This window comes from Clarias gariepinus, chromosome 1, assembly GCF_024256425.1.
Source record: "Clarias gariepinus isolate MV-2021 ecotype Netherlands chromosome 1, CGAR_prim_01v2, whole genome shotgun sequence".
Taxonomy (NCBI): Eukaryota; Metazoa; Chordata; class Actinopteri; order Siluriformes; family Clariidae; genus Clarias; species Clarias gariepinus.
In genome coordinates this window covers 35,463,142-35,586,971 of record NC_071100.1, presented here as the reverse complement: position 1 = coordinate 35,586,971, position 123,830 = coordinate 35,463,142, and the positions used below count along the sequence as shown (strand labels likewise).

Sequence of the window (123,830 nt, the reverse complement as noted above, 5' to 3'; positions counted from 1 at the left end):
TTAGCACCAAGAACACATGAGTTTCTTTGACTATAAAATGCATGTTTGTGATCAGTACACCCTAAAAAATGCTGGGTTAAAAACAACCGAATCTGGGTTGTTTTTAACCCAGCTGCTGGGTAAATATTGGACTAACTAAATGCTGGGTTAATTTAACCCAACAAAATGGGTTGAATATTCAACCCAAATGCTGGGTCATATTTAACTATAATGCTGGGTTAATTCTACCATTAAAAATTAGTCAAATGTTCTACCCAGATGTTGGTTCATTTTTACTGGAATGTTGGGTTAGTTCTACCTCACATATAGGTTATTATTATTTTCATGTTTTACAGTGAATCTGTAAAAAAAAACTACCCATGTCTATTAAACAGTTAAATTACTTTGATATACTGGTTTATTACAAAAAAAACTTACATATATGCAATAAACATCATCCTATTAAATGTTCATTGAAAAAACATTTATTTTTCGAAAGCACAAGAGCAGATAATCAACAGCGACATCATTACTATACTATTACTCACAAGGGCAGAATGGAGTAATAACACAAATAGGCTGAGGCAGCTTCTACAGAGCAGGATCTCTTTGTGACATTAGATATCTTTACTGCAGAACAAAACTATCCAGCCCTGGTCTCATTGTAACATACAAACACTGTCTATGACTTTTCAAGTAGGCCTCCCTATTTTATAGCAACATTACAAAAAGTCCTATACAGGAGCACACTACTTTGGAAAGTTAATGTCAAAAATATAAAATGCCTTGAAGCACACATCAACCGCCCCAAGTAGTGTGCATTGCTCCAGAGCCTGTCCCACCAGAATGACGAATGCCTGAGAGCAGCACTGGTCATTATCTCCCAACGTCAGGATGTACAGTAGGGGTACGGCCTTGACACTATAGCCTGCTGGAGGTATTCCACTATGTTGGTGCCAACCTTAGAAAGAAATGAAAGAAGGTTAAAAATTTGTTGAATAACAAAGATTAAACTGAATAAGACTATCAATTTAATGTGTAATAGGATTTATACTAAATAAAAAAATTAAAAAGCTAGGTAACGTGAAACAAAAACATGGAGACAGCTACTACCCAAAATAAAATAAGCAAAATAAGCATGGCTTATATATATATATATATATATATATATATATATATATTGTGGCGTGGGCGGGGCGGCAGCTGACGACCAGCATGCCTTGCGGGGATGTCGGTGTGTGTTCACCATGTTGGGGAAAGGTGTTTTGGTTAGTGGCTTAGGCCCTGTTGTGTGTGTGAGGGGGGTGTGTGACGTGTGAAATGTGCTCCAGTTCAAGCTAGTGCTGAATTGGATGTAGGCTCCTGAGTGAAGGTGATGCTCATGCCTTTCATGCTGTGTGCTTAATAAAGTACTCCCAGCTATTGCATTGGGTAGCAAATAAGCTCACTCGTCTCTCCAGCATTCTTCCCGCCGTAAAAATGCTACAATATATATATATATATATATATATATATATATATATATATATATATATTTTTTGTCAGACTAGTTGATCTTGTGGTCTGCATTGATTTTAAGCTAATTCCCGAGAAAATGCATTGTCATAGCTGGGGTCATACTGGCACATTACAATCACCCAAATACTGGGTAACAAGCTGGTTATCTTACATGCAGCAGTCATATTTACATACTACTTGCCAAAGGGGGAAAGGTGTAAAATATTGTTATAACTCGGGAGAAACGCGGGCGAATTTTGACCGCGGAGTAAATTACTAACTAGTGAAAAACGGGAGGTTAGCAGGTCTGTATATTTGTGAGAGGGTCAGTGTTTTGTAACACCCCAGCATTTTATTGTCTCAAACAGTGAGATTAATAAAGTTCTAATGTTAACTAAATGCTAGCGTCATGCTATTACTACAGTTACAGTTTCGTCACCCTGCACACATTCTACAGAGAAAGATAAAAAGCTCAGACACATCTTATCCGTTTCCTTCACACACGGGTGGGGTTCTGTGGCTAACTAGCAGCTATTGTCAGCTAAATTATCTTACCTCAGACCAGCCTGAAAGTTTAAGTGTAACCTTAACACGGTAACAGTAATAAATCTCACATATAGTAATAATATTTTAGTCATATGTGACTTAGGTGAGTGAACATGTGTATACAGACCTTGTATTTAACATCATTTTCCCTTAAATGAACCGTCATCAGCGGTGTGGGAGCTGAAGAGAGACACGAAGCTCTGACTGACAGCCGCTGAATCTACCGGTGAACTTTGGGGGAGGGGCCAATCAAACTTCAACCCAGCAGCTGGGTTACACAAAAACTACCCAACTCTCTGTAAATAACCCAGAAAAATGACCCAACAGAGGCAACCCAGCGCTTGGGTAGAAAAAACAACCCAGCGTTTTTTAGAGTGTATGTTCAGTACAATGCATGTTTGTGATCAGTATGTTCAGTACAATGCATGTTTGTGTTCAGTATAATAAGTATTATAGCTACACTGGTTCAAAAAAATGTTGGCCACGCATCAGATGTCTTTGTCTTTTGTACATCTTTGTACAGATGTTTTTTGAACTTTTATTTCTCTCTTTCTCAGCAGACACCATGAAAACTAAAATAAAAGGACATAAATATTTGAATATGTACACATCTTTCAAACATGTTTTTATCCATTGATAAAACAGGCCCAAGCATACCAGCATAAAGGAAATGCAAAATAATTAAGTAAAATTACTAACATAGTCATTTGAGCACATTAACTGTGTTAAACATAAACATAAGTAAAGCACAATTACCGTGTGCGCCTCTTGAACCAAGTGCAGAATAAAGTTAATTTAAATACGTCTCTTCTCTGCATCCATGTTGACCCTGACCCATAATGCCACTGTGATACAGAGATATTCCTCACCTTGTCAGGTGACCTGTTCACCAAAATAAAAGCTTTCACTATGTTTAGATGTGTATTTACATATAAAGACATATTTAAATCAAATTTTAACAGCTGAATAAACTTAAGCAATCATGAATTTATATCAACACAATCATGACCAAACAAAAAGGACATCTTAATAAAACTTTCTCTTTGACAATTACAAGTATGATACTTTACCATTAATAATATTTAAATATTCCAAAGCCCAATAAGTACAAACTTTATACTAGTACCTTATAAAGCTTTTGCAAACTAATTGTAGAGTTGCTTGGCATTCCACTGTCTAACAGCTTCTGTCTGATCTATAGGGACAACAGACATACTGTAGTTGGGACATAACAGAATGAAAGTTTAACAATTTAACATATTATTTTCGTATTATTCTATTTTGAAGATGCAAGGCATCAGACTTTTACCTGGGTACAATATCTTTTCACATGCAGTGTATTCAGAAGAACATTAAAGTGAATTGGATATTTCCCCCGTCAGTGCCTGTAAGATACCTTTTGGACAATGTCAGCTCCCAATGTCAGCTCCCATTCTTTTAAACTTAGTTTAATGTGTATCTCTGTGGGAAGTATGAAATAAATTGTATTTAAAAAAAAGAAACTGAAATTTCCAAACTGAAAATTCCACACTTATTTATCTTTTACTTATTTCAAGACAGACACCAGCAAAGTGGAGGAGGAGTACTGGTATGGGTTGCTATAATTAAGCATTAGATAGCGGAACCTTTTTAACTCTCAATCCTACTGCCAGTTTCTAGAAGAATCTTTTTTTCCAACAGTGGTACAGGAAAAAAATGGCATCTTTCAAGAACGCCATGATTTTTATGCAGGACAATGCTCCATCATATGCATCCAAGAACTTCTTTGCTTGGCTAGCCATAGAATAATGACTTGGCTCCATACCTGAACTAACTTAAACCATATTGAGAACTTGTGGCCTCTTATTCAATATACGGTTTACAGTGAGGGAGAACAATGTAGCTCTTTGAACCATATGCGTGTGTACAGCGCGCGTGTACTGTTTATTATAACATGTGTGCGGGCGCATGTAAAGCAAAAGAAAGACTCATTAGAGAGGTTAAAGATCCCTTTTCTTTCTCTCTGTACATAATTTGACAATGTGCCCCTTCAAACACACACCCCTCCTCCCGCCTTCACACACCTCTCCCCCTCCTCGCGCCTTTACACACACACTCTCTGCTCTATACAGAAACACTGCTCTGTCACGATTCTTTTCAAAGGTAAAGTGCAGGTTAATTTGTTTGTTATTTTTACTTTACAGCTGTGATTCTGTTAGCATGCGCTCACGCGAGAGTTGTTAGAGATTTTCCTTGCTAAATTTTCTGAAAAAAATTTCTTTCCGTTAATGTGTGTGTGTGTGTGTGTGTGTGTGTGTGTGTGTCTGTAAAACTCAAATAAAAGAGAAGGAAGTGGTCCTGTGTAAAATGAGAAGAGGGAAGTGGTTGATTCCTCCTCTCCTCTTACTTTAGCTTCACACACATACACACACATGCACATTAACGCACTCTTTTGGTACGGCCACAGACAGGAGTCAAACTCGATGAACGCAAGTGTGAAGTCGCTCTCTTCTGGTGGTGCGGCTTTACGGACGGGAACCTTAACGTCAAGGCAGCTGAGTCACAATTGCAGGCTCTCTGCAAAACTGAAAGTGTCAGGAAAGATTATGATGCTCTTTAGCTACTGTCATTTTCCTGGCGATCAAATAGTGGTATACAGCTCGCCTTGAAAGTCGATGAGCATCGCCCTGTTCACATGCCACTCTCCACATTAACATCCACATGTTTTCTTCAGACTTTAAAGAGCGAAGCAAACTGAAGGTCCATAGGTGATTTCATAGTACAATCTTTGATAATAATTGAGGGTAGTTAGTTAAGGCTAGATAAATTACTTACTTATGATGGTTATTATAAAGATCTATCCTTCCATTTATTACATATTATACCTAGGAAAATTCAAAAATATAATTAAAAGTAAAAGTGATGCCTATGTCACTGTTTAATGTGCAAAATCTGTTCCATTAAATGTACCTTTATGATCAATCTTTACACCACCTTATATTTATTTAAAATAACACACTCAAACACCGTTGAAAAGATTTGGAAAAGTGTTATTTCTTCTAAGTCATTTGACTCATTGTTTTTAGCTCTTGCTTTTTTATGCTAAGTCGGTTTTGGTATCAGAATTGCGCACATGTTTTGGGACACAACGTTAATTATTAAACACTATTATTAAAAATATGTTGATGATTAAAAGTTAAAAGAGATCAACAAAATCATATTATATTTAACTAGCATAAAAAGTTAAAGATTTTGAATGATGTTTAGCAATTACTTTAAAAGAATAATGAGAAGAAGAGACTTTCTTGGGCAAGAAACACAAGTAATGGACAAAAGATCAGTGGAAAAAACTGTCCTGTCCTTTGGTCTGCTGAGCCTAGTTCCATAACCACCCCATTTAAATCCAATTGAGATTGGACCAGAGATTGAAGGAAAAGCAGCCAATCTGTGAACTCTTTCATGATTGTTGGAAAACCATTCTAGGTGAATTGATGACACAGTTCGTGGAAGGCGGAGATGGCGGCAGGATTAAGGGTGAAATGATGGGATAATGGGCGAGTCAGGGCGGTTAGGGGTGCTGCAACCCCTTCAATTTACAAAACTATTTATAAATAGAACATAGTCTTTACTGCATAAGTATTTACTAATTTCTGTAAAATTCCTTAGATTGGTTCTAGAGCAACCAGTGATGCTGTGAGACATCATAGATGGCCTATGGGCAATAAAGATATATGACTGCTATATAAAAAACTGTCCCTGTTAGAGAACACACCAAAGCTAAAAAAAAAATGAAGAAGCTATCAAACTACATATAGGACATGGTTCTATAAACATATAAATCAGCATCTGGCTAGAAATATCTCAAACTTCGGATGTCCCATGCGAGCACCATTTAAATTCATTATTAAAAAATGAAAGTGACCGGCAAATAAGGCATTACTGAAAAGCAACAAAGTGAGACAGGGTAACTCAAAAGGAGTTGCAGAAATCAGCGGCTCAGAGGGGAAGAAGCATTTGACAATACAATGACAGAACTGAAAATATAAAGGGAAAATGCAAATAATCAATGGCAGAACAAAAAGAATAAAACAGTAACATAAGAGCATTAAACCTATTACCTAAAAGTTACTAAATAAAAGTGATTTAAATTGTAAAATCAAACAGGACAATACACATACAGTAGGAATACAGAACAAGCAATATCTTCATAAAAGCTAATATTTTAGCAATTATTTAAGAAATCTGAGGCATAAAAGCACAATCACAGGCTGATTAAAAAACAAAGTCATATGTCACATACGGTAAACGGATGGCCACCCAAATGACATAAAGTAATGCATAGAGTAGCTTTAACCTGTTTAAACATTTTAGATCAGTGTAATAAATAGGTTCCAGAGGCTTTAGGGCAGTAACTCAACTATGTAACTTTGCTGGTGTTGCTGGTTCACCACACCAGTTTGTAACATCATTAATATTACTACTAGCAAAGGAAACTAGTGTCTCCAACAGTTTTTCTGGACTATATAAATGTATGATTTATTTTGCTCAGTAGTATTTTATGACCCATTGTTTTGAAACCTACATTCATTAAATTTGTTTTAAATATTGTATCAACTCCGCATGAAAGATACATGAATACACGCATGAATACAACAGAATCTAATTTGGGTAACAAAAATATTTTGTAATGTTTTTGACATAAAACAGGTGATGTGCCAGTCAACGTTGTATGCAAATCATGTGTTAAAATTTGTTTTGTTTGCAAAAAAAAAAAAAGGATTTGTTTAGCAGATGCAGCCTGCATTTACACAAATTTGTTGGTGCCTCAAAGGCACCACGCAACTTTTTGTATCATTCCTTGCCATGACTTTTGTGCAACCTTTGTGGTATGACAGTAAAAATCGTGGCCCTGGGCTTGGTAAAATAGTTGACATATCCTATATATTAAACATGTGTTATAGAATCGATAATTTTATAACCAATTAAAAAAGCATATACACGGATACGCCACAAAAATAAAATCACCTACCTAATCACCTACCCTGTATACATGGGTCCCTTATGTGTCACTAAAACAACCATCAAGGCACGGACTCCACAAGACCTCTGAAGGTGTGCTGTTGTATGTGGCACCAGGGTAAGCAACAGATCCTTTAAATCCTGTAAGTGGGAAGGTGGGGCCTCCATGGATCTGACTTTTAAACCCAGCACATACCACAGATCCTCAATCATATTGGGAGCTTGGGAATTGGGAGGCCGAGTCAACTCTTTGAATTCTTTGTCATATTCCTCAAACCATTCCTAAATTATTCTGCAATGCGTAAGGACATGTTATCATGCTGAAAGGTGCCACTGATAGCAGGGAATACCTAAATAAATTGGCTTATATAAATACTTACTGTATATAAATTGTCTGCAAGAAGTTCTGGTAGGTGTCACATGTCAAAGTAGCATCCAAATGAATGCAGAACATTACCCTAAAATCACACTGTGGTCATTGATAAGCCTTCTTCCCAATGTGCATCCTGGAGCTATTTATTGCCCATGTCCACCATAGTACCTGACATGTTAGTCTGCCAAAAAAGGAGACAAAAGTAATCTGGCCCCACACAAACCTGTATAGCTCCTACCGCTGGACTGGATTTTGCCAGCTGGTGACATCTAAAAAATTAGGAGCAAATCTAATGACTTACACCTTTTTTGGTCTTTGGTCTTGGGGGAAACGGTAGTCACTGCAGCCTTGTCAATTTGGGGATGCACCTGCCTGTGACTCAAATAAAAGCCCATATACTGTACTTCCAACTGCCCAACTAAGCCCTTATTTTGAAGTCTATCTGAGTATTAGCATGCAACTCTCCTAACAAATATGTGAATCATACAGCTCTGTTGACACTTGGGCTTAATATTACTTTCATCCGATTTAAAAAATAATCAGATTTTGTAATGCGTCTTCAGAATCAAGTAGGGGGAATTTAGGTACATGAAAATGAGTTTTAGTGTTTAGTTAGCCTGCCCCCCCTCCCCCCGCCAAAAAAAAAAAGAATGTGACTGTTTCAGAAGAAAAACAAAGACATTACTGATAAATTGTGCAATTTGGATAAAAAGTGCCCAAACCTTATTAAAACCCCAAAATATATCAGTAAACCAGGAATTTTTCATGATAGGACATCACTTAAACACTTGCACAGTTGCACTGTGAAAAAGTGATGGTAGAAATCACTGCTATGTTTAATAGTAAAAAATAAAAGCATTTCCATGTCTAATGAGGTCTTACAGGATGGATTTCAACAACTTTGTGGCCATAGGAAAACCACTTGCAAGAATAATCTTAAAAAGTCTTCAGTTTGCTAAAAAAAAAAAAAAAAAAAAAACTTTGGAGGAATGGAAAATGTTCATGTAAAGTTCTGATGAGTCCAGACTGACCCTAGTCCAGACCCATGCGGGCTTTAGGGTAAGTAGAGTAGTTCATAAAGAAATGCGCACATTATCCATAGTGCCCACTGTAAAAGCCTCAGGAGGCAGTATTATGATCTTGAGTTGCTTTAGTTGAGCATATTTCAAAACTCAGATTGTGAAAGAGTAGGTCTGGGAGCATGAGGAATAATTTTTACACATTAATTTGCCACAACAATGCATGCTGTACTTAAAGATTATAGGACATTAATCGAACTAAATATTAGAACGTGCAACTTTTTGCTTTTTACAGTAGTTAGGCAATGTATGTCCATGTCTTTGTTGAATTTAACATGTTATAGAATTTTGTTGACAAATGAAAATCAGCAATTAGAATTTTTTTAAAAAAAAATTTCATTTTCAATGTTAGCCAATTAGGAAGGTATTTCCATTATTTTATATTTTTTCTTTTTAGTGATGGTGCATAGATAAATACATTCATATACTATACATACAGTATATATGTATTACAAACCTTCAATAATTTATTTTATTTACAAAACTTGATCTCTTTTTGTATGTAAATATCATCACTTTATGTCTGAATGTGTAAATGCATGTACATTTACATTTATAGTGGATATGGAAAATATTTTTTTAATGAATTAAAAAGTAAATAAAAAATATCTTCCAAATAATCACATTTTGATGCTTTGGTACCTAAAATGAAGACAGACACAGTTTTTGTTTTAGCCAGCTGTATTTACTCAGTACAACTTTTAAAATCCAAGTGAAAGATACAAGCACTAACATATTAGATAAACAGAGGAAAAAAAGCAAAAAACAGAATCACTTAATTCCCGCTCCTAAAAATGACTTGTAAACTAATTTAGGTAAACATAATCAACTTCACAATGGCAAACAAAGCTGTTTGACTTTCAACTTGGATAATCTACTGTATGGTCATTTTGATTAGCTCAGCATAAAAAAGCTTACCTGGAGCATTTCAGTCCCTTTTAGTGCAACTGAAGTGAACAATCGACCACGGTTGATAGGGATCTGTCAATACTGTAGATCTCTGGGATAAAGAGAGTTTTTTTTTCTTTTGAGAGAAAAGGATTTTTTTTATTTAAAAAAAGTATAGTTTTAAAAGAAATATTATATATTAAATATTGATATATACATATATAATATATGTATATATCAAAGGCTTTATTGCTACCTAGAAGCACAATGAAGTCTATTATTAAGAAGTGGAGGGTATTTGGTACAACACAGACCCTCCCTGGATCAAGACATTGCTCCAAACTAAAAGAAAAAGGCAGAGGGAAACTGGTCAGAGAGGCTACCAAGAGGCCTTCAGCAATTCTTAAGCAGTTGCAGGGATTTATATCAAGGAGTGGTCATTTTGTGCATGTGACAACAAAATCACAAATTCTCCACAAATGTGGCTTTGGAGGGTTGCAAGACATGAAGGCAGGCACAACTGAGCCGTGCAAAAACGCAATTTAAAGATTCTGGAAAAAAAAAAATTTTTGTCCACAACACCAAATTATATGTCTGGCAGGAATCCAATACAGCTTACCAATCAAATAAAATCATTTCTACAGTAAAGCATTAATGTGGTAATATTCTGTTAGGATATTTCTTTTTCTTTGAAAGTCAATGGGAAGGTTTATTTTCCAACATGACAATGACACAAAGCACACAGGAAAACTGACCACACAGTGGTTGAATGAGAAATAAGTCAGACCCCAGACTTGAAATTGAAAATCTGTGGAATTACTTGAAGACTTAACTTCATCAAATACCATCAAACTTAACTTAACTTGAGCAGTTCTGCAAAGAAGAGTGGGCAAATATTGCAAAGTATGGATGTGGAAAGTTAGTAGAGTGGGGTGTGGTTGGGCAGGATGGTGTTTGTGCTGGAGAATTAACCCAAATCCCTAAGAAACATGTAGGTCTTCAGTCGTCGCTTAAATATGAATTAGGAATATATTAATTTATTTTATAAGATGTGCTAGCAAAATTACAAGGTAAGCTTGAAAATAAAGGAAGTATACTTCCCTATTGTATGCATAGGGTTTACCTAGGTATGCATAGGTTTTTTAATTATTAATATTCTTTTTTTTAGAGAGAGGTTTGTCGTTTGGGAGCGGCTACATGCTGAGAAAGTATCCCAAAACTACTCTTCAAAATTAATGGATCCTGTTAGATAACTGACATGAACCCTTGACAGATCATAAACAAACCTTCCTAACTCACAAATGGTTAGACCAATCTTCACTATTTAATAGTAGACCTGGTTTTCTGGTTTGATATAGATTTTTCTTGTCCTAATCTTCCTTCACTAAAAACTGTTTTGTCCATTTGTGGAAAAACTAATTTCAAGTTACTGACAATGTTTTTAGTCATTAAAATTTAGTTTGGCTTAATAATGTTGGGTTTTCAGGTTCTCAGAACACATTTATATTTTTGCTTAGACAGTCTTTGCTTAGACTTCTTAAACTTTTGTCAGGAGGTAGACACCATTCTGTGGAGCAAAGGTGTGGTTGGATTTTACTAAAGTAAATATTACAGGATTATCTAAAATCTTACAAAATCTTCAAAATGTCCACTTTTTTTTAATGAATCCAATGGTGCCCATTTGAACAACAAAACACATTTCTCTGAGTTTTTTTTTTTTTTTTTTTTTTTACCTGATAAGCATTTACTTTATTTGTTGTTTTTTGTTTATAGAATCTGCAAAGCCCCAAACTCCGCGCCTGACACTAGGGAGGCCCTCCCAGCCCAAACAGTAGCTGGTATAGGTGAGGAAATTAGATTGATATTTTAATAATATTTGGTCATTCCAGATGTAATCAACCAGAAGTACGTCTCGGGTTACTTTGCTGTAACCCTGTTCCCTGAAATGTTTTTTTTTACAGGGAACAGTGTTACAGCAAAGTAACCCGAGATGTTCCCTTTCAAAGGCTACACTCGATGCTGCGTGAAAACGCTATGGAAATGAGAGTACCAACGCCCCCGAACTGCAAGTGTCTGGACTCCAAGGTAGTGCAGCGTGTGTGCACAAGGCACAAGGCACAAGGCAGCTAACTCGGGGACCCATGAGCCCGGAGTAGCATGAACATCCAGACTATAAATGTAACAAATGTATGCGGAGAGGACCAACCCTCCGCGTCACACACTTGCTGCAGGGGAATACCTCTTGCTAGTGCAATAGATGAGACGATCTCTCTGGTTGATTGAGCCCTGATTCCCAGAGGTCGAAGTGAGCCCACACGCCTCGTAGGAGAGGGCAATAGCATCTCTCACCCAGTGTAGTGGCGGCCACCCCCCGCGGGCACAAAACATGTAAAAGCTGCTCTGACTTATGCCACTGGCTGATGCGGTGGACGTAAATCTGAAGAGCACGTACTGAACACAGTAAGTAAAGTCTCTCCTGCTCTGAAGCTGTAAGGTGGAGAACAGAAGGTTTTAAACAATAGGGTGCATGTTAAGAATGGAACTTTTGGAAGATAGTTCAGTGAGGATGCAAAATGGCCCTGACCAGCCCAGGGGCAAAGTCTAGGCAGGATGGGACTGACAGATCTCCAATCCTATTAGAGAGGTAGTGGCCATTAGAAAAACCATCTTAAGGGTCAGAAACCTGAGGCGCTGACTCTAGTGGTTCAAAGGGGCCTTAATTGGACCCACAAAAGGGACCGTGGCTCTGGTGGGTGGCCTCAACCATTTAGCTCCATAAATGGAACGGGTAACTAAAAGGGTGTTTTTCCACAGTAACCCTATCGATAAGGACGTGGCAGGCTGAAATAGCAGTTACGTACGTTTTGAGAGTACTAGGGCACAAGCCCGAGGACAACTTTTCCTGCAGAAGCTCCAGCACTGAAACAATTCGGCAGTGGACTGGGTCTATCAGCTTTGTCATGCACCAACTTTTAAATACATTCCTTTTGAGGGCATAAACTCTTCTAGGGGAGGGAGCCCTAGCATTTGGAAGAGTCAGAGAGTAGCAAAGAAGACACTTCTGTTACATGAAATCTCTCACAGATTGATTACTTCGGGGTGGGGTTTCCATTCCCCGTGTGTCAGAGATTGATTGGACAGTACAACTGCTCCCACATTCATATGCTCTGGGATGTAAATCGCCCTGAGGAAGAGGAACCTGGTGCACTAGCTAACTAGTGGCGCGAGCCATAGTGTTGTCCACCCGCACTAGGACATAGTAGCCTCTCAACTGCTGGAGGAAGTGCTTTAGGGCCAGAAATAAAGCCCTCATTTCGAGGCAATTGATGTGCCGCGCGAGAAGAAGGCCTCTTCAGCTCCCTTGGGCTGGACGGTCATCTATGACCGCACCCCAGCCCGTGAGGGAAGCGTCTGTCGTTAGGATCTGCGATGACAGGTCGAACTTAGAGTGGGACCCAGAGTCAAAAACCGCGGTCTGAACCACATAGGAAGGGTCCAAAGCACCTGCCGCGAAACCCTTATTGGGGATTGTCCCTAAAATGAAATCCCCTGTCTTAGACACAACTGAAATGCACTCATGTGCAGAAGGCCCAAAGGTGTCACCGTGGATACAGCTGCCAGGAGAGCTAAGATCTCTGAAAGTGATGGTCACTTTCTGGTCTAGCTTGATTTCCTTAAGGGTGTTGAGGATGGATTCGACTTTTGGGTTTCAATCCTAGAAACAAAGATGAGCTAGGACGACATGCTGATGTCGAAGCGCTAGCTACTGAGACTGAGCCAGCCAGTTGTCTATGTAATTCAAATACTGATGCCCTGGGGTCATAAGAGCCAGAACTACATCCATGCATTTTATATATGTGCGGGTGAGAGAGCTAGATCAAATGGAAGGACCCGATACTGGTAAGCTTCACCCCCGAAAGCGACCCTCAGGAACCACCTGTGTTGTGGAGATATTTCTATATAAAACTAAGCGTCCTTCAATCGATTTTCAAAAATCATGGCTTGGTAGGATTTGAGAGCAATCACTTTGACAGTCAACATTTTGAAGCTGTAATTATTTATTTTAGATAGCGGTACAGCCCGCGAAATCAAAAAATTGGACGCAGCCCCCCGTTCCTCTTGGAACCAAGAAATACCAACCGTAGTAGCATGACTCAATGTCTTTAGGGGACCATGTTCCATGGCCCCATTCCCCAGCAACTGTCAGCAGATGCGCACTTACCGGTTTTATGTTAGTGGTTCGGCATTCTGGAATATAGCAGGATATGACCGAAGGACTAACGTGTCATTGTAGACCGGTGTTGTCTGATGTTGTCGGGTGCGTAAGCCTTCAGGAGTTCTTCTTTGAAAAGAAGGCGGCGCGGCGATCTGATCTTTTAGAGGCGGCCTGTGAAGGGCGGCCAGCCGTACCCAAGTCCTTACGGGGGGGTGCCCGGCTACTAACGCCCTCCTTCTGCACCTCTTACCTGGCGAGAATCAGATCTGGTCGAGGCTCGGTGGCTGGGTGGCTCGAAATCTGGTGGCGCTGAAATTAACAGCGTCGCCAATAAGGCCGGGGGGTGAGACAGGGGCATCAAGGAGGAATGTTCGATCCTTATCCTTGATGCCTGTCAGATTTAGCCTCAGGTGTCTCTCAGCGGACACCAAGGAGGCCATAGAACGGGCTGTTTGTTTAGTCGCGCATAGGGACAAATCAGTAGCCCGGTGTAATTCTATGAATGCTTCCTGATTTACAGTGCCGCTCGTGCTCAAATCATTCAGCAGATCAGCCTGGTACGCCTTCAAAACCGCCCTGGTGTGCAAGGAAGCGCCGGCCTGACCTTCTGCTTGGAACGCCTTCCCTACCAGGGTAGAAAAAGTTCTACATGGCTTGGAGGGAAGGGTTGGCTTCTTTAATGAGGATGATGTTCCAGGAGAGAGATAGCCCGCAAGCGTCTCTTCTATCTGGGGAATCACCACATAACCTTGTGCTTTTGCATCAACAATGTTCGAATAGAACGAAGTCGATGGTACAAAAATATGGGATAAGAAAGGTTTAATCCAAGATGAGATAATTTTGATGACCTCCTTTTGATGACCTTGTTTTGGGTGAGCTTGCTCCTGTGGTCAATAAATTTGCAGTTGTTGAACTGCATGTGTTATAACTTTAAGCAACTCCTCATACTCTCTATCATCTTTAGAGGAGCGTTCTGAGGTAGCTACTTTCATTTCTACAGAAGCAGGAGAATGCATCTCTTTCCGTACACCCACGAGGAGCACTGAAGTGCGCTCGTGAAGTGGAAGTAGAGACTTCGTGATCGGGAGAGAGGGCGAGAGAAAGGAGTGGCTCCTTCTCTCGTGCCTCGGCAGATTCCCAAGAGTGCAGTGCGGCTCGTGGTTCCTTAAAGAACGCAAGGCACACAGATCATCACAGTGCACACACTCTGCTCTAAGGCCTTCGAGAGCGTGGCTCTCACCCAAACATTCAAAGCAGTGAATATGTGAATCGCCCTCCGAAAAGAAATTTTTTACAAGGAGGGGGACATCTAGCTATAAACTCTGCCATTATTTCTGGTAAGTTTTATGCTTTTATCTGCTTTTATACTACATCACACATTTAGATTGTAGAAATACCATAACTAATTTTTTAGCTTTATTTAAATTGTGTATACTAGTATATTTTATTTGCAATACAACTAAAATACATTAAATGCAGTACCCATTTGCAGTGTCCAAATCACGTTTCACTTAATCGCGTTAAAGCAGGTTTGGTGTTAGGGGCCAGATCTGAAGGGTTTAATTATTTTTACTTAACAATATTGTTACTGAATCTTATTATATTATTATTTGGATCGGAAATGAGTGAGCCAGGATTCATGGGAGTAAAGGGTATTGTTGTGGGTTCCAAACGAAGCCTCATAGCTCAAGAACAGTGCATTTTGTGCTGACTTCATTCCATAGCGCTCCATAGCCGGACTTGGCTTGGAACGTTTTGATATAAGTTACATGGAGGGGTTGTGCAAAATTGGGGGGAGATAAAGCCACCTAGTCCTGAATCAAATTCTTTTGAATTAGACCATTAGATGGCGCTGTTAGACAGACGACCCTGGTTCTGTAGCAGCGCGTGACTGCAGTTTTCAATGAAAGGCTCCATGGCATTTACCTTCATTTCACATACCACGACTAATATACAGTGTTATTATAGCTCATTTATACAGGTAAATAATAATCTTACCATCAGCCATGAACAGTCTTTTATCATCTAAATTGTTTTTCTCAAGGATGTCCATTAAATCACCTTGAAGTGCTTAAGTTTTAAAGATATATCTCTAGGTGTAGAACTATGGAACTCCAAAGTGTTTAAAATTAAATAAATAAATAGGACATGATGAAATAAATAACTCTATAAATAAATAAGACACAGATATGTAATATGAGAATAATTTTGTGAAATAATGGAACACATTTTGAAAAAAGCTTATTATTGTGAAATATATTGCTCTCTGCTATATAAATTTACTATTATGAAATAATATTTCATGGTCATTATTTTTCCTAATAACAGATATTATTGCAGAGGCATTTTATTTAATTTCAGCTGTTTTTATTCCCAAATGTCATTTTTTTAAAAGTCAGTCTTCATTTCAAAATCAGTTTTTCCCGATGGCCTATTTATTTCATAATGCGACTTTTCAGCAGAATGAGTCGTTCTGTCAATCAGCGCCAGTGTGTTGGACCTGCGCGCCTATTGGCGGATCTTTTAACATCGATTAGTTTCCCTGGATACCTGCTCCGCGGACCGCCACTAAAGCTAGCAACACTGTGGTAGTGCTAAGTCAAAAGTCACGGAAGATGGCGGACTGGTGTGAACTTCAGTCAGTTCTGCTCATTTTAGCAGATCAGTTAGAGAGGGATAATTTACCAGGACACAGCTGGCTCCGCCCTATCGCTCTTGATTGATAGACAAAGTCATTCTGCTGAAAAGTCGACTTATTGAAATAAATAGGCCATCTGTAAAAATTCAATTCAATTTTATTTGTATAGCGCTTTTAAGGATTTACAAAGCAGCTTTACACAATCAAAAGAATTAAGTTTGTATAAAATGTGAATGTGTATGAATCAAAATGATATGATTGTCCCTGATGAGCAAGCCGAGGATGATGGCGACAAAAACAGGATTTTGAAATAAAGACTGACTTTGAAAAAATGACATTGTGAAATAAAAACAGCTGGCATTAAATAAAATGCCTCTGCAATAATTTCTGTTATTGGGACAAATAATGACCATGAAATATTATTTCATAATAATAAGTACATTTATATAGCAGAGAGCAATATATTTCCCAATAATAAGCTTTTTTTTTCAAAATGTGTGTTCCATTATTTCACAATATCATTCTCATATTACATATCTGTGTCTTATTTATTCATAGAGTTATTTATTTCATGATGTCCTATTTATTTATTTAATTTTGAACACTTTGGAGTTCCATATAGAACAAAGGACAGTGTCTTTTTCATGTTCTCTAAGGAGTTTCGTAATATAAATGAATTGGTGAGCTGATACACCTAAACTTATGGAGTTTCTCAATGCAAGCTCAAATTGAATGAAAACTTAGTGAAAATGCTAATGCTTTGAAGATGCTAGTGAGTAGACAGTTACTCCACATGTGTGGAAAAACTGAATGTACTGTATATATGTAGATGCATTGAGAAAATACAGTCCTCAAAATGCCTACAATATGTAAAAAAAAAAAAAAAAATACAACAAAAGAGAAAATGTTACTGGTCTAGGTAAAGTTAGTGATCAAAAACATGAAATGAAAATGATGTGACAGGTCCCTGGTGACTTACTGTATAAAGACATGTCTCCCATCAACCGATTATAGACAATAGGGACAATATGCTGTAGGCAACTTACACTTCCTGAGTGATGATACATAAAAAGCATTATTTTTCTGGTTTCCAAACAACACACTCTACAGCCTTCACAATATGTATGGCATTGTCAGTGGTCACAGGAATAGTCACATGTGGTCTACTTTCCTTTCACACCACCCTAGTCTCTTAAGTTCCTGTCCAAGTTTGTCTGTGGTAATGCCTTTGTGTTTCTTATTTTGCTGTAAAAGTCAGGTAGCTCCCTATTGCTCTAGACATTACTTAATCTGTAGTTGAGTGATAACTGGTGCAACAATTCCTGGTTTGGTTGCACTTTTGACCTTTAGTTAAGAAAGTTAATTACTGCACACTCCTTAAAACAGTATCACAAGTGAAAAAAAATGCTAAGTATTTTAAATCCTACCATGCCAAAGCATACTTAAGTGTAATTGCAGCCAGACTAATAACTAGTATACTTGAAGTTGGCTATCTTGGAACAACTTATTTTGTACTAAATGCATTTAAGTTGTAATTGTATTGTACAAACCACAATTTTAAGTGTATTAAGTATCCTTTTGTGTGCTAAAGTGGAACAAACTTTAAGTATAGTTAGTATACTTATGTCACAGTCAGGCCAGGCTCCGAAACAAATCAGACTCAGCGACCTCTATCACCAGAATATTAATCACCACCACCTGAAGCCAATCAACCGGAACACATAAAGACCACGCACCACACCTCAGTCGTCGTCCGAGCTCGTACATACGAGGGTGGACTCATCTCATGATCTTCCGAATGAAAAGAGAAAGACTTACCTGTATACTTACCTGTGTCTCTGTTTTCAGAAGCTTTCCTGCTCACCGTCCCTGGACGAGGTAGCGCCGCAGTACCGTGGTGCGTGGGTCTCCGCCGAATCTCCTCGACACCCGATTCGCTCCGGTGTGGCAGTACTCTCTTGGGCACTACGTAAAAGAATCAAGTCACCGTGGGTCGTGCCTAGTTACAAGTAATCCTCTGAACCCTTCCTCCCTTTTCCTACTGATGCTCCATAGCCATAGCCTGCCGCTAAGTACGCTAACTGCAAATAAAACTACTCATCTTGAAACTTACCTCTGTGTGAAGTCCATCTTTGTTACAGAAGTTGGGACCTAACAAACACGACAAGATGAGTGAAACAGATCCTTTGCGGAAGCTAGTGAACCTACTTCGGCAGGCAATGCAAACACCACCGCCGCCATTACCGGCCGCAGCCACCGCTTCTTCGGCGCCTCCGGTCTCCAGCCCGATGCCGCGACCAGCGCCCTTCTCTGGCACGGAGGGGAACTGCAAGGGTTTTTTGCTCCAGTGCTCACTCACCTTCGCCCTACAACCCTCCAACTACCCAACAGATAAGTCAAAAATTGCATATCTCATCTCTCTTTTGTCTGGACAGGCTTTACAGTGGGCAGAGGCTATCTGGTCACATGGGGGACCACTAATTGACTCTTATGATCTTTTCATGGATCACTTCAAGGAGGTCTTTGAACGGTCAGACAGTGAGGCATCAGCCGGAGAACAGCTCTATCATCTGGTTCAAGGTAATTTGTCCGTACAGGAGTATGCCTCACGTTTTCGTACGTTGGCAGCGGCGAGTGGATGGAATGAGCAAGCTCTCCTGACCACTTACCGCCAGGGATTGGAGCCCAACCTTCGACAAATGTTGGCGACTTGGGATGACTACCTGGGGTTGGAAAAGTTCATCCAGCTCTCCATCCGCAGTTCTGTACGGCTCACCTCCTGTCGACCGGACACCGGGAACACCGCCGTCCCTGGAGCGGAACTACAGAGAGGGGTGGCACCTCCAGAACCCAGAGAAGAACCAATGTTACTGGAAAAGGGAAGGATTTCAACAGCGGAGAGAACTAGACGGCTGTCCCATGGTCTCTGCCTATACTGCGGCGGCACGGGGCACCTCCGAACCGAGTGTTCCATTCGTCCAGCGCGCACTGTGGTGAGTTCGATTGCAACCCAAATTGGGAAATTACAACCGCTTACTACCAATGTGACCCTCACTACTTGTCATCTGACTCTTTCAGTGGCCGCTCTCCTCGACTCAGGGTCAGCCGGCAACTTCATATCCGGGAAATTATGCCGGTACCTCCGACTCTAGACCACCCCGACCGAAAAGATCTACCAAATTCAATCCATAACAACCAAATCCCGGTCCCAAAGGTCAGTACATCTGCTCGCGGGCCCCGTGCGATTACAACTAGGCCTTCTCCATCAGGAGGACATAAAGCTGTTGGTGCTGGAAAACTCCACCTCCGATGTCGTACTGGGTTGACCATGGCTGATTCAACACAACCCAATCCTCTCATGGAACACCGGAGAAGTACTAAAATGGGGAGAGAAGTGTGCCACTACATGTTTTCCAATGCTGCCCATGAAACCACAAACATTGTCACTCCAGACCACCCCCATCGAAAGTCCCGTGGAACAACAATCTGTGAGTATCCCTCCGCAGTACTCCTCTTTCGCGGACATTTTCTGCCCCAAAAGGGCAACTCGACTGCCACCTCATCGACCCTGGGATTGTGCGATCAACCGGAGAACCACTACCACGAGGCCGCATTTACCCTCTGTCTCTGCCCGAGCGAGAAGCCATGGAGAACTACTTCTCAGAGGCCCTTCAAAATGGCTATATCCGCCCCTCGACTTCGCCAGCCGCTTCCAGTTTCTTCTTCGTAGCCAAAAGGGGAGGTGGACTTTCGTACACTCAACCTCGCCACGGTGAAGTTTCGTTACCCCTTACCCCTAGTACCAGCTGCCCTTGAATGTCTCCGCGGCACCAAAGTCTTTACAAAGCTGGATCTGCGAAGTGCCTACAACCTGGTGCGAATAAGGAAAGGGGACGAATGGAAAACAGCGTTTTTGACACCGACCAGCCACTATGAATACCGCGTCATGCCCTATGAACTGGTCAATGCCCCTGCAGTGTTCCAAAACTTTATGCATGAGGTACTTCGAGAGTTCCTGCAGAAGTTCGTCATTGTGTATATCGACGACATTTTGATATTCTCCAAGTCCGAAATCCAACATCGCCGGCATGTAAAACAAGTCCTCCACCGTCTATGAGAATTTCACCTGTTTCTGAAGGCCGAGAAATGCTCGTTCCACCAGCCGTCCGTACACTTCCTCGGTTATGTTATAGATCAAGGTGGAGTTAGGATGGATGGGGAGAAAGTGGCGACCATCACCTCTTGGCCTCAACCTACCACGGTAAAGGAGTTGCAACGATTCTTAGGGTTTGCCAACTTTTATAGGAGATTCATTAAAAGTTACAGCATCATAGCCGCTCCGTTAACTTCCCTTCTTCGCGGAAAACCCAAAGGTTTGAAATGGACTCCTGAAGCTATCACCGCCTTTCAGCACTTGAAACAAGCGTTCGTTTCTGCTCCCATTCTTGTTCATCCCGACCCAGAGGTTCTATTCCAGGTAGAGGTTGACGCATCCACCACGGGGTGGGAGCCATTCTCTCCCAGCAACATGGGAACCCCCCTGTATTCCATCCATGTGCGTACTTCTCACGAAAGTTCAGTCCAACCGAGGTGAACTATGACATCGGAGATAGAGAATTGCTTGCGATCAAGATGGCACTAGAGGAATGGAGGCATTGGCTGGAGGGGTCCGCCCAACCCTTTCAGGTACTCACAGACCACAAGAACTTGCAGTATCTAAGAGAAGCGAAACGGCTAACCCGGTTTAATTTTAAGATCTCCTATCTACCGGGGACTAAGAACATCAAGGCAGATGCGCTCTCTCGCCTGCATGCTCCCCTCGAATCCAAGGAAGAACCCGTGCCTGTGCTCCCCGAAAAATTATTTGTCAATCCCATTCAGTGGGAGATGCCTCAGTTCCTTTCAGAACCGGCACCAATACCTCCTCCCGAATGTCCACCACTCTGCCGGTTTATCACTGAACAAGATCGCGACCCTCTTATCCACTCCGTACACATCTCCCTAGGCACCGGGCATCCGGGGATAGATTGAACTCTTTCGCTTCTACGAGAGCGTTTCTGGTGGCCCAATATGGAGCGAGATGTCCGAAGGTATGTCCAAGGATGTAGAGAATGTGCCATGTCCAGAACTCCTCGACACCTACCTACTGGCAAGATCACTCCGCTACCCATTCCCCAACGGCCCTGGTCACATCTTGGAATCGACTTCCTCACGGACTTGCCTGAATCTGAAGGGCGTACCTGTGTGCTGGTGGTAGTGGACAGATTCTCAAAAGGATGCCGTCTAATCTCGCTCAGAAATCTACCGACTGCCATGACCACAGCAGAGCTGTTATTCAACCAGGTCTTTCGTTACTTTGGGATCCCGGAGGACATTTTCTCCGACCGAGGGCCCCAGTTCATATCTCGAGTGTGGCGAGCATTCTTTCTCTCTTGGCTCTTGGGAGTAACTGTGAGCTTGTCATCCGGGTACCACCCCCAAACCAATGGACAGACGGAAAGAAAAATTCAGGAAATTGGGCGCTTTCTTCGAACATTCTGCCACAATCACCAGAACTCCTGGCACCAATTCCTGGGGTGGGCCAAGTATGCCCAGAACTCCCTGCGCCAATCCACCACAGGGCTTACCCCCTTCCAGTGTGTTTTAGGCTATCAACCACCACTGTTTCCCTGGAATGGGGACCCGTCAGATCTCCCCACAGTCGATTTCTTGTTTCGAGAAAGCGAGAGAGTCTGGGAGGAGGCTCACCATCACCTACAGAGAGCAGTACGGAGGTATAAGACCAACGCCGACCGACGCAGGGCACCTGCCCCAATTTTCCAACCTGGGGAAAAGGTATGGCTCTCTACGAGAGATATGCGCCTCCGGCAGTCCTGCAAGAAGCTTAGCCCCAGGTATGTCGGGCCCTTCAAAGTCTTGGAGAGGGTCAATCCGGTAACTTACAGGTTACAACTACCCGCACAGTTCAGAATCCATCCCACATTCCATGTATCTCTGTTGAAACCTTATCAAAACCCTGTTATCTCTCCCACAGAGCCTGGTCCTGAAGAAGCGCCCCCTCCGCCGCTCATCACAGACGAAGGAACAGTCTACCAAGTTCGAGAAATCCTGAATTCTCGGCGACGTGGTGGTCGACTAGAGTACCTGGTAGACTGGGAGGGATACGGTCCAGAGGAAAGATCCTGGGTACCTCGTGACGACGTTCTGGACCCCACAATGTTGGAGGAGTTTCACAACATGCACCCAGAGTGTCCGGCACCCAGAGGACGAGGTAGGCCACCACGGCGGCAAAGAAGCCAACCCTCAGGAGGGGGGGGTAATGTCACAGTCAGGCCAGGCTCCGAAACAAATCAGACTCAGCGACCTCTATCACCAGAATACTAATCACCACCACCTGAACCCAATCAACCGGAACACATAAAGACCACGCACCACGCCTCAGTCGTCGTCCGAGCTCGTACATACAAGGGTGGACTCATCTCATGATCTTCCGAATGAAAAGAGAGACTTACCTGTATACTTACCTGTGTCTCTGTTTTCAGAAGCTTTCCTGCTCACCGTCCCTGGACAAGGTAGCGCCGCAGTACCGTGGTGCGTGGGTCTCCGCCGAATCTCCTCGACACCCGATTGGCTCCGGTACGGCAGTACTCTCTTGGGCACTACATAAAAGAATCAAGTCACCATGGGTCGTACCTAGTTACAAGTAATCCTCTGAACCCTTCCTCCCTTTTCCTACTGATGCTCCATAGCCATAACCTGCCGCTAAGTACGCTAACTGCAAATAAAACTACTCATCTTGAAACTTACCTCTGTGTGAAGTCCATCTTTGTTACAACTTAGTTATAGTATATTAATCAAAGTGTGTATTTAATGTATTATAAGTACATTACAGCAATTTTTTTAAACTGTGTTAACAAATACATGAGTACTTTACTATGAATACTTTCATATTGCAGCAGTAGCATGCTGTTATACTTCTGGCCAATTCCAAATACTAAAACAGTACACTTGAAACTTTATATTATATAATGCACACAGTATTTTATACTAATGTATTGCAAAAGTGTTACCAATACACTAAAAAAGTTTAGGACCATTTACAAATACTAAATGCATTTTCTACACTTTAATATGATTTTAAACACATTACATTAGTAATAATGAGTCAGATTTAATTCATGAATTCAACAGATTTAATTTGCACAGGTTACCAAAAAAATGGTACTATAATTTATTTCTGTTCAAAAAAGCATAAGGTTGTCTCACAAACACACAAAATATAAATTGTTGCCTGAACAAAGACAGGCATCATTATTAAAATATTCTGTATTAGTTCAAACCTGCTGTGCTGATTCTAGCTGAGGGCGAGCGCTACAGAGCATTATACCAGAAGAATACATTGGACAATACATTCTATAGTTTACTTAATTACAAACTACCTAACAAAAACCATGAAAACTTCCTTATGCAGATAAAAATAAAGTAACAATATGAACACAATAGAGGAGACATTTTTTTTTCGGGTCATCATCATTTTCAAACCAAGATCAGTAATGTGTCTTTACATGTATTCAATCTGGCTAGTACAATGCAGAACTGCACAGAATTTTTGTACAGTTCCTAAGTTGTATATAATGCTCACTGCTCTTATCTGAACAAACTGGAGCTCGAGCCTACTCCACTGTGTGTGTGTGAGTGAGAGAGAGAGGGAGGTTTCTAACCTTATTCTAGTATAAAGTATAGAGGCAGGATCTATTTTCATGACGTATACAGTTATTATTAGACCTAACCTAATAAACTAATTAACTATGACATTTCTATGCAATCCTTCATGCCTTTTTTATTTTTAAATTAATTAATAATTAATAAAAAATATTATTACGGAAAAAGTATTAACAATAAGTATTAAGTAATTATCATAATAATTATGGCACAGCTTAATGTTACTGAGATCTCAATGAACCCAAAAGGCTTTTACAGGAAGTTACTCAGGAGAAAGTCTTCATTTCCTATTTTTAGAGTTCCTATTTTTACCCTCAGCTCCACATAGAAATAGCACTGATGCACAAAGTGGAAAATAGTGGTTACAGGGTTAACTTCTACAATATGAACAACATGGACAATATGAATGAATGAATGACACTTTATGACGAAATGTTTATGCTGCTCTTTAGGAACACCCAAACTATTCCTACAAGTTGAAAGCACAAAATTATTTAGAAAGACTTTATATGCTGTAGCATTGAATTTTACCTGCACTGGATTTAAGAGGCCCAAACCTGGTACAGTATGAAAAAAAAGTGAGCTCAGTGAAGACATGGTGTACCAAGAATGGAGTAGAAGAACTTGAGTGTCCTGCACAGAAACCTGAACTCAACCTCACTGAACAGCTTTGTAATGAATGGAACAACAGGCCCAACACCAGTGCCTGACCCTGCTAATGCTCAACAAGCACATGAGTTTTATATGCAGGTGTTCCATTAAACGTATAGGACATGTTTATGTTTTCAGTCTCTAATTCTAAAGTATGAAATTCAAGTTTTAATAATATTTCACTATTTTAAAGGTGTACATTCTATGTTGAGATTTTAAAAAGTCTTTGCAAGAAAAGTGTGGAGTCAGTTGGCATCCCACTGTCTAACAGCTTCTGTCTGACCTGTAGGGACAACAGACATAATTGTATATGACAGTATAACATACTGTATTGTATATTAACACATTTATCTGTAAACAAAAAATATATCTATCTACAGTAGAATCTACAATATGATTACAGTAAAGAACTCATGATCCCAAATTGTTGTTGACAAGACATGTACTGTATATCACATGCAAAATATTCGAAAGACGTGAAGAACACCAGAGTGAACTGTGTTTTTCCTTCAGGTATTTGTATGTTACCTGTTGGAGAAGGTTTTTAATGTCAGATGCCAGCATGTCCTTATCTGAAATTATTTTGAAGCGTATTACTGCAGAAAAAAAAAATTATATTAAAAGAAGGAAACCAAAATTTTCAACAAGAAAATTTAATTGTCAATCAATTTCTTAATTAGTTGTTCAGTACCTGATTTGATCTTAGCTGGGATGGCTGGCTCTGTAGGACATAAAAGATACCTTTTTATAACGTTATTTAGAAATTATTTCTTTGGGCTAAAGGATAATGATTGGTGTATATCCAAAATATGCATCACGTCAGAAAAAAGAAATGTCCAGTGTATTAATATTTCCTGTGAGGAGTGTAGTGATATTTTTATGATTTTCGAGTTTTCATGAGTTTGTTTTTGCTGTGTTATAGTTTGAAAATCTAATAAAAAAAAATCTAAATTTAAATCTCTCATTATGATTGGTATTCAAGGCACTAAGGCACTCCAGATGACACTCAAGTGCATCCTTTTTTCTTTAATTATCATTTCAAGATATTCCAAACCCACTATATACCTTATACAGCAATTTGCAGCCTGCTGATGTTAATTCTTGTTATACAACAGTTAGTAGGAGCTGAGTAATCTGATTGGATGGGACACATTCCACAAGGTGATAATACAGCATAACGTACAGTAACTGCACTTTACTCTGCGTCACAGGTATTCTAATAATGGTTATGCTAACCGTCAGTGAAAGTAGTTCAGTACAGTCATCAGTACTGAGAACAGAGCAGCTGTCTGCCAAAACCCACATTCAGAACCAGGCACGGAAGCACTTTCAGCAATCAAGAATCAAGCAATCGATAATGAAGACCAACTTAACTAGAATATATATGGAGGGTTTATCCAAGTTGTAAACCATCTGAAAGTCTTAAAAATCTGTACACTTTCACGGGAAGGATAGAGTATGGACAAGAGAAGCAGTTGTCCATTATCTAAAGCATACATCTCATCTTATGGACAGGATGAATATGGGTGTCATGGAAACTGCTTCAAATGTATTTACAGTATGGATGGTATGATTGCTAATGCAAACAGTACAATGAATGACCGAAGGCATACTTTATAAACAAGCCAATGCTTTTTAAGGCAAAGTCAACAAGTACGCATTCATATTACTTGCAAAACCGAACGCAAAACCAAATGCAAAACCAAAGGCAAAACGTACATAAAGCAAGTAATTGTAAGCAGGAAGTAAAGAGAGTTTCAGTAAAGCCTGGTAGAGCATCAAGAACCACAGCATCTGATGATGTCTTTGATGACATCAGGATTTGCCTCCAAGTATTTAAACTTATAGCTTTCGGGTGGTTAAAGCTAAAAGTCTGCACTTTGAAATTCAATTGTTTTAAACTCCCAATATACCACAGCTAGAATAACAAAACAGTCAAATGTTTATGAACCTGACTATGTACAGTATTATAACGATATAATCACTACTATTTTTAGGGTAAACAGAATGTCAGTAGATTTATTTAAACTTAATGTTACATAGAGGAAAGAGGAAAGACAGAAGAGAACGTGCAAGAAATACTTACTAGCACATATTGATGGGCTTAAAGTTGTGCAGTCTATATCGTTCCAACCACCTAAAGAAAAGAAAAATAATAAACCAATTATTATACATAAACCTCATAGAGTATAGAACTGTGCAGCTATATATAAAAAAATCCTCGCATGGCCTTTTCAGTATTTTTTTAAACCTGAATTCATTTATTAAAAAGTCCATGACATTTTAAAAATTATTCTGTCCTGTAATTTTTCTGTGAAATGTCTGATTATACAAACTCCATTTCTCAGCGAATTATGTCATGTGAGTTCAGTTGAGTGATAAACTGAACTCACATGACATGAAAAACATGGCAAAAACTTTAAATAAATAAATTTCTAATTTACCATCTGTTCGCAGATTGCAACATAATCTTAAAAGAGCTAATTTATAACAATTTCTATAATGCAAATTCTATAAAACTTTACAAGGCTTGAGAGGTCAGGTTAGCATTGATGCCTGTTTACTGTACCTTTATACAGTACCACGTTAGCATTGATGCCAGGACCTGTACCTACAGGCAAATAGTTTGCTTCTTGTGTCTGTAAGGGACTGATGTAAAATCATATTGTATTCTAGGATTTGAGGATTTACATTAAAATAAACTTAATTACAATAATCATAATCAATTAGGTTGATTTTTGTCAGGTTTTTTTTCATATCTGTTGTATTTTTTCCTGCGTAATGCACAAAAGTCTTTTTTCCTGCCTGGTCCAGGTCCTCAGGAGGAGTGTTTATACAATAGCTTAAAACACTGAAATGGGAGGTGAACCTAAGGAAGAGGATGTTGAGTAATGAGTTTGTCAAAAACAAGTGCAAACCTTTTACTCCGTTTACCAGAGACTGACTAAAAAACTAAAATATATTGACCAGCTTAAGACAATCTTGGGAGACAAGCATTCATTTGCATGCAGAATATTCCCATCAGGACTTTGATCACACTGTGGAGGCCAACAGTGACTTCACTCAAAACAGGACATTCCACTAAAATTGACGAAAAAAAAACATATCATGGCTCCCAGTACACACCTGCAGGAACATTTAATAGGATCATTCCCCACATGTGACAATCTCTTGTATTCTTTATATCTCACGGTTGTGGGGTAGGCTAGACACAAGCCTTTACTTATAAAATAATAAATAAAACATATAAGCCTGCATAACATTTTGCCAAAACAATGTGGTAGAATGTGTTCTGGTTTGATGAGACCAAGAAAGAACCGAGCCTGATTTAAATCCTATCGGAAAACTGTGGAATGACTTCAAGGACTCCGTTTACTCCTTACAATGTAATGGATCTGGAGCATTTTGCAAGGAAGAGTAAGTTTGTAAGTAAGATTTGAAACTATTAAATCAAGATGGGATACATTGCTAGATTCTAATAAATAAGTGCTGTATTGTTACCGTAGCTAAACATACTCGAAAAAAAAAAAAAAAATCTACTTGTTTTTCTTTCATTATGTTCCATGCTGCAGTGGGGCTGTCATTAAAAAATTGTAAATAAAAGGTTTGTTGAAAAAATTTTCGCCCACATTGCAATTTTTTAGAAATGCCTATACACCTTCTACATAAACTTTAGGGACTGCTGTGTTTGAACCTTTCAGGAGACTGGCAGTTTCTGAAATACTCAAACCAGCTACCTGGCACCAATAACCATGTGATGTTCAAAATCACAGCGATCATAACCCCCCCCCCCCCCCCCATTACAGTACATATGATTTGATTATTAACTGAAGCTTTTGATCTGTGCCTGCATGATTTTATGCACAGCACTGATGCCACTTAATTGGCAGATTTAAATAATTACATAAATAAGCAGGTATACAGGCAATGATGCACTTAAGTGTCCCACAAAGACTTATTTTTAATGGCAATTGTATTAATAAGAGAATAATAAAACCATATGCTGCTTTATTCATACTGTACACTGATTTATGTACTTAAATTTGAAGTCTTTTTTATGCAACAGTCCACTAACCCCAAATAGCCTTGAGACTGATACAGAATGGAGTTGTATGTTGTAACTTATTGAGCATCTTTGAAATAAGGTGTGCAATTTACAGCAAATAACTAATGCAAGCATTTGTGCATAATTTGTGCTACTGTTTTTCGCCATGTTATAGTTTTCATTTTTGTAATATAAACATTAAAATGCAAAACCTCCATAGTTCATCTGCATACAGTGCTCATTATTTCCATAATTATCTGGCTCTCCACTAGCCCACTTTGTGTAATTAAGTGCCGACCCATCTGTCCACAACCAAACTGCTTTCTAGAGGGAAAAAAAATAGGTTAAATATAAAGTAATGCAGTGTATTCACAAATATGCTGGAATCGTGTCTTTGTGTGACAAACCTGTACTATATTATTGGCACCTATCCATGTTATTGCATTAAATTTAAATACACTTAGGACTAAAGCCTCAAGGAAAGCGTACTCATCTCCATTGCGCACAGATGCAAGATGTGCTTCCATGGTGATACAATTTTGCTGCAAGAAATTACAATAATTAGTATTTATTATTTGATTTAAATTAAGGATTTCACATGTAAAAGGATAGATTACCTCCGAGGCATTCCAGGTTGTTGGTGTTGTGAACATCCTGAAGCAACGTGCTCCAAACTGTGTCCAGTTTCTCAGACATTTTAGATCTTAGGAAATATACAACATAATAAATATGAAACTGTTGATGTGGAACAGGGACTCATACATGCAGGTACTCATACAGGCAGATTGCATGTATGAGTACTTGTGGTAGTTTTATTCTAAATAGAAAGTAGAAACTTTGTTATTCATATTCTTCATAATTAATTTAATAATCTTACATAAAAAACATATGTTGCCCATAAAAAACATCATATTATGTAAAAGACCAAAAAAAGCTTCTGGGTTTTGCATAAAAAAGAAGCAGGTGTGACAAAGTCCTCAGATCTGTGTCTGGTTCAGCAGGAAACAGCTAATTTCCTTATAAAACTGTGCAAAATTGGACCTGATACTATATTTTAAGCAAAGACTCATTGCACAAATTATTGAGTTTGACTAATTAATTACTGTTTACTGCTTTTATATAGTGTATATATGTATATGTTTATATAGTATTTTTTTATGTAGAAACATCAAGCATCTATTAGTTCTGGCTTAGTTTTATGCCTGTTTGAGAATCACCTGACTTGTGATTTTTCTGATTTTTTCTGAATTTTGATTTATCAGTGTTTTTTGTATTTGTTTTAAATAATCTCTTACCCGGCTGGACACCCATTGTATTGTTATCTACCACAAAAAAACAAAACAAACAAACAAACAAACACAATATGAGTTCTTATTGCATTAGGATATACCTTTTTGCATCCTCCTCAACTTATCCTGGTAAAAATAGCAAACACGCCAAATACACCCTTAGCCACTAGCCAACTACTTTTGGTTTGTTAGCTAAAACACAGAATCAGCTGTCCACCAACTAGACACCTAATCTTACATTACTTGATACTGAGAGGCAAAGGGCAAAGGCTGATTTAGGCCTCCGGGTGGCGCAGTGGTAAAGTGCTCGCCCTATCATCCGGAGACCACGAGTTAGATTCCCGTGTGATGCTGTAACCTCTCGCAGCCAGAGGCCTGAAGGGAGCTGATTGGCCGAGCTCTCTCAGAGGGGAGGGATGAGAGGTACTTAGTGCACCCACATTAATCACGGCTCTATAGCCAATCAGGGGCCTCATGTAAGCGAAAGGAGCGGATAGCGCTGTCCTCCAAGTGTGTTACTCCGCCCCCAACAGTGCATGAGCGAGCAGTTCGAAAAGATGCGGTCGGCTACCGTCTTGTGAGTCGGAGGAAACATGTGATAGACTTCGGCTCTCCTGACTAAGTGGCAGTAGAAGCTTAATGTGGGAGCCCACTAGTGACAAAGAGGAATTGGACACTACTAAATTAGGGAGAAAAATCGCAGCTGATTTGATCAACTGATTCATCAGTTTTTTGATTCATCAGTGTTTTATTTGTTGTATTCGTTCTACAATTTGTTTAACACAGTGTAACTGTGTTTGAAATGATACAGTGCAGTCATCCTTACACATGACTTTTTGTTTCCTTAATCAGTGTCATGTGTATAGATTTCTACACTTGTACATTAATTTAAACACAGTTTGCAAAACATTAAAATATTAAATTTCACTTAGTAGTCCTGTATTACACTACCGTTCAAAAGTTTGGGGTCACAGGTAATTACATAATAACAACAGTTAGTTGTTATTTTAAGACACAGAAGTTAACTTTTTTTGTAATAGTTTTTGCAAGAACAGTATTGTCAAGTGCATTTACAAAATCCGTCAAGCACCATAATGAAACTGGCTCTCATGAAGGCCATCCCAGGAGGGCGAGACCAAAACCTACCTCTGCCGCAGACGAGAAGTTCATTTAAAGTTATCAGCTTGAAAAATGACCAATTAACAGCACCTCAGATTAGAGGCTTTATGAAGTCTTCACAGAGCATAAGTAGCAGAAACATCTCAACATCTCAACTGTTTAAAGGAGATTAATGCATTTTTTGGATGCCTTCAGCATTCCTTTACAATGTAGAAAGAAATAAAAATCAGGAACGATCATGGAGTTAGAAAGTGACCCCAAACTTTTGAACGGTAGTGTACGTGATTTTTTTCTGTTTATTAACCACATGCTCTGTGTCATGGCGTGCGCCAGTGATGGGCATGCACCTTAATCTTTTGCCGCTCCTTGTTTACTCTGTAGACAGCCTCCCCTTCTGCAGGTTGGCGAAAGGGAGAGGCCGCTGGGAACAGGCACGACTGGCTAATAAACATCTTAAATGGATTCTGGGCATGCCCCAGGGACTTCAAAGGCCATAGAACTGATGGCAGCCATTTGATCTACGCGTTGAGGACAGCCACGAAAAGACTGAACATGATCCCGCAGCACTTTCACTTTCGTACAGCCAGGTTTCGTGAACCTGCCACTGTTTGGAGAGCTGGGTGGGGCCTGTTGGCCAGCCATCGAAATGGAACCGTTTAAGGGAGCATGCAGGAGCCGCTGTCCACATGAGCCCACGCTGCCCGCCACCATTGCTCGCCAGTTTTTAATGCATGCATGCCAGCTGGGCAATGTCCCAGACCTGCATGTGCACACCTTCACAATTTTCTTCCGCGTTTTTCCTGTCCTCCCTCTGTATACCCTTTTCTTACCCATTTTTTTTTCGAAATGTACCTTTTTCCAAAAGACCTTGCCTAGTGTCTGTGTGTCACGGGTGCCACCTGTGTGTTAAACCTGTTATACTCGAGTATTTATGATAGAATCTGACTAGGTAGTAACAACCCCTCAGAACCTCTCATGGGAAAACATTATGATGCTGATTCCATGAGGTTGGAATCATTCAGGGTAACATTACACATGTAAAGCTGCTTTGTAACAGTCTCCATTGTTTAAAGTGATATACAAATAACACTGAATTGGTTTGAATATTAGATGCAGTAGCAAGTACTTACTGATCCTATTTGTCTTCATAATGGTTTTGGAAAAAGTATGTGAATCCTTGAGTTAAAGACCTTAAAAAAAGCTAATTGGAGTCAGGTGTTAGCATACTTGGAATCTCGTTAAGAAAATAAAGCTGCATTTAATTCTGAAGTGTACTTTACAGGGTGCTCCCTACTCCCTGCCCTGTGCAGGGAATGTCAGTGAAGGGAAGTTCCTTCGAAAAAAAAACTCCACATAAGCACCATGGATACCTGTCGTTGCTGCTGTAAAAATTTGACACTACAGACATTACATATTGACTATTTAATTTAAGGCATTAAAAAAATGTGATTTTTTTTGTGTGTAATTATCCACATTACACAAAAACCATAAAATTCCAAAAGGTTCACATACTTTTTCTTGCCACTATGAATGGATGGATGGATGGATGGATGGATAGATAGATAAAAAGTGAACTGAAAGTTTCAGCTTACCACTGAGTGTGAAGGAAAATGTTGAAAGTCCTGAAAGAAAAAAACGACAACAAATACATAAACAAGACTGCAAGATGCCAACTATACATTATGTTTGCATGCGTATTTTCATACATCTATACAGTGTTTGACCAAGACATCATATGTCTGCTCTAACATCCCCTTGGAATTCTAAAGTTCTATTTGACTTTTTTTGGTCAAAATTGAGCTATTCTTATTTTTTGATTCAGAGACATTGTATTAACATAATGTGAAGTATTTAATAGTGGCATAGTGGTTAGCACTGTCACCATGTGCCTCCAGAGTCTGGGTTTCATTTCCACCTCAGGGTCCGTGTGCATAGAGTTTGCATGATTTCCCCATGCTTGGTGGGGTTCCTACCACTGTACAAATTAGCCTAATTAGTGTTCTCAAATTGCCTGTAGCGCGTGTGAATGGTGACCGGAGGTCCTACCACGGTCGTAGATGGATGGATAAAAGTGTGATGTAGGTTACATGCATTGACCACACAGCCCCCGCCCCCCCCCCCTTTAATTTTTTTTTTAACAATTCGACCACGGTACAGCAAATTGAATGTCCAAGTAACTTACCTAAAAATAGCTGAATGAGCAACATTTCTAAAGATATAGCTGAAACGTAAAAAACATACGGTTACATGCATTCTTTTTCACCATCTTTTTTTATAGACTTAATTGGGATTATATGACAAAAATACAAAGAGGACCATGTAATTTTGTGTTAATTTCAAAACTATTTCCAAATAAAACCAAATAAAATTATTCCATAAACATTCATGTGAAGATTTGTCCTAGTGCAACCAGTTGCCATCAAACAACATATTTATTGGGTTTGGCCTGTGGGGAAAAATATTTAACAATTTATATAAACACAATTTTTACCTAAACCAACACAAAGACAAATCTGGGACAAAGTTCTGGCAAAGTAAAAAGCAGGGTTTTGCTCAAACATCCCAATACTTTCTTTACTAAATTAAAGAATATGCCACAACAGTGACTGATTCAGAGGACATCCACCAAACGTTATTAGCTGAGTAAAGAAACAATAGAGAGAAGTGACCAACAGTTTAAGGGTATCTCAGAAGAAGTTGGACACATCCAGATAGGTATAAACAGTATTAGCTCAGATAGGAGAAGCTCTTCTTAAGACTTTCACTCTTTCCCTCCCGTAGGATAACCATGCACTCATATGCACATTAAGGATTATCTTTATGTTCTAAATCAATTAAGTCCTTTTTCTAAGACTTAAAGTACATTGACAGAAATCATATTTGCAATGTAACCATATAACCAAAAATAAATAAAAATAGGTTAAAAATAAACACCTAATAAAATGTTAATTTTATTATTCATATTATATTAAAAAAAATAATAATAATAGGAACAGTAAACCTAAATTTAAAAATAAATTCATTATAAAAATAGGTAAAATCAAGAATTGCTAAGAATGATTGCTAATCCTTAGCATTGTTTTTAAACCTCTGCAAATACCTTAGGGCCCAAAAGCATAAAAATATTACAGATACAAGTAGAACTGTAGGAATAGACAAGACATAGAAGTACTATACAGTGTCAAATGACAAATGAGTCTTATTTTAAAACGTACAAGTACTTTTACTCTTTCGTACAAGTACTTTTCACATTCCAACTTTTAGATTAAATAAAGACATGTACACTTACCTGTCCACTGGAACAAATATATATACACAAGCAATTTCTGGCTACTTGTCTTTTAAATGTCCATGCATTGTAGCATTCTTAAGAACCTTAAAGCAACATTGAATGGTAATATAAAAAATATTGTATAGTGCTCTAAGGATGTAATCTAAACTGCCTTTTTTCCCCAGAATGGCTTTAAACCAGTTGCACATTAGCATGATTTTCCATACTCATGCTCCCACAATTTGCAAATAAAATTTCTTTTAAATTTAAATGTGATGAGGTGACATGGTGGCTTAGTGGTGTAGCCTTGCATCTCCAAGGTCTGGGTTTGATACCCACCTTGGGTCTGTGTGCATGGAGTACTCCCGTGCTTGGTGGGTTTTTGCCGGATCCTCCGATTTTCTCCCACAGTACAAAGACATGCACATTAGGCTAATTGACATTCCCAAATTGCTCACAGTGTGTGAATGTTGAATAGTGTGTGATAAGACAGTATAGGTGATAAGTGAGTAAGTAAAATGTGATGGATAACCATGCACTCATATGCACATTAAGGATTGTATCTTTATGTTATAAAATCAATTAAGCTCTTTTTCTAAAACTTAAAGTACATTGACAGAAATCATATTTGCAATGTAACCATATAACCAAAATAAATAAAAGTAGATTAAAAATAAACACCTAATAAAATTTTACTTTTCATATTCATATTATATTAAATAAAAAATAATAATAAAATAGGAACAGTAAACCTAAGTTAAAAAATTTATTCATTATAAAAAAGGGTAAAATCAAGAATTGCTAAGAATGATTGCTAATCATCCTTAACATTGTTTTTGAATCTCAAAAACCTTAGGCCCCAAAAGCATAAAATATTACAGATACAAGTAGAACTAGTCAGGAGACAAGACATAGAAGTACTATACAGTGTCAAATGAAAAATCAGTCTTATTTTAAAACATACAAATATACAAACAAAATAGTCATGTTACATAAACAAAGGGCCATCTGTTTTTTTTCTGTGAAATCTGCGTCGGTACAGGCATTCACAAACTCCACCTGAACATTATAGGAGCTCGGCTAGGAGTTATCACCTATATCCATATGTGGATCTTCCTATAGTTTAGTCACAGACTTTTACAATATAATTAAAGGGCCCTAAACCTGTTCCAGCATAACAGTGCGATTGTACAAAAAGTGAGCTCCACGGCTTGCCAAGGTTGAACCACAACCCCCCTAAGCAACTCCGGGATGAGCTAGAATGCTGACTGTACCCCAAGCCCTTTTTGGAAGCCATCAGTGCCTGACCTCATTAATGTTCTTGTTCAGCCCTATACAAATCTAAAATAAAAAAAAAGTTTAGCCTAGATTACAAACGCTGCTTTGTAAATGTTTAAAATGTGTATCATTATCTTGTTATTAATATGACCTGATTTATCGTTCATATTCATAATCATATGTTGTTGCCAGTTTACAGGACGATGTTTCCAAGCACTTTCAGGCTGAAATAAAGGCTGTTTTCATTTGAATTACAATGCCTAGTATGTCTATTTAATGGTCGCGGGTGTGCAGGGCGGGTTGTAAAAACAGATACAGTGGTGCGGGGCGGGCTGGGGCCTGGAAAAATACCCGACCTGCGCATCACTAGTCTACACGTAGCCAGCTTTTTTTATTTATTTATTTTTTTAACAGAGGTATTTCTCTGCGGTTTTCGCCTTTCGTTCACACGCATACGGTGGCTGAGAAGTGCAAAACTAAATAACAAATAATAATAATAAAAAAATAACAAAATGAAAACCAAACAACAGAACTGAACGCAAAATAACAAATTCAAAAACAAAACCGAATACAATATAACAAATCAGAAACCACACAATCCAATTTTGGTAACAAAATCCCAAATGAAAAAACACAAGTCACTCAAACCGGAAAGGGTAGGTATAGTTCGCAAATTAAATTCTTATCGCTGATTGGATGAGACATCTGAAAGTTTTTCAAGTCAAAATTTATTAAAAATCTTTGCTCGTCTTGCAGAACACTCGTAAACCACATTACTCGTAATCCGAGGTTCCACTGTATTTTGTTTTCAGTTTTGTTATTTTGTTTTCATTTTGTTATTTTGTTTTTTTAAATAGTTATTGTTTTTGGTTTTGTTATTTTGTTTTGCACTTCTCGGCCACCGTAGTTTTACAACTGCTGTTAGTGTTGACCCTGACCAAACTGACACACTATTTTATCAGTAAAATGAGGAAATCTGTTAGGAACACCCACACGCTAGTCATAAGTTTCATACTGTAGCCATAAGTTTGCCTGTGACCTCTTTCCTATCACTTGAAATACACGAACTCAAAAAACACTGGCATACTCAGCCAAAGAGCCTTGTATTAGAATAAAGATGTGATAAGTTTGCAAGCAGTTAGAGAATGATATGGGCAGCGCTAAATCAAGAGGCTCAATCAGTGGCGGACTGGCCATCTGGAGCACTGGGAGTTTTCTCGGTGGGCCGCTGGCCAAAATGGGCCGGCCCAGTCAGTACGCAAATATATACAAAAAATACTGGAAACCATAATATTTCATCTCTTTTCTATGCATATGCATGAGTGCGTCGATCACACGAGCGCTGCCGACAAAGTTCGTGTGTTTTATGTTATCGCGCATGCGGATGTATTGCTCTTCCTCAATATTAATTAGTTTGGTCTATTCCATCCGTGTTCTGAAACACGACCCCACCTTTCTCTGAGCAAATTAATGATAATTTCGAAAAGAAGAAAAAGATTTAAAGGTAAATGCTGTGTAATGCTTCAAATGAACAGATTCTGCCTTTGGTGTGAAGGAAAATTACAGTCCTACAGCTCTAACATTACAGTCAGGGACAGCGAGGCTGGATCCAGCACCCACCACATCCCACATCATAATACAGTGGATCATTGAAGTGGAGATTCCTTTTTTAAAACTACTTTAAAGTATAAAAATATTACACAATACAAAAACGTAAATTAAAAAAAAAATTATCACTGAACATGTCTTAGGTCATATTTGTCAAACACATGAAAGAAAAATAAGACAAACAACATATAAAACTACGTATTCAGTGTCCAGTAGCACCAGTCTCACAGAGACCCAGGAGGCTTATAAACAGTTTGACAGCAAAATGAGACATTTTGTCAGTATTGTAATTTTTTATTTATTTATTTATTTATTTTAAAAGAATCAAACAATTCTGCAAAAATGTATTATTTACAGGCTGTTAGAAAATATTCTGTGCATTGTCTATTATTGAGTAACAAGGGTGTTAAAAATCATTTATCATTTAAAGTTATTCATATCAATGTAATGTTCAGTGAACTTCAAATAATATGTTTAAATAGCATTGATTTCTGTATTGTGTTATATTTTTATACTAGTAACTGGTGTTAAAAATTAATCTCTACATTAGCCAACGTATTATGATGTGGGCTGCTGTGGGATAGAATGTCCAGGGCGACTTTTTGGTCCCAGTCCGCCCCAGCCTCAATCTCTTCGACATTGTGCCACAAATGTTGCCATGGCAAAGTGACTCAGACTTACGAACGAGTTCCATTACGGACATTTCTGTTCTTAATCTGACAAAGTAAATCTTATACACCTTTGAATTTACAATGTTAAGCATACCAATCCACTTGACTAAATATGTCCCCTTTTCCCACACTGCCATCATGTGGCAAAAAATTATAATCACACCTAAGGAATGAATCTCACACTTCAAATACAACAGTGTTGTCTGTTTTGTTGAGGATTTTCCATAATTAGAATTAATTACCATCGAACAGCTTTACAAGACAGACATTTTCTATCATTGTGCTTGTGGACTGACTCATTGAAACCGACTCATTTCTCCAGCACTCACGCCTCCACCGTACACACACACACACACACACACACACATACATACATACGTACATACAATATTCTGGACTTTAGACATTTCACACTTACACACTAAAAATATTGTATATAATTGTGAATATTGGTATATGGTGCACTGCAGTGTCTATTTTTTTTCTATTTTCAGTTGTAATAACTGACCTTTGTTTTATTATAATATAATAATGTTAGAAGTCTATACCCTTTCATCCATTTACATTTACAACACACAAATCCGTATGTAAGAAAATCCTTTGTAGTTTGTGATGTCGTCGCACATACATGTGGGTGCTTTCCAGTAATTTGTGTGGATGCATTTGTTGTGCAGGTTGCTGGGAAATGTACAGAGTGAATACCTGCCAGTAGTGGCTATCTTATCAAGGGCGTCTAACAGAGATGTTGGGACAGCTCAGGATGTTGGAACCTAGGAGGCTGTGTTCTTGTCCCCTAGAACACCGCTGGGTATCTTGTCAAAGGTGTGTAGTGTGTAGGAGTGTGTAGACAGTTCACAGCATTGTAAAGTAAAATTTCAGGCGATCTCAGCTGACATTGAACAACTGACTGTAGATGTAAAGGTTGAGTTATGTAGAAACCATATACAGAATCTTGGATAAGACTGATGTGGCTGGTAGTGAAAATGAGCAAGCTCAGTTTAGGTCATGTGGCATTTTCTGTAAAGAATAATAAGCTTGGGTATACTGATAAGAATAACACAAAATTTGTTTGACAGAGGATGAAATATCAGTACCGTAAAGTGAGGAACAGTGCCCATGCATCACCTAAGGTTTTGGTGCGTAAGGCAGATGAAAGCATCAGGTTATGTGTAGATTACTGGAAACTAAATCAGATGACCAAGGGATGAATTTTCCTTAACCAGCATAGATTTTTTAAAAAGAGCCAGCTCTTTTAGCTCACAAGTAGGTCCTCTTATTTTTTGAGGCTTATATTAATTCATAATAAAAATAATGTAAAATGAATTACCTACTGTAGTGGTTTTGACCCTTTTTGCACGGGCGGCACCATTAAGCACGGAAACGAGGGAAAGTCTTATGGGGAAAAAAGGGTAATTTATTTAGATAAAATAGGGTAGGAAAGGGTTAATGGAGGGAGGATGGAAAGAAAGGGAAGGAAAGAATGTGCATGCGCAGGTCTGGTGGGAAGTGCCCCGCTGGCATGCGGGCACAGGATGGTAAGCAGTGAGCAGAGTCTTTCGGGTAGTAGACATTTTTGGCAATACCTATACAGTAGAGCCTCTGAAGGGAGGGCCAACAAAGAGGGTGTACAGAGTTGATGTGAGGCAGTGTGTGAGTCTTCCTGTGCCTGCACCCAGATAAAGGTCCAAATCTCCGGAAGTTAAATATGAATTAGTTTTTTGGGGGAGAGGCAGGACGGGGACATTAATATGGTAATGGGCTTCATGTGTAGTGCTTCCCACTAATTTGTACAGTTGCAAGATTTTGAGGCCCAACTGTTAGCATAGTGTAAGCTAACGCATCAGAATGTGCAAGCTATACGAGTTCCCCTGATGTGTTTGGTTTATTGGAGCATGTATAGCGCTTAAGACTGAGTTTGGAAAAATTGCTAATACTGTATTTTCTTTGCTAGATGTTTGCTTTTATTTTTTTATATACAGCACTCCACAAAACAGATTCTGTGGTCCATTCTTTTGGTCAGCAGTGGCTTTTGCCTTGGAATTCTTCCATGGATGCCAGTCTGTTTCTTATTGTTAAATCATGAATCCTGACCTTAACTGAGGCAAATGAAGCCTGCAGTTCTTTTGATGTTGTTCTGGGTGCTTTTTCTGGTCGTTGTGCTCTTGGAATAATTTTGTTAGGCCGGCCACTCCTGGGAACACACACCACAGTTCACCATTGTTTTAAGTTTTCTCTATTTGTGGATAATGGCTCTCACCGTGGTTCATTGGAGTCTTAAAGCCTCAGAAATGGCTTGTTAACAGGGTGTGAGCAGACTTTGCTTTGGTTTTCTGGCACTCGGGGTAGCACTGGAAGAAATTCTTCACCTCAGCGTTTAGCCAGTGGAAGTGGTCACAGATCTTTTCTGTTATGTTATTTCCTTCCAAGTGCCTGTCGAGGGAAGTTGAGTGACGCTACCTTTGCTTGTGGCACTGCTCACCTATTCTTTGTCTGCGGAAGTACAAGGCGGACCTGTTGTGGTAAACCCGTAACTTAGGGAGGACTCTTGGTATTGCCTTTTAAATTTCTTTCTTCTTCTGCTGTGTCATCGTTGGGCCATTTACCTTTTAAAAGATGCTTTTCAGATAACTTATTTTAGCTAGAGTTAGCTGGTAACATTAGCTTAATTTTTACCGGGCATCAAAACTGAAACAGAGGCAAATCTGAGAAAGAGGTCCAGATGGAAGTAAATAGAACATGATTTGATCATTTATTAAACTGATACACTCTGTCTTTGAATAATAGACTCATTTAGTCAATAAAATGGAAATAAAATAAAATAGATATATTTTTAATTCTTTTGGTACCAAATTATTCACTGCTTGGGACCGGTCCGCAGCCCAAAAGATGAAAAGAATAAACCATGGAAGTGGTTGGCAGTCCATTCAAAGAAATTTAGATTTATTTGTATTTACACTTATTCTGCTTTAGAATATCAGCTAATTTCCAGAACTTTTGGGTTGAATAACACATAGCATAAAAATTTTGTTATTGCGAGTTATGTGGCATGTAAGATTCCCTTGTTCCACACACAAACTAGTCCCCCCTCATCAGGAGTTGGATAGAAATTTTATTAGTTTGGTCTGGAGGAATTTAGGATTGTGTTAGAAGCTAAATAACTTTGTAGCTTGCCTTAGCCATAAACAAAACAACACTGACGGTTCAGAGACATTTCAGAATGACTTAAAAGCAATTACTAATGAGACATAGTGTCGTATAACATGATATGACCTGTTAGCAGATGTGTTTTTTTTTCTGGCTAAAAGTGCTTTTGTGACTGGTTTTAAACGTGGCTTTTGGCACGCAGCTCTCCCCTCTATTCAGTACTGCGGATCGTACAGAACTCCTTTTACCTTCGTTGGCAACTGACAGTTAGTGTAATTAACGACTGCTAGATCACCTGTGATGTGGAGTGATACATACAGTTAAACGTCCCCGTGCTGTTATGGTCTATATCACCACTTGTGGAATGCTTCTTGTCCAATCAGATGACGGAGCTGACTCTTGCATAACTTACATTAAAATGAATGGTACCAGTATCTCGGGAACCTAGAGGTTTGATTTATGGATTATTTGAAACAGGACAATTGTTGGATGTCATGTTTTCTACGTGTATTTCAAAATTGGGGTCAGGGGTCAGTTTTTCCAAAGCGATTTGTAGTCTATCTATTTATTTTTGTCCCCTCCTACAGACCTTCAGTCTTCAGTCTCATAAAATTTCTATATAATTTTTCTATACAATAATTCCAAACTATTGTAAATTGCAATTCATTTTGCATAGGGCTAATTTGGAGCATGTTAAGGGTTATTTATTTTTGATTTATTTATTTGATTTTGATTGTAATATTGAGGGAGATACGACCACCTAGTCCTGCATCGAATAAAACAGGAAATGTCTGTGGATTCCTTAGAAAAGTAATAGCAAACCATTTCACAAGGGAGGACTTCCACCAGTGCAGCATTAATTGTTAAAGGTTTTGTGCTAAAATGTGCAATAATAATTGTAGTGAGGCCCTGAGTTTACCACACTAATTAAAAGAACACCCATCATATATTATTACTGTATGATAAGCTTTTTAATTTTGTCCTGCTGTTTTGATTTAGACCTCTAGGTGTCTCTGTTGGGCAGCTAACCATGGTTTTGCAGCTGCAGGTGTCTACAGTTTTCAATGGAAAGCTACATTTATGCCTTTATGGAATTTACAGCATTTGGCAAATTATATTTTCCAGACCGAATTGCATTTTTTTTAATACACCTGAGAAGTTAAGAGTTAAGAACCTTGCTCAAATGCCCAATAGTGGCAACTTGGTGGTAAATTATTATTTTATTAAACAGATTTGTTTTTAATGATCTAAAATGCTTTTCTAACCCTAGACGTGCCTGGAAGCTAGAGGGAGGACCCATGAAGTGCTTTAGTTTCCAGGATATTGCTATTTGTTCAATGTTTTACATACTCTAGACTCATGAACACAGATGTTAGCCACTTCCAATGATGCCTTCAAATCTTTGTCACTCGGGGTTGGTTCTTTACCTCATTCATGAGTTCTCGTTGTGCTCATTTTCACTGGGCCCCAACTTTTTGCGCCTAACTGTACAGTAGACTGGTGAATTTTTTAAATCTTTGAAAACCCTTTTAACCCTTTCCACTTTTATGTAAATCAACAATTCTTGACCATAGATCCTCTATAAGGCATAGCTCACATAAGCGTATTCTTTTTGTGAAGAGTTTAAGAGGTTTTTAATCAGTGAAAGTAGCTCTAGTCCATACCTCCAAACTATTTTTAACAAGACTCCAAGTATGCTAATACCTGAATCCAGGTAGCTTTTTTGAGATCATTAACTCAAGGATTCACATACTTTTACCACTAGCACTATGAGGTTTTTATGGTCGTTCTCAATAAAGACATGAAAAATCTGAATTGTTTTTGTTATTATTTTAGGAAAATGTAATTTGTCAGTACTCTTGACTTGGGTGAATATCGGATCAACATGCAGAAAAACATGGAATTCCAAGATGTTCAAAAACTTTTTCTTGCCACTGTATTTTACTAAGATTTTATGTGATCAACCAACACAAAGTGGCACATAAATAGATAAATAGTTTTCAATTATTATTTTTTTTTTACAAATGAAAAATTTAAAAAAAAAAGTGTGGCATGCATTTGTATTTACTCCCCTTTACTCTGATACCCCTAACTGTGAAACCAACTGCCTTTAAAATTCACCTTACTAGTAAATAGAGTCCACCTGTGTGTATTTTAATGTCAGTATAAACAGCCGTTCTGTGAAGCCCTCAGAGGTTTGTTAGAGAACATTAGTTAACAAACAGCAACATGAAGCCCAAGGAACACACCAGACAGGTCAGGGATAAAGATAAAGCAAGAACAACATTAATTAGAGAAGCAGCCCAGAGGCACATGGTAACTATGGAGGAGCTTCAGAGATCCACAGCTCAGGTGGGAGAACTATTACTATTTGGGTATGTGGGTCATGTGGGGGACACAGCAAACATGTGGAAGAAGGTTTGGTAAATAAGACCAACATTTTACACACTATCTTCACCATGAAACATAGTGGGGGCAGCATCATTTTGTGTGGATGCTTCTTTCAGCAGGGACAGAGAAGCTGGTCAGAGTTGATGGAAAGATGGATGAAGCCAAATGCAGGGAAATCTTTAAAAAAAAAAAAAAAAAAAAACCTGTTACAGTCTGCAAAAGACTTAAGACTGGGGTGAAGGTTCTCCACCTTCCAGCAGGACAATTATACATTATATATTGAAATTTGAGCGTTTATAATGTTAAAGTATTTCAAAGTCCAATAAATTCACATTTTATGTTGACTTCTTATAAAGTCTTTGGAAGAGAAGTGTAGAATCACTTGGCATTCCACTGTCTAACAGCTTCTGTCTGACCTGTAGGGACAACAGACATACTGTAGTTGTGTATTGCAGTATTAACACATTATCAGTGACCAAAAATATATGAGTTTTTTCTTTTCATTTTTTATATGCAAAACATTTTATCTTAAGATCATCATGAGCAGAATAATCAAGTTTGTGTTAGTTAGTTTAATCCTAATATAGTGGAAAATATACTGTTATTGAGAAGATTCTACAACTTCATGTTAATGATCCCATATTGTTGCTGACAAGACATGCACATCACAAGACAAGCAAAGTATTCAACAGACATGAAGAACACCAAGTGAACTGGATTTATTTTTCTTCTGAATATTTGTGTTACCTGTTGGAGAAGGTTTTCAATGTAAGATGCCAGGAAGTCTTTCTCTGAAATTATTTTGAGTCGAATCACTGCAGAAACCCATTAAATAAATGACATTAAAAGAAGGAACCTGAAGTTTCCAAATAGAAATGTCCATGTTACTTATTAATTTCTTAATCAGTTGTTCAGTACCTGATTTGATCCTAGCTGGGATGGCTGGCTCTGTAGGAAATAAAAGATACATACATTGTTTCAATATCACAAATATTTTGTGAGGAGCAAGATGTTTACTCCTGTGATTATATTGGGTCCCACTGTATATACCTCCTTATACAACAATTTGTGATTTTCCAGTTAAACAAAAGTCAGTTCAGAGACTGAGTAATCTGACTGGATGAGAGGCATTGCATGAGTGCTGATAAAAGAGCATAACAGCACTGGGATTTTTAACTATATGCATCACTCTACATCACTGGTCTTTTAGCAATTATTAATTACACTAACTGTCTGTTACCAGCATTGATGAAAGAAGGTTGGTATGGGCCAAAGTAATGAAAGGTATGCTACATCCCAAAACCCACATTCAAAACCAATCACAAAAGCACTTTCAGGAGGAATAGACATATCATAATGTTGTGTCACCTTAAACAACACTTTCTCTCCTTAGTAATCACCTCTGAATCGTCAATATTATTTTATGACTGATATAAGTCATAGAATAAGGCTGAATCCCAAATTATTCTCTAACCCCTAATCAAGGGCACTACTTGGTGTGTGGAACAAAATTGTACACCCTACATAGTGTACTAACTTTCCATTTTATTCTACTAGGAAAGTTAACTGATGTTCTAAAGCAGAATAAGTGTTAGTAAATCTTGTAAGTTTCTCAGGACTGTACAACACCTCCATGGTTTATACTTCTCACCTATTGTCTACATAGTACCGGTTAAAAATTAATTAAACTGTTGTTCGCTGAATGTCTGTTGCCAGCTCCACGAGTCGTGATTGGTTAGTTCTGCCAGTTGTGGAAGGTTATTTGCTGGGAGAGAAAAAATAACCGTGCAAGGTCATGCTGTTGTACTGAATAGCAGCATGGCTGTGATATCTTGAGTAATCGGGCTGTGCCTGAGACAAAGTCAACAAGTGAGCATGCATATCACTTGCAAAACGGAAGGCAAAACGTCAGGCAAAACACCTGTCTGGTGACACAAAGTAAAGAGAGCTGCAGTAAAGCCTGGCAGAGCATCACCAGGGAACATTAATTTGAAGATAATTTAAACATTAAAGCTCTGCACTTTAAACTTATATTAATTATTTTTAAGGATAACAAAATAGTATTTTAATAAAGTTTTATGAAACGGACAGTGTATTAAAACAATATAACTGATAATATTCTCATTACATTCTATAATGCAAAGAGAATGTCAGTAGTTTCATTGATTGATACTGTTCATTAGACATACTGTAGTTCAAAGATAGAGGAGTAAGAGAGAAGAATACTCACTAGCACATACTGATGGGTTGAGGTTTGTGCAGATCCTATCGTTCCAACCGCCTAAAGAAAAAAGTAAAAAAAAAAAACATTAATATACATGAACTTTATTGGGTATAGCTATTTAAAAAAAATATGGCCTTTTCAGTATTTTTACTACTTTTATTGAATTAACTCATTAAAAAGTTAGTTTAAAACAATACCAAAGATTTGCACAGAGTAAACAGAAAGCAGTGTATTAATGAATACCTTAAATATATTTCTAGAAGGAAAGTAAATGACAGTTTTCATTTATTTGGACAGTCTTTAGCTTTGATTATGGCTGTGGTGTTGTTTTGACAAGCTTATGCAATATCACAACATTCATTACCATCCAATTCTGTCCAGTAATTTCTCTACAATATCTTGTATTGATAATATGAGAGTCAGACTGATGCATGAAGTCTTTTCCAGCACTTCTCAAAGATTCTCAATGTTTCCACTGTTGGAAAAAGCTGGTCATTTAGTATAATCAGGTAGACAGCTGACTTCGTTTTTTTGAGCACATAACATTGCTAAACCTAGACCTGACCGACAGAAGCAAGCCCAGATCACAACCCCAGACATGATGGGTGCATCACTTCATCCACCTCTCTTTTTACACTAATGCTCCAACCACTCTTGATCATGGTAAATCTGGACTCATCAAAGCAAATGATCTTTTTCCAATGTCCCACAGTACATTACTTATGCTCCCTATCAAATTGAAGCCTTTTTGTTAACTTATCAACTTTTGCACAAGGGTTATTCATTAGTCAAATTGGCTAGTTGCAAACGTCAACTTATAATAATGTGTGCTTATTCAACAGTGTAAAATATTGAAATGGGAGGTGAACCAGAGCATGGGGATGGTTGTGAGTTATAACTTTGGCAAAGACCATACTTATAAGAGCCATACACACGAGGTGTCCAAAGAATATGACAGAGCTAAAGCAGTTCTGCCAGGAAGAGTGGGCTAAAATGATGTGCAGGTCTAATCCACAGCTAGGTTTAGCACTGTTGCATGGTTGAGGTTATGGCTGCCAAGGTGGGCTCAATAAGTTTTTGATTCCAAACGTTCTTTTATTTTTTCCACTACCATTTTGAATCTTGAATGAGTGTGTTCAATAAAGACATAAAGGATCAGTTGTGTTATTAGTGTTATTATTTAAGGCGCATTATATTTGTCAATACCCTTGACTTAGATGAAGATCAGATCACATTTTATTTGAAAAAACCATTAAATTCCAGAAGGTTCACATATGTTTTCTCGGCACTGTATAAAAATACAGTAATCTTTTGTTACATTAAAAAGGCATTTTCATTTTGGGTACATGAAGAATGAAACCCCTGCGAAGTGACCTCAGTAGGGGAAGTGAGAAATGAGACCAGCAACAAAGGAATTGCAGTGGTCTAAAAATAGGTAAGGCTTGTCCAACATGTTAAGCAGATTCTGTGGTAAGGTCTTTGTTCACACTGTAAAGGCCAAGAGTGACAAAATTCAAAATTGATGAAAAACATATCAGAGCTTCCAATACACCTCCAGGGAAATGAAAGAACTTACTTAGGGCTGTAGGGAAGGCTAGACCCAAGCCCTTACTCTTAAAAAATATATCCAAGCCTGCATATCATTTTATCAAAACCATGTGGTATGGTCTGATGAGACCAAGGCACACCTTTTTGGACATGCTTCTAAAAGATATGTTTGGAGAAATTGCAAGACAGTTTATTGGCCACGGCATTCCCACAACGGAGCATGGTGATGAGAGAATTTTGCAATGATAGAATTGCTCCTAAATACTTATTTATTCTTACACAAAACCTGCTGAATTCCAGCTAAAGAAATTTCACCCTTTCAACACAAGAGTAACACCATAATCAAATTTAAATCAACACAAGAATAGCATCGGAAGAAGAGGATTAACATTTTGGAATGGCTCTATCTAAAATAGAATAGCATCAACTTGTGGACTGATCCCCACACAATTTAATAGATCTGGACCAGTTTTGCAAAGAAGAGTTTAACAAACCTACCAAATCAAGATGTGATACATTGCTAGACTATCACAAAAGTGTTGTATTGTTAACAGAAGCTATTTTATGAAAGTATATTTTTCCTTTAAAAATCCAAGTTTTTATTTTTTTATATTTATTGATTTCAATATTTATGATTCTAAACCAGGTCCCTATTTAAATTAAACGGAAATGTGTTGGATACTGTCTACATAGTACCACATGCTAACAAAAGGTACAAAAGTGTTTTGTTGTTGCCATGTCGTGGTGAATGCATGCTACTTTGAAAGACTAATGATTTGCATCACACTGCCAGATAGGCAATAAACCCGAAGACTATTATTCATGTCTGTTTTCTTGCCATCTTTATATTTTTTGGGGTAAATAATATAAATATTAAAGTAAAGAACCTCCAAAATTGATCTCCACACATTTCTCAACATTTCCGTTATTATCAGGCTGTCCGCCAGCCCAGGGTGAGTAAGTAAATGCTGACCCGTCAGTCCACACCCAAACCCATACCTAGATGGAAAAAAGGGAATAGCTTAAATATAAAGTAATGCAGTGTATTCACAAACATGCTGGAATCATGTCTTTGTGTCACAAACCTGTACTAGGTCACTTGCACCTATCCATGTTAGTGGATTTGAATTAGTTGCACTGAAGACTAAAGCCCCAACAAAATTGTTCTCATCGTCATTGTGCACAGATGCAAGATGCGCTCCCATGGTGATACAATTTTGCTGGAGGAAATTACAATAATCAATATTTAGGATTTTTTTTTATTTAAGTTTTCACATGTAATTGGAGAAATGACCTACCTCTGAGGCATCCCAGGTTGCTGTTGTTGTGAATACCCGGAAGCAGCGTTCTCCTAACTGTGACCAGTTTCTTAGACATTTTAGATCTTAAGGGATATACAAAATAATACATATAAAACTGTTAATAATGGGATGCAGTGAATCACTTATACAGACTGCATGTATGAGTAACTATGGTAGTTTTTTTTTAGTTGAAATATTTGGCTAGTTTTGGATACCTTTTTTTTTTAACACAAGTCTTCTACAAATTCTGTTTATAAATTTATGAGTTGGGTCCATTGATGGGCACAGTAAAAAAAAAGCCATTCCCAGCTGTTTTCCAAGGCTGATTCTCATGATTGCTGGTTTTTGTTCTGTTTATGTGTGTTTCTAAATCACCTGGACAATGTTTTTTCTGATTTTCAATTTTGATTTACCAGTTCTGTGCCTTAAAACCCAAATGGCACAGAAGTGTGCCAGCAAAACAGCACAGGCCAAAGACAATTTTATATATATATATAACTGTGCATTTGGGTTTTTGGATATGCCAGGTAGAACGAAAGTTATCAATTCTTTAAAAAAAAAAAAAAAATCTTACCGCTACCGGAATATTTGAATGATGTCACACAAAAGTTCTACTCTCAAAATGAGCAGATATTGTTATTATTTTTAAATCATGGAAACAAATGAAACCAACAAGAAAAACATGAGATTATGTATCTATGCTATTTCTTTGCCTATTTTTTTTCCTCAGTGAAATGAAATAGAATTCAGCTCATCATATTGCTTAGGTTGTGCTAAAAAATAAGAATATTTCACTTTATACTGCACAATCCTCAGCCTTATATATGTTTACTGTATTTAAAAATCAGCAAAACAAAAAAGGTACATAAATCTCTTACCTGGCTGGACACCCATCACATTACTACCTGAAACAAACAAACGAATAAACAAACAAATAGACTTATGTTCTCCTGGCATTATGGCACACTGTTCATGTTATTACAGTAAAAATAGCAAACACACCATTAACCATTAACCAATAGCTAACTACTTTTGGCTTCTTAGTTAAAACAGAGTCAGCTAGCTGTTACAACATTGATAAAGCAGAGGATTAACGACAGAGCAAATGTGTAACACAGTGTAACCGTGTTTAAAGTGATGTAGTAATCCTTACACATGACCTTTTTTTGGTTTCCTTTACCAATGTCATGTACATGTGCAATAATCTATACACATCCATAAATTAAGTTTAAAAAACAATAAAATAGTAAATTTTACTTAGTAGTCCTGTATTACATAATAAACTAGTATTACACATTTCTTTTTGTTGTTGACATGCTGTGTTAATTAGGTAACATAAGCCCTCATAACATGCAAATTGCATACAAAAAAGAATTATGATACTGATATAATGAGGTTGGAATATAATGAAAAGGAAAACTTGGGTAATAACTTTACACATGTAAAGGCTAGATCTAGAATTTGTATGTTTCATTAAGGCTACTTTATGACAATTTTCATAGTTAAAAGTAGTATACAAAACATTTTGGTGTCAGTTTTTTTTTGAGTACTCAATGAAATATGCTGACTACTAAAATTCCAGCTCACCACTACGTGTAAAGGCAAGTGTGGAGAGCCCTGTGAGAAAAAAAAAATCAAGATTGTTCATATACTTATATAGTGCTTGACCAAAACGCCATCATATATATATGTATATATATATATATAAAGATGCACAGTACAGTAAATATTTGCTATCTGGAGTTGTACTTTAAAGCTTAATATCTCAAAACCGCTCAGAATGCAGATAAAACTTTATCATTTCCATTAAATGCTATGTCATTAAACATTTATAGAGATAAACAAATAAGTTCTGCATATCCGATGAATTAGTCAAGATATAGCAAATCGAATGTCCAAGATACATACCCAAAAATAGGCAAATAAGCAACATTTCTGAAGATATAGCTGAAACATAGAGAATATACAGTGGCTTGGACAATTATTCACCATCCAAATTTATAGTGTCCTAACCAGGAATTAAAATAGACTTAACTGGGATTTTATGACATGAATACAAAATTAGCATAATATGTTATTCTATGCACATTTTAAAGCTATACATATACTATGTCAAATGTATTCCATAAACATCCATTCCATGTAAAATCCCTATATTTGCTCCATATATGTAAAATATGTTTAATTGTGATGGCCTATGGAAATAAGTGTCTTATGATCACTATATAAAAAGAATGCTACAAACAGAAACACAAAAAGTCAAAGACACTATCAAACCAGATCAAGTCCCAGAAAAGTGAAAAGCAGGGTTTGGCTATAAAAAATTAACTTTGAACTTCCCAAAGAGCACGATTAAATGTATTATTTTCTAAATTAAAGAAGATGCCACAACAGTAACGGATTTGAAAACCATCCAAAAAAGTCAGTAGAAGGTATTAGAGAGAGAAATGAACAAGATGCAAAGAAGAAGCTGGAAAAATCGACAGGTCAGAAGGGCAAAGCTTTTCACAGAGCGCTCCGTAAAAGTGAGAAAAAAAAACATGCAAGTTTGTCAAAAGCAGCTCCAGTGATCTTTAAAAACACTAAAAGAAACCCCAACACATTCATCCTTCAAGTCAGATTGTGATTTTGATTAAAGACATCAGATTAGATAAAGACATGAACACATACCCCTCTACTGGAACAAACAGAGATGCCTACTTGTCTTTTAAATGTCCTCCTGTTTTTGCATTCATAACAACCTTAAAGCAACCTTTAATGGTAAAGCAGAAAATATTTTATGGTGTACTGAAGGTGTACACAAAAGGTGCTATTCTATTTACAAAATGCCTTTAAGCAGTTGTGCATTACAATACATTTCCATAGTCACGCCTCCCATTTGCAAAGGAAAGTTATTTTAAATTAAAATGTGATGGATGGACATGCATCACTACCCACATTCAGGATTGTTCATGATAAAAAAAAATCAATTGAGCCTTTTTTCTAAAAGTAGATTGAGGCATTCTACATTGAGAAATTATATTTGTAATGTTCCCATATAAATCCAAAATAAACAACTAAACAGTGAAATGGGAGTAGTAACCCTATTACCCAAAAAGAAATGTATAAAACAATATAATTAAATCCTTTAGTAATGTTTTCCAAACTTTGTAAAAGATTTCATAAAGATTAAGCATAAAAATATTACAGATATAAGTAAAAATGTAAAAGGATGCTTATAAAAGCACTAGACAGTGGCTAATGACATGTCACAGATTTAATTTAAAACAAATTAGAAAAAAAAAGATGCAGTGCGTGAAGACTAAAAAAAAACATTTTCTTCATTTGTTAAGTAGATAGGTCTTACATTTGCGCACATTTGTTTGTGCATCACTGACACCATGCACTGAACTCTGTTTGTTTCGCTTGTACTTCATTGGGGCAGAAGACATTAGAACATCATGAACCAAGACTTGATCAAAGTGCTGACAAATTATAAGCAGTTGAAATGATACCAATGTTTTAAACATAAATATCTTTAAAATTATACTGCATGGATACGCTAACTAAAAATCACCACCTGCTACTTTTTAATCTGGTCTTTTTTCTCTTGTTGCATCTTCACCTATGTCCTTGGTGCTATTTTTACCTAAAATTATGGCATTTTTGTTTGTGTTATCAAAATGTAGTATAAATATTTTAAAAAGTATAAATATATACTGTATAATAGGGCTGTGAAGCTACAAAAAAATGAACCACATATTGATGTAATAATTGTGATTATTTACAATTAGAATTAATTACCAAAGATTGCAATAATATCTGTTTAAATATATATCATCTAAATAATAAAAAAAATAATATGTAAGTAGTATTTAATATTTTAATGTAGAAATATTTTAATGTATTAATAATTTTATAATTTTATAGGGTACTTACTTTCTAAATAATGACATTTTGGGTAAAATATTCAATAGTTAACACAAAATATTTTCATAATACTAAGAGTGTTCTAATCAAACTGGGACTGTGATGAAATTTCTTATTAACTAAGGTGTAAAACTAATGTACTGAAGACTTCGAGCACAGCGATTGAGCTCTTAGCCGCGGTAAAACATTTAAATGATGCAAATGTTTTGAAGAAGTCTGTATGTCTGTGAATTACAATCCCAAGGTGGCTCAGGACTTGGCAAGTGGAACACCTGATCCTTGGTATCCAAGCACTAGTGAAACACTGCACACTGCACTTGACTGGGTGTTTCACTAGTGCTTGGATACCATCAAGGTAGAAAGTGTTCTCTGTGTGCCAGAGACATGATTTGACTGCCTGCTTTATGTCTGAAATACTTGTCTCCCCAAAGGAGGAATTACTTTATTTGACCATGAACGCCACTCATATTTTAAAAATATTATTGAAATTGACTTGTTAAATAGAATATTTAAAACCTCAACTATAACCTATGGTATAAATTTATTAATATTAATAATAAAAACATATCACTTGACCAAGTCAACTGAATTTTAGTTGTTTATAAAAAGCCTTATGAACAGAATTCAAAATGTTCTCAAAAGAGAAGATTTTTTAATTCTTAAAGAATATGGATATGGAGAGCCTGTAGTGACCAAAACTGGTACTGCGACACAACCTTATTAAATTCATCTCAATTATGTGTAACATATTATCATATTATTTTTATATTAATAAAAAATAGACCTTGACATAACATATATTATAAATATATTGTATATCACTCTACTTTAATAAAGATAATATAATGAACAAAAAATATTGGCTGGCCTTGTGGGCATGGCTGAGACTTCAGTGCACATGATCCTGTCACCAGTTTACTGGTATATAATAAGAGATCAATGTTAATGTGTTAATGTTATGGCTGACTGATGCATTTTAAGAAACAACACTGCAACTGATGACCACTGAAACTATACTTTGGGTAGTATGTGGACAAATCTGTGTACCTGTATTTTCAAAGACGGAAGCGCACAGAAAGTCTTCTTGACAGTCTTTAATGCTGTCACATTAAGATTAGTGGGCCCTAAGCCTATTTCAGCATGACAGTGGAACTGTACACAAAGTGAGCTCCATTTGGAATGAAATGGAAGAACCATAACACTGTACCCTATGCTCCTTTGCCTGACATCAGGGCCTAACCTTACTAACGCTCTTATGGCTGAATGAATACAATTCCCCAAGCCACAGTTCAATATCTGAAGTGAGATGTTGAACAAGCACATATTGTACGAATGTGATGGCCAGGAGTCCGCATACTTTTGGTCATATAGTATAAAGACAGCAGTCCACCTCAGTTTTTAAAATAAAAGTACACAATCAAGATATGTTTCAAAGTGTTTGATCATGGTAACTTTTATTTACTATTCCCCAACTATTTATTTATCAGTCACTTTTAACATTTGAAGCAGGTTCACTGGTTGTGTCTGTAACTTCATCAGTGAGCCTAAAGTTAAATAATGTTTCTTTTTATTTGATTGAAATTTTTAAATCACAGCTTTCATTGTATCATTTAATAAGTTAATGTTTATCATTACAAAATACACTTGTACACAATTACATTGATTTATTCTTTCTGCTCTAGCACAGAAATCTCTACACAATATCATTTATACAAATGTAGCTTTGTACTGTGTTGTGTTATTTTGGCTGCCATGTGAAACATTGCTGAGAGGACGTGGAGGATGGATAGACGAGTAAGGTCCATTCCTCATTTTGCTCTGGCATTGACGGAGCTCAGCTGCGTACCCTTCAAAGCTATCATCCTGAGAGACACCGTCTACATCAGTCCTTGGCAAAAATACTGGTGTATCTTTCTGTTTTGGTGTTTCTGTCGGTTGCTGGTCGCTCACTGCAGATTTGCTTTCATCCACTGCACCTGGGAAAGAAACATGTTCAGGCGTATGTGAAGCAACTTGATGAAGATAAGCAGGAATGCTTCAGTTATGATTTTGGATAGGCGAAGAAAGAGCTAGGTTTGTCATTGATGACAAAGTGATCTCTAATCCCAGCACAGAAGAACCTACTGTATATTCAACACATTCTTATAATTTACTTGCTCTAACACAGTTTGCACATTTCTTGATCTTGGGCAGATCACAAATGTACTTAATTTATAATTGTCTGGTATTTGTGACGACTATCTGCTTTAATCTGAAATCCAAAAACAAAAATCGGTTCATTCATTAATACAAATTTACTGTAGGGATTGTATTAAACTTAATTGTTTACCACATGTTATGTTACAATAATAATAATATAATGCTAGCATACTACAATGCTATTTCACTTCATTATGTCTTAAATATTTAAATCTCAAAGTGTCAGTATAATTCCTCTGCTAAACACAGTCTGAAAATTGCCAAAAGTCATTTTAACTACAGTACATCAACTTTTTTATATATTTATTTCAGTATTCATAATTGCTTGCTCTATGTCTGTCTATTTGGTCTGCAATAAGCATGTTTGAACTAGTAACTATTAAATGCCATGATGTTTTTTTTCAACCCTTTACATATTTAATTCATGTAATTCTCTTTAATTATCATTTGTTTAGTTTCTGTTGATCCTGAATTAAATCTTGTGAAGTGTTTCGGCAAGAACAAAGATGCAAATTTTTTTTTTTATTATTATTATTTTGGATTTTTTCCCTAATTTAGTCGTGTCCAATTCCTCCCCGTCACTAGGGGGCTCCCACATTGAGGCTACTACTACCATTCAGCCGGGAGGGCCGAAGACTATCACGTGTTTTCCTCCGAACCACGTGATGACGGCCGACCGCATCTTTTCGAAGATTTCACTATCCGCCCCTTCCGCTTGCGTGAGCTCACAGACGGCCCTAATTGACTGTAGAGCCGTGATTAATGTGGGATCACGAAGTACCTCTCATCCCTCCCCTCTTAAAGAGCTCGGCCAATCAGCTCTCTCTAGACCTCCGGCTGCGAGACGTTACAGCATCACCTGGGAACCGAACAAGCAATCTGTGCCACAAAGATGCAACTCTTCTTAGAAACAGCTCTGACTACAGCTGAGCTGATAAAATTCCTTTTGTCCTATTGAAAAAATATGTTATTGTTGTATTATGATGTGTCTTGAGAATCAAGTGAGAGTCAAATGTAATTTTCAGTCTTTCTGGAATACAAAATAAAACATAAAAAGAGTGGGAAAATATGGAAAAATCAATATGAAAGAAAATGATTTAGAAAGAGTGATACTACAGAAGATCACAAGCAAGTCTAGTGTGATTTCACCTCTAGTGTTTATTGGACACACACAAAATCAACATGATCTACAGCAGAGGTAGAATGACCTGCAATTTAACAATGTTGTGCTTAGAAATGCTGTGATGCAGCTGATGTGTAAAAATGTACTTAAAACTTAGCCTTTACTCAGCCGTCTTACAATGTAAGAGGGTCCGTAAACAGTAGTTACATACAGTTAACTCCAGAATTATTGGCATCTTTCATGTGAATTATGCAAACAACTTGTAGAATAAAACATGGTATACCAGCAGCACTGATAAACTTATTTGTTAATTTTGTATTTTAAATTCTGTATTGACAAGAATGTTTTTGGTTTCAAAACATTTGGTTGCTGGTTACATGTGAATTATCTTCTGTTATATGTAAAAGAAGGGACTTTTACATGAGATATCCATATGTAAAGGAAGGGCATTATAACGATTTTCTATTTTAAATTGTATTCACATTGGCTGCAAATTGTGTATCTGTAGCTAATGTAAATAAAATTTAAAATAGAAAATCATCATAATTCTCTTAATTTACATGTGGATACCTCATTGTGAACAAAATTAAGCACAATATAACTGATTAAGAGTTAATGTCCTCTGAAAAGTATTATTTTGTGGATGTTTCACAACCATATATGTAGCTATAAACACATTAAAAGTACCACATTTATTTTACTAAATAAAAATTTTAAAGGAATAAAATCCATTGGGACATGCTGATAAAGAAAAATAATCAGTTATTAATAATCAATTAATGTCAAATATCCTAGCACTTGATTACATTCCCATAGTACCATGTCCCATTGTGTTTTATTCGTTACATAGACAATGTCTTTTACTGTTTAATAATAAATGCAATATTTTCAGGAATTTTTATGCAGATTTACAGCACAATTTCTAATCAGTAATGGTTGGTTGTCTATGCCAAAAAATATACTTAGTTATTCGTTAAACATTGTATCAATGAATAAAAAATTTGCAATGACTAAGTCGCTTTTTGTTTTTGCAACTTCGGCTTTTAAAATGAAGAGAGATCTAAAACAAAACTTGAATTGAAACTAATGAAACTATGTTCATGGCTACATTAAAAGAAATAAATTTGGCTCCAATACCACTATAAATAAGGATGCTTAAGCTTAAAATGTCACTTATTAATTAATATGGTGATTTTTGCTCATTCACATGAAGGATACCAATAATTCGGAAATTTTCTATTAAGCCTTTTTGAACTTAAGTAACTTTTGAAACTGTTGAATTGCAGGTTAGGAAGATGGAATATAAAGTGACACGCTTAATAAATCATTAGTCACTCTACAAAATGATTAAAGAAGTAACATGATTAAAAACACTAAGATTCACCACACATAATAAGTGAAATGTGTAGAAAACTAGTAACCTCAGCATCTTTGTAACACAATAGGTAACAACACTGCTATTAACAGAGGAAAGTAAGGTAATCAATTCTTTTTTTTTTTCACATGAATTTGTTCGGATAAGTCCTGTGAGTGGTGAATTGTAGAGAAACCCAGAGGAGAGCCGAGAGGTGTTCTTTAACACCATAAAGTGCATCTAAAGCTGGCAAGTGTCAGTTCTATCTGACCTCATTAATGTATTTACAATATGAGGCATAATGTTTATTCATTTATAAATGTCAGCCACCACATACATACGCTCACTATAAACACTAGAGCACATACGCCTAGTCATCCAGGAGAAATACCTGAGCTGGGGTTTCTGTGGGTGGAAGGCGGCGATGGAGAGGTGCTGTTGGCATCGTGAGGGGGTGAGCAGGTTGGCACAGGGGGCAGCAGGGTAGAGTTGGGACTGCTGATTTCTCCCTCACCCACCAAAGTGAGGTCACACAGTCCCTCACCGTCCGGCCCAGGGGGCACTTGTGGACGGAGGATGGGGGAGAGGGGAGGGGCAAGCCGGTCTGTCTCGTCTCCAGCTTTGGGGTTGTGTCCATTAGGGGTGATGGTTGGGGCCTGCAATGAGCCGTGACCATGTTTCTGGGAGGTGGGAGTGGAACAGGACGGAGGTGTACTGGGCTCAGGGTTCAGACGCAGAAAGTCAGGGAGTACCAGGTCCTCTTTTCTCAGCAGACCTCTTTGATCATCAGCACGGCTGCTCTGAGCACGACTCAGCAACTCAAAGAACTCTGTGATTAACAACAAGCAGAGAAACAGACAAAGCAAATGTGAATCAAGAGAAAATAGCTGTAAGAGAACTGGAGAAAGCATAATAAGCAGCACAGAGGTGGAAGAAAATCTGAAATGTTTATGCTTATTAAAGATATCACAAAGACATCTAAAGAAATATGCTACAAGACTTCTACAAAACTGTAGAAGGGCTGAGTTATATAATTGAATAGTGATAATACATACCAATCTACATAAGTAAAAGAAAAGGTTTTATACATTGATCAGAACTTGCTCTTTAAATAATATGTTTACGTTTCCTACATTGGAGGACCAGAAACCAGTCTCAGAAAACTTTCAGTCTGTATATCTATCTGTCTGTATATGGCTCGACAGAATTTACTGAATGTACTTGCATGAAGTTAAATATGTGCCATAAATTAAATCAAAATGTTGAGTAGAAAGGAATTTATGAGCAGTTCTGTGCCAGATTACCTCACAGCAGCCATCACTTTTTCAGACGAATACTTACTTACACTTACATGCTTTTATTTGTGATCTTCATGTAGTCCCATGTTACAGTATAATTATAGTTATGTAAAGTCTATAATAGTTTGTTTAGTCACTGTGCCAGCTGTATATGTTTCAAATGACAATAAAAGTCACCACTTGACTCAGGATTCCAACCTCACCTTCAGCATCATCCAGATGAAACTTATTGCCTTTCTTTTTCTGGGGTGTTTCGTTGATTGAGGTTTTATCTCCTCCATCTCCCTTAACAGGTATTTCAGCTGGTTTGTGATCTCCCTAATGGTGTGAAAACGACAACATTAATATTAAAACAAATGAATTATTGGTGCACAACAGTCTTTGGCATAAGATGCTGTAAAGCTGCCTTTAAAAACAAAGAATTAAAATATATATATTTTTTTAAACTCTCAAAATTAAATAAATGTTATTATAAATAATAACACATCAGAAGTAATGTGAACATTTGTCTGGTTTTTCTAAGCACCTTGGAGGAGCAGCCATAGTTGTTTTTAAGACTTAGCCATTACATTGTGAATCCTTTTTCACAAATCACCAGAGCTATTCTACTCTATTTTGACTGTCATACTTGCTTCTGTTTTGTAGTTAACTCAAGACAGTCAGCAATTTCGGCTGAAAGGCCGCTTATTACATAATGTCACTCTAAAGGACAGAATTAATATAAAAAATTAGGGTGTATAAAACAAACATGTTTTATTTTTAACTAGTCCTATTTTGTTCATTTGCAGCACCAACTCATTTGAATCGACTAAATAACGTAATGATCAGCTAAGTCAAATGTGCTCTTGGTGGAATTCGACAAATATCACTAAGCTGCCCATTTAAGAAATTGACTGCATTGAATAACTCTGCTTTCATGCAAATAACACAACATACATGTTTTAAAAAATTGTGAATTAAAAGAGATTAAAAAAAAAACCTTGTCTTTTATTATTTCTATGTTTTACTGAAATTACATTCAATTTATCTGCAACCCTGTCTGTGGCTTCCTAATGACTCTCCTTGGAGACTCTATGAATGTTTTTAAAAACTTCCTCAAAGCCATTTATTCGGACAGACATGGTTGAGGCTGCACACACATTTTGTGTCATTTTAAATAAATAATTAATGGCAAAAAATACATAAAATAAAATAATCATTATGAAGCATGATCAATCTTACCAGTGTTGACTGCCCCCTGCTGGTCGATGATGGTGTCTGTGTTTTGGGAAGTGTCTTGGACTTTTCTGTTTTCAGATTGAAACAAAACATGGGTTATACAACTGCTTTTAGTGATAACCCTGACCAGACTGACACACCACTTAATAACTGTTATTTCTTCTCTTCTGCTCTCTCTCCAGCTCTTTCTCTTTCCTCACTCCCCCTCTCTCTCCTTCCCTCTGAGGAGCTACACACAGGGTTCTGAGCTGCCAGTGATCCAGCCTCCCTCTGCCCTCTAGACCTGTCTAACCCATCCTGGTGCCCTGCTTCTGGTTGGAGATCTTGTCACATGGATGCCCCATGTGTCTCTTTGGGATGCGTCTTGTGCCTAGGGATGGTTCTCTCTACCTAGAAGACGGTTCTGGCCTCGACTGGTGTTGGCAGCTGTTTCTCTGAGGACTTGACTGTTTGATAGTTCAGGACTGGAACTTTATACAAGTCTACCTAAGTTTTTAATAACTACCTGGACTCCATATTAACATCAATTAACATCAACTGTTATGCTGAACTGCCTGCCAACTAACACACAGGGAGTTTTTCCTTGCCATTGTCGCCCTCGGCTTGCTCACCAGGGACTATCTAACCATTTTAATTCATACACATTCAAATTCCATACAAACTTAAATAATTCTTTTGATTGTGTAAAGCTGCTTTGGGACAATGCCAATTGTTAAAAGCATTATACAAATAAAATTGAATTGAATTAATCAGTAAAAACAATATGATGTGTATTCAATATAAGGAAATCTGTTAGGCACGTACAAGGCATTGTGTGTGGTCATAAGTGTGCCTGTGACCTCTCTCCTATCACTTGAAGGACATGCACTCCAGACACACTGACATACTCAGCCAAAGAGCCTTGTAACAGAATAAAGATGTGTAAGTGTGCAAGCAGGTGTGTTTTTACGCTTACCGTTTGAAGAGCATGGATCGGAGCGCTCGAGGACAACTCGTAAGCCGTCAAGGTTTGATATGGGCAGCCCTAAATCAAGAGGCTCAATCTCTCCGCTCTAGAAAAACAACATGAAGAAATGTTAGCATGTAGCTCCCCCGTGACACCACACCAGGTAGCTATTGAGAAAAATATTTCACATAAAGATCTTACATGATTTTATATAGCACTTGACAAAATTATATTTTAAAAAAACTGTTAAAAAAATTTTTTTTTAGATTTTCTATGATATCATATATGATATAGTGTATAAACATTCAAGTCAGATCATTGTGGAGATCAGATTAGTTCTGCCCTCTATCTGACACTATTTGTGATGCTTTATGTGGCAATGCTGATTCCAGACAAGCACTTTTATGTAGTCGGAAACCAGTGAGCTCCACCCTTGCTTCTCCACAGATGTTCTGCCACAAATGCATGTTGCCATGGCAAAGTGACTTACTATTCTGGCCACCAGGTCGTTAAGGCGCAGGCCGTACTTGGCAACCACAGGCCGCAGCACCTCTGCGACGGGTTTGGTAGGCTTGGCTTTAAGGCCCACAGATCTGTTAATAGGCACCATATCCAACCTAAAAATAGAAGACAGAATGGAAATATTTATAGTCTACATCCTGTGTAGACATGAACTTGTTTGATACTGTTTCTTATGCGTTATGCACTTCAATTAAACTGTAGGGAAAGTGACCCGGCTGGCTCTCTTTTTAGAAGGCAGGGTTACAGCCAGCTGTAATAACTGACCTCTGTTTTTATATTATATATAATAATATGGCAACGTTAGAGATCTTTACTGAATACCCTTTCATTCATTTACATTTACAGCACACATCTGTATGTAAGAAAATCCTTTGTAGTCTTCATCAAAGACATATCCCTGAGGTACAAATAACAAATAAGTCCCAGTCTAAGAATAATATCCAGTGACAACAATGTTGTTAGAAAGAAGTTAGCACAAAAAAAAACATGCAGTACAAGTGAAGCTTTTTTTTTTTTTTACCCTATTTAGTTTGGGTCCAACTTGGTCCAACTTGTGATCATTTGATGATGGCATGTATGCGTTTGTGCTCATGTATCTGCTTAGTGAGGATGTACTGTAGGTTATGAAGACACTTACTGACAGTTTCAGAAGTATAGAATTACCTGAAAAGAGTACGCTTCTCTATTCGTAGGTCCCTTGAACTGAGAGTCATGCTGTCTTGATCCAATACTAGGGGCTGTAAAGAAAAGGAAAAATAAGAGAGTAAGAAAAGCACAACTGTGCATGGCCAATCATGCATAACCTAACTAAATACTGAGTGAGTGAAGATATCTAGAAAGCATTAAAAAGAAGTTCTAACCAACTACCTTCTCCCCCCCAACAAGAAAGAGATCGACGGCAGCCATGTTGATGCTTTGTTTCTGGCAGACCTCCAGCAGCACTTGTCTGATGGAAGCACCCTGCTTCAGACACACACAGCAGCTGGAGCCATCGGGAAGTGACACTGTGCATGACCTGCTAGCCCCTGTTTTGTCTCTCTCCCATGTGGAGCTCCTCTGTTTGAATCAACACACACAAGGAACATTCCATTAGCTTAAGTTGATTACTAAAATAAAGCCACAATGTGGACAACATACACATACATTACAACCTTTGGTTAGAAAAAGAAGCCCAGAAATGGTGTCAGATAGAGAACAGAACTGATCTGAGATCATCACTGATCTGAAGAGAGCGTTATTATCACTGGGTTAAGCACATTACGCAAAACTCTAGGTAAACCTGGTAGATTTTAACAGAATTTAAGAATGAATATAGGAATTGTGTTTCCTTTTTATTAAGTATTTTAAAATCTTAATGAGTACATGAATAACAGTTAAAACTTTCTGTTTTATATTTGCATTGTTCTTACATAGTGGTACTGACAGTTAATATTTATTTATATTATAATTTTGGGGTCTGATTAGTGACCCTAAGATTTGGAACATTTTTAAATTGTGATGATAATAAATGCAGCTATACAAGGCCCTTACAACAGCATCATTCATAAGAGTATGCAACATACCTGTTAACATTCTAAAGTTTATTTTTAGAAAATAGAAAGAAAAAAAAGCTGTTGATTTCCTCCCTGGTTAAGTTTACCTCATTTCTCAATGTGGCGCTGGGTGTGTTGAACTCCTGACTGGCACCAGAAGACAAAGACCCTTGAGACTCCCTTCGCCCGTTACTAGCTGCACATAAACAAAGCACAATATTTGTATAACTAAAATATTTTTATATTACATATTGTAACGTCTCACAGCCAACTTTTGGGACCATTTTGTGAACATACCACCAAACACAGTCCACAACTAAAACTATATTCTGGTCACCTAAAGAGCAAGAATATTTGAATGTTAGATGTTCACTTACTATAATTGAAATCTGTTATTTCTCTTTTCTTCGGACCTTTACCAAAGCTCCTGTTTCTGTACCAGGAAAAAATGCCGTTTTTCCTATCAGGGTCATCTCTTAGGTCGTCACTCGACCTGCCTGTCCTAGGCTTCCGAGTGTCCTGTAATACAGAAAACAGAGGAAATAAATATAGTAACTTAGAGAATAGAATTAGTGTAATTAAAGTTAATTAGAGCTACAGTGTGTAGGATGTTTATATTTTGCAGATATACAAAAACAGAAGAAAAATACTCTATAATCTTAGGGTTCCTGACTTACAGTGAACCGCCCAAACAACACTGGTTAGTAATTAGTGCTTTGCCAGGAGTGTTCGGTGAGTTTGGTGGTTAATTTGTATGTGATTTTTTACTCCATTCAATTCAATAGCACTAATATTTACTGTTTTATCTGTTTCAAGCAGCTATATTTCTTTCTTTAGTAGTTAGGTTTTAACTACTAAAAGTATCTATAAGTGTGTAAATGTTGTTGATGTCATGTCATGCTCTAGTCCAGTAGGTGTATTTCACCAACCGCACATTAACTCAAAAGAAAAAGCGATGTTCTTGCAAAATGAGAGTATTTCAGGAATATGTAAGAGATTTTAATTTTCTACGAAAGCTGCTTTTTTAATTGAATTCCTCGATTTTAGACCACTAAATATTTGTAACATTACATAAACCCTTTATGAATTGTGAATCAATCCTAAATCAAAACCTGATCCAACGATTTAATTAATTAAACTGCAAAGCCAATTAAACCATTCACCTCTAGACTACAGTTAGTGCTAGGACTAGGAGAGCCACAACCAGTGTATTAGGAGAATAAACTTTTATTTAATCTATAGACATTTATTTGTTGTCTAATTTGGACATTAGTGAACGGGAGACAATTTATTTTTCTGAAGCATTATCGAATTTAAAAGCTGATAGGGCTAGCTGGCTAGTGGCTAAAGTGGCTAATCTTTTAGCTAGTGCACAAGTTAGTATCAAATGGATCAGTTTGGTGTCTTTTCTTTATCTATTTACAATGTGGTGAGAGTGATAATGATCTGGGCATTTTTATAATGTAGCTTTTTTTCTGTCTTTTCATTTGTTGCTCTGTTTGAGGTACTATGTTAATGCTAGCTAGTTGGTAGCTCAAGGTTTCTACTTTGTTATTTGAGGCAATTTAATAAAACAATAACACTATGATTACCAAAACATTTCTGTGAACCCAAGAAGATGATAATAACCTCAGATAATTACAGTACATATTGAGAGACACAAATACTTGAGGCAGCTACTAAACCACAATATACCTTTTTAAATAGCATGCTAATACATTTATGATGTTTAGTCATCATATTTACAGAATGCCTCAACTACAGTGTAAGAAACAGTTCTGAAATTTAACTGAATGTCTATGGCATTGAATGTCAACAGTCAGATTAATCCTCATTGTGCAAATACATGATGCATGGTATAATGTTCTTCAACATGCATTCCCTGCTTTAAGCAACAATAAAATAAGTTTTAAATTGTTTGTAGAAATATGAAACGTTAAGTATTCCAAGCTGTCAGACAAAAAACAACAGGTTAATTCCATGCAAAGATTCTCATTACCTTTTTTGGGGTGGAGAAAGTGGACCGCTCAGAGATAATGCTGTGTTTAGAGGGGGCAGGGCTACAGGGCACATGGTAGGGGTCAGGAAGAGGTCGACCTTCCACTTCGGCCAGCATACACTCCTGATACAGTGACGACTTCAGAAACCGAGCATAGCTGTCAAACTTCATCAGGTTAAAGATCTACAGAGATATATAGAGGGAGGACAGAGAGTTGGATTTTTTATTAAGAAGTTTACTTTTAAAAACCGCTAAAGAGATTTTAGCTCTGTTGGCATGCATGTACATGTCCATATTAATGCTGCATAATATTTTGACACATTTATTTTATTCAATTGTGCAGCCCTAGTACATAAATATAAAAGCTCACCTGTAACTGTGGCTGCTTAAACATATCAGGTCTTGGTGCCGTGAGGACATCATCAGCAAGTTGTGCCTGGCTGTCAATATTTACTGGAGTAGTGGCCTTACTAGAGAGGAAACTATTGTAGATCTCACTGGCTTTCTGGGAAAGCTGGTGGCAAAGATGAATGGAGATCAAAATATGAAGAAAAAAAAAATCAGTTGTTACTTTATTCCAGGAACATGGTTTAAAAAATAACCCATTGTTTTGATATCTCAGCTTCCAAACATTTTTGCAACCAGGTAAAAGTCATTCATTTCTTGTACAGTGAATGTAAACCCCCTCACTTGAAAAATATTTCTTGTTCTGACATATTCTTGGGTTTTCACCATGCAAACTCTGTTAAAGTTCAGTGTCATAGTTTCAAGGCCTTGCTTCAGATTGCATTTCTTCAAGCAAATAAAAGTGGATTTCAAGGTAAGTTTTAGCTCACTGTGTTGTTGTAGAAATCAATGTCATTTCAGTGTCAGTTTCTTGACTGGCTATGTCACCTTTGCTCCCAAAATCGAATTCCTTCTTTCAACTATCTGTGTACATCTGGAAGTTCAGTCATTTCACCTGGAAGACAACTAAAGAAAGGAACTTCTAGAAAGAAGTCTAGCCGACATAACTCAACTTCCAGATAACCTTACCTGAATGATTTAGAATCTTTACAGATATATCTCTGTGTTTAGTTTCATGTGCCAGTAGCTGCCACTCCAAAGCATAACAGATCCACCTTCATACTTAACATCTGGCAAGGTGTCCTTTTCAGCAAATGCTGCTCTTTTTTTCTTTTAAAACATACTTTTTAAAGATTAGTCAAAGACTACCAATTAATTTTATTGGTCCACAGCACAATTTTCCAAAATACCTCTGTCTTATCTAGATATTGTTTTGCATACATCACACTTTTGTGTCGAGGTCGCAGGTAAGTTTTTAATTTGATAACTCTTCCATGCAGATCATGTTGGTGCACCAACAATCCTGTGTCTGCTAAACCTTTTTGCAGGTCCTTAAAGTCATTAGGGCATAGTAAAGGAAGACTACTTAGTCTTCTAGATCTTGCCATGACCTACACAACTTCCCGTAGCTGACATTACTTAAGGAAAAAAAGTAGAAATTGTAAGCTGGGAGTGCTTTGATATCTATAAATAGTCTTAATTCGCTCTGTATGAATCAATTTAGAGTCATTCTCTTATTCTCAGTCAGCTACTTAGAGGAGGCCACTGTTGTTGAGAGTCTGGAAAGTCAGGGAATTAATTATGCTTTGAAATAATTATTTCTATTGATAATTCTTGACTTGACAAATTAAATTCAACTGAGTTAATCCAATTTTGAACAGTTTCAGATTTTAGGAATATATCCAAATTTTTGCACATATCACATCCATATTTTGTTCCTACATTTTAAGCTCATCAAATATAATGAGCAGAAAGTGTTGTTTTTTGAATAACTTGTTGCAGAAGAAATATGTGACCTAGCCAGGTTTTGCCTAAAGTTTTGCCTAAACGTTACATCTGTCCTTAATCATGTGTTAATCCTGCAATCCATTTTGAAAAGGTTATGAATGGCAGTGTGATAACATCAGCATAGGAAATGTGTGTATGTCTGTGGGTGGGGTGGGTGTGGTGTTATGTAAATTTCTTTATTTTCTTTTTAGCCCCTACCCCCTCCAAATGAGTTCGCACAGGGTCTAATCGATAGCTTTGACTCCGAGACTTCTTCACAAGATCACTCGCTTTACAGGAAATGGTTTAAAGCTTTACAGGAAATGGTTTAAAGTGGAAAATCCTGTCAAGCATTGCTTGTTTTCAATATGGAGAGCAAAAAAATTGAAATAATTTGTTATCCTTAAATGCTGATATGTAATTTACCTGTTTTTTATCATGTTCAGGAACCTGGCTGAAGAATTCACAGGCCTGCCAGAATAAAATGTTTTCTTCACTAAACTCCTTTTTCAGAAACTCCTTTAGCAGTCAAAAAAAAAAAAGGAAGATCAGATAATATCGCTCCCACAACACACAGTTAAATATCTTCTGAAAAGATAGAGAGAGAGAGAGAGAGAGAGAGAACACAACCTGTCTAATATTAATGCTAGTTTATAAGTGGTGCTACTTACGGAAAAGTAGCGCACACCAATGGGGTCCTGGAGCAAACGCTCAAATGAGACAGCCCATGCTGCTACACGGCGGTCTGAGAGGGTGTGATGGTTGGTGACACTGGGCAGGCTGCTGTTACTTTCCAAACTGTTAATGCTTCCAAAGCCATGCCGCGCCATACCACCTCGCTCTATACACAACAAAGAGGGAAAAAAATCTTGTTTATAGACAAAGAAGATAAAAATAAAGAGATTTTTTTTACTAAAGGGCATTGGTGGCTCAACACTTCATGCTCTGTGTTAATGATCAGAATGTTGAGGGTTCAAGCCCCGGCACTTATCTGCCCTGAACAAGGCCCTTAACTCTCTCTGCTCCGGGGTACTTTTTTACATCTGACCCTGCACTCTGACCCCTGCTCCCTAACAAGCTCGGATATGTTAACAAATAATTTCACTGTGCTGTAATGTACATCTGACTGATAATAATTCTACTACATGTGCTTCACAAAATAAATAGTTGCAACCATGCAGCTGAGCAAACTCTTAAATATAGCTAAGTGTATTTTCTTTGTAAGATTTTGAAGACTGTAATTCTGAAAAATATATATTACAATAATATATGATAATAACAACTGGCAATGTGTCAACATTACTTTTAGCATTTATTAATGTACTCGTATACACAAATCTGTTCACTTCATGTGTTTTATTTACATATGCTAGACATGTGTATCAGTTGTATCACTGTTTTTACTCTAGTATGGACAAGTCCAGACAGAGCATTTCTGAAAGAGCACCTAATAAACACAAACATACCTCTCATCCGCTCCATTCTTAACATCTTGGCTTTCTACTTAAAAGTCTTTACAACTGTCGATTAATATAAATAACTTCAATAAATATGTACAGAGTGTTTGCTGGAGAGGGAATATTACAATACTTTGTAAACTACATACTTTGTAAACTATACAAGCCAAAAGCTAACAGTCAACGAATAGGAAGAGCAAATCTTTTAATAATAAATACCCTAAATACCAAATAATAATACCCTTTTTTATGAGTATTAATATTAAGATTAATGTAAGCTGCTAGAAGCATATGACCTGTAAAAATTGTTGCGTACGTTAAAGCCTAAAAAGCTAAAAATCTGTAGTGTCTGTAACCATGTCAAATTCATGTTGCAAATTTCTAAACTTCTCATTTACACTTTAGAATTTTAGGATAATACACTTTTTTAGGTTTATGACTTTTCATGTGAAATCTAAATCGGGCATGTTTCATCTACATGACAAAGATTGAATGATTTGAATTTTTAAAAGTTACGGACACTACTTAAAAGGGCATAAATTGTATTTAACAAATGTGTTTCTTTTTATCTGATAAATATACTGTAAATGTGTATGCAAATTTACAACAAAAAAAAAACACAGCATGAATCAGGAGATAAGAATTATTATGTAGTATCATGAAAAATGGTGTTATGAGTCTATCTGAAAATTCACTTTTTCACCTAGGTGAGACATGATTTAGCACCAATACCATGTTTTGGCTTTAAGGTTATGAAAAACTTAACATTAGTACACAACTGTGTAGAAAACAAAAAAAGAAACACACTCACCACCATCTGATGCTGCTGTCTGAAAGAAAATGAAGAAAGACATGAATGAGAAACAGTCATCGTAACTCTCTGAGGAAAGTGGACAAGAAAGCTCCAGTTGAGAAGAAGAAAGAGGGGAGAGACTGGAAAGCACAGCACTGGAGGGACTTCCTTCTGATATCTCGGCAACCTTTCTCATCCTGAATGAATGTGTGTGTGAACGTGTCTGAGAGCTGTGTTTTACAAAGACCTTCACACACAGGCCTGTTAAGAGTAGCTCTGGATGGGTGGCTATACACACAGCTGTTCACACCTCTGGTCTTGGAACCACCCACACACGCATATACAAGCGGCACCAAATGACCTGACCCAGGCCAGGCAAACACACACACACACACACACACATATTAAAAGCAATAAATTGTTCTGTTTTGCAGGCAAAGTATTACCAATGGGTACATATTTGTGATTTTTCCTAACTATGGTATCAGAAATTAATATGGAAGAGACAGAGAGAGCAAAGCAGGGTAAAATAAATCCGTGTCTAAAATATGTACACAGTGACCTAAATAAGACTCATGCTAGACCCTCTGTTTTTGCTTTTTTTAGATCTACATTATAGCAAAGAGGTGTGTGTGTGTGTGTGTGTGTGTGTGTGTTTATGGGTGTTACCACACAAATGGGAGAGACAGCACACACACTGTTTATTCAGTGGGAGGAAGTGAAGTGGTGAGGCTCGGCTTAAAATCTTCAAAGACAAGAGGACGTAAATGTAGCGGGGACGAATAACTAGGAGAAATTCAGAAACTAAAGAGCAGCGTGGTCTAAACAACAACCCGGCAGACATGTTAAGCGAGCTTAGCAAACCGCCGATGCTGCAGTAGATATACCTTTATGGCGTTCCGCATAGGTGCCTGTTGTCTGGCAGTGTGTGGTGAAACATTTTTACTAAGTCCCACAACTCAAGTCCCATTCCTCTGACTTTCTTTCCCACTGTTTGTTGGCGTGTCAACATCAGCTCATCACCAGTCCCAAGGCTACATTCTTACCCCAGCTGGGTACCTTTTGCAGAGCTGAGATCATTAAGCATGCTTAAGATAGTGTAGGGGGTTTTCATATGGTAATGAAAGATTTAACTGGAGCCTTGGCATCACATCACAGCCGCTCAGGTGACAAAATGTATGCTGGTTCTCGTTTAGTGCATTTCGTCTACAGGACAATTTAATAATGAGCAACAACAACAGCTGCATTTTATATGATATACTGTATAAGCTGATGATGTGAATGCCATCTGAAAAGGAAAGGAAACATACACTTGTGCTGCAATGGGTCTCAAAAGCTGGTTAATGTTATTTAAAATCATAAAAACATGGTCTCGTGTTAAATGGTAAAAGTTTTAAAGAAGTATTTAAGACTAACGGTGCTACTTTGTGTCTAATTCAACCTAAAACAGACATCACTTGCTTAAAGAAATTAATCCGTTCATCTCCAGTAATCACTCTATCCTGATCAGTGAATCTGGGGCCTATAACAGTAACACTGCAAACACTGCATTTATTAAGAAGATGCAGTAAAATTCTACTGTATCTTACTCCAATACAATGTGATACTGCTGAAAAGAACATTTGATTCTGGAAATAATTTGATGTGAACACAGTGCTCCAGATGGCAACCCGAAATAGTCGCCAAAGCGCCTAATGTTTTTAATTTGTGCTTAGTTTTTATCCAGACAGTTGCCAGTGGCGATCTTCCCGCAAATAAAACAAAAAGCATGCAGCGATCTTAAATCTTTTTGTACTCTCTCCTCTTCTGCGTCTGCCTGGCACGGGAGTACAGGAGCGAATGTGATGGACTGCATTCGAGATCTTACGAACATGGACAGGATAGTTCATTAGTCCATTCCACTGTCATGTATTTGCAAACATTTACAAGTGCTCTTGTTATTGAACACAGCCCTGTCGTACTATCACATGCATCACTCCTGGGATCTGTCCACAGTGACTGTACTTGGATGCAGACAAGCAGTTGGTGAAGTGAATTACAAAACAACAGAACAGATTACTTGTTTTTCTCATGTAAATTTATAATCTTAGGAGCCTTTGAAACTCGCTCCATGGCATGCTAAGTAGCATGTGTGACATAGCTTAGCTGGCTTGCTAGCCAAACGTAGCTAAGGTTTGCCATGGAATCATCAACAACTGATGGACTAAAACAAATATCTGAATTTTTTTTTTCTCATTTCCCGCTAATCCAAACCCTTCATCCTCTAAACCTGATGCCATCAAAGACTCTGTTTAGAGTCAGTAACTTGTTTAGTCATCTGTATCAGATAAAGCCAGTAAAGCTCAGCTAACTTAAGTGTCTTGTATCCAGGGACCAAGTTCACATCAGTGTAGCGGCACAAGGTCGTCTGGTTAACCAAATGGATGAATTTTGTCTGCGAAAAAATTAGGATTTTGGATTTGGGAGCCAAAGGCATGTTGATTTGGAGCCCTGCAACATCTTTGCCGGATTGCTAAATTACTACATGAGTAAATAATGAGATAATCTGAAACTTCTCGTAGCAACAATAACAACTAACAAACCATTAGCTCAAATAAACTTGTAATTAGACAAACTCTGGTTTAACAGTAGATACTGTTCATTACTCCCATCCTATACAGACTTCATTGGCTACCCGTTCACTCCCGCATTCAATACAAGATTCTACTTATCACCTTTAAGGCACTCCATGGTCTTGCCCTCCCATATATTTCTGATCTTATTCATACTTACCCCCTTGTTCGCACACTCCGATCTGCAGTTGATGGTCTACTGTTAATTCCTCGCTATAGATTAGCATCATTTGGAGGACGAGCATTTAGTATTTCTGCCCCTACACTTTGAAATTCTATTCCCAAACACATCCGTGATCTTTCTTCACTACAGGATTTCAAAACCCACCTTAAAACATATCTTTTCTCATCTTGTTTTCCCAATCTTTGAATATGTGATTAGCTAAATGCTATGGGTTTCATTTTTATCTGTATTCTGTTTTTGTTGTTTCTCAGATGTCTCTTCCTATGTATAAATATTTTTGTTACTGTAAAGCGACCTTGAGTTTCTTAAAAGGCGCTATATTAAAAAAAACTTATTATTATTATTACTGTTAATTTTTTTTTTCAGTTTTACTCACTATCTGGCGGTTTGCGCAGATGCATGAATGCAGACAACAGTTATCAGATAAAAGAACAACATACTGTATACTGTATAATCTGATTATTGTGCTAAAGTCATAAAATTGCTTCAATGTAATTTAGGATATCACTGTTTACATAATTTACATAGTTTACATGCATTAGTTACAGTAAGTTAGAATAGCAGGATGCATGTAACTGATTAAAAAAATCTGATGCTTTGTTAAAGAAAGGTCTACCACCATTTTATTAAGTAAGTAAGTCTGGTCAAGAAAACCACCATAAACAAAAAATATGGTCTGGAGCTTTACCTAGTAGTAATAATTCTAGAAGAAAAAGGCTATAACAGCATCGGGAAAAAATAAATTTACAGACCTTGGTACAATGGCCACAGTTTTTAACCACAGCTTAGTCCAAGAACACTTTTGAGGAAATCCTACAGAGCAGACAGGAAGACAGACTCCAAATCCCACAAGGTTTTTATGGCACCAAAAGCATGAATAAGCTTTAGGTTGTAGGCTAAGCCAGTACCCTTGCTCCACTCAAAAGATGTCCACAAAGCAACTCGAGACTTGGGAAGTACAGCTCAGGTTAAATTTATTAAACTTTAATAACATTTTATGCTTTATGATTTATGCTTCAGGTAGAAGAAAAGTTTTAAATTATGTATTCATGTCTTCCAAGAGATACAGCAAGCAGCTGTTTCTTATTCAAAGTGTAAGTTTGCTAGCTAAGCTCCCTGGTCAAACAAATGGTAAAGTCCCGGCCAAGCCACTCCAGTACCATAGGGAACCATACTCGGCTCCAAGGCAGCCGCTTTGCGGTTCAGTTGGAGGGTGAGAGGGAGGGAGGGAGTGAGTGAGACAGGAGGCTGGAAACAGAGGGAGGAAAAGAGGCAGCATGCAGGAGGAAAACATTGCCATGACTTACAGGAGAAGTAGTCGCTGGTGCCACCACCCAAGAATCCTCGAATGGAAGAATCATATTTTATACCACAGACATTGCAGCCACTAATGATGCACAATCCAGTCTGTGCAGGTTAAATATATCCTGGAGTACCACGAGAAAGTTTGTTATTACACAGGAAAAAGGTTTTAGTTTTAGCAGGAGCAGAAGATGGTTCCCAGACTCAATGGCAGGGTTTAAAATGTGTGTCCGTGTTCAGTTTGGGATGTATGAGCAGATGCGTTTCAGACAACCCACAATGAATAACCAACAAATCTGACTCAGACAGGAGGAAGGGAGAGAAAAAAAAAAAAATCAAAGACAAACATGGTGCATATCTGGCTTTGGATCGTTATTATTTTCAGACTTAAAAGAGACATCATTTGAACTGGTCTACTGAAAATTGCCACAACAAAAGCTTTTAGACAGAATGATTCTGTTGTTCCTCCTGTCCCATAAAACCCACATGAAAGCGTGACTATTCCTTTGTACCCAATTCAGCCCAAAGCTGCTCTTCCTTCCCATCCACATATGAATGTCACATTTGCACCGAGGACTACACACTCTCCTCAAGCCTCAAGCAATCCCATTCCTCTTTAGTGATGCCTACACACACCTGTCAGAGCCATTTCCTTTTCATGAGACTGCTCACACCTTTGTTCAACACTCTGCAAACAGACTGCACCACACCTTGTGCTATATGTGTGGCGTTACTTACACTGGATATGTGGAGTTCTTTTAATAACAGCAGGTGACAATCTAGTATTTTTGACTGATATAGTTGGATATGCTTGAGTTACTGTCAGTTATAATCTGTTAGTGCTTTACGATCAAAAACAAATCTTTCTCGCACTTGAGTTATAAGATCCAGCAATAATCATTCTGACAGTTGTTGTCAACAAAAGACAAAAAAACGCCCATACAAAACATAGAAAGCCATTTGTTCTGTCTAAACTTTAAAACAATGTTACAGGAGACGAGCACCAGACCTAAACAAAAGTTCTTGGCATGTCTTAGCATGTTTAACCTGGATGGATCGCACGGAGCTATAGCCATGAGAAAACAGCGTGTAAGGTGAGGAGACAAACTTCCAAGAACACAGCAGTGGAAGCAGAATGAAGCGTGAAATACTTCTCCTTCTGAAATCCTGCTGAGCCGAGGCAAAGCTCCCCACCACAGCTGCTCCATGTGGGAGAGAACGAGTGAGACATCTAATGAGCAAAACAGCTGATCTAACAAACCCAAGCCAAGTAAAAAAGAGTGAAATACAGAACCCAACTTACCACTATGTGGCGACGTGCTCTTCGGAAGGAAAAAAGTCGCTTTTTAAAACGTTTCTTGGCGTCAGTCATTATTTGTTGCGATTTTTCAGCAGACAGATTGTGTATACACATGTGCCTGTGTGAGCACTCCTTAAGATTCTCTGCCCAGGATGGGACAGCACACACACACACATACACACACAGACATGATGAGCCATGTCTAAACAAGTTTTCTCAGCCCCCAAAAATATGACGTCACTGTAGAGCAGAGAAAGGATTCTCTGTAGTCATCGCTACGCTGTGATATGAGACATTTCCAAGATTGTATCACATTGAGCAAATGATATGCCAAACTGGGTTTTTGCGCAGACTGCCTATTTCAACTCAGTTCCGTACTGGTCTTACAAGGAAGTGTGTGAAATTGTGCATGATGAAGGTTCAATTTCGTTCCATTGTATTTGTGTTAGTGTGGTTCCATTTGGGTGGGCCGTTCCCAGGCTGATCCAGGAGACATAGATTACATTAGCGTGTTTTCTCTGTTTTAGACTAAATCCAAACTCAGCTGTATTTGTAGATTTCATGGTGGGAAATGTGTTTCTATCTGTTGCTATAGCACCATGTCTTCTCTACATCATGACAACTTGTTTGTGTACGTGTACGTGCGATCATGCATGGTTTTTGGTGTTAATTCTCTCTAACAGCTCTACGTACACATGCATATCATTTGTATATGATAAACTAAGCTGTGGTTGTGGTTTTCTCTCATTTTTCAGAGTAGTTCCAGCTGGGGGCAAAAACACTTTGCTCACTAACCGAAGGAAGTCCACGTTAGCAAACCCCTGTCATATACAGTGCATGAGTTTTATTTGGGCTACTGTGTGTGCATGAATGATTGTGTCTGGGGTGTGACACAAGATCCAAGAAACCTTGAACTTCTCACGGCGAAGAAGCAGAAGAGCAAGAGGCTGAAAAAAAAAAAACAGTCCTTTACAAGGAAGGTAAACAAATCTATCCTTCCTATCTCTAGCAGACAACAAACTGCCTGAAAATAACATCAGAGACCTCAGAGGAGACTTCCTCTGGACAAGCTGGAGAGGGAAGGGACAGACTGATAAGAGAAAAATGACATAGAGAGTCCCTCCTGAAACAGTGGTATGACTATTGCAAGGCATACGACCTTGGCCTCGTTCACAGTTTAGGAATGCAGCCACATGTACAAGTTTTCTTCACATATACTGTAGAGAAGATAAATGGAGAAAGTAGAAATGTAATGATTGGGCATAAATACCTCAACTGAACACTCTGGATACGTTATGCTGTCTTTTAGAGCTCCATTTAGTCAATTGTACATAGTATACAGTACTACATAAACTAATTAAAAACCAATATGACTTTGAAGCTTTTTTCAGTGTCAGCTTATCTGAGTGTTTAAGAAGGAAAATACAGCATATGCAAAATTAAAATTAGGCAACTTTATACCAGCTTGTGGGATTTTATGTATTGGTTTACTTTTTCCCTTCTTTCTCTGGTCTCCCATAAAGACAGTATTTAGGTGATGTAATCCATAGCAACTAAAATTTTAAGAAGTTTCAAAGCATCTATCATCCCATAATTGCTGGAAGAGTTGGTTAAAATAGATGCTGTTAAAAAAGAAAAGAAAAAAAAAGAAGAAAGAAAAAGAAAAAAATTAACCCTGTACTCATCACCTTGCAAAACAAAGTTTTGGGGGTTAGATGTCCTCAGCAGATAAAATTCCCTTCCAGTTGAAAAATGGCTAGTTTGGATCACAAAACTATAATGATATAATTTAACTACAGATTTTCCCTACGTAAAACAGAGCATGGATCACCTGCTAAACAAAAAACTCCAGTTATCGAGAGATAGAGCATACACCATCTTCTACACCAAGTTCTAGAGAGAACTAGGGTTTCAGGAATCATTGATTCTAGTCACGTCATGGTGCAGAGCTAAAACAGATCCATTCCTTGTCTAGAACTGACACTGGGTTTTCAGTAGAAGTTTGCAAACTGGAGTAACATAAAGGTGAGGCTTGATCCTATTTATTTTTCAGCATTGACAGTGCATTTTATCACAATCCACAGGGAAACTGTACAAGATAGAGAGATTTATGAAATGACCATATTTTAGTTAAATTTATCTAACGATTGATTGTAATGGCATATAGGTAAATAATGTGAAGATTCTGTCACTAATGATAGTTTTTACATCTATCCCAAATTCAAGTCATACATACTGTATACTGTACACACCAGAGATCAGAAACACCAGGGACCAGCCAATTCGATATTATCACAAAACCCAGGTGCCAATTCCATTTGTACAGTATTGTAATTTTGTAAATACCATAATTTTATGAATACCCCAATTCAATATACATTTTTTTCTGATTTTGCTGACAAAATTCGCAATTCATTTGCTCCTACCACAAAGGATGCCTGCCTGCCAATGTGTAACTAGTTTAGAGCATAATTCCTGTAGAGACTATAGATGCATGATAATGTTTTGTCACTTTATACAGTATGTAAGCATGAATGGATAAAAATTGGTATTTAAACATAGTGTATAAGTGTGGCGATGAATAAATTGCCACAGTAAAAAATCACCATCCATAACTGAATCGAACCTCCCCCCCATCTCTAATATACACTATTATCAACATGTTGATGTTTTTATGAATTCTGCTTTTCATACTAATCTGAAGGTGCAGGGGTAGCTCAATGGTTAAGGTGTTGAACTATGGTCCAGAAGGTCCGAGGTTTAAAATCCACCACCATTAAGCTGCCTCTATTGTGCCCTTGAGAAATACCCATAACCCTCAAATGTATAATGTAATTAAAGATGTATTAAAGATACAGCACATGTAAGTTGTGTATTCAAATTCTAGAACTTTAGCTCTGAAACTAGTTCCAGTTTCAATTTAAACATCAGATTTATATTAAGGTACTCGTTCTATTTTATCATTGTTATAGCAGAAAAATGTAAACTTATAAACTTGCTACTGTGAAGCTATCTTTTAAGAGATTTACCATGTATAATATATATCCACACACACCTTCTCTCAGCTGAGGCATTACAGCTGTGCCCTTAAAGTTTTATAGGGCTCAGGCTCATTTGGTGACAATAATGTGTATTTCATAGCTTATTTTATGACAGCCTAGTTCAAGGCTACACTGTAAAAAGCGGGAGAGGAAAGCGACAGAACTGAGGATTCCACAGTGTAAGCATGATTACAAACGTTCCAATTTAATTATGAATCATTTATTTTATAGAAAGTCTATATTAGAACAACATATTACTTGTTTACAATAAAAATTGGAATTTTAGATAGAAAAACACCACTCTGATATTTTCAGGGGTTCTAATTCTATGGGTTTTACCTCCTGGAAATATTTTAAAAGAAAAGCATTTGTATTTGGAAATCATGCGCAGGAAACAACCCACTATTTCTCCATTGCAGGATAAGTAAAGGGATGAGTATAGCTCTCTTTACCCCTGCAGGCAGTGCATCAGTCATTATCTGAGCTTTAGCCATGACCCCACCCAACCACACTTTCAAAAGTTTTCTCTCCGCTTTGTACTGAACCAGTGGTCTTTCTAACTGAAACCTGATGCTCATAATTACACATGAGCAGAGCTCTTTCTTGACAAAAATAACTCCCTTTGACGACGCATGAGCACTAAACCAACTGGTTTAAATGTTCCAATGAAGTCTATGTGTAAAAATAAAGAAAAGATCTTCTCTGCAACATAAAAAGAGTTTCTTCTGTTTTGCTCGCTCTATTCTATACATCTAATGTAACTCTTCAATACAACTACTTCATCTTGTAACTCTTCTAAATGTTAACTGAAGCATCTTTTTTTAGAAGGGCTGGTACAAATACAGCTAGTCCGTCATGCCTGCTCTGGCTGTAAAAGGAAGGCAATAAGTAGGTCTTCTGGGAAAAAATACGTCGCTAATAGCTTCCTATTCCCCGGTTGCAGCAGTTCAAAGACTAAAAACATGCAAATGCTTACAAAGCGATAGCAGCACATGAGCTATCATACTTAGACATAGAGAGGAAATTGCCTTCACTGTCTTAGAAATCTCCTCTTTAACTAGTAAAGAAATTTTAGAAATGTAATAAGTAATCTCTGGATACTACATAAAATGAAAAACAGACTCTTCTGCATTACAATGCTGTGCATGCAACTGATGATATTATAATGGAGATTTTGGGTTTTTCATTACAGTATTATAAATTGTGGTTCTTTACTGTGCCGAAAAGTAAAAAAAAACTTTAATAAATTAAATATTTCTGCATTTACTAAAAGAAAGGAAAACAGGGGAAAAAATGTATATCATGCATGTAATTACTAAAACTATTATATAGTTTGTAATGTACGTATTTCTGATGAATTTTTTTTAACTAACCTAGTTTTACAATTATTTATTTTTCTTTAATGTACATATCTACTTGAGCCGGAATTCTGACTTTAATTTAAATATAATGATGTGCTAAAATTATGTAATTATTCATATTTGTGATTTTTTTTAAATAACATTTTACAATAGAGTAAAAAAAAAACATTAGAAATCTGTGATTTTAAACACTTTAAATATGCAAGACAAATGAAGTGAAGATACTGCAGTAGGTCAAATTTGTTATATTAAATACACACATGGTCAGATTTTTCACATGATTCAGCATGAAGCATGTGTCTGGTTGACCTTCCGACTGATATGATCTAATCCAGATCAGAAGGAGTTCATGCCAACTTACACTGTACATTTTCATAAAAGCACAAAATACAAAGGATGTCTGAAAATCACGTAAATATTTCAAAGATTGTATTTTGAAATGTGGTTGTTTTCAATAATATGGTCTATAATTAATTAATTAATTATAATTTTTAATACAATTTCATTTTATTAAATCGATAGAAGAACACAAACAAATTTTATTCTTGGTCTCTTGGAACCTGCTGTTTATTATTATGTATGTTGTGTGCTTAAATTTTACATCTGACGAATATATACACTTGAATTATGACAATGAAGATAAATATCATAATAATTTATCTTTTAAAATCCAAAACTTCCTATCAAAATAACAGCTGGACCTCATCAAGCCATTTTCGCTGATAGTTAGTCACTCCTCACACAACATTGTGGTTTAGGGTTTCCAGCTCAGAGTCAACTAGAATACACCAGGAAGTCCAATCATCCAGAAGCCAACTGCTACTATTCAGTGTGTGTTTCTCAAGTACACACACAAAAAACATTCACTGTCAACTCAACCCAAACTTTTGTAAGTAAAAGGTTTATGGAGTGAAGACACTGAACATTCCTAAACTTTGCTTTCGTTTATTATATGTGAGAGCAGACTGATGCCTATTCAGACACCTGATTCAAAACCCAAATGACTGTGCATTTACATTTTCCTCGAACTGCAATTACTGTAGACAGGCCAATGGAAAATTCAGCTTTAGTTGTGGCTTACTGCACCATCTCATTACAGAGCTGATTCCATCTAGCAAAGCCGCTCAGAAGCACAGCTCTAACATTTCAGTGAGTAGTGCAGTCACATCAAGTACACACAGCTTACTCAATGACTAACCCGCTAGGATTCCAATGCACAGCAGTCAAAGTTCTCCAAAACACAATTTTAAAGGGACATAATGATGCCAAAAGAGAACATTTCAAGTGAAACAGATGCACCGAGACAGCAAAGAAATAAATAGCACTTACTGTTGGAGCAAGAGTTAAAGGTGGCTCCATGTGTGTGTGTGTGTATGTGTGTCGTCAGTGCTTCCTTAGACACCCAGCATAAATAAATATGTCCACACGGCTACATGCTCAGAAAATGAAGCTGAAGTGTTTTTTCCCTGCATGTAAAAACTCTTGCAACTCTCACTCTGTCTTACCCTCTTGCTCTCCCTAACGCTCCCTCCCTCTTTCCATGCTCCCTCTTTTCATTCTTTTCAGTCACTCGCTCTACTTTGGAGTACTTTCTCCTCCCACTGTAAGAAAAGCCTCTCTTTCCTTCAGGCCAGTGTGAAAGTGTATGTCACGCTGATTTAGGAGGAAACCGGAGAAATGACTTTGGCATTACAACCACGAACATATTTGATCTGTCGTGTTTTACCCTCTTGCTCATGTATGTGAAATCTCCTCTACGGTTCACAGCACTTCTTTACCATGTACCTAAATGTGGCAAGTCACCAAATATTTGCTCAGAACACAACGGCAGAAGTCAACAAGCCATTTCCAGAGCCTTCTGAAGTTGTACCACTTGTGTGAAAGTGTGTTGATTTCCCCAAAAGCCCTTGTAATGACATACAAGTAGGAGTCAATACTGGTTAAGAACTCCCATGCTTGATTAATCAGGGTGTGTTCAATTACACTTCCTGGCTAAAAAAACGTCACACACCTGAATATTCAGTTCAGCTGCTTTGATTACATCACAATGTGATGGCTAATTCATGTGCGACAATGATTCCTCATGCTCCCAGAACTACTGTTTCACAATTTAAGTTCTGGCATATGTCCAAGCCATCAAGGAAGAACAATAGAATAAATGCACTGATCTGATTGCTTCAATACATTCAGGAAGTCAACTTACGTCAGATTATTGTTACATAACTTTTATGAGCCTAGACCTGATCAACCCCAGATCATACCAGACCTCCAGAAGCTCTTACAGAAGCTTGTAGGGTGCGCGCTATACATGATGTGCGCATCACTTCCATTCTTACCCTGATGCATCATCGCTCTGGAATAGGGTCAGACGGGACTCATCAGACCTCATGACGTTTTACCCATAGTTCTAAAGCCCAATTTTGATGTTCTTTAGGACACTAAAGCTTTATTTCTGATAAGTCTTACTAACAAGTGGATTTCTTAAGGCCAAACAGCTGTTTAGTCCCAATACTGCGAGTTCGCATCTCACCGTGCATATGAAAATACCCTTACTTTCACTAATAAACATAGCTGTGATATCTAATACATTTTTCATGATGCACCTTCACCATGTGATCTCCCACACTCATTCATGTTTTTTTTCTTTGGACACATTTCTTCCACCATATCTCTTTCCTCATAATACATCGGACAGTTCTTAACTTAATTCCAGTAATTTCATTAATCTCCTTAGCTGTTTTATTTGCTTGATGTAGGCTAATCTGAGAGGGCAATTTCCCTACATATCTAAAAAAAAAAACTCAACAACAACAACATTTGGGTGGCATTAAATCCTCCAAATTGCAAATTGGATTGCCTTTATGCAAGTAATCAGAAAAAAAAATCTATATATGTTTACAACGTACAGTTCTTAACATAAGGGACACAATGTAAATCATTGTATGCATTGTATGTATTTTGTTAAGTAATGGGCAGGATTTCACAAAGTCTTGACAAAGTTTCCACTAACTTCAAAAGGTACACAGTAAAATCGCCAGTCTTTCAGAGTTTATATGAGTCCAACATATAAATGCTGCTGGGTGTTAATTCATCACTGGGGAATTTGCTGTGTAAGGGTAAGGTTAATCATTAAAGGAATTGTGTCTGCAAACAATTTACTGCAATTTTGTTTACTCAGAGTTGCTAAATGTGATTATTAAACTTATTTAAATGATTGTTCTGGACAATTAAATTTAGCATGAAATTGTGATGTAAACTGGAGAAATAAGTTGGAAAGTAATTGAATCTGACCTTATCTGGCAATGCAACAAATACCCTGCTTACATGACACATTCTAGTTGTAGCAGGCATTCTAGGTTTAGCAAGTCTCTTTTAGTCTGGTTCTTTGTCTTTCTCTTTCTTTCTCCCTTGAAGCTGCTTTTCTCCTGGTGAACACCAATATGATGTTCTCATAACCACACTTTCCAGTTCGCCCAACCACCAGAAGGGCATTAGGTCCATGAAACAGCAGTCTCCAATTCCAGGAAAACTCTTGCCGGTCTCAGATTTCACACTTGGAGAAATGACAAAATCTTTTCCACTTTAAACCTCAAGCATTTGACTATTTCATAAAAACTGCTCAGAATGGCCTAGAAAGAATTAATATAGCAAATCAAGATTTGAAGCAGCATTCTAGTTTTGTACAAAACTTTCGCAGAGCAACAGACTGACAGCCTGATTTAATAAGGTCAGAAATCCTATATATATATATATAGGATATATAGTTATATATATATATAACTTTATATATAGCATAGCATAACTTTCTGCACACGGTGGTTTCTGAAATGAAGTGAAATTTTAAATGTTTTTCAATTTTATACTGGAAATAAATATAAGATTTTTGAACTTTTAAATATGTACACAAAGCAAATAATTGACCATATTTAAGTCGAGATTCCGCACAATTTCTGGGTTACTATTTAAATCAACATATTTAAATTAAGTGCAGAATTTCCATTCAAGTAAAGGCCATAATATATTCGCTGTGTTTATTAAAGCATGTGTTCAGATATTGGATTTTATCTAAAATGGATCGCAAGCTTTTAAACAAATGTGTGGAGTCTGTGCCAACCTGAGTAAATCCTGTTAATAAAGCAAAAGGGAAACATGCCAAAAACGAAAAGTCTTAAATTAATGTAAATATTTAAAATATATACTTTTCATTCAAATTCTTGTCAGCGATTGCCTTCTTCCCAGTTGCAGTCTCAGACTTCTGAACCCACTGTGCATGTAAGGAGAAGGATCTTACTCTTTTGTTAGACAATGACATTTAATATATTGTATGTCTGCTCTCTCATTTTGCAATATGGTGGTTCCAGTCTCTGTGCATGGAGTTTGGATGTTCTTCTTGTATTTGGTTTGTTTCTTGCAGGTACTTTAGTTTCTTTCCACAGGCCAAAGACATGCATAGTATATTTGTTGTTTTAAAATTCCGAGTAGTGTATGATTGGGTATGTGAGTGCTTGGAAGCTTGTGCCCTCTGAGGTGTACCTACTGTACTTTGTGCCCTAAGTTCTCCAGGCCCCGTGAGACACTACTCAGTATAAGCATTATATCTTATTTATCTGTCTATCTGAAAGAGACATACTACTACTACTACTACTATTATTATTATTATTATTATTATTATTATTATTATTATTATTGTCGTTGTTGTGGTGGTGGTTAGTGGCAGTGACATACTGGGACACAGGTCATAAACCAGAGGGTTGTTTACCTGTTTTTAACTTAAACTCAGCAGTGTTTCATGCCTGACATCACTGTCTGAGAAGCTGCGGACATTGTTTATGTTTTGTGGTTGGGGATCCTAATGATATCACGGTGGTGGTGTGTAGTGCCATGTATGAAATATAACAGTATTTGGTCTTCATCTACATAGATTTAAAAAAAAACAATCACTCCTCCTCCAACTCTGTGACTGAATGATCCAAACACCACAGACAAAACACACTGTCTTGATTCGGATATGAGGCATGTTGAGAAAAGCTGAGCTGTACTGCTGAAGATAATTTGGAAAGGAAAGCAGAGTCACTTGTCTAATAACATCAGCCTATGTGTAGGCCGTGGAAAAATATTGTTGAATAGCTTTGCTGTAGACATAAGTGCACCCACACTATGGGAAAGTATGTGTTTTGTTTAGCAGCGTTGGCTGTATAATAAACCAGTCATTACTAAAGGATAAAAGCATAGACCTAAAGTTTGAGTGCCTAGGATTGCAGATATCATATGCAAATTTCAACAAATGGCTTGTTGACTAAGGGTCACAAAAACAAAGAGGAAACGCAAAGACGAGCAGACATAAGGTTTTGAGGATTCAAATGAAACCATAGGAAACTGCATGGTTATTATGAAGATTACAATGCAAAATAAAAAAAAGCATACCTCAAGGTCATCAAGTGAACGAGCCAGACTGAGTCGGTTGGTGCGAGTTGAAGTTTGTCGAACAGATGACCTTCCTCGAGTAAGACCCCAAAATCTGTAGCCCTAAGGAGAGATAATAATAACCAACATGACATATATTTGCAGCATTTCTTAATATAGATATTTATTATGCTTTATTAATAAGAACGTCTTGAGAAGATGCTTTTGTAATTAAGTTAAATCTTATTTTAAGGGTATTAATTAGGAAAGCATGTTATAAAAAAAATCAGAAGCAAAGTATGCAAAAATGTAGCCTTCTTTTTCTAGGCATTTGTGTTTGCAAATGTTTCCCCATTTCAAACTATTTATTGTAAACTTAAAGATACAAATTATTTTTAATAATTGCAAAATGCATTCATTAAAAGATTATTCACTGTTTTTTGTTCACTTTTAGATCTTGTAAGTCAAGTATGATTAATTTGCAATAGACCATAAGAATAAGAGTGGCTATATGCTAGGAAGAGAAAATTAAATGAAAATAAAGCACCTTAGTGTACAAAATATATGGAAAATAACTAAGAAATATTTCTATCCCAATATTGCCTTTTGCACAGTGCAAATAGTTTAAATTCAATAGCTTGTTCAGACAACAGTGATAATGTCTAGAGCTGCACAATTAATCGGCATTGAGGCCAATGCATTTATTTAACTGCAAAAGGCTGTAATTTATCACCAGCGATATAAGCATATTCAGGAATTTATGTAGGTTTTATCAATAATTTAAGTATTTTCTATGTTGTAAATAATTTTCAGCTGCTATATAAATATAACCAAACATCCTTAACTGTGTCATTTGTGCTGTTATTTGCTGTTAGCCTCGATAAATATAATTAAATACTAAAAGGTACATTACATATCATAGTTTAATCACAATCCTAATATGTGTTAATATAACTGCAATGTGATTTATTTATTTATTAAACATCATACCTTTATGTTTTACTAGATACTTGATCAGGAATAGCTCAGTGATTTAGGCGTGGGTCTACAGTTTGGAAAGTCCCAGGTTCAAATCCCACAACCACCAAGTTACCCCTATTGGGATCTTGAGCAAGGCCCTCAAACGTATAATAAGGAGAAAAAAAAAAGAACTTGCTCTGGATAAAGATATCTGCCAAATGCTGTAAATGTAGTAGCATCTTCAATTAGCTTTTTATTTATGGGCTTGACAATTTATCCTGGTGGGACGAATTTGGAGGCTTGTCCAGAAGTTTTAAAAAATTTGATTGCCATGGTATATATGGATTAATTGGGTTTTTCAAATAATGTATTCCATGTGATTTCAGCAGTACAGCTTGGTCCAACAGCAAATAAAAAATCTTTGGTCCCAGGACAAGCGTCATACAGACTCATCGGCTTGCATTGTTTATCCTCACAATTTTTTCATGACTTGTGGGATAACCAAGAGAAGTCATCTGATGAACACATGCTTTAAAGGAATGACAATGATATCACACATACCACACAGACCTGTAATTTCCTTTCCATGTGAACACTGGGTTCCCTCGAAACAGATGCAAGAACCATGTGAACTAACCATGTGAATCTTAGCATTGCTTTAGCGTTAGGTTAAAAATATGTTATTATAACAATGTTCCCGAAGCGTTTTAAGTTTGGCGAGCCTTTTATATCAGTCTGAAATCAAATTAAAGGGATCCAACATGATTATTGTTGGGGGGGGGCTTTATATAATGCGGACAATTACATTTTATAGCGCATAATCAAACTAATGCACAAACGGTGATAAATAAAGACTGAAGACTGAAGTAAATTAGCCTAAACACAATACTTATTAGATGAATTAGCTGAGTGCTGCCAGGTGACTCTCTTGAATCTAAACCAACCATAACTGCCTTCCGACTGATCTGTCTGGCATAATCACGTTGGACTTCACTAATCAACACAACAGCTCCATCTGCTGTGCCCCAACCATGTAACACCATCTGTTCTACAGATCATGATTTAGAGTGCAAATTAGTCTGCTACATGAAAGACTGCCAGCCTCATGACAAAGACCTAGCTTAGATTGGGTACTTGGTTTTAACTTGTTTTGTACTACAAATAAACTGGTGTATAGGGAAAAAATGGAAGCTTTAGAGTGAAACCTCAGTACTTCACCTTGTATTCGGGTCAATTGATCGATACGCTTTTATACATATAAGCACTGTTTATCTAGTAAGGTTTAATGGACAAATGGGTCAAAGGGTTTAATGCTACTAGAGGTAGAGGACACGCTTACGCTTTCAAAGTTTATCTATGAAATGCATCTAAAATCCAAACTAGTGTTGTTACCTTGTTTTCTCCATCCTTATTCTTGGATCCACTGCTAAACAGTTTTAAGGTCAGATCATACGCGAGGTCACCAGGTGTTCTGTACCTCAGTGGAGGGATTTGTTCCATGGACGGTGGTAAAGTGCTATTTTTAGCTTTGTGTCCACTGGTATCGCAGTCAGCCAGGCTGTCAAAGCTGGTAGGCCGAGGTTTCTGCCAGCGAGCACGGATGCTAACAGAGGGCCAGCGCTGACTTCCTCTCCGTTTGGTCTTATTTTCAGACAGTTGTGATGGCTTACACTGAGAAATGAAACTCACTGGAGCACTACCTGAAACCCCTTCCCCGGTAGGTGCAGTTTTTTGTGGAGTGGAAATATCAGGGAATGGTGCCGCAAGAAGGCATTTACGCTCTGGCCTTAGGGTTGGCCCATTGCTCTGCTGGGAAATACATGGATGTGGTTTGTCCCACATTGTATGGGAACTGTTTGGAGATGTAAGACTCCACCGGTCAGCAAAGCTTTCCTGATCCTCTGGAGACACGTTTCCAATCCCGCTGTCACCACTGCCACTGTTTCGTGTGCTTGACTGCGCGTCACAATCCTCACTGTCCAGTTTGAGTCTAAGTTTCTCAATATGGTCTCCCAAGTCAGTGTAGAGGACTGACACAAAATTTAACATTGAAAATGGTGTGTGGGGAAACTCCAGACAACCCTGGGTGTCTGGGTCAGCAGTGCACGAGAAACCAAAGTGATCAGAGATGCTTTTATGCTCATCGTGGTCACAGAGTTCTGGGTCTATGATAAAGACATGACATGATGTCTTTATGCAACTGCTTTGCTCTGCTTTTTTTGAATTGGTTTTTGCCACCTCCTTTGAGACAAGACCAAAAAACCTATTGTCTTCGGTACATACTGCACACAAGACCAGGTTCTCGGCAGGGTACGCAGCCAAAACCACATCCCTGTCATCACAAAGCTGCACACAATTGCACTTGACCTTCATCATGACCAGGTAATGGGTTTTCTGCTCAGTCGCAATTCGCGTGATGCATTCCCGAATGACTCGTAAGGTTTCCTCTTCAGAGCGGGAAATTTCTAGATCCAGTTCTATGGAGTTTATGTATCCTACCACCATTCCCACGTTTAGAGCACTGGAGTCAGGTAAAATATCCTGCTGACTCTGAAAGTCTAAGAAAACCGAGTCTTTACTCACAACACGAGATGGTTCCTCCTGATCAAGTACATGCGGGTTGTGTTTTGACAGACTTCGAAAAGACCAATAAGACATATCTGGTTCAGATCTGGGTCTCTGTTTAGGTTGTTTTTTTGATGCATTCGTACAAGCCTGACCTGAAATGTCCAAAACGGTATTAAAACTGGCCACTGACTCCCCTCTAATTTCCTCATAAGAGTCCATCTGTCCTGGATTTGACCATGTTTCTTTTTGTTTAGCCTGAGAAGCCAGGGAATTTGAAACACAATTTACAGAACGTCTGTCATCTGATGAGACGAGCAATCTGAGCAGGCGTAATGATGAACCGATGAGCTCCACCACATTTTCATGTGAGGCTCCTGACACATCGGTGCCGTTCACACTTAGAACAGAATCGCCAGGCTTTAAGCCTGCATCATGAGCTGGGCTTCCTTTCATGATTCCACTCAGGACACAGGGAGCTTGGCCAATAACGGTGAACCCGTATCCAGCTTTCCCACGCTCGATCTCCACCCTGCGAACTGTTGGGGCTGGAGAGAAGTCCAGAGATCTCCTCACGCCTCCAGCTGGCTCCAGAGCTCTCATGTCTGGCTCTGGGATTCGACCAGATCACAACAAAAGACTTGGGTGTTACTGCTGCTCAATACTGTAAAACAAAAGGAAATGAGCAATGAGATTTTCTAAACTTAAATAGGTTGTGGTATAGAAAATAGAATCAAGTAATAATAAAATATATCAGATTTTTCCAGAGTAAAGGAAAACAGCTATTCTAAGGCAAGCATGTCAAAACATTGGCACTCGGAGACGCAACATCTGCGCAGGAGATCTCACTCTGCTCAGATCGTTTTGGAAAAAAAAAACAAGTTTTGAACACCCTTCTATTTGTTAGAAACAAATGTATGCAAAGGCATAACCAGACTTCAAAACACTTCTCGCCCGTTTACAGCCTTAACGGAAAGATTAGAATAGATTACCGTTGAGTACCAAAGTCCAAAAACGTAAACTATAGACTTTAAACTTTATTTCTAAATGTTTCTCAACTAATAAAGCTCAACGCATATCCGCTCACTTACTTACCTGAGTATAACAGACCATAACATATTTTCAAACTTTCAGCTTTTCCACTTCTGTCCTCTTACACACAACCACTGCCATTCACTATTGTGCTCAACACAAAGCGTCATTCAGTCACTATGGCACCATAACGATCGCGAAATCAAGCGAGCCCTTCTCATTCGCTGAGAGAGCCGTCAATCAAACTCAACGTTTGAACAAATACTTAGCGTCTATTGGAGTTCTGTGAATCACGTGGAAGGCGTTGGGCGTGTACCAACGGCTTCATGCGCGCGTGGGCGGAGGACCCTAAGCATTGCCCCGCCCATTATAGGACTCAGACAATGTGCTCCGGTGAACACGTGTATGGCAAGCAACTTCAGTTCAAAATAGCAATAATGTAGTTTTGGCAGTAGTAATGTCTTAAAAGGCATTATAGACATATTTAATCGTGGGAATTAGAGATATCTTCAATTCAATTTTATTTCTTTAGTTCTCATTATGAAGGTTTGTATGAAATGTGAATGTGTATGAATCAAGTGATTAGATATCTTAAACTGGAATTATGTATATATACTTATATGATGATATATACTTGTACACTGCCATAACGTACAAGACCACCCACCTAATACCAGGCCAGCCTTCACTCAGCATCAGTAAGCCTTGGCCACCCATGACCCAGTTCCCAGTTTACCGTTTTTTCCCCCGGATCACTTTTGGTATGTCCTGGCCACTGCAGCCTGGGAACCTCCCCAAAAAAGCTGCAGTTTTGGAGTTGCTCTGACCAAGTTGTCGAGCCATTACAATTAGGACCTTCTCACAGTAGCTAAATTTTCAATATCTTCTTACAGTGACAACTGGAAGTGGGTGGGATATATTAGGAAGCAAGTGAACCTTTTTTCTGATGTTGATGTGTTAAAAGAAGAAAAAATGGTCAAAAATACAGATTTGAGTGGCTTTGACAAGGGACAATTTGTGATGGCTAGTGAACTGGGTCAGAGCAACTCCAAAACTACAGGTCTGGTGGGATGTTCCTGGTCTGCAGTGGTCAGGACCTACTGTACCAAAAGTAATCCAAGGAAAGCAAGGCTGGCCAGGGCTTACTGATGCACATGGGGAGCGAAGGCTGGCCTGTTTAGTCTAATCCAATAGAAGCACTAGTGTAGATCAAATTAATGAAAAGGTTAATGCTAGTTGTAGAAAGTGTTATGGTGGCGAAAGGTCAATATTAGGCGGGTGGTCATAATGGTATGGCTGATCAGTGTGGATAGTCATAATTTAGTTGCAGATATTCAAATTTCACATTGTGGATATTCATTCATTCATTCATTCATTCATTCACCATAGCACTTATTCTTCACAGTGCCTGGAGATTATCCCTGGTTAGGGTACCAGTCCATCACAGGGCATACACACGCACACTAAGGGCAATTTTGCGAATGCCAATTAACCTAATATGCATATCTTTGGACTGTGGGAGGTAACCCACCAAGCAAAGGAACAACATCCACGCATACATACACAAGGTAGGAAACAAACCCCGACCCTGGTGGTGCGAGGCCACAGCGCTAACGACATTGTGGATATCTACAACTGAATCTAAGATATCTGTAATGAGAAACTGCATACACATAAACAGGAAAAGTGATGTCATTCTTCATTATTGTAACTTAGACCCATGTCTAAGCTTCATGAACCCTTTGGGAGTCACCGGACGACCATTTTGAGAACCACTAGTTCAATCTATTACATCAAATTCAGGTATTTAATACTTCGAATGATAAAACACTAACCAGACAGACAAGTATAACAGTTCATATAATTGTTTACAGAAGTTTAAAAAAATAAAATCACAGCTTTAAAACCACACACACACACACAAAAACACATACACACGCACACACACACACACACACACATAATTAATCATAGTGTAACATCTGAAATCCTTAAACAATACTTCAACAATGTTACAAAGATGCAACAGTAAACAAGTTTCATGTGTCTTTTTTAATTAGTTCTGAGTTCCTTTACTGTATATTGTGATTCTGGGTTTTGTACCACAGCAAATTCAATAGACCTCTTAGTCATCAAGATAGTAAGAGATGAGATTGTGGATTGTAGATTTAAATAGCTTTGCTGCTGAAGCACGAAAAAAGCACTGTGAAGTGGAAGAGTTGAATATCAGTTTTTAAGGAGCACATAAATCTTGGCTAGGTCAGACTTAGGTATGTGTGTTTGTAAGGTTGGTTGTGGATGGGATCATTTTCTCCAGCAAGTTCATCATCCGCTCCTGGAGCTGCAGGCTTTGTACTTGTAGGAAGTTTTGCTGGTGCATTACACGGCGCACCTCTCTGCATGTGTCCTCCACAGCACGGCTCATCTTCCTCTGCTCTTTTAGCATAGCTTCCATCACGTGCAACTTCCTGCGGCGCAGCGAGGTACTATGCGACAACCGCTGCCTCTTCATAGGCTGAGACCTGAAGACACAGCTGTGCAATTAAAATCTAAAGACGATAGTGTTTCTAAGAAATCACTTCAAAATATATATTTGAAACTATTCAAATAGGATTAATATTATATGGACTGGAGGTTCCCCCATAGGGGCAGGATTGGCAGAGACCGCCATATATCATCTCAAGTCTTCATTTACACTGTCACCTTAAATTTTAAATTCTGCTGAAATACTGACTACACCGTTACAATTTATAAAAAAGTGGGTGATTTCACTCATCACTTATAATCTATACAGTAATTATCATACAGACAAATTTTCTTGATGAAACACTGTAAGTACAGTTCATTGTTTGAAAACTGGAATGCAAATCACTCATCAGTTTCCAGTCTTGTTGATGACAAAAGATGACCATGAAGGCTTCCCTTTTTTTTTCCAACTTCATGTCTTTCCAACCCCCGTTGGACAAAGGTATGTCTAAAACCACTCTGATCTATACAACATAGCCTGCCTTGATAGATTTAAAATAAAAATGTTTATATCCTGTACATATACACTGAGTTTTTTTCCCAATTTTCTCCATGATTTAGTCGTGTCCAATTCCTCCCCGTCACTTGGGGGCTCCCACATTAAGTCTACTACAACCACTCAGTCGGGAGGGCCGAAGACTATCACCTGTTTCCTTCGAACCACGTGACGGCAGCCGACTGTATCTTTTTCGAACTGCTTGCTCATGCACCGTTGGGTGCGGCGTAACACACTCAGAGGACAGCGCTATCCACTCCTTTCACTTGCGCGAACTCACAGACGCCTCTGATTGCAAACTAAATTGACTAAGACTTAAATAGACTTGAAATTATGGGAATATGCTTAAAAGCTGGCGGCACAGTGGTGTAGTGGTTAGCACTGTCGCCTTGTACCTCCAGGGTTTGGGATCGATTCCCGTCTCTGTGTGCATGGAGTTTGCATGTTCTACCCGTGCTTGGTGGGTTTTCTCCGAGTACTCTGTTTACCTCCCACATTCCAAAGATATGCAAGTTAGGCTAATTGGCATTCCCAAATGCCCGTAGTATGTGTGTTTGCCCTGTGATGGAATGGCACCCTGTCCAGGGTGTACCCTGCCGCGTGCCCTAAGCCTTCTAGGATAGGCTCCAGGCCCATGCGAACCGGAATACAGGATAAAGCAGTATAGAAGATGAGTGAGTGAATGAAAGTGAGTGGTTAAAAGCTCTCCAGGACATTATTATAATCTAGAATAATCCAGAAACAAATAAAAATGGTCACAATCATAAATAGAGATCACTTAAATGCTTGGTGAAGTTACATATTTAAACCAACAAATCAAAAGTAGAAATCACAGGAATGTTTAATCGTGAAAGTAAGAGCATTTCCACACACCCAATGTAATGAGAACTGGGAAAGGACTGGGATAGAACAGCTGTTTGGCTATAAGAAAACCAGTTGTTAGTGAGACAAATTAGAGGCAAAGGCTTCAATTTGCTAGGAAGCAGAAAGATTGGACTTTGGAGCAATGGAAAAAGGTCATGTGGTCTGATGAGTTCAAATTGACACTATTCCAGTGCCATGGGTGCATCAGTGTAAGGCAGTGTTATAATCTATACACGACTCACTGTATAGCCAAGACATATCCATTACACCCACACAGCATGTGCTTCATGAACATCATATTTCAGATTTAGTTTCCCATTTGTTTTTGTCATAATCGCTGTTCTTCTCCTAAGGCTTTCCACCAGTTTTTGGAAAGTGGATGTGGGGAATTGACCTTTTAGCCACAAGAGTAAGGTTAGGAATTGGCCTGAATATGTATCCCAAAAGCAATCATTGTAGTTGAGGCCAGGGCTCTGTGCAAGGCATGCAAATTCTTCAACACCAGCCATCAAACCTTACTTTGAGTACAGAGTTACTGTTATGCTGGAACAGGTTTAGGCTTTTTAGTTCCAGTGAATGGAAATTGTAATGCTAAAATGGCAATGGTTTTGGGTAGAACCACCCGTGATCGTACAGTAAATGCCAGCTATCCACAGACTGTACATACTTTTGGTAGGATTGTGTAGGTAAGGCAGCAAATAACAAGTCCAAAGCTCTGAAGGTTTTTCAGCTACTAAGATCCTAAACCTGTTGACAATAATACTCCTAAAATAGTACACAGTCTTAGACATGGCCTTCGCCTACAACTTTAAATTATGATGTTCCAAAGTTTGTATATTATATTTAAAGTGATGTGTCCTAATTACCTGGATTCGAAAGAACTCACAGAGACCTCAGTCCCATCATCGTCCTCCTCTTTGACCTCTCTTTCCTCTGAGGATCCAGTGTACTCAGGTAGAAAGCCTATACCTGGTGTTCCGGCTTGAGGTACAGAGGGTTCAGGTTGCGAAGTGGATGCTCCAGTGATTTGCGAGTCCAGTGGGCTCATATGGGTCTGCTCAGGTATCTTCGACAAAATCCTCTCAATGGACTTGTAATATGGCCAGTCAGGTGTTCCACCACCACCATTGGCCGTGTGCTTGAGCTTCCTGGTAATGAGAGTGGGATGCATGTGGCGTAGTGAATCATGTGCAATTTTACCACTTATAAAGGTTTGAACTATACTTGTAAAACATAAAGGTTAAGTTAGTAAAATCATCAGCAACAGGTAGATTTCATGTTGTCCAAGTTTGCCTTAGACCTTGGGACAGTCTTCTTCTGTCTAGCATTTCATTATCACCTATTGAATTTGACCTAGAGAGAATGTCTCATTTGTCTAGGTTGTTTTGTCCAGATTGGGCTAAAACAAAATGCCTGTTTTGTCTAGAATATCTTCAGTGTTATCGGCCAAAAAAAAAAAAAAAAAAAATTCTTAGTTTTGGGAGACAAGAATTGAATCAAATTTAGTCAAGGCACTTAAAATAGTATGGGTTGTAGAAATGTTTTAAAATGTTACCCTTACACTTGCCTGTACTGGAATGTCATGTTGGTGATTTTCATCTTTATCTCCTCCCGGTGACGGTGTTCGCCGGTCAGGTCGTACAGTTGCTTAGCCATCATTTCGTAGATCTTAGCATTGCGTTTGGCCTTCTTGAGCTCAGTGACGTACTCTTCCCAGATGTACAGGAGCCCTTTCATTTCGGAATCAGTCCAATTGCGTGCTCTTCTGTGCTTCTCATTTGGCACTATATAACTGAAGCAATCCTCAGCAGACATTTTGTAAAGCACCTATCTCTCTTTCAGATTCTTGTACAAACAGAATCCTGGAAGGTTTTGTTTCACTGTAGCGAGCTTTTAGAAAGCCAGCTTTTCTCTTTCCTTTCTGTTCTTTCCTCAGGCTTGTGATTATGTGTGAGAGAGGCCACCCGTTCTGCCCTTCCCCCCTCTAACTCAGTTAAGAGGCATCAGAATGGGGCCTGGAGGGCTGGAGCAATCAGATTTAAAAGCTTTTAAAGAGGGAAGTTCGTCACTGTGATGTCAAGTTGCCCTGGCAACAGCCAGCCCAGGCCCTTCCTCTCGCTTCACCTCCGCCCCTCTTTCTATCTCACACTCGCTCTCGGATCTGTAACAAAAAGCTTTTAGCAGAAAGCCAGTGAAGGGGAAGGTCTACATGTGAAATATGACTCCGTGGTGGTGGGGTCGGCAGAAGATGAGCTGTTGCCTTGACGACGGGCCTTGCCGTGTGTTGTGCAATCCGAGACCATAATATGTTTAAAAGCTTTTAAATGGTAGTTACGGCATGATTTTCTTCCTTTCTTGCTGTCACTTCCACAGTGCACTTCCAGTTTGCGCTCTGCAGTTGAATTTAAAAGAATGTAATGTTTTTTTCTGGTTAGCTTTCGTGAGTTTGCATTTCATACTGGTTGGAGTGGTAAGCATGCAGACACAATGATCATTGTCTAAGCGTATCTATCCCACCTCCTCTTCTTAACCCTTATCCCCTCCCCACATACTTGTAGGATCAGCCCCCCCTTTTGTACCGTTTCAGATTACATTTACTAAGGATCACAGCAGCGTCTGGATAGAGACAATGAAGTCCCGAGACACCTACCAGCACAGATTGGTGATGTTTTTGCTAACACAGTTAAACACATTATATCCATTGGTCCATCTGTTGTGTTTCGCTGATCCCAGCCTCCATTACTAATGACTGTGATGCATGAACTCTTAGACTGAAATTTTTAGAATTTTAGCGATCACTTGTCAGTTTGTAAACTAGAGAGCTTTAATAATGATTGAGACACCTCTAAGCACTGATTTTTGTATAATATGATTTTAATACATTATTACCTAACTGAAACACATGCTACCAGCACATTAGGAGCTGTTTTAAGAAGAGAAGAGGAAAATATTATAGTAGTTACAGAAATAAAAAAAAGTTCCAAAATATATAGTAAATAACCTGGGATTAATACGGACTAGTTGATTCTGGTATTTTGGTAAATTTGGTTCTAAGAAGCAGGAGAACAGACGTCATAAATGTATCTGCATATCTACAGTATGTGCAAGGGTAAACTTGTAAGTGTGAACAACAAAAAGGGAATTTTTTCTCTAAAAAAAATGTTTAATAATAGCGTGAAAAACTTTCAAAAGGAGGTCTCCACCCAGAACCACATTAAATATATTTGCATTGCAATATTTTTGATGTGTATAATGATTCTGGTGCTAATATGTAGGTTGACATGGTATTTTTTATTTTTCCCATTAGGCTGTCCGCTGCACTGACATCACATTGGGTCGTTTTTGCTCAGGTGAAAAATAGAAAGAGGAAGAAGGAAAAGAAAATGCATAATGCTTAAGTCTTTCTTTAAATGCCTTAAAAAAAGGAAGTAGAAAATATTCTAGTTACATACAAGGCCAAATGAATGGAAAATCCAACATAGAACATACTGGACACACAGTCCCAGAATGCAAAGCAGATTTATGGCACACTTGTATTGAATTACTGCAGGGACTCCATACATCTAGGTTGTGATCTATAAAATGACAAAAATAATGGCAGCAGCTTTAGCGTATAATTTCAGAACCTTATGAGTGTGAGCAGAGTGTAAAGAAGACTAAAAGACATTAAATAACGGCAGCCGTCTCTTTAGCCATACCTCGAGATAGGGCAAATTTCCCATGTCACCAATTATAAGTGCTTTCAGACTAATGAAAAAAAAAAAAACATGAAACAAAGTGAAAATATACCAATAGAGGTGCTCTTATAATTAGTTAGTCACATGGGAGTGGTTTCAAGATATTTGGTTTAGACAGAGGAAACTCGTCACCCATATTGTCTGTGAATAAATGAATTTATGTTGTTTGACATGAATGAAAAATAACAGCATTTGGAGAGAACAAACCCTATGTGTATCTTCTTTTTAATATTCATTCAGGATTCCAGCAGCTATTTAATATGCACATTATTCTGTACAGTTTTATATTATACAGCAACAATAGTTCTAGCTCCACACACTGTTTCTTTGTAGCTTTCTCTCGGCTGAAATTTTACTGTAATAACCAGAACAACTATCATGAAAAAAATACAAGTGCAATCAATGAGTCAAACGTCACAGTACAAAAAAGAAAAAAAAATGAAACCCATACACAGCTTATAAGAAACATTACTAAAAATCAAAACATATAACAAATTAGAAATAATAATAATAATAATAATGAAAAAACATACAGACGAAAAAAAAAGAATTAGAAGTGCTTGCCTTACTGAGTTGCTGCAACACTTGATGCAAAAACATGGTATTGAGTCAGAACATGTGTACAAAAACACGTACAGCACACAGTAATACTTCAACTATAAATGTAAGCTTATATTTGCATGTACACACATGCTCAAATGTCTCGACAACAATACTTCTTTTTCTTTTTTTTTTCTTCTTTTTTTGTAAACATGTCCATCATGGACCTACCAATGACTGACTAGAAAAGTAACCGGAGACCACAGCACAGATCTACCCACAAAGTAGGACCAGATGTTCCAAAGCGAGCAAGCTTTCTCCAGCCTGGTAGTTAACGCCGATCCCCAATGACCAATATGGTATCTTGAGTTACTTGACTTGATGTCAAACCTCTACACAAGTCTGACATGTCGTAGATCACATTTATCCTAAAAGTGGGTACATTTAGCACTGGTTCATATGTCATACATTTAATCTCTTGCTGCATGTCTAATCCCTAAAACTTTATTTTCGTTTACTCGTGCTTTGCGTGTGGTTTTGTGAATTAAAGGGTTAGGACAAAACTGGCTGTTTTGTGCGTTTGTCATTACCCCTAATTTCCACATGCTAGCTGGCTTTAATACTGATAAATACTTCAAATGGGTTGAGTTGAATGTCCAAGGACAAGTACATCAACCCATGACAAAGACATATTAGCTTAGTTATCTAAAGTCATACCAAATCATTGGTTTCTGAGTTATGAACTATATACCTATAACATAAAATAAGGTACAACAAAATTAAAATGAGTAAAAAAATTTTTAAAAAATCAGTTAATGTAGTGTAGATAAAAATAATAATGAAACCCATGATAAAACCAAGTGACTATACAATGATTATGGATGGAATGTATAATCAAGTGCCACTAGAGGGCAGTAAACATTCACATTCCATCTGAAACTGCCACTGGAGCTTCATAGCAAAAAATGTGAGGGCCTCCATCATACAAAAAAAAGGACTTAATCCACCAAGTGTTATAATTACATGCACAGAAGTACCTCAGCGTGGAGTAACCTTCACAGAACTACAATACAAGAAATTGTTAAACAGACACCAGCAATAGTAAATTAGTTTGTACTCATTTTCCCCTATGCTCCAAGTCTGTTAAACTAGCTCTGAAGCAAAATTAGGTCACAGTCTGATTTCAAAGCTTTCTTCATCATTACAAAGATAGTATCAGAGAATGGAAGGAGTTTGTAATGAATCCTAGCTCCTCCAGCTTCCTTAACACTGGATTTTCTATTTCCAGCATTGAAGTTCCAGTTGCTTCTGAAATTTGATCTCTAGATCGCTAACTTGGCACAACATCTTGTCCCGTTCGTCCTTTCAGTCCCTCAGACAGTCTTCCTCAGTTATACCTTGTGCCCTCAGCTCCTCCAGGACGTTGTCCAGGTGGCCTGAGTCAGGGTAGCCGTGGCCCGTCAGGTTGGAGCCAAACTCCGTCTTGTGGTGGACTTCATTCCAAATGACCGTGTCGGTCTCTCCAGTCGTGCTGGAGGTTCCCACGGAGAAGATCAGCCTGCGGTCCCATGCCACCAACAACAGCTTCAACACCTGACAGAGTGCGTTTGAAAGGTAATTCGTCAAGACATGAAAATGGTACAAAATAATCTGCTGTACTTTCTGACTGGAGCTCAATAAGCAGGCTGTTACTGGATTACTGCATGTTAGTGTGAACTTACTAGGCGGCCTTTCTCACTGTCAGGGAGGTAGCAGTGTCTGGGAAATCCACGTGCTGTGAACGGCTTGCCAGGGTTTGGGTGCTCAGGACCCTGTGGTAGGAACAGAGAGAGTTAACTTTTTTTTAAAACATGTATTTTTAACACTAAAAAGGAATGCTAAAACAATTTACAGCCTGACTAAGTGCGCAATCTAATTTAAAACTTTGAAATACTTGAAATTTTATAGTGGCAGCTTTACAGCCGCATCAGTATTTCATTATTTAGACAGGAAAACTGCAAGATCTTTTTTTCTTTTCTTTTTAAGTGGTTCATAAACTTATATTAAAGGGCTGTGCTGAATGTGGAAATGATATTTTATGACATCTACCCAGAAGTGGGAGATAATTGAGTGCATGAACGTCATTGCTGTACCTATTTCACACAGTATTTGCAATTTACTTAAATATTTTTGTTAGAGGATACTATTTACTTTTACTCTGCTTAACCATACAGCAAATGTCTGTACTCCTACTTAAGTACATTTCTGCATGATGCTGCGCCACTACATCGTGTAGGAGTATTTAAAGTGGGAATTTCGCCCCCTGCTGACTATTACGCCCAATTGCGTGACTTGCTTTTGCATTGAGACGAGTCTAATGAAAGAGATGTTTGAAATCAGACAGCAATGAAAACAGCACATTCACAATTGGAAAGGAGAGAGAGAGATTCCTACTATTAAAACGGGCTACTTTGAGCTAATACAAGCCCTGTCCTTTTGATACTTGATGGTGAGTATTTTTGTACTTCTACTCAAGTACACAAGTAAATGGAGTCTACTCGTACTTGAGTAATATTTGCCCTGGGAAATCTCAATTAAAGGATTTATGTACTTTGCCCGACTCTGAATCCATCTAATATAGCAAGATTAAATTTTTTAATCTATCAGATTTGTATATAGCACTATATACTCCACTCTTCCAAAAGATTAACCTGACCTGGTTTACTGATGGTGCAGACTACCATATGACTTGCCAATGTCCCAAAGCTGTTCAGTTAGGTTTATCCTTATTAATCCATTTAGGTAGCCCTGTGAATGGGGGAACTCCCAACCAGGGAGAGACCAGCCCTATCGCCGCACAAATGATTCCTCATAGGATAAACATGATCAGTTTATATATCGGTCATGGTTAGCTGTGACTCTTCACTCTAAGGGGATAAGTGGACTCAAAGGATACCAGCAAAATGCTCTCATAACATAACCAAGCCACCAGTTTTTCTCCATTGTAATTCATCTCTACTTTTTATTGCTTTAGCCAAATAAGTACCTGAATGCCTGGGGGTATGTTGTAGATAATCCGGATGGTTTTGCAGTCAGGGTGCCCGGGCAGTGAGTGCGGGATGACATGATACTCCATCTTGCCTGGTGGTTGGTTGCCAGTCTTTACTCCGTAAATGGTCTTGCAGGTGGGACACTGCAGGCTGCCGTCTTTGTTACCATTGTTATACATGGCCACTAGGCACTGCAGGTGGTACTGGTGCCCACACTGAGACAGACGGCCGACCGACTCTGCCCGGGAAATGCCACCCACGCCAGGGCCTTTGTAGCCAGAGGGACCTGCTAGAGCCTCCATACAAATAGTGCAGTCCTGTGAAAGAACATGAACAGGATGCAGTCAGTAATATACTAATAGCAGCGTGAAGAACAACAATGAGATAAATGAATCAGAAACGTACCTCCTCTGGAGGGTTGCGGACCTTCTGCAAGTACCTCCGCACGACTTCCTCAGGAGTTCTGCCTGTTAGCATGAATGAAAATATGGAAACAATTTCAAAAAGGTTAAAAATTTGTGTGTGTTGTGCGAGTTGTTTACAAATCATTCAGGGTTATCAATTTGGCCTGTTGTCAATCAAGAGATCTGAACCTACGTTAAAGCATTATAATAATTACTGGAAACTAGAACTGGGTCAATGGTGTGAATTCATTTTGTTTAGTTAGAAAAGATTTAACAAGGAGCGTCATCCATGACAACCATTTTACTCACTAAAAATTTAGTTTTAAAAGGTTTTATAAATGAGTAAAATTTCCAATATAAAAGTTAAATTTTTCAAATTTTTAAATTATTGCAGCACCGCCATCATGGTATTTCATGTGGCTTCAATGCCAAGGCTTTAAAGTTACACTGGTTTAACGCTTGGTAAAGTTTTATTTAGCCCATTTAATATGGAAGTGGTGTATAATCAGACCAGATGTGTGTGTTCTGACCTTTGCGGGCTTGCTTCTTGGTGGTTTTGCGGCAGCAGTGGCCGAGCCCTGGCACAGGCTTTATGTCACTCTTGCTTACGGGTGGAGGGTGGAGAACCAATTTGGGAGGGCGAGTCAAGCAAACAGGAAGTCCTGCAGCACTCATCAAGATACCCGTTATGCCTGGCAAGCAAAGCATGGACAAAAAAGAAAGAGAAAAGAATGTTAATATTTGCATTTCTTTTTCTTGACAGTCATCAGGACATTAAATTGGTTATTGGTTTGTTTTACTTACCAGCCAAGGCTGGGTGAACAGGACTGGATCCATTTAGGTTCTTCACTGGGACTGTTGGGACTCTGAAACATACCAAACATAAATAGTTTAGACTCGCAGATGAGAATAACATGCTTATCTTGTGGACATCTTTAACCAAGAACTTTACCCATCTTGACCTGATTAAGACTCAAGTTGCGCTACCAAATATAAACTAGGTCGGATTTAATGCTGTTCAGTTTTCTACTACACAACTAAACAAGTCATAATACACCATTTTTTCACACTGAATAAATATTGCATTCCTTATTATTATTATTATTATTATTATTATAATAACAACAACAACAAGACGAGCATGTCTATTAAAGACAATGGTGACACAAAAAACGATAGAATATACTTACGAGTTCACCTTGATTACAGTCATGTTTTTAAATGTCTGATCAAAGCGGAAACACTTTTTGCTTTCTTTAAAACTAAGCACCTTCTAACTTTCCCCAGTAAGTACTTTTCGTGCTGTTTTTAAAGCAGCCTTCAGGAAACCACGATTCAGTACAAAAACAAAAGGTCCTTCCCTCAGTGGTCTAACGAGTGACTCCTTTGCCTCCGGTGTCGTCTCTTATAGAGCTAATCCACCAGCTTCCATCTGTTGACAAGCAGCTGGGACAGAGTCACGTCACAGACCTTGGGATTACCGCTCAACGTCACACTAACACTCCGCCATAAGGTTCCATCGCGACCGCACACGTACGCATCCTCAACAAATCTGCTGTCCCATAGCAGCTCAGGTAAAAGGTAATAACATGTTTAGTCATGGCGATATTATTAATGAGGCCCAACTGCAGAACTGCAAATATGTGTGTACACACAAAAAGAAACATAATCATAATTATTATTATGATTGTTGTTATGATGATGATGATGACGATGATGATTATTATTATTAGTATTATTCCATCTATTATTCTAGGGCAGAAGGCAGTAACTGGAAAGTAAAAACAAAATCCTTGTTCCCTAGTTTTGTTCAACCTTCCAAAAAAACATGCCAGTGGATTAGCTTAATTAAATTACCTGTAGCTCTGAACGGGAATGTGTCAAGTATTTTCCAGATCCACAGCAACCCTGAACAGAATAAAGTGGCTACTGAAGATAAATTCCATGACCGGGGTGCCATATGTGTCCGAGTGAGGTACAAATTAAATGTACAAATATGCTGATCAGCCATGAAAATAAAATCCCCTCCCTAATACTGTGCCACTTGTGTCACCAAAACACTTCTGAAGCATCATCATGACACAGACTCCAAAAGACCTCTGGAGGTTTGCTGTGTTATCTGGCAGCAAGGTGTTAGCAACAGATCCTGTAAGTTGGAAGGTGGGGCATTCATGGATCAAACTTTAGTCTAGCACATCCCACGGATGATCAATCAGATTGAGATCTGGGGAATTCAGAAGACTGAATTCCCCAGATCTCAATCTCTTTTTCATGTTCCTCAAACCATTCTTAAAGGTAAGTGAGGCACAAGCACCCAGACATCCAAATGATGTAAAAGAAAATGTGATCTATCAAACCAGGCCACCTTCCTCCATTGCTTCATGGTCCATTTCTGACATCGCATCACCTCACAGCCACTAATGGAGTAAAGGTACAGACTCAACATACTCGGTGACTGTGAGGTGATGCATACTGTGATATCATAGTCTGATTATGTCACAGCTGTTTCTTGGTGAGTGACTTCAGCTCCACCATTTCACTTATTTAACTTTACAATACCTATTGTAGGGGCTTTCAGCAGTGGACAGAGTCAGCATGGGCACTCTAACCAGGTTGTGGCTACGCACCATACACAGCATGCCGCAATACATCGTGAGTTCCGACACCTTCCTATCACAGCCAGAAGTGAGCTTTTCAGCAAAGTGTACCTCTTGTGTGGGATTGGCCTAAACAGGCCAGCCTTGCTTCCCATGCGGATTAAAAAGCCTTTAACACCTATGACTCTGTCACCAGTTCACCGGTTATCCTTCCTTGGACTACATTCGGTAGGTACTGAGAGCTACCACATAATACCAACAACCCAGAAGACCTGCTGTTTTGACGATGCTCTAATCCAGCTTCTTAACCGCCACAATGTTAAAGTCTCTCAGATCCTTATGCTTGCCATTTTTCCTGCTTCTAGAACATTAACATGTTCTTATACAGGTACATACTAACAGGTTCGAACAGGTTCTTACAGCCAATTTTTCAAAATTAAAAGAAAAAGGAATGCCTGTAATGAAAGATGACGAAAGGTATACAAAACATTTCTAAAGAATGCAAATACACAATATTTGTTAGCTTTTTATTTAATTACTGGATGTTTGTAATTTTGTTTCATATTAGTCATCTCCTTTATTGATTCCAAATGGAGAAAATAATATCTTGTATAAGATAAGAATCGAGAAAACATAGAAAGCTATTAAACAAGCACAATACACACTTTCTAAATCAGAAAAACAAGACTTTACTTATAGTGTGGTGCAGCATAGTATTACACATTGTGTGTCTGTGTGTGTATATGCACAAGAGAGAAAGATCTTTTCATAATGTACATTGCATGTACACTGTGATAAACCCAGAAGCTCAATATGCTGCTCAATGTGTGCAAGAACATGAGTAAAGGTGTGATGGTTTTTAAAGAAATTTCAGAAGTGGTAAAAGTGCAAGAGACAGACTGTAAAGCCTCAGTCACGTTTGCTGTAATCTTAGCCGCATTAACACGAAACCCGTATGGCGAGCAGACATAAGCACAAAGTGTGCTAGCGTGCCGAAAGCTAACGGCATGTCTCGCTGCTACGCGGCAACGCGGGTAAAGAAAAAACACCAGGTGGAGGGAGCAGAAGGGATATGAGTATCAGTGGCTTGCTGAACTGATGACAATCCCAAATCGCACTCAGCTGCTCACGAGTCTCGTGACGAACCCATAATCCTGTTTACTTTCTGACACCGTCTTAAATGTCAGTTAGTGGACAGGTGATTCACAGAGTGATTCACTGAGTACCGAGTGATGTGACGATTCGAGGAAGCGTGTCCTGTTGGTGAGCGTTCGCACTAATACTTTCAGGTTTAAACAGGAGCTTTATCAACAATAACGCATGGCTGACTAGCAGGTTATGGTTCATGCATAATTCCACAAAAGGTCAAAACCTTGAGTAACAGTCAGCTGATTGTGCAATACACACACATACACAACAGGTGTTACTTTTTGTTGTGATGTAGCAGACATACTTATTAAATATATATATATATAAATATATATATATATATATATATATATATATATATATATTTTTTTTTTTTTCTAAGGTAGTCAGATTAACTAATTAGCTGTTATTATTGATGCTGATTTCTCATGCTTTTATTTCAAGACTTCTAATACTAACGGTTAAATATGGAATGCTGCCATAGCCGATATGATTTTTCATATGTTTAAAGACCAGTGTGCCAAGAACAAGCTTCAGTTTACAATATACATTGGCAGCATGACAAACCTTACTACACACCTACAAAGTTGGCACAGGATTATAATAATCAAGGCGGCAGCTAAAGATTCGACAGGCGAGTCCAGAGATAGCAGGTTCTTTTAATGTTTGCTCGTCTATGCAGAAGATTATGGGAGAGATTCAAAGCAGGACAGATAATTAATGCAGCATTAATTCTCACACAAAAGCAAAAGAGAGTGGAAAAAAAAAACATTGGTAATTGTTGTTCCTTGCAGAATTAGACTTGGTACATTACCAGATGTAATTTATCTTATGGAAACAGAAGCGGAATTCATTCATAACAGTGTTACAATGTGAACTGCAGCATTTGAAATCACCATTTATTGTAATGATAAATGGTTTGAAATGTCTTTTTCATCTTGTATTACACTGTATACTATATACTACGCATGTATTTGGACTGCGGGACTGGAGGAAACCCACTAGGCATGGGGAGAACATGCAAACTCCACACACAGACCCGAGGCGAGACTGGAACCCTTGACCCTTAAGGTCTGAGCCCATGCTAATCACCACTATGCTTCCTAGTCTTTCAGTAAATAGGACTTCAGTGCGATTAGTGAAAAACATGTGCTATATATTTTTTAGCATAAGATCAGAGAGAAGGCATCCATACCCAGTGTGTGATTTTATAAAAGTACAGTCTGGTAGACGTGAGTATTAAAATATGCTTTTTTTTTTTTTTGATGGACGTTCCTTAAGGATCTGTTCAGACTTATGTGCAATGTTGTAGAATATCCTCAAAGCATCTGGTTATCATTAATACTGCACAATTAATTGCATAAAATTCGAAATCCACATTATGGACCTGGGAAATTATTTAAACACACAAGGCTGCAATTTATTACAAGTAATATATGCATAGTCTGGAATTTTTACAGAGCTTGTCAATCATTTGAATTTTATTTTATTTTTTTAGAATTTTAAGGTGATAAATATTGTCATACATCCTCTCAATTGGATTATGTGTGCCTTTATTTGCTGTTAGCCCAGATAAATATATTAAAATATAAAATGTACATTTAATAGTTACATATCACAGTTTAAATCGCAATCAGAATGTGTGTCAAAGTAATCGCAATGTCACATTTTAATCAAATTTATCATGCACATTTTAACAATATTACATTTTTACAATATTAATAAACTTATTATTACAAAGAATAATGACCCTTAACATTTACATGGTGATTGGTTGGCTCTATAAAATACTGGACAGTGTTAAATGTCATATTTATTTGCTTATTTAAGCTCTAAATCTGCATATACAATTCTTTCATATCTACTATAAGACCAAATTGAGTTTTCTAACTTTAAAAGGTCCTATATGTTACTATGTCTTGAATAAGTTAACACAGGTCTCAATAGTCCCCAAAAGTGTACTGTATCTGTTAATGATCCAGCTGAAATAGGCCTTATAAAAGGCATTTTCTTCATACGTTTCACTCGTGATCGCTACTGAGCATGCTGTTTCAGTGTCTATGTAAATCAGGTTTTGGCAAGCCACACCCCTACAGATCATAGCAGAGCTGGGCGGAGAGGCTAGACATGATGTTAGAGCTCTAAGAACTAGGGAGCGTAGAAGGCAATGTTAAAAGGTTTTTAGAACTGATCAATAAAGGAAGCTTTTTTTTAAGCAATACTGGACTGGAAAGTTGGCTTTAAAAGGACCCGGAAGGTTGGCATTTGACTTTAGAAAAAAATCTGCTCTAAGAGGCTTTGAAAAGGAGGGGAAAATGAGACAGTAATGCAACCATTCCAACCGCTGTTAAAGAAAAAGAAGATGAAGCAGCATCTGACCAACAGGCCAGTGGAGGGCTTCTTCTTCTATGAGGTCACAATATGGGGGAAATTATAATTGTCTTGTTTAAGCCCTGGCTAATGCAAAAGTGAAAAAAGGAGTGAACATCAGGAGATGTTTTTTTGTTTGTACACAGTGTACGACATGAAAGAAATGGAAGTAAAGTGTTCTGAGATGCTACTGCCAGAAGGTTTGGAAACTTACTGCTCTTCTTCAAATGTGACATGTGCTGTCTAGGGTCCGTATTGTTTTTCACATTCTAGTGTGCCTAGAGACAAAAAAAACAAACAAAAAGAAAAACAGCAAAAGCAAGTGGAAAGCCGTCATGAAAGCTTCCTATGGCTTTTCAGGAAACTTTCTGATTGGATTAAATAAAGAACTATTACTATAGTGTTTTAGGTACAGCCATATAGCCATCTAATATCTCTAAACAAGTTACCATTATATCCATTACGTTTGTTTGGGTGGGCAGGGGGATTTACATCGAGGTACTGTAGAGGACAAGAGGAAGTGCTGTCCAGCCAGCCTACAAGGTTCTCATTTTACTAAACTACATACAAAGTTGTGCATTAGGTTTGTTTCTTTCCATCACCTTTGTAGAGAATGCTAAAGTTTCCACTACGTAGAAAAACTGAAATGTGTGTGCGTGTGTGTACATGGGCCAAACTGAAAGTGACATTTCCTGACGGTAAATTTTCCTCCCAGTGTGACTTATCAGTATGCTACAGTCAGTGTGTGCTCGTCTGTTGGCTCGTCTGTATGCCTCGTTCCTATTTCTTCTCAGCTCCAGCCTGAAGCGTTCCAGTGTCTGAGACAGGCTTTTGTATTTAAAGGACAGCGTCTGTGATGCTCGCGCACACACACACACACTTGCCAAACATGCACAACTTCTCCAGCAACATCACCTTCGAGATGTGCATGCATACAACACAGACACACACACACACACAGACACACACACACAAACGGCTGCATTGTGTTGCAAATACAAACCAAGCTGCTGCCTGCCGACAAAAGGTTGCTGTGGATACGCTCTGTGCACACACATGCATACTCTCACACACTTACACAATGGGGCTGCAGGGCCCCCGAAGAATGGGCAGAGCCTGGGAACTGGGGAAGGAGAGAAGCACAGCGGAGCGAGACAAGTGGGGAACCTAATGAACAGCAGTGACCTGTTTGACATTGATGGAAGACTCCCAAATCCAGTCTAGATCGCTCCCCTTAATGTCCTTCACTTCCTATTCTCCATGCTAAAGAGACAGGGTTAGCGAGGACACGGGACACAAACAGAGATGTAAAATAACGCTGAAGCTAACTTTCTGAATGTTGATCTGCGGTACATTAGGCCTGTGAAGGAATGTGTCCAAGTCTCAGCGTCCTTCAGTTTGATTATGTCTTTTCGTGATATTATCGTGCCCATACATTCTCTTTTATTAATATTACAACTTGCTGATGCACCTTATGTACAGTTACTCAGGGTGCCACCAGTATATATAGAAAAAGTATATTCATATTCTTTTACAAGGTTTTTAACCTCATTTATGCACCTTAAAATGCTGTTTTTTTAGGTTCTCATGTGACTGCACTATTGTAAACGGTGCATCATAGGATTTTTTTAATAACTTTTCTCATTGTGATTTTTAATTTTAGCCTAGCCTTAATATTCTTCTTCATCTTGTTGCTTATATATTGTTGAGCTGGTAGCGTTTCCCTTTGGGATTAATAAACTACTCTCTCTCTCTCTCTGATAGTTACAGACCACGGTAATATATTAGAATTTCAACTGTAGTTAACAAAAAAAAAAATATATATATATATATGTATTTTTGGTTTCAGTTTTTGTAAGAAAGTCAACAACTAGCAAACATTTTGTTCCACAAAAATCTGCTGATTTAAGTAACATAGGTCTGGCATTAGTTTTCTCCTAAAATACCAGAACACTAGCAGCTTTTTTTTTTAAAACTCATTTCCAGTTCAAAACTATTATTAATACATTGTTAAAACTTAACCAAACACCATGGATCTGCTATACCATTAAACTGTATTCAGTCAAAGGCTGATTGTGCTAGAGTTTAGCCTTTCCCACGTATCTCATAAGTACTGTGGTTTTTCTGCTTTTCCTGTATAACGTGTCGAAGCGACAACTAACAACCTTCAAAGAAAGTGAAAAAAAAAACATTGCTCTCAACCAGGTTTAAGGACAAGCAACAGCAGCTTTAACTACCAAGCAGAAGAAAAACACTGTGTACACTGTGCAGAGCCACACGTACGCACACACACATTTTATATATACACACACACACATACATATAGACACACACACACACACACACACACATACACATACATACACATACATACACATACATACATACAGGGGTTAGACAAATAAACTGAAACACTGGCCAATTTAGTGTTGGAGGTTACATCACTAAATTTGACCAGCCTGGTGGCCAATCTTCATTGATTGCACCAGTAAGAACTGTGTGTGAAGGTTTAATTAGCAGAGTAATAGCACAGCTTCGCTGGCGCATCTGTGACTAAAACAGCAAGTCTTTGTGATGTATCAAGAGCCATCCAGGGTATCCAGGGTAATGTCAGCATACCACTAAGAAGGACGAACCACATCCAACAGGAGTAACTGTGGACCCAAGAGGAAGCTGTCTGAAAGGGATGTCCGGGTGATAACCCTGATTGTATCCAAAAAACATAAAAACACAGCTGCCCAACTCACTGCAGAATTAAATGTGCACCTCAACGCTTCTGTTTTCACCAAAACTGTTTCGTCAGGAGCTCCACAGGGTCAATGTACATGGCCAGGCTGCTATAGCCAAACATTTGCTCACTCGTGCCAATGCCAAATGTCTGTTTTAATGGTGCCAGCAGCAAAAATCTTGGGCTGTGGACAATGTGAAACATGTATTGTTCTCTGATGAGTCCACCTTTACTGTCTTTCCCACATCCGGTGTGGAGAATCCCCAAAGAAGCGTACCACCCAGACTGTTGCATGCCCAGAGTGAAGCATGGGGGTGGATCAGTGACGGTTTGGGCTGCAGTATCATGGCATTCCTTAGGTTCAATACTTATGCTAGATGGGAGCGTCACTGCCAAGGACTACCAAGGACAAAAGGTTTAAACATTGTATCCTGAAGGCGTTGCTGTGTATCAGGATGATAATGCACCAACAAACACAGCAAGACTGGGCACAGAGTGGTTTGATGAACATGAAAGTGAAGTTAAACATCTCCAATGGCTTGCACAGTCACCAGATCTGAACATTATTGAGCAACTTTGGGGGGTGATTTGGAGGAGAAAGTCAGGAAACGTTTTCCTCGACCAGCATCATGTAGTGACCTGGCCACTATTCTGCAAGAAGAATGGCTTAAAAGAGTTCCCTCTGGCCACTGTGCAGGACTTGTATCCGTCATTCCCAAGATGAACTGATGCTGTATTGACCGCAAAAGGAGGCCCTACACCATATTAATGAATTATTGTGGTCTAAAACCAGGCGTTTCAGTTTCATTGTCCAACCCGTGTGTGTGTGTGTGTGTGTGTGTGTGTGTGTGTGTGTGTGTGTGTGTATATATATATATATATATATATATATATATATATATATATATACATACACACACACACACACACAGCGCGTGTGCGCAAGTCAAAATCTGTTACCCGGCCAGGGGAAGCTCAATTGCCACTGTTGGGCCCTTAAACAAGGCCCTTAACCCTCAACTGCTCAGATGTATAATGAGAAAAAAATTTAAGTCGCTTTGGATAAGAGCGTCTGCCAAATGCCTAAATGTAAATGTATTAAAAATCTTTGCTCATCTTGCGAACCGCGTTACTTGCAATCCGAGGTTCCACTGTATGCATATACATATATATATACACACACACACACACATATACACCAGACAAAAAGTGATTTAATTGAAGTTATAAGTTCAACTATCAAAGCCCATTCAGATATTTTTATTGTTACGCACTGCTCGCTTTCAATGAAAATATTGAACAATATGTTCTGTAGTGTAACTGCTGTAACCTTCACTTTGATTTTTTTTTTGTTTAGAAATTCGTAGCTCGAAAGGCGAGGACCACCTGCATAGTAAACACTGTAGTTTTCCAGACCTGACATACTGAAGGGTCTTTTGCACAAAGGACCGTAAAGAAAAGTGGTTAACCTCCTGAGAGCCTGGACACTACTGTTGCGTACATTACATTTTCTCCTCACTGTTTCTCTTCATCAGCACCTGATAACTAAACACTTATCAATATCGTCAACCAGGAAGAAGTTTGGCAAACGAATTACAGCTATCAAGCCTCATATGAGAACCGTACAAGAATATATAGACAATGTAGTTGGAAGAAAATGGCACGTTCTCATATGAAGACGTCTCAGGAGCGTAACACTTTATATAAAAATACAGTTTCTTTAAAGATTCTTTAACTTTAATTAATTTACTGAAAACACAATAATAATAATAATGAATGCATGCATGGAAATGTGTTTTGAACATGCAGAGCATTACCCAGTATAGAACTAAGCACATGACACATTTTGTCTTTATGGCAGTACACACAACCAAACACAGGAAGTGTGCCAATACTTCAGTATTCACCCAAAAAAAGTTGAAGTGTAAACTTTGCTAAATATAACAAATACACCAGAGGCATTTCTTTTCAGTGGCTGATGATCAAATGTCATACTACACTCACTGACTGCTTTATTTGGAACAACTTCTCATTTATGCACTTATCCACTCACCCAGTCATGTGTTGGCAGCACGATGCATACAGTCATGAGCAAAGGAGAATGACCAGACTTGTCTGAGCTGACGGGAAGGTTACATTCACATCAAACTCCAACATAAGGCAGATGTGCTTCTACAGCAGAAGTCGGCATTGAGTTCAATTTCTATCAGCCATACAGTATCTAACAGCAAGCCATCTAAGGCTAGAGAGGGCACAGATTCACCCAAACTGGACAGTACCCACAATAGCCTCAGGTCTCTGTTTTTTGGCTGATAGAAGTAAAACCCAATGTGGTCTTCTGCTGTTGCAGCTGAGCCGCAGCCATGTGTGATGTGCCGTGTTGTTCGTTCTGAGATGTTATGCTCAGCACAGATGTACAGAGATCCCACAAACTACCCGTCAGGTCAAACCAGTCTAGCCAGTCTACTCCGTGCTCTTTTGACCTCTTTTATCAACCAGACATTAACACTCACAAACTATTACTATTCATTTCTGTAATACTCAAACAACTATGCCGTCAACATGACATCCTCGAAAACAGTGAGAACCCCATTTATTCCGCCATTCTGATATTTGATGCGACCATCAACTGACGCTCTTCATCTGCATGATTCAATGCATTTACTTCCATATAACTGGCTAAATGGGTGTACATGTGTTCCTATTAAAGTGATCGGTGCATATATACTATGCATGTAAGGCACTAGGTCACTAGACTGCTACTGAAAATTCCTTCTCTTGTAAAGAAAATTATTCCATCAAGAGACATTATCACTTTATGAATGGCCTGCAGCATTTTTTACCTCCATTTAAAAGGTTCTACTTGGTTTGGGTTGTACATGGTCAGAATTACTAAATAAACTCAGCAAGGCATGGCTCGCTCAGTAGAAACTGTTTTGAAACCTTGGGTGAACTTGGCTAAAACAGAAAAAGTGTTGCAATGGAAAAAAAAATTAGAAACACAATTCGTCTTCAGTTTATGGTCAATCAGACAAAGTAATAAGTTAAAAATAAGCAAAAAGTTAATTTCTTTTAATTACTTCCGTCATGTTGATGGTGCATGCAATGATATCAGAAAATCACAAGAATTTATTTGCATACTATGGTGGGAAATAAGTATTTGGTCAATAACAAAATTTTATCTCAATACTGTTATATACCGTTTGTTGGCAATGACAGAGGTCAAACGTTTTCTGTAAGTCTTTACAAGGTTTTCACACACTGTTGCTGGTATTTTGGCCCATTCATCCATGCAGATCTCCTCTGGAGCAGTGATGTTTTGGGGCTGTCGCTGGGCAACACAGACTTTCAACTGCCTCCAAACTTTTTTATGGGGTTGAGATCTGGAGACTGGCTAGGCCAATCCAGATCTTATGAAGCCACTCCTTCGTTGCCCGGCCAACGTGCTTGGGATCATTTTTATGCTGAAAGACCCAGCCACGTTTCATCTTCAATGCCCTTGCTGATGGAAGGTGGTTTTCATTCAAAATCTTATGATACACGGCCCCATTCAGTCTTTCCTCTACACGAATCAGTCGTCCTGGTCCCTTTACAGAAAAACAGCCCCAAAGCATAATGTTTCCACCCCCATGCTTCACAGTAGGTATGGTGTTCTTTGGATACAACTCAGCATTCTTTCTCCTCCAAACATGAAGTTCTATTTTGGTTTCATATGACAATGAAATTCTCACAATCCTCTTCTGGATCATCCAAATGCTAATCATCCATAGCAAACTTCAGCCGGGCCTGGACGTGTACTGGCTTAAGCAGGGGGTCACGTTTGGCACTGCAGGAATTGAGTCCCTGGCGGCTCAGTGTTTTACTGATGGTAGCCTTTGTTACTTTGGTCCCAGCTCTCTGCAGGTCATTCACTAGGTCCCCCTGTGTGGTTCGGGGATTTTTGATTATCAGTGGTCTTGTATGTCTTCCATTTTCTAATAATTGCTCCCACAGTTGATTTCTTCACACAAAGTTGCTTTCCTATTGCAGATTCAGTTTTCCCAGCCTGGTGCAGGTCTACAATTTAGTTTCTGGTGTGCTTTGACTGCTCTTTGGTCTTGGCCATAGTGGAGTTTGGAGTGTGACTGCTTGAGGTTGTGGACAGCTGTCTTTTATACTGATAACGGATGCCTATAATTCAGGTAAGGAGTGAAGGACAGAGGAGCCTCTTAAAGAAGAAGTTACAGGTCTGTGAGCCAGAAATCTTGCTTGTTTGTAGCTGACCAAATACTTATTTTCCACCATAACTGAAAAAATAAATTCATTAAAAATCCTACAATGTGATTTTCTAGATTTTTTTCTTATTTTGTCTCTCATGAAAATCATTATCTTTTTAACTGAAAAAACTTGCACAATTGATGGCTGACTAAATACTTTTTTAGCCCACTGTAAATAAGAAAAAAGGATTTGTCTGTACATTAGTCAGAACATGCTCTTTCAATGAGATCTTTACATTTCATACATTGGAGGATCCTAAACCAGTTTCAAAATTTTCTGTATAGTTGTCCTTCTGTCTGTTTAGCCAGATTTTGTCACAGCATCACACAAAACTGGCCAGACAGAATTTTTATAAAACTTTTGCACTAGTTCGATATCTGCTCGAAGTTTAACCTGCACCATAAGTGAAATATAAGCTACTTATGCGCTACTTGCTCAATGTAAACAAACACCTGCACTAATAGATATTAATTAGAAAAGCTAAACTAAATATTTTACTGGGATTTCTTTATATTTTCACCGCAAAACAACAGGGCGAATTTTACGTTTTATGACAAAACTTAATCTTTATCCGATCTTTTTCTGTTTCTCTTTTTTCTGTGATTTATCTAAGATTACCGAACAGGAAGTGTATTTGGCTGATGACAAAAGAAGCACAACTTTGCATACACAAGGCGTAAACAAACTTTTCTATATCATCACTTTCCCATTGACTGTAAGATGAAATAACTGTAGATCCAAAATTTTTCTGTGAACTAAGTAGATTTTGTAAAATTTCCTAATATTTAGGCACCAATTCAGTAAAAAAAAAAAACTTATAATGTCATGGAAATTACAGCTTTAAAAAAATGAAGTGGTTCTTTTTTTTCTTTTCTTTTTTGCATGCAGTGGGTACGTGGGCTTCAACCTGAAATAATAATATTACTGATTACATTAAAACTAATCAAATTATTTTACTTTAATCTTCAAACTACTTTTTTTGAGTACTTCAGCTAGAGTACTATTTACTAGGGATACCAGAGATGGGAATCACCAGTGAGCACCTGCTAAGATATTATCATGATACCTAGGTTATTATAATCGATGATTATGGCGATTACAATTTTATTAATATAATTAGAGATTACCTTTTATTTCCTTTTATTTAATTTTGTTACAATTTTAAGATTGACAAAAAAAAAAGTTGTCTGAACTCGAAAGTTTTATACCTTAACTTAATTTACCAGCTTCACATCTTAATTTAATATGAGTAATAAAATGTAGGCCAGCACAATAGCATAGTGTTTAGCACTATAAAATATATATTTAAAAAAAATAATTGAGTCAATGTGTTGATACATAAAGCGGCACATAAAAAATTCCGAATCATAACTGAATCGATCCTCCCCCCATCCCCTGATTAAATTTCATTTAATTAAATTTAACTTACAAAGATTACAATAAAATAAAGGAAAAAAAAGACTTTGAAGCACAGAATAAATGACGACAACAAGGAAGAGAAACGTAAGAAATGTGAGCAAAAAAAGATCTAGATTACTACACTTATTCTAGCTCTGTTGTCATTAGGATACAATGGTTCAGATTATATCCCCTTCTGGTCACAGACCCAATCATCAAAAAGTTCTCCTCACGGTTTCTCTTTATTAGCACTTGGTAACTATGAACTTAGTCAATATCTTTAAAAAGGAAGAATTTTGGCAAAAGAATTACATTTAACCGTCCTCATATGAGGATCATATTAGAAGGTATTAGAGGCAAATTAGAATGTATTTTAGTTGACTTCAACTTGATAGCATTAATGCTTCAGTTAGGTCAGGTCTCTTAGGCACACAGGCCTGTGCCAATACAGCTACTGGTCTCACTTTTAAAAATATGCTCAATGCCATTTAAAAGAAGAAAAGCCTGAGAACTTGACTAGCATGCAGAGTTTGTCAATTTGTTTGAAATATTTCACTAATGGGGTTAGATAAACAATAGGGACAAAGTGCAAGGCAGCTGTTGCTGTGGATACTCACCCAGAGGCAATAAGTGCCCGTGACTGTGCCATGGCGATCCTTTGAAGCGCGGGACGGCTGAGGCCTGCCAGGCTGGCGCGGGGTGGCACTGGGGCAGCGCAGGCTGCTGAAGACACAGGGCCCAGGACTCGGGCAGAAGGGGTCGGGGCACAGGTGGCAGTTGTAGAGATGAGGGCACTGGAGGATGTTTGATTTGGTGGAGAGGTAGCATGAGGAGTAGAGGAAGGTGGAGGAGGTGGAGGTACAGTAGGGGGAGGAGGACGAGTGGAGGAAAGTGACAGGGCGGCTGTGGCAGAGTCCAGCACAGAGAGTGTGTGTGCAAAACCTCCAGCTGCTGTGGAGTTCCTGTGTGGGAGAGTGAGCGAGTATGTGTGGGAACGCTGGGCAGTTTTTGGGCTTCTCGGTCTGGGTAGAGGCATGGATTTCCGCCCAAGAGTCTGCGCCATGCTTGTGGTTTTGACACCCAAGACCAACATGCACTGCTGACATGAGCAAGGCTGACCAAGAGAAGTGATTGCTGAAGCAGGAAGGGCTCCGCTTGGGTACGCACTACCGTTCCCTCCTCCAATTCCAGACACACTCATCCCTGAGTGTGCTGCACTTCCATTGGATGTCCAGGCATGAGGCTTGGGCAGAGGGCCTGAGACAAGTGGGTAAGCCAAATCACAGCGTCTTTGAATGCGCCGCCGGCGCTGCGTCTGCCTGTTTATCTGCGTCATTCCCTGCAGATCGATAAGATAGCAAAAACCAAGTGGCGTCAGGTCCAGCCACGGTTGCTGCCGCTCACGTGCTGCCTGGATGGCAATTCCCACTTCTGTGTCGTATGGCGTCCATGTGCCGGAGTCATTCTCCCATTCCCACACCCAGCCCTGCCCTGGAGCTGAGCGCGGGTCATAGAAGCTCCGCCGCACTGGTCGCAATGTACCTGCCGGGAAAAAAAATGCAAATTCTTCAGATAACGATATTAGACAGCACTCTATGCGGATAAAACAAAATATCTTAAAGCACTAGGGCTGTACAATTAATCAGAAAAAAGAAATCTCAATTCATGCACACTATATCTCATTTTTGAATGACGTATTTGCACGTATTTCCTGTATTCAGATGACACAGCATTCACATGTTCACTTGACAACAATCAAAGATGCTAAATAAACAAAACACTATTAATTTACCAATCATTCCAGATATTATGGAATGATTCAGTTAAGTCCAATTCAATTATTTTAATATCAGTCAATTAGAGGCTAGGGGAGGAATAGTACCAGCCAATCAGAAGCTGCACTGCGGTTCTATTCTGACAAGAAGTTTCTGATTGGCTCCTGCCAATGGCGTCAGTGTCTCCTCAATGCACATGTGGCAAACCATTAGATTTTCTCCTGTTGATGCGTTTAGCAGCTAGTATATACTTCACACTAGTTTAAATTGTTATTTGTACCAAAATAGGAAATATGTCTTAGATTTTACTAAAAGATTGAGCACTAAAACCTTGATAAACTTTGTACTTAATTTTAAACTACTTAACACACTCCATTAAATTTTCTTTTTGCTAAAAAATAAGAATGATATAAACTAGCACATGTGATGATGAAGTAATTAATTTGGTGAAGTGTTCAAAAAACACAGGTGCTATTTATTAGCTATTTTATGTATTAATGTTAACATTCGGTAAATGATCAACATTCACTTTAAGTTGTTCAAATAAGGAGAAGTGGCTTTTGTTGTTGTTACAACAAAAGCCTGAGTTGAAGGTCTCATTTTTTTTCTTGAATTCAATAAATGTTTTGGTTGAGGAAAAAAAAAAAAGAGAGGATTAAATGAAAGAATCTAAAAGAAAACCAAACAAAATCCACATGCATTTGGAATTCATGTGTGATCTGTAAATTAATCTGGGACAGACATAACAGGAACACAGATTCTACTGTAGCAAGGACGACAATGACAAAACACATACAATTAGTACCTAAAGAATTTTACAGAACATAAAATGAGACAGAAAGGGTATTCATTTGACCCCCACCCCCAATGATGACCTCACTCGTCAGCTATTAGTCTTTTTTCTCCTCCCTCTTGGTTTTTGGAGTAATGGGCTGTTGCCCTTCACTTCTCTCAATCCCTCCATGTCCCCATGTGAAGCACTCAAGTCAGCTTTGCACAATGGCCTTTGTCAGTTTGAGGAGGGTGATGGAGTCTCCCAAAACTGCTAGAAGCCAACAATCCACCTCTTTGTCTTAGTTTCACTCCATGTTACAGACGGAACTTTCTACCTGACTTCGACCAATAAGCACTATGCATTTCAATCTTTTATAAGTCGCTCTGGATAAGAGTGTCTGCCAAATGCCTTAATGTAAATGTTTTGTCACTTTAATTAATCCTTATATAAAAAAGAATTCTTATTTAGAACACAGTACGAGAAATTTGTTTAAGCTATTATTTCACACATTCAGCTAAATCTAGTTCATCGCTTTTTATTTAGACAACCTTTCCCCTAAGTATTTCCAGACTGGTATTTAATAAATCTGCATTCATGTGGCTCACCTACACAAAATCTAAAACCGGGTTAATTACAAATGCATTTTGCAGGTTTTGAGGCCCTGTGAACCTGCTGTGTCTTGAGTATGCAAACTATTTCCCCACTAAGACCCCCTGAGAGCCGTCTCTACCCGGATGCCCTGAGCAGACAGTTCCCTGCAGCACACCCCTGCAAACCGACCATAATCCATCCCCAGCCAACCGCCCCCCCCACCTCCAAAAAGATTTCTCTCAGTATTCTCCACCCCCACTTCATGTGTGAACTTTTTATTCTTATGATCAAGATGTGCATTATTTACCGTATAAATGGATATAGTTCGGGAACAAGTTTAATCCTTGTACCAGTGCTATTTTATTTATGATGTCACAATAGTCTGAAAAACGCTGCTCCATGTCACCAAGGCTAAATTGTGAATGTGGAAAAGCTATTTTTAAGGTTAATTCATTACCTAGATTTTGTCTTCCTGCAATGCTTCTTCTTGTAAAAAAAAAAAAAACAAGTTTTTAGGCATTTACATGTCATCACCACCACCAAAGAGAGTGATAGACACACATTGTAGAGACAACTGCAAAAGTTAGCTTAAATGCTAAAACTGCCAAACAGGACTGACTAAATCATTCAGCATTTATTTCTTTACTGTGTCTACTGTTAGAGCTACTGTTGTTGATGATGATGATGATGGCGATGATGATGATGATGGCTATGTTTTAAAGCCATGAGTGACTTTTAACTCTTGAGATGCCTAAAGATAATGAAAATATTTACTCACTTCTTCTTATGTTTAAAAAAAGTGCCAGTGGTGCTCTTCTACATCTAAATGAATCTGTGAATCTTTAAAAGATTTTTTCACTTCTCACTTTTGAGGTCAACTTGCGGTTGTGGCACATGAGAAAGAGAAACGTTTCCGTTCAAGAGAACCTGTAGTTTCCCTGTAAATGGGTTTTCCCAGGGCAATACAAAAAAAAAACTCATTGCGTTTCATTTCATGGTTTAAATGATCTGGAAAATTGTATTTTGCGTCTTTTTTTTTTTTTTTTTGGATTGCTCGTTCACTATATGATGGTGATAATATTAAACACCACAGGCTTTATAAGAAGTAGAGCAGCATGATAAGGCTTATACAGTATATGTTCAAAGGTACTTTGCCAAACCTGCAATGACATTTTATCTAAATACATACACTTCAATACAGAGTAGGTCCCACTTTTACAGCTACAGTACAACAGTTTCCACACTTCTTGGAAGGCTGTCCACAAGATTTTGGAGTGTTTCTGTGGGAATTCATGCCCATTCATTCTGTAAAGCATTTATAAGGTCAGGCACTGATGCTGGAGAGAAGGCTTGGCTCACAATCTCCAGTCCCAGTTCATCCCAAAGGTACTAAATGGGGTTGAGGTCAGGGCTCTGTGTTAGGACCAATCACGTTCTTCCACACCAAACTCCTCAAACCGTGTTTATAGTCCTTGCTTTGTGCACTGGGGCACAGTCATGTTGGAATAGAAAAGTGGGCTTCCCCAAACTGTTGCCACTAAGGTTGGAAGCATAGCATTGTCCAAGATATCTTGGTATACTGAAGCATTAAAATAAGGATAAGGGGACCTGATTTAAACACCTGAATTCAATAATTAACAGGTTTGGACAAATACTTTCGTCTATATAGTGTACATCAACAGTGTGTTGTAAACAGGTTGAAAATAGAGAAGGGTCTCACCGGTGTCTTGGCGGAACTGGTGCATGGAGTGCAGGTCTATGATGTAGGGCGAGAGTCTGGAGTCGACCTGGCCGAGCGCTACGCTGCCTGCGCCGCGGGTCTCTCCGCGGATCACCGCCTCGATGTGATGCGACACAGCCGGGCTGTAGGGCCTCCAGCGGCCGTGCTCGTTCAGCCATTCCCATACCACCACCGCCGAGGCCAGCAACATCTCTCTCTCTCTCTCACACACACACACCTGCCGAGAAGGGAAGCAACCGCGTCACAGTTACATCTTCATCTGCTCTCCTGCAGTCTTTCGACAGCTGACAACAATGGACGTTTCGCATATTTGTACACCTTACTCAGCATCATGTCTGAACTTCAACACCGTTACGTATATCGGTCTCTTTAACTCGCCAGGTTTTCAGAGGCTTTGAGATGGCTATATATTATATAGCTAACGACACAGCCTAGCTCGGGGAGTCCGCTTAGCTTGTTGCAAATCCAATCATTTCTTCGCTGTACTGTATAATAATGCACAAACAGCATATGTAAGTGCAACCATGCACCGAATACAAACGATGTTTTATCATCACGCATCATCTTCTGCGTGAAACGTGCAGCTAGCTAGCTGTCGTCTTTGATCATTACTATTAAGGATGGGGAACCGTTTGAACATATCAACAACGACACAGCGAGCAAATAGAGATACTTACCTAAAAACGAGCTTGTGTGTTCAACTGCGTGCTCATTCAATTACACGAAGACGAGTCATGTTCCTTTAGCGGACACATATTTATGTGGCCATTTGGCAAAAGCTTGCGTGTGTGCATCTGCGCGCGACTGTGTGTGTGTGTGTGTGCAGTTTTCCAGCAGCCCTGACTACTCCTGAGTTATTCCTTTAAATAATAAACCGATGACGACAAAATAATGACTCGCATGATGGATTCTGTGATAATGACACAGATAATATCCTGTACATTATCAGAGGAATTCTCCGCTTTAAAAACACACTGTATTGAAAACGGTGATGGTAGGATCCGATATGTTTTGCGTGCGCTGGTCCGTTTCCACGCCCACCACCGTCCACGGGCCAATCGCATTTAGAATCACTACTTCCTGCTCTACCAGACCCCGCCCTCCGGTTTCAAAATTATTATTTAAATTATTACTCTATTGGGTAATATTTAATTGATTTTTTTAACATATATTTAAAGAATTGTGCTATGCAAACATTTTTTACTATCGCCACTTTTTTTTTCTATAAAAGATACGTGGAGATGCCGGGGATTGAACCCGGGACCTCATACATGCGAAGCATGCGCTCTACCACTGAGCTACATCCCCGTGTGCGGAACAGTCAGCTTGTCAGGTCGTACTATCTATACTAACTATACTGTACTACGAGGTTCTGTTCAATAAATTAAATAATTAAAAGAGCGACGCGATTCACAAACAAAATAGAGGACGCACGTTACATACTGAATTACTTTGCACTAAACTAAATATAGATTAAGAAAAAATTTTCATGACACGTTTGCTTTTTTTTACGTTGATTTTTTTTCATGTGACTCGCCCTCATAGCTTTCACATCTGTATTTTTTATCTTACTTTTTATCTTACTTTTTATTTTTATCTAATAAAAATATTTAGTAAAAAGTTGTATGGCACAAAAAAAATAAATAAAAATAAATAAGATTAGAAGAGAAGATCAGAAGAGATCTTGCTCCCAGTTTCTATTGAGGAAAAAATATTGTGTCTAAATAATGTGCCTAAAATGCCAGACTTTATTTTAGTCTGATGTGTTATTGAAAACCTTGATACAGCATGAAAGAGAACCCAAAATTAATGAATAAATGGAATTTATTTAAAAAAAAGAAAAAAAGAAAGAAAAACCACAAACACACATGTACAGTCTTTATATTAAAAAAAATCTAATCACAGTCATTCTTCACATGAAATATGCTAATAAAATAATAAGCTATTGTAAGGTCAGATAAACCGTCATTTGAAAATTATAGACACATCAGTTTGTTTGTTTGTTTGTTTTAAGAACAACAATAATAATAATGTAGCTATTACATTATTAATAACAATAATAATGTAGCTAAATCACTCAATAACTGCAAAATAAACATCATTAAGTTTAACTTTGTTGATAAGCTTTATATTTGGGCTAAACCCTGCTGTATTTCACAAAGCTGTCACATTGGACTCTTCCTTTTTCTCCTCGGACCAAATGGCACTGCCAGAAAATGGTTTCAAGTCTACAAGCAAGCTCACTCTTTCTAACTTCTTCACCTCTTCGGCTTGTTTACTGTCATCCCCTTTTGCTTCATCTTTTCCCACCTCTTCTTGGTTTTGTTCTTCCTCCTTTTTTTCCTCTTCCTTGACAGTATTCTGCTTTACCCTCTCTTTAAGGTCAATGCTCGAGTAATCATCTGATGAATCGTGTTCCTCTTCCTTCTCTTCTGTCTTGTTCTCATTTTCACACTTGCCCTGTCCTGCGTCTTCTTCTTCTCCTTCGTCTTCTTTGTCACTTTTCTCATCTTCAGCTCTGCTTAAAGCTTGCTCCTCATCCTGGTTTTTAGATCGCAGACGGTCACCTACCCTGGCCTCCACCACAGCAACGCCGTGCCTCACACGATCACGAAGGCCACCTTCACCCAGGACAAGCTTCTGGATGGTATATTTATTCTTTGTTTCATAGTTAAGTCGCTTGTAGAGGTAAAACAGGAGGATAACGAGGAGGACCAGGACGAAGAAGAGAATCAAGATTATTGGAGTGTTGTCATAAGTGCTTGACATCATCACTGAGAAAACGAGAGAGAGGAGGAAGATTGTAAGCAAGTAAACTAAACTGATTACAAAGTACTCAGCTTAAGCCTTCTAACATGCTGCAATCCATGGAGTAACAGTGCAGTCTGTTATACCTTTTAATAAAGGTGAATTATTTCATCTGAGAAAATCCCACCACATCTGTACCATGGGGTCTGTAAGGGAAAAATAACATAAGCTTAAGTCTTTTTTCCATCCTTTCATTCTTTTTTTAGCAATTAGGAGATCTAGCAAAATGTTGCCTGCTTTAGAGCGAAACAGATCTTCCGCAAAACTCTCATACAGGAAGCACCTGTTGTCTTTTTTTAAACTAAATATTCACCATCATATTCTTCTAGCATATCATATTCACAATTACGGTAAGCATGTTAAGAAAATGATGAATAAATATATAAAAAAAGTTTGGCTGATGTGAAATTTTTTTTATATAATTGTTGAACGATTAATTTTTAATAATTTGTTAGGCAAATTATATATATATATATATATATATATATATAAATCAAACATTTTTTGTCCTGATAAGCAATGTTGGTTGCTGGTATAAATAACATTTGTTTGTAAAGACAGTTGTCTCAAGAAGCATTCGTCTAAAGTGAACCCCACAAACACTAATGTTAAAGGAAATTTAACAGTAAATCTATATATTTTTGTATTATTATAAATCAGTTTAACTAAAGCATCGCAGCTCATGTACATGGCTATAAGGGTATTACAGAAAACCAATGTTACATAAAATTTTGTAATTACAAACTATTATGTTCATGAAACTAACTAACAAATATATATGTAAAAAACAAAGTTAAATCAAAATAATAAATATCAGGCATCTATATTAATTTCTTTTTTAGATCTTTGATGCTTCATTAGTGTTAATATAAAAATTTGTCATTAGTAACTTACCGTTACTTGTTTGGTCTTTAGCTTATATGAGCTGGCAAGAGAAAGTGAAGGCGTGCAGTGTTGCAAGAAAAAGTAGAAAAAGAGGGTGGGGATAAAGCATTGCCTTGAACTGGCTCTTAATTCAGCATATTAATATTTGATGAGATATGACACATAGACACCTCTTACATCTTTATTTTAGATTAAACATAACAAAATCCTTAATCCGTTAATCTATAAGCAAAATAACAAATAAATTTGTTTTAGTAACATTTTCCACTTTTCCACATCATCTGTGGAAACGTAGAATCAAAGGACATTTTGGCCTGAAGGAGTTCATAATCTATGACTTATTTTCATTAGGTCCATAGCATTTATATTCTGTAGAAAATATTTTATATTGATACTTTTCTTTAAGGAATTAAAGCTAAATACAGGTCTTGTGGTGAAGTTATTTTTTTGCACAGGAAGGATTGCCCAGAACACTTTAAGCAGAGATAGCACGCCTGACTACTAGTTGCTCAGAAACCACATCCTGTTGCGAGCATTTGAACACTTAAAACTTGATACAGAAAATAAAAGACAAACTCTATATAAGCATACCATCTAACATGCAAATTGTTTCTCAGAGAGCATATGTATGCTCATACAGTATGAGCACTGTCAAGCAAGGCAACTTCAAGGCAACTTTAATCACTACAACAAGGCCTTGTACCATTATGTATAATGTGTAATACAAATTAAATAAAAGGG

At 38.0% G+C, this 123,830-nt stretch overlaps 5 protein-coding genes and 1 non-coding gene across 8 annotated transcripts; all 6 read right to left on the bottom strand.

Annotated features, from left to right (window-relative positions):
* Positions 1-24,789: 24,789 nt before the first annotated feature.
* LOC128520997 (macrophage mannose receptor 1-like) lies at positions 24,790-49,376 on the bottom strand. Its single transcript, XM_053495499.1, has 14 exons — positions 49,355-49,376; positions 48,474-48,559; positions 48,261-48,395; positions 48,063-48,174; positions 45,634-45,684; positions 44,322-44,351; positions 44,151-44,218; positions 43,749-43,819; positions 39,960-40,059; positions 28,845-28,956; positions 26,674-26,724; positions 25,279-25,308; positions 25,116-25,183; positions 24,790-24,870 (listed from the first exon to the last, which is right to left on the bottom strand). The coding sequence occupies exons 1-14, from the start codon at positions 49,368-49,370 to the stop codon at positions 24,790-24,792; spliced, it is 1,011 nt and encodes a 336-aa protein (XP_053351474.1). The 5' UTR covers positions 49,371-49,376.
* Positions 49,377-53,833: 4,457 nt separating this feature from the next.
* rgs12a (regulator of G protein signaling 12a) lies at positions 53,834-88,565 on the bottom strand. 3 transcript variants are annotated; one of them, XM_053510247.1, is made up of 18 exons: positions 88,483-88,565; positions 86,215-88,051; positions 83,884-83,985; positions 68,678-68,696; positions 67,081-67,250; positions 66,836-66,928; positions 64,947-65,090; positions 64,577-64,759; positions 62,955-63,096; positions 62,685-62,773; positions 61,913-62,101; positions 61,709-61,782; positions 61,014-61,140; positions 60,533-60,629; positions 59,581-59,645; positions 58,563-58,677; positions 57,453-57,890; positions 53,834-54,361 (listed from the first exon to the last, which is right to left on the bottom strand). In XM_053510247.1, exons 2-18 carry the CDS (start codon positions 87,988-87,990, stop codon positions 54,093-54,095), a joined length of 4,092 nt encoding a protein of 1,363 aa, XP_053366222.1. In that variant the 5' UTR covers positions 87,991-88,051; positions 88,483-88,565; the 3' UTR covers positions 53,834-54,092. The 3 variants fall into 3 exon arrangements, with proteins under 3 accessions (XP_053366222.1, XP_053366359.1, XP_053366291.1); XM_053510384.1 differs by lacking the exons at positions 83,884-83,985; positions 86,215-88,051; positions 88,483-88,565 and adding an exon at positions 79,789-79,952; XM_053510316.1 differs by lacking the exons at positions 83,884-83,985; positions 86,215-88,051; positions 88,483-88,565 and adding an exon at positions 74,061-74,178.
* A 1,796-nt stretch (positions 88,566-90,361) lies between these two features.
* Positions 90,362-94,432, bottom strand: msantd1 (Myb/SANT-like DNA-binding domain containing 1). Its single transcript, XM_053510614.1, has 3 exons — positions 93,867-94,432; positions 93,172-93,453; positions 90,362-90,941 (listed from the first exon to the last, which is right to left on the bottom strand). Exons 1-3 carry the CDS (start codon positions 94,118-94,120, stop codon positions 90,686-90,688), a joined length of 792 nt encoding a protein of 263 aa, XP_053366589.1. The 5' UTR covers positions 94,121-94,432; the 3' UTR covers positions 90,362-90,685.
* A 1,747-nt stretch (positions 94,433-96,179) lies between these two features.
* Positions 96,180-120,410, bottom strand: dtx4a (deltex 4, E3 ubiquitin ligase a). The gene is made up of 9 exons (XM_053510499.1): positions 120,074-120,410; positions 119,376-119,613; positions 115,132-116,056; positions 100,820-100,881; positions 100,546-100,707; positions 100,017-100,078; positions 99,608-99,928; positions 98,304-98,393; positions 96,180-98,175 (listed from the first exon to the last, which is right to left on the bottom strand). The coding sequence occupies exons 2-9, from the start codon at positions 119,584-119,586 to the stop codon at positions 97,948-97,950; spliced, it is 2,061 nt and encodes a 686-aa protein (XP_053366474.1). The 5' UTR covers positions 119,587-119,613; positions 120,074-120,410; the 3' UTR covers positions 96,180-97,947.
* Positions 120,411-120,632: 222 nt separating this feature from the next.
* Positions 120,633-120,704, bottom strand: trnaa-cgc (transfer RNA alanine (anticodon CGC)). The gene has a single exon. It is a non-coding gene; the product is annotated as a tRNA-Ala (tRNA).
* Positions 120,705-121,341: 637 nt separating this feature from the next.
* si:ch211-119e14.1 (cilia- and flagella-associated protein 251) lies at positions 121,342-123,195 on the bottom strand. The gene is made up of 3 exons (XM_053497937.1): positions 123,099-123,195; positions 122,291-122,350; positions 121,342-122,170 (listed from the first exon to the last, which is right to left on the bottom strand). The coding sequence occupies exon 3, from the start codon at positions 122,166-122,168 to the stop codon at positions 121,551-121,553; it is 618 nt and encodes a 205-aa protein (XP_053353912.1). The 5' UTR covers positions 122,169-122,170; positions 122,291-122,350; positions 123,099-123,195; the 3' UTR covers positions 121,342-121,550.
* Between the last annotated feature and the right edge of the window lie 635 nt (positions 123,196-123,830).

Coding starts and splice junctions, on each gene's coding strand:
- LOC128520997 (XM_053495499.1), bottom strand. Junction 48,175..48,260: donor GTGCAAGTGACCTAGTACAG/GTTTGTGACACA, acceptor TTTTCCATCTAG/GTATGGGTTTGGGTGTGGAC. Junction 26,725..28,844: donor TATGCAGATGAACTATGGAG/GTTTTGCATTTT, acceptor TCTTTTCTTTAG/GTGGTTGGAACGATATAGAC.
- rgs12a (XM_053510247.1), bottom strand. CDS start 87,990: ATGAGAGCTCTGGAGCCAGCTGGAGGCGTGAGGAGATCTCTGGACTTC. Junction 61,783..61,912: donor TTCTTGTTGGGGGGGAGAAG/GTAGTTGGTTAG, acceptor TTTTCTTTACAG/CCCCTAGTATTGGATCAAGA. Junction 59,646..60,532: donor CGATCCATGCTCTTCAAACG/GTAAGCGTAAAA, acceptor ATCTGAAAACAG/AAAAGTCCAAGACACTTCCC.
- msantd1 (XM_053510614.1), bottom strand. CDS start 94,120: ATGTCTGCTGAGGATTGCTTCAGTTATATAGTGCCAAATGAGAAGCAC. Junction 93,454..93,866: donor ACATTCCAGTACAGGCAAGT/GTAAGGGTAACA, acceptor TCTCATTACCAG/GAAGCTCAAGCACACGGCCA. Junction 90,942..93,171: donor GTGAGTTCTTTCGAATCCAG/GTAATTAGGACA, acceptor CTGTGTCTTCAG/GTCTCAGCCTATGAAGAGGC.
- dtx4a (XM_053510499.1), bottom strand. CDS start 119,586: ATGTTGCTGGCCTCGGCGGTGGTGGTATGGGAATGGCTGAACGAGCAC. Junction 116,057..119,375: donor CCAGTTCCGCCAAGACACCG/GTGAGACCCTTC, acceptor TTTTCCCGGCAG/GTACATTGCGACCAGTGCGG. Junction 98,394..99,607: donor ACATACCCCCAGGCATTCAG/GTACTTATTTGG, acceptor TTCCTACCACAG/GGTCCTGAGCACCCAAACCC.
- si:ch211-119e14.1 (XM_053497937.1), bottom strand. CDS start 122,168: ATGATGTCAAGCACTTATGACAACACTCCAATAATCTTGATTCTCTTC.